This window comes from Capricornis sumatraensis, chromosome 2 (genome assembly GCF_032405125.1).
Source record: "Capricornis sumatraensis isolate serow.1 chromosome 2, serow.2, whole genome shotgun sequence".
Taxonomy (NCBI): Eukaryota; Metazoa; Chordata; class Mammalia; order Artiodactyla; family Bovidae; genus Capricornis; species Capricornis sumatraensis.
The window spans coordinates 178434447-178578625 of NC_091070.1; the positions used below are offsets into that span (position 1 = coordinate 178434447).

At 40.1% G+C, this 144179-nt stretch overlaps 2 protein-coding genes across 7 annotated transcripts; one reads left to right on the plus strand and one right to left on the minus strand.

The window, feature by feature from the left end:
• The first annotated feature begins 21765 nt into the window (after window positions 1–21765).
• SERBP1 (SERPINE1 mRNA binding protein 1) lies at window positions 21766–38706 on the plus strand. 4 transcript variants are annotated; one of them, XM_068991617.1, is made up of 8 exons: window positions 21766–22167; window positions 25859–26009; window positions 26550–26690; window positions 26803–26892; window positions 27534–27608; window positions 30104–30281; window positions 33780–33953; window positions 36428–38706. In XM_068991617.1, exons 1-8 carry the CDS (start codon window positions 21855–21857, stop codon window positions 36482–36484), a joined length of 1179 nt encoding a protein of 392 aa, XP_068847718.1. In that variant the 5' UTR covers window positions 21766–21854; the 3' UTR covers window positions 36485–38706. The 4 variants fall into 4 exon arrangements, with proteins under 4 accessions (XP_068847718.1, XP_068847716.1, XP_068847719.1 ...); XM_068991615.1 differs by having other exon boundaries at window positions 27489–27608; window positions 36428–38705; XM_068991618.1 differs by having other exon boundaries at window positions 26821–26892; window positions 36428–38705.
• Window positions 38707–47588: 8882 nt separating this feature from the next.
• Window positions 47589–118779, minus strand: IL12RB2 (interleukin 12 receptor subunit beta 2). Of its 3 annotated transcripts, XM_068965959.1 has the most exons (15): window positions 118704–118779; window positions 116919–117206; window positions 112328–112442; window positions 110144–110328; window positions 108787–108929; window positions 107016–107166; window positions 97807–97886; window positions 86448–86667; window positions 73781–73981; window positions 67701–67799; window positions 67452–67610; window positions 62979–63116; window positions 55653–55743; window positions 52880–52979; window positions 47589–48128 (listed from the first exon to the last, which is right to left on the minus strand). In XM_068965959.1, the coding sequence occupies exons 1-15, from the start codon at window positions 118777–118779 to the stop codon at window positions 47589–47591; spliced, it is 2586 nt and encodes an 861-aa protein (XP_068822060.1). The 3 variants fall into 3 exon arrangements, with proteins under 3 accessions (XP_068822060.1, XP_068822061.1, XP_068822062.1); XM_068965961.1 differs by lacking the exon at window positions 52880–52979 and having other exon boundaries at window positions 48095–48128; XM_068965960.1 differs by lacking the exons at window positions 67452–67610; window positions 67701–67799.
• Window positions 118780–144179: the final 25400 nt, after the last annotated feature.

A 144179-nucleotide genomic window follows, 5' to 3' on the forward strand; every position in this document is an offset into this window, starting at 1 on the left:
GAGAAAATGGATCTGATTCAGTAAGACAAAAGGAAGGAGTATTGAGGAAAGGCAGCCCCAAGGAAGAAAAGGTAGCTGGACTCCTGGGATAAGACAAGACTTCAACGTGACAGTTTCTTCTCTCTCTCCTTTCTTCCCATTCCCTCTCCTAATCCCTTCTTCCCCATCACCACCTATTCATTTTCTGTAACTCCCTTCTATCCACCACTCTTCCTCCCTATTGTGCATTCTGAAAGGACTCCCTCAGACAGAAACAGGCTCTGGGGGAAGTACAAATGCCTAATAAACATTAGAAAAGCTGCCAACCTCTCTGCAAACCTGGGAAATGGAAATAAAACAAAGCTGACAATGCTTGGAAGTTTTTAAGCAGAGGGGTGGTATGGTCAGAATACACGTATGTTTGTTTAACTTGAAATTTTAATGCAGTGTGTAATTTTTTGGATACAGCCCCGAAAGCAAATGATTCGATTTCAGGATTTTAAAAAATATACCAACAAATATGCTGGTGTTTTTGTGTTTAAATATAGCATGGTATTTTTGTATATGGAAAACTAGTTTTGCAATTACTAACCTTTATTTTTCCATAGCTGAAGGATTTCTTTCACCTTGGGAACTTATAAGAGAAAAAACAAAAACACAAAAGATCAGTGATGAAAAAGCAAGGGGTAAGGCATATCTAATATGCTGAATTTACAGATTGTTAAGTGTTACTGAAACAAAGTTAGGTATACATAAATTACATTCAATATGAAGACATACCTTTGGAGTGGGACTGGGGTTAACTGCATAACACCAACTTGTAGAAACATTCTAAAAGCTGAAAGTTTGTGGTGTTTAGTTTGGTTTGGTTTTGTAACTCATTCCTGGCAAGACATAATCTGATCTGAATTCATTTAGTGGCAAAACCTGAACTAAGCTCATATGTTATGCAGCTATTTATAGTCTTTATTTCCCACTTAGTATGAATATTCATACATTTTTCTGCAGAAATAATGTTTGATTACAATTATGGGTCGGCTGTATTCCCCATTAGAGTGTTACATAATATACTTTATATGCACATATTATGGGCTCAACGGTAAGAGATCCTATAATGCAGGAGCCACAGGAGATGTGGGTTTGATCCTTGGATAGGGAAGATCCCCTGGAGGAGGACATGGTAACCCACTCCAATATTCTTCCCTGGAGAATCCCATGGACAGAAAAGCCTAAAGGGCTACAGTCCATAGAGTTGCAAAGAGTTGGCCACAACTGAAGTGACTTAGCACGCACGCATGAACCTATTAAAATCTTTCTTAAATCTGAAAAATTCTGAATTCTGAACATCTCTGGCTCCAAAGGTTTTGGATTAGGAATTGAAGATCACCTTTGTCCACTTGGATATTAATAGCTGCATAACATTTTTATGTAAGGGGTTTGATGTTGGACATAGTGTTCTCTGAGACATTTTCCTTCATTAAGCACAACATTTCCCCCTTTTCAATGGGTACAAACCAGTGTCTACAGAGGAAGAGCCTCCAAACACACAAACGCTAACTCATAAAGCTCAGGCCATCATTACCAAATCTTGTCTCTGATTCTGGAGAAATTTGTCCAGGGAGTACCACCTATGCAGTCCTGGCCTGGATCATTTACTTCTACTGTCGTAACTCGGAACTTGGCTTTGGTCCACTTTCTCTCAGAGACTGTGAGAAGCCCCAGCCACACGTAGCTTTTGAGAATTTTGGTATATATTTTTTTAAAATGCTAAAATAGAGTTACAAAAATTGTGGTCATGTTTCCATTAAGTGGTTTTTAGTAACAATTTTGTTAATATACGATTAAAAGCTTTGTACCAAATAATTATAGAATTATCTTAATAGGTTTATTAATATTATTAAAAATATTAATTGATAACACATTACATGTGGTATATCCAGTAATGAAACACAAATTTAAAATTGCATAATGAACATAACCCAATTTTAATTCTGTAAATATACCTCCAGGACAATCAAATATATAACCTTATTTGGAAATAACATCTAAAGGCTGCAATGAGACATCCCTGGTGGTCCAATGATTAAGAATCTGCCTGCCAGTGCAGGGGAAATGGGTCTGATCCCTGATCTGGGATGATCCCACATGCAGTGGGGCCATTAAGCCTGTGTGCCGCAGCTACTGAGCCCGCATGCTCTAGAGCCTCTGCTCCACAACAAGAGGAGCCACTGCAAGGAGGAGCCTGCATACCTCAACTAGAGAGTAGCCGTGGCTCACCACAACTAGAAAGGAGCCAGCATGCAGCAGCAAAGACCCAGCACAACCAAAAATAAGCAAATAAATAAAAATTCAAAGTCTACACTGGAGGGCTTTGAAAGGGAAGCCCAGGTCCTGTGTTAGGCTTCCTGGACTATCCCTGGATTGTTTGCTTTTCTATTTTAATGCTGATCTGCCAACTGCAAAGAAATCTCAGTCTCTGAAGCTGCCCAAAGTTGGGTCTTTCAAGCATGGGGTTTCCCTGCATTATGTATTTCTTTTGCTGAATTTATGTTATTCTTATGTTTTGTTCCATACGTCGTAGCAATAGAAGAGAGCCACACATATCAGGAGCCACACATATCAAAAGCCACGACTCTCCCTCCAGTCAAAAGGCTCTAGAATGCCAGGGACTTTTTTCAGACCCATGCCTAAAGTCTGTTGAAAAGAAGACTCTTCTGAGCCAAGTGCTGCCCGGAAGACTCTCCTCTTACTCAAAACCCTTTTCCTCTTGGGTTGTTTCCTGCTTCTCACTGTAATTATCTCCCTGACAGAGGAACCACCTGCCCTGCTTCTCTGGGGGCCAACTGACCTGGGGTTTTCTGTTTAACTACTTCATGCCTGTCCCATTTAGGATATTATTCTCTTTCTGCAGGCAAGGAGACTGAGGTTAAGAGAAATTATGTAGTTTTCCCAAGTCCTAGAAATTTGTAAATGGCTAAACAATGATGTCAAAATCCATGCTATGCTAGATAGGCCAGGCAGTCTATTCCTTCTTTTACAAAGTGTTTGTAACTGATTGTTTAATCAATTACAAAATCACTTAACTCTACTATCCTGTGGCCCACATTTCTCTCTCTTAAAGAAATTCATGTAATACTTTCTAAATGTCTTGAATTCTTATGAAATATGTGGTAACTCCATTTAAAAAAAAGAAATAAAATTGGTTCATACAGCAAGTATTTTTTGATGACCCGCTGTGTGTCAAAGCTCTGTGTTTATCATGATTATTCCTAATGAATCAATGTGGGATCCTAGTGATCAGTTCTTCTTCTTTTAGTAATTAAGAAACTATTCTTTGAACATGCTATTCCAGAATCTAGCACAGGATAATCACTGGAGTAACTAAGGTATAGTTTCCCGAATTCAACTTTTTCCTTTTTTAGAAAATCAAACTATTCATGCATTCCTAGGAAACTTTTTCTTCTCTCTGAGTCTGATGTTGAAGCTGAAACTCCAATACTTTGGACACCTGATGCGAAGAGCTGACTCATTGGAAAAGACACTGATGCTAGGAAAGATTGAGGGCAGGAGGAGAAGGGGACGACAGAGGATGAGATGGTTGGATGGCGTCACCGACTTGATGGACATGGGTTTGGGTGGACTCCGGGAGTTGGTGATGGACAGGGAGGCCTGGCGTGCTTCAGTTCATGGGGTGGCAAAGAGTCAGACATGACTGAGCGACTGAACTGAACTGATACCTTAGAGAGATAACCAAAATGGTTTGGCTCCTCGTTTTAACCTTTTTCCATAGCTGCAATAAATGTAATTGCAGAATACAGTTTATTTATATTTTCTTTGACTTTTATTTTTATTATAATTCCATTAAATTCTTTCACCTGTTTCTGAGGCACCTATGCTGCCTGCCTTCTTCTCCCAGCCTGCCCAAAGGAGTAAAACCTCTCTGACCCTGTTGCTGCTGCTGCTAAGTCGCTTCAGTTGTGTCCGACTCGGTGTGACCCCACATACGGCAGCTCACCAGGCTCCCACATCCTTGGGATTCTCCAGGCAAGAACATTGGAGTGGGTTGCCATTTCCTTCTCCAATGCATGAAAGTGAAAATGAAAGTGAAGTCGCTCAGTCGTGTTTGACTCTTCATGGCCCCATGGACTGCAGCCTACCAGGCTCCTCTGTCCATGGGATTTTCCAGGCCAGAGTACTAGAATGGGTTGCCATTGCCTTTTCTGTCTCTGACCCTAGGGAAGCCCTATTCCTGGATCTGAGATTTATGCGTTTTATTGTATAAAATCAACCTTCTGTGTATATTTGAGCAGAGGATCCTTTCACAGACTTGTTGCCTTTAGCACTTTTTGGTTATGGCTACCTGCAGTTGTTTTGTGGGAGTGTTCTCACAATTCTATTGCTGCATAACAAACCACCTCAAGACTTAGTGAGTTGAAATAACAATTTATCATTGTTCCATGGGTTGACTGGTCTCAGTTGGGAAGTTTTCACTTAGGATCTCTCAGCTGGTTGCCATCAGTCTTCTAGGTCCAAGGTGGGCTTCATGGCTGTGGCCTGTGGAGTCACAGAGAGAGCCATTCCTAGAAAGGCCTCATGCTTGGTTCAATGTCCTGTTGTTGCTATCTTGAGTCTTTCAGTATTTTTCGAACAGGGAGTCCAGAATTTTCATTTTGCACAGGACCTTACAAATTATGGAGCTAGTCCTGGCTGAGGCTGCAGTCATCTAAAGACTTGACTAGGCAGGATGTCCAAGATGCCTCACTCACAAGGCTGCTAGCTGAGGCTGGCTGTCGACTGGGAGTTCCACTGAGCCTGCCACCTGAGACACCACACATGACTTCTCTGTGTGGCCTGAATTTCTCAGAGACAGTATCTCAAGAGTGAGGGATCCAAGACATCCAAGAAGAAGCTGACATGCTTCTTATGACTCATCCTTGGAAAAACCAGAACATCACTTGCAACACATTCGGTTGGTCAAGTAATTCATGAAGACCAGCCCAGACTCAAGGGCAAGTGCAATGGACTCCACCTCTTGATGGGGAGTTGCAAGATCGCATTGCAGTAGAGAACATGAGATGAGACATTGTTTCATTTATCTCTGGAAAATACACTCTGCCACAGGGCTATCTGGGGCACCCCATTGCTTTGCCTTGAGTGCTTTGCCTCTTTCAGCCTTCTCTGAAAGCTCTGCCTTGTTGGTAGGCATTCATGATCAATTGTGGCTAGACAGGACAGTTTCGGGGTATCAGCCTTGTTTTTTGGTGTCTAATATGATTAAAACGGGACTTGCTAAAAACCTCTTCAAACCAAGTATGTGCCTAAGGGATGAGAGGTGTGCTTAAGGGGGTTCTGATCTTGAGGTGGGGTAGAGGCTGCTAGGAGGAACTACTTTTTGAAGTTTTGCCACAGTTCATGTTGAGTACAAATACTGAGCTTTTCTAGATTGCACAGCTAAATTTTGCAGCTTTCAAATACAAGGTCTTATGGTGGAGATGAAAGAAAAGAAGGTATAGTGTTTGATACTCCTTTGACAGGTCCCAGCTCCATCACTTAGTAGGTAGGGAAAACTGACAGCTTCAGTTTCTCTGCAAAGTAAGGCTAATGATATTCCCTTGGGCTTCACTGGTGGCTCAGTGGTAAAGAATCCACATGCCAACACAGGAGACATGGGTTCAGTCCCTGGGTTGGGAAGATCTCCTGGAGAAGGAAATGGCACTCCAGTATTCTTGCCTGAAAAATCCCATGGACAGAGGAACCTGGCGGCCTATAGTCCATGGAGTTGCAAAGGAGCTGGACATGACTTAGTGATTCAACACAACAATGATACTCCCTTAGGGGCTACTGTGATGATGAAGTCGGGTAATGTCTTAGGTGCTCAAATAGTTACCATTATCATTAAGTGTATCATTTGTCTTTGATTTAGGTTATTACCTTTTAGATTCCCTTTACCAAATTCATGGTTATTAGACCTATCCAGATTCTTTAGGGAAACTTACTGGTATAGACATAATGTGAACACCCTAACAGTGTACAGAGTCCTGCAGCCTCTGTGCTAGAAGATGCTGGTTTCCACCTATCAATGTTGAAGGCTGACAAAACTAGTAGCGGTAATTAACATTTAGTGAGCAAGGAATTTAAATGTGTTAGGGGCTTTTGATTTAATTTTCGATCAACCCTCTGACTACTGTTTTATTTCTGATATTACAGGTGAAGAAATAGGTTGGTGAGAGTAAGCAACTTTTGCAAAATCATCAAAAAGGTAAATAAGAGGGCCAGGATCAAAAGAGAAGTCTCTCGTGCCCCAGGGCCTGTGTTTCATCATTATGCTATATGGTCTCCCAGATGGATTAAAGTATTCACATATTTGAATCCTTTTTATGTGACCTGAGATCTCAGGCCCTTGTTTACTGAGTGATCTGGGAGCCTAAAACCCTAATATTTTACTATGAAGTCTGGTTGTAAGACCTTGTTGGAGAAGTGTTCCTAAAAGCATCCAATTTTAGGCTGTTGGTATAAATTTCCCTGGAGGATTATCTTGTGGTGGGCCAACCCCTCGGTTTTGTGGCTGGGTAGATTCCAGCAAGGCCTCTCATCTGACATTTGGCATTTTTCCTGGCAGGCAGCCAAGGGGACTGAATATTTCTCTGTTTTATTTTACTTTCTTAACCATTTCCTCTCAAAATAAACAAAAAAAGAACTCATGGATTTTACTAGTGGAAATGCATCTTTAAAAAGCTGTTTGCGAGGGACATTTTATAGCTGGAGGGGAAAGGGGTAAAAGGCGATTGAGGGAAAGCAGGAAACAGAGCCCTTAGAATTATTAACAGAATCCAGAATTCCCTTGAGCTAGAAATGTTCTAATTTTAAAAGCTGTTTAAATTCCTCAAAAGATATGTATTCTGTAAGTATAAATATATGGTCGGGCAACTCTTAATGAGCTATGGAGAATCCTTAAGGCTATTATTTATTGTGCTGTGTCCCTAGGGCTTTCCAGGTGGCTCAGGGTAAAGAATCAGCCTGCCAATGCAGAACACAGGAGACGCGGTTTCGATTCCTGGGTTGGGAAGATCTCTTGGAGGAAGAAATGGCAACCCAGTATTCTTGCCTCCAGTATTCTTGCCTCCTCCCATGGACAGAGGAACCTAGCTGGCTGCAGTCCATAGGGTCACAAAGAGTGGGACATGACTGAGTAACTGAGCATGCTCTCACACTGTGTCCCCAACATTTCCCTTTAGCAAATGTTTTCAATATATTTTCTTTCCTAACATTTAATTTGCAAACTTGATAACACAAATCAATGAAATGATTATTTGGCTTTAGCAACCCGCCCCAAGAAAAAATGTTTTCATCTCTGTTATCCTTTCCTTTTTTTTTTTTTAATTGGACTTAACTACATGTCTTGGTTTAAGAGTTTAACAAGTATTAGCTTGTTGAATCCTCACAATCCTAAGAGATCTCTAACAATTTGTTGTTGTTGTTCAGGTGCTAAGTCATGTCCAACTCTTTGCGACCCCATGAACTGCAGCACACCAGGCTTCCCTGTCTTTCACTATCTTCCAGAGAGTTTGCTCAAACTCATGTCCATCGAGTCTGTGATGCCATCCAACCATCTCATCCTCTGTCGCTCCTTTCTTTTCCTGCCCTCAATCTTTTCCAGCATTAGGGTCTTTTCCAATGAGTCAGCTCTTCAGATCAGGTGACCAAAGTATTAGAGTTCCAGCTTCAGCATCAGTCCTTCCAATGAATATTCAGGGTTGATTTCCTTTAGGATTGACTGGTTTGATCTCCTTGCATTCCAAGGAACTCTCAAGAGTCTTCTCCAACACAATTCAAAATCAATTCTTTGGCACTCAGCCTTCTTTATCGTCCAACTCTGACATTCATTCATAACTACTGGAAAAACCATAGCTTTGACAATACAGATCTTTGTCAGCAAAGTGATGTCTCAGCTTTTTAATTGTCTAGGTTTGTCATATTTTCCTTCCAAGAAACAAGAATTTTTTAATTTCATAGCTGCAGTCACTGTCTGCAGAGATTTTGGAGTCCAATAAAATAAAATCTGCCACCATTTCCACTTTTTCCCCATCTTTTTGCCATGAAGTGATGGGACAGGATGCTATGATCTTAGTTTTTTGAATGTTGAGTTTTAAACCAGCTTTTTCACTCTTTCTTTCACCTTAATCAAGAGGCTCTTTAGTTCCTCTTTGCTTTCTGCCATTAGAGTGTTATCATCTGCATATCTGAGATTGTTGATATTTCTCTCAACAATTTTGATTCCAGCTCAGGATTCATCCAGCCTGACATTTCCCATGATGTACTCTGCATAAAGTTAAATAAGCGGGTAACAATATACAACCCTGATATACTTCTTTCCCAATTTTGAACCATTCCATTGGTTCATGTCTTGTTCTAATTGTTGCTTCTTGTTCTGCATATAGGTTTCTCAGGAGACAGGTAAGGTGGTCTGGTCTTCCTATCTCTTTAAGAATTCTCTGCAGAAATCTCTAACAATTATACCCCTATTTAACAGACAAGAAACTCGAGGCTTTGAGAGGTTAAGAACCTGCCCCAGGTCCCATGGCTCCTCAGTGGGGTGATGGCTTGATGAGAGGACCTTTCTCTGCACAGTCTCAGGATTAAGACCAGGTTCTGTCACCTCCCAACATGACCGGTCAATCCACAATTGCTTATATTGCCTGTAATATGCCTGAAGTTCTCACAATATTTTAACCAATCCCAATGAAATCTGACATTATTTCTATAAGTAATTAAATGCATTCCAGTTCCTATTGGACTTTCTATCTTCCTTCCTTAAATAGGCTAATGGTTCCTAGACTTTTGTTTCTGTAGAGGTTGGAAAGGGTACTATTTAATCATTTCTCACTTGACAGACACTCACACATAGGCTATACAACATAGAGTAAGAGTGAGGACATTGGAACCATTGGAGTTTAAAAAAAATATTTATTTCTTATTTTTGACTGTGCTGGGTCTTCATTGCTCTTGTGGATTTTCTCTGGTTGTGGTGCTCAGGCTTAATTGCTCTAGCATGTGGAATCTTCCCAGACCAGGGATTGAACCCATGTGCCCTGCACTGGCAGGTGGATTCTTAACCACTGGACCACCAGGGAAGTCCTGGAACCACTGGATTTTGTTTGAATTTTGGTTTTGTCATTTACTTGCTCAAGGTCACATGGTTTGTCATTGAATCTTTCGGTGCCTCTGGTGCCTAACATAAATTGGGTTGATGATAACACTCAACTCATAGTTATTAAGCATTTTAAATGACTTAACCTACATTACCTGCAGAAGGATCATTAACAGTGGAAACAGTGTCAGACTTTATTTTTTTGGGCTCCAAAATCACTGCAGATGGTGATTGCAGCCGTGATATTAAAAGATGCTTACTCCTTGGAAGGAAAGTTATGACCAACCTAGATAGCATATTCAAAAGCAGAGACATTACTTTGCTGACTAAGGTCCATCTAGTCAAGGCTATGGTTTTTCCAGTGGTCATGTATGGACGTGAGAGTTGGACTGTGAAGAAGGCTGAGTGCCAAAGAATTGATGCTTTTGAACTGTGGTGTTGGAGAAGACTCTTGAGAGTCCCTTGGACTGCAAGGAGATCCAACCAGTCCATTCTGAAGGAGATCAGCCCTGGGATTTCTTTGGAAGGAATGATGCTAAAGCTGAAGCTCCAGTACTTTGGCCACCTCATGCAAAGAGTTGACTCATTGGAAAAGACTCTGATGTTGGGAGGGACTGGGTGCAGGAGGAGAAGGGGACGACTGAGGATGAAATGGCTGGATGGCATCACGGACTCAATGGATCTGAGTCTGAGTGAACTCCAGGAGTTGGTGATGGACAGGGAGGCCTGGTGTGCTGCGATTCATGGGGTCGCAAAGAGTCGGACACGACTGATCGGCTGAACTGAACTGAATCTATATTAAATAACTAGCACTGTGCCTGGTACACAGTAAATGCTCAATAAGCATGAAGTTTCACTGAACAGCTATTTGGGAAACAGAAGTATGCTAGGCACTGGAAATAAAAGGACTTGAAATCTAGTGGGAAATACTGGGCACATTCCTTCAATAGATCCATTCAAGGGCTAAGCATCAGGCATAACATCTAAACAAAACACTCTTACTACAAATATTTACAAACTATTAGAAGAGGTAAATAGACAACTAATGACAATTCAGTGTAATAAGTACTGCAAATAGAGTAGAAATGAGTTATTAGAGCACAAGAGAGGGCAAGGGGGCATGACATTTGAGCACTGCAGGAAACTTCTTACAGGAAGTAAACTCAAGGTAGGACCTGGTGGATGAGAAGGAATTTGCCATATATTACTGGAAAAAGGTGTGAATTGTAAGGAATATAAAGGGCATGGAGCATGTGCATAGGATAGAAGGAATAGTCTTATATGGCTTAAGGAATACAGTGCATGTGATGGGAGGCAGGAAGAAGGTGAGGAGGCTGGAAAGAATAAGTTATTAAAGACCTTCAATGTTTTGCTGAGGATTTGGCCCTGTAAGTAATACAGAGCCATGAAAAGCTGTCGAGTCTAGGAGGAACAAGACCAGATAATCCAAACCTGATGAGATTGGAAGTCAGGGTCAAGTGATACACCTAGAGAGAAATAAAAGCCTCACTGGAGTGCTGGCCATGGGCATGGAGGAAAAGAGATATTTGAGAATTGTTAGAATGTGATGAGTGATTAGAACAGAATGGAAGGGCAGAATATCCTACAATGCCATCAAAAGAGACATATGTCTAGATCTGATGGGTACTTAGTTGGACAAGTCTGAGGAGTACAGGTGGCATAATGGAAAGAATTTAGTCTCTAACATTTGTTGGTTTCATGTTTAGTGTAGATAACCTCAAAGTTTGTTATATAATAACATAAGCATGTAAAGCACCTAGTACAGTGCCTGACACATAGTAAGCATGATTGTTGTATTCTGGGATCAGAAAATAAGAAACAGTCAGAGGTTCATGCCAGACAGCAGGGGTCCTTTGTCTTTTGAATGCCTTAGAAACTTTTCATTTAAAAGAAAACTTTATTGGGACTTCCCTGGTGGTCCAGTGCTTAAGAACACACTTTCCAATGCAGGGGATGCATGTTCAATCCTTGGATGGGGAACTAAGATCCCACATGCCACATGGATCCCACATGGAGCAAATAAGTCCGAGAGCTGCTTCTACTGAACCCATGCACTCTAGTGCTGGTGTGCCGCAACTAGAGAGCCCCCACACCACAGTGAAGATCTGGTGTGTTGAAACTAAGACCCAATGCAGTCAAAAATAAATAAACAGATATTTTAAAAAATTGTTATTGAGATACCATCAAGAGCCGTATAACCATCACCACAATCTTAGAACTTTTTCTGGCCATGCCAAGTGCCTTGTGACTGTGTGGATCACAACAAACTGTGGAAAATTCTTAAAGAGATGGGAATACCAGACCACCTTAACTGCCTCCTGAGAAACCTGTATGCAGGTCAAGAGCAACAGTTAGAACTGGACATGGAACAACAGACTGGTTCCAAACTGGGAAAGGAGTATGTCAAGGCTATATGTTGTCACCCTGCTTATTTAACTTCTATGCAGAGTACATAATGCAAAATGCTGGGTTGGATGAAAGTACAAGCTGGAATCAAGATTGCTGGGAGAAATATCAATAAGCTCAGATATGGGATGACACCACCCTAATGACAGAAAAGGAAGAGGATCTGAAGAACCTCTTGATGAAGGTGAAAGAGGAGAGTGAAAAAGTTGGTTTAAAACCCAACATTCAAAAAAAAAAAAAAATAAAACCCAACATTCAAAAAACTAAGATCATGGCATCCAGTCCCACCACTTCATGGCAAACAGATGGGAAACAATGGAAACAGTGAAAGACTTTTTCTTGGGCTCCAAAATCACTGCAGATGGTGACTTTCGCCATGAAATTAAAAGAAGCTCCTTGGAAGAAAAGCTATGACAAACGTAGACAGTGTATCAAAAAGTAGAGACATCACTTTGTCAACAATGGTCTAATCTAAGCTATGATTTTTCCCAGTAGCCATGTATAGAGTTGGACCATAAAGAAGGCTGAATGCCAGAGAATTGATGCTTTTGAACTGTGATCCTGGAGAAGACTCTTGAGAGTCCCTTGGAATACAAGGAGATCAAACCAGTCAATCCTACAGGAAATCAACCCTGAATATTATAGGAAGGACTGATGCTGAAGCTGAAGCTCCAATACTTTGGTCACCTTATTTGAAGAGCTGACTCATTGGAAAAGACCCTGATGCTGGAAAAGATTGAGGGCAGAAGAGGATGGCAGAGGATGAGATGGTTGAATGGCATCACTGGCTCAACCGACAGGAGTTTGAGCAAACTCTGGGAGACAGTGAAGAACAGAGAAGCCTGGTGTGCTGGAGTCCATGGAGCTGCACAGTCAGACATGACTGAGTGACTGAACTAAACTGAAGTGACTTGTAGGATCTCAACTGCCTGAGCAGGGATTGAACCCAGGGCCATGGCAGTGAAAACACTGAATCCTAACCACTAGACCACCAGGGAACTCCCAAATTTTAGAATGTTTCAATTACCCCTAAGACAAACTCCATACCCATTAGCAGTCACTGCCCATTTGTACTGAAGCCCCTCCACAGGTGTAGGTTGCCACTAATCTGCTTTCTGTTTCTGCAGATTTGCTCTTAAATTCTTCAGAAGATCTGGTAAAACCAATGTCTATTCCGGGAATAAGCAAAATTTTGGATGCAATTTCTAGAGAAGCAGAGGCCTCAGTTTAAATTTAAAAGGAATATGCTTAATAAACTCAGACCCAATCTCTACCAAGTTGGCACTAGAGGAAGAAACTCCCTGTGGTGATGGTTGATGGTAAGGTCTTGTAGCTCTCACTCCTGTGTCTCTGCCTAACTTGAAATCTCTGCACATATACAATTTGCTCCAAAAATTTTACACATAATCTCCACATGTGAATGTCAGCCATGAGGTTCCATTTCCTTCATCCTTACCATTTGTTTCTTCTGGGAGCAGCAGAAACCTAAAAGATTCCAGTCAGCAATCAAGAGTGGTGTCTCTGAAGATCCGTTTAAGGTATTGTGATTGTTGTTTTCCAGTTCCTAAGTCCTCTTTGTGACCCCCATGAACTGCAGCACACCAGGCTTCCCTGTCCTTCACTATCTCCCAGTTTGCTCAAACTCATGTCCATTGAGTCAGATAAAGGCTCCTACTCATTGTTTATTATATCTGAGCATTGCACTTACGTCTTCTAATTTTTCAGTTTTATGGATACCACCTGCACATGTATTGTTTGTTTTTGGTAGCTCCTGGTAAATGTATCACCACGAAGAAACCTTCTGCCAATAATCTTTGTTCAATGTTGTTACCTCTGACCTACTTCACAGAAGCCAAGGAGCACCGAGGGGGAACTTTTAGTGAAAAAGACCAATGTTTGAGCTCCTATTGGATCAATAAGAATGGCTTTGTTCTCTCAATGCCTAAAGTATCCGGTTAAAATTTCAAGATGTTTTATATGGCTTATTTTAGAAAAACAAATAAGACTTTGATTACAATATATTTTAATTTTTAAGCTTTATTACCATGTTCAGGGAATTCTTGGCAGAGAAAACTGGAAGCACTTGAAAGCACACACAGACAAAATTACCTTTGTATTCACTGTAAGATCTGTCTTCCAATTCACCATGCCAATCTCATGCTCATTTACCACAGACACCCAGAGACTCTTTTTTAAATGTATTTATTTTTAATTGAAGGATAATTGTTTTATAGTATTGAGTTGGTTTCTGCCATACACCAAAATGAATCAGCCGTAGGTATAAGAAATTGTTCTTGCTTTTGTGTTTTGTCTTGGAATCCACAAGCTCCTGCCTACTTCATATTTTCATACTTCAGTTTCTTTGGCTTCTTTAAATCTTTGTGAAGCTGGTTTATTCTCATTGTTCAGGCTTTAGCTCAGAAGGCTTTCTGACCACATATACAAAAATGTTGTCCCTCCCTCACATTATGCTCTCAAAGTATATATTGCTCTCTGAAAATGATGTCAGTGACGTATTTATTTACTTGTTTATTCACTGCTTCTTTCTATCAGTGTGTAAACTCCATGAAGACCAAGGCCTTGCCAGTTTTGTTCATCACAGAATCCTCAGGGCTCAGAACAGTGCTTTACACACAGGCAGATGTTCAGTAAGTAGTTTTTTATTTAAATGTTTATTTTCAGAATGAATAAATAGTGATAAGGGTGAAATATATTTTCGGTTTCCAAAGAGGTTTACATACATGCACTTGGAACTCCACTGAATGTTTTTAAACCTAAAAACTTGCTACTTATTGTAATGTCCAAAATAAAATGTTTTTAAAAGAGTAAAATGAAAAATAACAATCTTTTTTTTTTCTTCTAAAGTTTTTCTCTTGGTTTGATATATTCAAAATTAATTTAAATTAAAAGGAAGGGGAATACATTAAATAAAATTAATTTTAAGTGGATTATACTACTAAATGTAAAATCCAATACTACTTTAAAATCTATAAAACTTATAAAACACAGAAGTAAATCTTTGGGATTCTGGGTTAGGCAAAGGCTTCTTAGATGTGACAACAAATGCACAAGTGACAAAAGAAAAACAGATAAACTGGACTTGATCACAAAAGACCACATCAGATTAAAAAGCTTTTATGCTACAAAGCTTTTCTCCACCAAGAAAGTGGAGAGTCAGCCCACAGAATCAGGACAAAATATGCAAATTATATAACTGATAAGGCCCTTCATCTAGAATATAGAAGAATTCTTATAACTCTATAATTAAAAAATAAATACAACTAGCCAGAAAATAGCAAGGATCTAAATAGACATTCTCCAAAGCAGATATACAAATGGCCACCAAGCACGTTAAGGATGCTCTCTAATAACATTGGCTATTGAGAAATACAAATCAAAACTACAGTGAGATACCACTTCACACCCATCAGAATGGCTTACAATCAAAAGACAAGTACCAGACATGGAGAATCTGGAACGCTCATAATTGTTACTGGGATTGTAAAATGGTGCACCCACTTTGGAAAACAGTCTGGCTCCTCAAAATGCTAAACATAGAGTTACCACATGACGGGGCAATTCCATTCCTAGATATATATCCCACAGAAATGAAAGCATATGTCCACAAAAGTCCTGTAAATATTCACAGAATTATTCATAAGACCTAAAAAGCAGAAGTAATGCAAATGTCTATCAACTGGTTAATGTATAAGTAAAGTACAATGGAATAGAATTCATCCATAAAAAGGAATGAAGTACTGATACATGTGACAACATGGAGTTAGAAAACATTGTGCTAAGGGAAATAAGCGAATCACAAAAGATCATATGATTCCATGCATATGAAATGTCCAGAATAGGCAAATCTACATATAGTCAAAGCTATGGTTTTTCCACCAGTTATTTATGGATGTAAGTTGGACCACAAGGGAAGCTAAGCTCCGAAGAATTGATGCTTTTGAACTGTGGTGTTGGAGAAGACTCTGGAGAGTCCCTTGGAATGCAAGGAGACTAAACCAGTTGATCCTAAAGGAAATCAGTTCTGAATATTCATTGAAAGGACTGATGTTGAAACTGCAGCTCTAATACTTTGGCCACCTGATGCAAAGAATTGACTCACTGGAAGAGACCCTGATGCTGGGAAAGATTGAAGGCAGGAAGAGAAGGGGATGACAGAGGATGACATGGTTGGAGGGCATCACCGACTCCATGGACCTAAGTTTGAGCAACCTCTGGGAGTTGGTGATGGACAGGGAAGCCTGGCATGCTGCGGTCCATGGGTTTGCAAAGAGCTGGACACAACTGAGTGACAGAACTGATGAGACAGAAAGTAGATTAGTGGTTGCCCAAGGGTGGGGGTTGAGAGAACAAGGAGTGACAGTTAATGAGTTTCTTAAAAATGTTCTAAAATTCAGTTCAGTTGCTCAGTCATGTCCGACTCTTTCCAACCCCATGAATTGCTGCACAATTGGATAATGGTAATAGCTGCACCACTCTGTGAAAATACTAAAAAGAAAATCTTCGAATAGCACTCTTTAGATAGCTGAATTATACGGTATGAGATTAATTTTCAGTCAAGTTGTGTGTTTTTTTGAGTACAATGTAGTGGGAAAAAAGAAGGGAAGTTTAAAATCAATGGTATCAATCTTCAAATAAAGTTTGAGGTGGCAAAATATAGAGAGTGTAATACTTCTATTTTTAGCTTTGATAGCCTAAGTTTAGCAATAGCCAACACTTGCAAGATTATATTTATCATTCCATCTTCAGACAGAGGGTTTGACATTTTTTTTCATAAGAACCACCTTATTGCTTTTGTTTTAAAAATGCATTATATACTCAGAATATACTAAAAATTAGATTCTCTTAACATTTATATGATACCTGTATCCAGTGTCCCCAATGTACTAGAATAATAGTTTTCTTTTGCTATAGGTGGTAGCCATGTAAGGATGAAAGACTGATTCCTCTATCATGTTACTCACAAGTATACCAGGTCGGTGCTCAGGGTGTGAGATCAGACTGTTTGGACTCTTCTAGGCAATATGAATTTGGGAGAGGCACTTAACCATAATTTCCTCAAGTATAAAAGGGGAGTAGTAATATTTACTCCAAAGTGTTGTTCTGAGAATTTAAGGAAATGACTCATGTGAGGTATTCAGCACAGTGTAAAGTGTATAGCAAATGCTCAAACTGTAGTCCTTGTTAGTAATTATTATTAGAATATAGCAACAGTAACAGTGGGTTGAGATCATTTAGAAATGGGTAAAAACAAGTTGTATTGTGGTTGATAACATCCTAAAAACAAGTGAGTGCTGGAAGGAGGTATACTATTCCCTTTATCAGTGTCATTAACATTAAGCAACTATATTGTATATTCGATCAAGACACTTGGCTAGTTTCCAGCATTTATTGCTAGAGAACTCTAGAGAGCTTGCTATAGATAAGGTTGTGAAGTTGCACGGGTATTTTTCAGAGAACAATATTGATTGCTACAGAGAGCTGATATTTTACGATACATTTCTAATCAGTGATATCTTATAACTTGACAGTTTACAACTCCCACCTTTCATTTGAATAACAGGTCTGCCAAGAAATCTCCTTTTCCTTCTCGAGGTTTATTTGGCCAATATTTTTTCTATTAACAGTAGTAGGAACTTTTAAATATTCATAAAGAAACTAACTTCTCAGAAGGAAACATTGCAAAAATAATTACATATAAAATAAAATCGATTGTGAGATGTAAAAGAATTGAAATTTTGATCTTTACTTGTATACTTTTAAAACTTCTCTGGAGTAACCAAAATTCCAGGAGAGACAAAAGGGAGAGAAGGAAGTTGAAAAGTGCTAAGAAAATTCATAGCCATACAATTTCGCTACATATAGCTTATTTTTAAGTATTCTTCTTGTAAGAATGCTTGCTGGTCATAAAGATCTGTTTGAAGAAACCAGAAACCTGTACCTAGGATAAAAATGACTAAGGACAGGCCTGCCCCACTCCCCAGACTGTGGTGGTAGTGGTGGTGGTGTTTAGTTGCTAAGTCCTGTCCTGCCTCTTCTGGGAACCCTTGGTAGCAAGCAAGTCTCCTCTGTCCATGGGATTTCTCAAGCAAGGATACTGGAGTGGTTGCCATTCCCTTCTCCAGGGGATCTTCCTGACCCAAGGATCGAACCTACATCTCCTGCACTGGCAGGTGGACTCGTTACCACTGAGCCACTAGGGAAGCCCTTCCAGACTGTAATGAGTGGGTAAGTTATTTAGTCTCTTTGTGCTTCTTCTCATCTTAAAAAAGCAATAATACCTTTTCCACAGAGTTGATGTAAGGATTAAATGAGATTACATAAAGTGCACCAAGTATATAATAAAACATCAAGTTTTAGTTTTTGATATTGCTGTGGCAGAGGCCAGAAAGTGGTAAGAAGACGAGCTGTAGCAAATATCTCAAAGATGCAGATATTAACAGACCCTGCGAAAGAGAAAGAGTTTGTTAAAGCATGGTGATCTTCTGAGCTATTTTCAAAGGGGCATGAAGAGTATGATCAAAAACTCCTTGTCCTTTGTCTTGGTAAAAATCGTAAGAGCCAGAGCTTATGGAAGGAGGTAGGGTCTGTGTGTGAGATGGGGGAGTGTGTATGGCAGGGGCTGAGGCCACAGTGTATTTAGAAAACCACTAGGCTTGCTGCCACATGACTGTAATATGACTTTTATTTTCCCTGTTAAGGAAGTGAAGTGAAAGTCTTTCAGTTGTGTCTGACTCTTTGCGACCCCATGGACTATATAGTAAACGGAATTCTCCAGGCCAGAATACTGGAGTCGGTAGCCTATCCCTTCTCCAACAGATCTTCCTGACCCAGGAATCGAACCGGGGTCTCCTGCATTGCAGGAGGATTCTTTACCAACTGAGCTATGAGGGAAGCCCTCCTGTTAAGGATTTGATTTCAATTCTGCTCAGAAATTGATAAGATTACATTCAGCCATGTTACATACCCTGCCTGACATACAACAACACTTCAGTTCAGTTCAGTCACTCAGTCGTGTCCGATTCTTTGCGACTCCATGAATCGCAGCACGCCAGGCCTCCTTGTCCATCACCAACTCCCAGAGTTTACTCAAATTCATGTCCATCAAGTCGGTGATGCCATCCAGCCATCTCATCCTCAGTCATCCCCTTCTCCTCCTGCCCCCAATCCCTCTCAGCATCAGAGTCTTTTCCAATGAGTCAACTCTTTGCATGAGGTGGCCAAAGTACTGGAGTTTCAGCTTCAGCATCATTCCTTCCAATGAACACCCAGGACTGATCTCCTTTAGAATGGACTGGTTGGATCTCCTTGCAGTCCAAGGGACTCTCAAGAGTCTTCTCCAACACCACAGTTCAAAAGCATTAAGTCTTCAGCGCTCAGCTTTCTTCACAGTCCAACTCTCACATCCATACATGACCACTGGAAAAACAATAGCCTTGACTAGACGGACCTTTGTTGGCAAAGTAATGTCTCCGCTTTTGAATATGCTATCTAGGTTGGTTATAACTTTCCTTCTGAGGAGTAAGCGTCTTTTAATTTCATGGCTGCAATCACCATCTGCAGTGATTTTGGAGCCCCCAAAAATAAAGTCTGACACTGTTTTCCCATCTATTTCCGATGAAGTGATGGGACCAGATGCCATGATCTTCGTTTTCTGAATGTTGAGCTTTAAGCCAAATTTTCACTCTCCTCTTTCACTTTCATCAAGAGGCTTTTTAGTTCCTCTTCACTTTCTGCCACAAGGGAGGTGTCATCTGCATATCTGAGGTTATTGATATTTCTCCCAGCAATCTTGATTCCAGCTTGTGCTTCTTCCAGCCCAGCGTTTCTCATGATGTACTCTGCATAGAAGTTAAATAAGCAGGGTGACAATATACAGCCTTGATGTACTCCTTTTCCTATTTGGAACCAGTCTGTTGTTCCATGTCCAGTTCTAACTGTTGCTTCCTGACCTGCATACAGATTTCTCAAGAGGCAGGTTAGGTGGTCTGGTATGCCCATCTCTTTCAGAATTTTCCACAGTGTATTGTGATCCACATAGTCAAAGGCTTTGGCACAGTCAATAAAGCAGAAATAGATGTTTTTATGGAACTCTCTTGCTTTTTCCATGATCCAGCGGATGGTAGCAATTTGATCTCTGGTTCCTCTGCCTTTTCTAAAACCAGCTGGAACATCTGGAAGTTCACGGTTCACGTATTGCTGAAGCCTGGCTTGGAGAATTTTGAGTGTTACTTTACTAGCATGTGAAATGAGTGCAATTGTGTAGTAGTTTGAGCATTCTTTGGCATTGCCTTTCTTTGGGATTGGAATGAAAACTGACCTTTTCCAGTCCTGTGGCCACTGCTGAGTTTTCCAAATTTGCTGGCATATTGACTGCAGCACTTTCACAGCATCATCTTTCAGGATTTGAAATAGTTCAATTGGAATTCTATCATCTCCACTAGCTTTGTTCATAGTGATGCTTCCTAAGGCCCACTTGACTTCGCATTCCAGGATGTCTGGCTCTAGGTGAGTGATCACACCATCGTGATTATCTGGGTTGTGAAGATCTTTTTTTGTACAGTTCTTCTGTGTATTCTTGCCACTTCTTAATATCTTCTGCTTCTGTTAGGTCCATACCATTTCTGTCCTTTATCGAGCCCATCTTTGCATGAAATGTTCCCTTGGTATCTCTAATTTTCTTGAAGAGATCTCTAGTCTTTCCCATTCTGTTGTTTTCCTCTATTTCTTTGCATTGATCGCTGAAGAAGGCTTTCTTATCTCTTCTTGCTATTCTTTGGAACTCTGCATTCAGATGCTTATATCTTTCCTTTTCTCCTTTGCTTTTCACTTCTCTTCAACAACATTTAAGTCTTATTAAATATTGGAAATTAATTTATATTGATTCATTTCTATCAGAAGGCAGAGTCTGGATTAAAAAATTGATGTCAGGTGTCTCACAGTGGAGTTAGAAGACTGGAGTTAACTCCTGGCACTTAAACTTTTACAGACGTGAACTTGATTAAGTTATTTCAAATAGGAAATGGTTTCACCTGTGAAAAGGGAAAATTATTTACCTAATAAGTTGTTGTTATCATTAAGGTTATTCATAGTACCTGGAACATAGAGATGCATTTTCTATATTCTGGTTAATAGAAAAAGGTTTAAAAATTATGATAATACATTCACCCTCACCGTGTTACCAAATATGCTTGAATATGCATGATACCCTTTTAATGGACTTTAATATTCTCAGCTAATACCAATGCGAATTAAAGACAATTCTCTGACATATTTCTCTCCCCTCACTGCACCTCTTAGTACATCACACATTCAGATGCTCTTCAGATAACATTTTAACGTTATTTCTTGAGTACCTTTTACTAACACCCAATCCTTGACTTGCCTGGCACTAATGTCAGCCTAGACTCCATAAAGTGTTTCTACAAACAATGCCTTTTGGAGGCTTTCCCAGTGTCTGGCTAGTGCTACACTGCCAGGAGTTAACAATTAAAGCACCGGTCGCAAGACGGCACTTCTCATCCAAGAAAAGCGCGCAAACACTCACTTTGCTAGTTCAACTTGTCTTTTGGATTAATTCTGCTGTTAAGAGTTCAAGTGGCCGAGAGAAGGGTATTCCGCCTCACATTAAACAGAGACGCTTCGATTCATTATTGGGGCTGCAGGAGGGCAACTCCAGCAACTGGGCAACTAGGGATTTGGAAGAGAGCGGGTTCCACTTCCGCGAGGCCAGTGCAATCTGCCCGCCCTGGAAGTTTGTGAGTCTCCACTTGTAAGACTGATAGTCACCTTGACCCTCCCGGAGATGTGGGGAAAGTTAGTCCTGGGCCGGAGGCGGGGAGTAAAACCGAAGACTGAGAACTTTCGCGAGCAAAACACGCCGTCACGTTTTCCTGTTTTCAGCGCAGCAGGAGACGCCAAGAGTTTAAGGGCGGCGACAGCAGGTGGCAGGACTCCGCCCACCACCGCGCTTCTCCCTCAGCTTGCACACCCCTCTCCCTCGGTGAGGACTCGCCTCTGAGGCGCGCGAAGAGTTTTTCAGCCGTGTATTCTGGGAGTTGTAGTCCTGGTGCCGGGAGCCGCCTCAGGAAAAGCGACTCTGGCCTACAGACCCCGTGGTACCGTGCGGCGCTGGCCGCTCCCGGATGTGTGCCTAGCGCCGGAAGAGAAGACAGTCCCCCTCTCTCGGCCCGGCCATCTTGTGGGAAGAGCTGAAGCAGGCGCTCTTGGCTCGGCGCGGCCCGCTGCAATCCGTGGAGGAACGCGCCGCCGAGCCACCATCATGCCTGGGCACTTACAGGAAGGCTTCGGCTGCGTGGTCACCAACCGATTCGATCAGTTATTTGACGACGAATCGGACCCCTTCGAGGTGTTGAAGGCAGCAGAGAACAAGAAAAAAGAAGCCGGCGGGGGCGGCGTTGGGGGCCCTGGGGCCAAGAGCGCAGCTCAGGCCGCAGCTCAGACCAACTCCAATGCGGCGGGCAAACAGCTGCGTAAAGAGTCCCAGAAAGACCGCAAGAATCCGCTGCCCCCCAGCGTCGGCGTGGTTGACAAGAAGGAGGAGACGCAGCCGCCTGTGGCGCTTAAGAAAGAAGGTAAAGCAGTGGTAGAAGGTGGGAGACACCCGGGATGGAGGGAAGGAGCGAGGAGACTTGCGGCTAACACTCGCTTCTGGGGCTCCGAGGGTTCGCGGGAGACTTGGCCACCGATATCCCGGCGTTTCCCTCAACGCGACAAAAGCCAGGTCCTGCGAAGGTGTTGGGAGCGTGTTAAGCCCAAGTTCAAACCGCCACCTGCAAGGATACTGGAACCACCCCTTCCCGCCTCAGGTCTGAGCCGAGAAGCGTGGTCGGGATCCTGGGAGGCTGTTGCCTTCCCGCCGGATTCCTTGGCGGGCGAGAGCATGGACCGAGGCTCGGTGAAGGGAGCCACTCCTCGGAGCACTTGTAGTGAAGCGGACAGCGGGGGCTCCGCGGCTTCTTCCTGCTCAGAGCTCCCCCCTCAGTCTGCTGCTCTGAGATGAGGTTGTCTCCTTCAGGCTACTCTCTTGCCATCTTGTCCCAGGATGGCGCGGGGTACGCCCGAAAAAGAGGGTCGAGTTTTCTGCCTGCGCGCACACCTCTCCGCAGGCATGTTCGAACCGCTCGGATATTGTGGAATAAGCTGCCCTTTTAGGTGCACACGTGCTTTATTGTCCACCCCTCGCTCCCTCAACTATTACAAACTTAATAACTTGCTGGAGTAACTCAAGCTGTTGGGAGAGGAATTTAGCCCCTCGGGATTGACCAGAAGCGGGAATTCTGAATGAAAACGTGTTGGCAGGAAATCCTGAAACTAGTTCTCGAGTCAAGATCTTTTCATCTACCCCGTCGAACCCCCGCGGACCCCCCCCACCTCCCCACTGCACGCCGTGTTTCATGTGGTGTGCCCCTGGCGCGAGCCTCGTGGCTGTCACAGCGGTAGCCACCGCTGAGTCCTTTTGAGTCTATGGCTTTTTCTCCCCATGTGCGTGAAGCATGGTCGGGATTTCATTGGCGGGTAGTAGCTGCTTCCAGGTCATTGTAAACTTCGCGGGATTGCCTTGAACTTGGTGTTTGCACTCTCCCTCATTGCTGGTTTCTCCTTGGTGGTGGGTGAAAAAGCATAGCAGTGAGGAGTAAGGAAAAATCTTAAAGATCTGAAGTAAGTAGGTGTAGGACCTAAGTTCTGAATCATAGAGATTACCTCTGTGTGTTGAAAGTTGAAATTTTGCCACGTGCTTCAGAAAGGAGTTCTGAGCTTTAGTTGAATTTGACAGCGTTCAACTAATTTAAAAATGAAAACAATTGTGTTAGGTTTTGGTTTAGAATTTTTAAGAAATAGAACGTTTTGAGGCTTGGGATGAAGAACCTAGGTGGTAAATAAAACAATTATATTAAAATTACAGGTTGGAGAGGGAAGCACACGTTGGAGTAGTAGCATGCATCTTTGAGGCTAAATACTCAGCTAGTCTTTATAGCAGGCTCTATAGGCTGTAGCACAATGTAATACATCGTTTAATTTCTATGTTAAGGAACACTGACTTGTGTAGTCATTTAAACTGTGCTCAAGTTTACCTCCTTTATCACTAATTCAAAGAAGGTACATGAAAAAATGGAATCTGAAATGTGTTCACTCGTTTTGAATGTTCAAAACATGAGGTGTGCTTTAAACCCCTCAGTTTGATCATAAAGTCCATTTATGAAATAAACTTTTACCTGGAACCTAGTATTTTAAATTATAAAGTTATTTCATAAATTTATGAGCAGGATTACGTTTACCATTCAGTAGTCAAATTCAATAATTTCCATTATTAGCTATCAACATTTTCCTTAGGTCAGCATTTCAGAGGACACTTAGGCGTAAATTGCATAAAACACAGGTTATAAAAATGTTGAATGAAAAAAGTTCATTTTGAGAGCCTACTATGTATGTAGCAATCATTTCTGGGCATTGGGGAAGTATAGACCTGTAAACAAAGTCCTGGACTCTTGTAGTAGGAGGGATTGTTAACCTGATCATGTGTTCTGTGCCTTTGAATAGAGGTCCTGGCACAATCAGATATGCTTTAGGTAGGTACTTACTGTTTATATTCTATGAATTTTGTAGTTTGTCTTTTGCCCACTTGAGGAACTTGAGAATGGACACCACTGAACATCGCTAAGGTCTATTCTTGTTTGTTTTTTAATGTTGAAAGCCTGGAATATAGTGAAAAATCTAGAGACACATTTTAAAATGTCAGTTGCTGCGTGGATTTATTTGTGTTTTAGATTCTGTAAGCCTCATAACTGAATATTGGAGTGGGGAAGCAAGCCATTGTTCATCTGGGTGTGTGAGGCTTGGATATTATAAGAACTGGTTCTGTAGCTCCACCCCATACACTACCTCTGAAGAAATTTTTTTAAATGCCTTGGTGTAAGGTCTAACGTTTGTGTCCTGTCCTGAGAGTTTATGTGGAACGGACCTTAAAATTTCAGAGTTTGACGTTTACCATTTGACTGCAAGCAGCTGAACAGTTGGGTGCATCTTGGTGGCGGTACACTTTCTTAGAAAGAAGCAGAGTGAGCCAACTTAATATCTTGTGAAATCAATTCCTCAGTTGACTGTCAGAAATTGTGGTTTGGGAATTAGAGCATACCTAAAATTTTACAGTCATAAATTTAACCATCAGTCTACTTATTATCCTTAAGGCCACCATGGGGCCTTTTGGCCTTTGACACAAACAGAAAAAAGGTAAGGAAGAGGGAAATCAGTAAATGCTTCAGCCATCATTTAGTGTCACAAGTTTCTGTTTCTTACATCTTGCTTAATTTGTGTATGTGGTTTTTAAAGATTTTTTGAAAACATAATTGTAAGGGCAAACCGAAAAAAAATTTCTCCATAATAATTGCTTCTGGTTGCATAACTGTGTTTTAAAATTAGGTGTGGTATGTATGTATATGTTTATATATATAAACTGCAGGAGGAAGAGGATTAAGTAGCTATTTTCAACTATGGAGATGTAATCTTTTAAAAATTTTTTTATTGAAGTATAGTTCATTTACAAAATGTGTTACTTGCTGCTGTACACTGAAGTGATTCAGTTATACCTGTGTGTATATATAATCTTTTTTAATATAGTCCCTTATGGTTTGTCACAGGATATTGAATATAGTTTCCCATATTATACAGTAGGACCTTATTATTCATTGGATATAATCTTAAATGGCATTTGCTTTCCGTTCAGTTTTGTAATTTTGTAAAATCATCAGTCTTTTTACTCTTTTTTCCTCTTCAGATGATGTAAAATAAAATAATGCCTTCACTGTTGGTGTGTTTTTTTTTGTTTTTAAGGGTCCTTATCTGGTGATTGTGTTGGTTTGCTTGAGTATTATTTGTAAATGGCTACTGTATTAATTGTTTTTATTATGTCATTTGCTTAAGATTTCTTGAATTTAGAATTTTAAATTAAGAGGTAGGCATCTTGAAAAGTGAGAGAAATAACTAAATGACTTCCAGGTCAATTACAGAGAGTGCTTTAGAGGGGGTAATGGTTTGGCAAACCAAATGGAATTTTGAAACAAGTTTATTTAAATAGGAATTTTTCTGAAGTACTTTATTAAACTTCAGAGGTGCCCAGTGTTAGCCTTTTTCAACAGAAAATGCTAGTAGTGGACTTAAAGAGTAGTAGTTTTTTTTTCTAACAGTCTAGGCCTAAATGTTTTGTGTTGCAAAAATGATTCGCTTATATGGGTTTTGTTTTGTTTTGTTTTGTTTTAATTGTTTTAGGAATAAGACGTGTTGGAAGAAGACCTGATCAACAACTTCAGGGTGAAGGGAAGATAATTGATAGGAGACCAGAAAGGCGACCACCTCGTGAAAGAAGATTTGAAAAGCCACTTGAAGAAAAGGGTGAAGGAGGAGAATTTTCCGTTGATAGGCAAGATGTTTCTTAATCTCTTCATGTATTGTCAGTTTATAGACATACATCTTAACGCATATAAGTTGAGCATAATTGCCAGGAAGCAGTGTGGCTGGTTAATTTTATCACTTTTTTCAGCAGACCATGTGAGTATGAGTATCTATGTTATTAATGACATTTTGGTAACAGTTTTTGGTATTCAGACTTAGATTTCTTGTAGTGAAACACTTCAATTATGCGGGTTAGATGTGTTTATTTTAATTTTTAAGTATATGAGTGAATAGCAGTTTTATTAGATTATAATGTGAAATGAGTAATAGTGGAAGAGTATATACATTAGTAGTAAAAGAAAATGTCAAAATAATTTTTTTACTTTGGAGAATTTCCTAGTTCTGATTCCCTTTAACTGTTTAGAAATAGACTATTTTGAATTTCTAAAACATTTAACAGTTGGGCTGTGAGCCAGTAAATATGTTCCTGTACTTTTGAGTCTTTGACTTTCTCTCATTCTTTTTTCCAGAGACCTTAGAAGTATGTAATATTTTTCATTTGTTGTAGACCGATTATTGACCGGCCTATCCGAGGCCGTGGTGGTCTTGGAAGAGGTCGAGGAGGTCGTGGACGTGGAATGGGCCGGGGAGATGGCTTTGATTCTCGTGGCAAACGTGAATTTGATAGGCATAGTGGAAGTGATAGATCGTAAGTCTTACATTGGTTTTTATTATACTTTAATATTTGAATCTACTTCTTTAATAAAACAAAATTTGAATTTCTAGAAGTAAAGAGTATTATGTTAACTCAGTTTTGTTAGTTCTTTTTCACATTACAGTGGCCTGAAGCATGAGGACAAACGTGGAGGGAGCGGATCTCACAACTGGGGAACTGTCAAAGATGAATTAACGTTGGTATTCCGGTTTCTTAATAAATAATTTTAATAAAATTGTATAGTTTACATTTGAGATTTGCCGTTAGTTCTGTTAAATATTTACTTGTCTTAGGGACAAGAATGAATGCTGTCATCTCAGCTACTTCCTTACAAGATGATGTGTGATTTTTTGGATATGTTAGGGTTATAATGTGTCAAATGACCAATTTTCCTCTGTTTCAAACGTGTGACACTGTTTCAAACGTGTGACACTTTTCATATAGGTGTATCACTTTTATTGAAATCTCATATTGAAGTTAGTTGAGTATTCTGCTATTGTGTGTTTCTTATTTTATAATTCTTATTCTAGCTATTAACCTTTTGGTGATTATAAAAACTTCAAAAGCTGGTGGGTCTTTATTTTAGAAGTGCTGCCTTTCTACTTTTTGAGTAGTGTGCTTGAGCTGTAACTTGGATCAGTGTATATTTTTAAATTATTTTCTTGTAATGTTCTACAGGGGAGTAAATTCAGTAGGAAAAAACTGGGAATGTGAGAATTTTAAAATACTTCTGTATACTCTTTTAACTACATGTAAATGGACCTAGATGCCTTTTTTTCTTTCTTTCCTTAGAGAGTCCCCCAAATACATTCAGAAACAAATATCTTATAATTGCAGTGACTTGGAACAATCAAATGTGACTGAGGAAACACCTGAAGGTGAGGAACATCCAGTTGCGGACACTGAAAATAAGTAAGTGATTTTGTATGTGGTGGTAATGGTTGAGCATTGCAATGTTCGGGGTTTACCAAAAAAAAATCTGTAGACTTAATGTTGCTAAATATTTGCTTTTTAATAGGAAAGACTTTATTGTACTCCATTCCTTCAAATAGTAGAGGAGTACTTTACACATGTATATGTTGGGCTGTTTGAATTTACCATTGACATCTTAAAAAGATAAGGAAAATAGGTATTTTAGTAAATTCTGTTAGCCCTGAGCACAAAAACTAGTTGTTTTAACCTGAGAATTATTTGCAACTCATAGTTCACAGTACTTTGGACTCTATAGCTGTACACATTTTATACTGAGACAGTTTAAAATGAGAAAATGTGACTATTAAAATTAGTTCCTCCATCTCTTTGAAGGTTTTTTCCGTTGACATAGAATGTGGAATACAGCATTATTGGCTTGTTTTAAAATGTGTGAGGAGAGCAAGGGCCAGAATATGTTATCCTTTAACTAGCTTTTCTTATTTTCTGAGTTTTTAGGTACAAGACAGTTTTGAAATTAAATTGTTCAAGGATTGGAGAGTTTTAAAGACTCAAGTTATGCTGGTAGAAATAGTTTTATGCCTTCCTCTGTCTTCCATCAATACAAGCAGAAGTTATATGTCAGTCATTTCTTTCAGTATGTAGTTTAAAGTCTTGCATTGCAGATTATTTAGGTCAGTAATTAATCAAGGTGTAATCAAATCATTTAGGGAGGGGATGCTTTTCTAAACTCTTCTCCAGAATTGTTCTTAGAGTGAAGCACTATTAATGATTAGAAAGTCATATTTGGTGGATTTGCTTAAATAAGGAATAATAATTGATTTATTATTAGAGAAAATTACTATTGTTTTTAGTTATTACTAAAAGTATAAATATTTTTAGTTACACTATTAGTTATTTTAGTTATTATTACTATTAGATTAAAAATACATGGTGTTGAGTTGAACTTTGTTTTATTTTATATGAAACTATGAATATTTTGTGTGGTAAACAATGGAATAGGTAACTTAAATGAACCTTATACAACACTTAATTACTTTACAAAGCTCAACACAAATACTGTTCTCTTAATGAAGAACCGTCATTTATTTAAATGAATAAATATTTAATTTGTTTAAATATTTGAACATTTATATCACCTTAAGAGTAATCTGCCAAGGTTATAACTGTTTATACATACAGTTATGTAAGAGATATATTGGTATTGATAGGGTATTGGAAGCAAATTTTAGCTCAGTTCCCAGGACTGAAATTGGGATTCTAGGTATTGAGCCTAAAGACCATGATGATGACATTAGCTTACATATGCAAGGTAAATTTAAGAAACACAGTTTAGGCTGAATTTGATTGGTTCCTTTAAGTATAGTTCTTGAGTTTCTGTTTTGTTTCATTTGATTCTTAGAACCCTTGAAGGTAGATGTCATGGTTTCATGACGTGATAAATGTATGCTGAGTCCTGTTCTTGGCTAGGTTACAACTTATGAGTAACTAACTGGGACCTTTTTTCTTTCTTTAGTTTTCTGATCTGCAAACTGACAGGGTTGGACTTGATACTTAAAATTGCATCAATTCAGTATGAACTTGGTCTGGGGAGTTTAAGATGAGATTTGTCGAACAGTAAAGAATAGCATGTATGGGAGTAACTTGAGCTCTGAGGCTAACTGAATCACCTACTATCTTTGGAAAGAAGCAGTGCTCCCAAAATAGCAAACTTGTTTGGTGATAATTGAAAATTGAGATTAAATAGTGAATTCCTAGGTGCATGCTTTGTTTGTATAAAAAGGAAACAGGATACTATATAATAGTTATAGTCTGATAATTATATTAGAAATAACACAATTTGGTATTAAGTATTGAAAACCAGTATTTTATAAAAAGTTCCGTTACTAGTGAAACTTTAGTTTCCTATTCATGTACACACTGGTTTGAAAGTTGGAGTATATATAAAGATTGGATTTGTAGAAATTAGAGATTTGCTTTAAATGTTATAAAAATGGATCAGGGAACAGTTTTCTTATATTCTTAAATATAAAACTTGGTTGTCATGGGCAGCCTAAATGATTACCTTCATGTGTGTTATGAATTATGTATTATGGAAATTAAAAATGTGTTTTAGCAGAAGCTAAATCGGATTTCAATCACATACTGTAAGTTTTAAAAACAGTAGTGTAGTTTTAAAAAAATGTGTTCTAGGTTTAAGAAAGTGTGTTACTGATAGATATCATTTAAGAGTTTATGAAGATGAATTGTATGTTCCTTCGTTATCCACATTTTCACTGATTTAACAAACAGTAAATTCCTGGTCTCTACCAAGTCACATGTTAGCCATTGGGTTACAAAGAAAACTGATTCTCCTGTCCTTGGATAATCTAGATGATGACCAACCAGCTAAGGGTGGTACTTCCTCCCTTACACTTATAAGTTCTGTGATTTTATGAGCCCCCTACCAGGTGTAATACTGAAACATCTTCACACAGGGAAAATGAAGTTGAAGAAGTAAAGGAAGAGGGTCCAAAAGAAATGACTTTGGATGAGTGGAAGGCTATTCAAAATAAGGACCGGGCAAAAGTAGAATTTAATATCCGAAAACCAAATGAAGGTGCTGATGGGCAGTGGAAGAAGGGATTTGTTCTTCATAAGTCAAAAAGTGAAGAGGTAAAGTGAAGTTTTGTGGTGTTTGGAAATGTTCAGATTTGTCTTGAATTGCATATACAATTTTTGTTTTAAAATTTCACATGGGTAATCTGTTTATAAAATAAAGTTTTACATAGGATTATTTGAGATATATATTGCCCCCAAAGGAAAATAAGCTATATTATACTGTTAAGAAATTATTCTTTTAAAGTTTTAATCTTTTTTAAAATCTTACTTAACTGGGAGTCAGTAAGATTTGTATTAGGTTGAAAAGTTGGCATTTTTTATGTGGTATAACTTTAAACTGTCTGCCTATGCCATATATAAATAATATCTGGGAATCTTTAGGTAATCTTTACTGAAGAATAATAGCTTGTGAAGACCAGAGAATTTTATGAGTTTCCTTTCCTTAGGAAACAAGGAAACTAATGAAAATACTCCAGAAAGACGAGTGACTTTTGATTTGGTAGCTTTTATTTAGGTCTTGGGGCACACATTCTTAGGGGACTATCCCACTGCTATATCTTTTTAGGGTTTATGTAAGTATGAGCTTTTAGTCACAGTTAAACTGAAATGAAGGCAACCTGATAATTTTTAAAAATACAGTAAAATCTTTCTACATTATAATTTTCTAAGCAAAAAATAATTGTGAAACAAGCTTGGAAATATTCTGCACTAAAATGAAAATTTAGAGATGATTTTTTAAGCATGGGCATCATGAAAGTAGTATAAATGAGACAGTCTTGTGTCATTTCCTATCGGTAAAGAAAAAATATTTTGCTTCATTAGAATGCTTTGGGTTTTGTAGTTCTTGCTGATAAAGTTGTTTCGTGTTATCTGTGAAATCCAAAGAGAATCTTGATTTAAAGACCCATAGAAGTTCACTTTAGGGAGATTATTCATTTGAGCTAATTATTAAAACTGCTTGCTGCTGCTGCTGCTAAGTCACTTCAGTCGTGTCCGACTCTGTGTGACCCCATAGACGGCAGCCCACCAGGCTCCCCCATCCCTGGGATTCTCCAGGCAAGAACACTGGAGTGGGTTGCCATTTCCTTCTCCAGTGCATGAAAGTGAAAAGTGAAAGTGAAGTTGCTCAGTAAAGTACTTTGGTACCTTTGAGACAATTATAAGTTTTTGGGGTCCCAACAGAACTTTTCTTCAGAACAGAACACAGACATGAAATACTTTGGTATAATTTTAGATTATATCATTACCATTAATGCCCTGCAACCTCTTGATACATTTTATAGACATCTGGTTAAGTATCCCAGCTTTAAGTATTTTATATTGAGCTTTTCAGAAATAATTATTACACAAGGTGATATATAAATAGAATTTTCTGAAAATTATAAAATGTGAAATTGGTTATGAATAACCTTGAAACTAGGACATTTTCTTTATCAACCACTTACAAATGCTTGAACCCTCATAGTTAGGCTGCTTTTGTGATGTTGTACTTGGAATCTGGCCTTATTGACATATATGGCCTTATCACTTGAATACAGATTGTCTCTGATGTAGAACTTTCGGTTTTTGTTTTATTGCTTTTCACTTTCAATACTACATTTAATAAATTAACATGAGATATTTAACGCATTATAATAAAGGCTTTGTGGATTTGTTTTAGATGATTTTGCTCTGCTGTTGGGTAATGTAGATGTCCTAAGCACATTGAAGGTAGGCTAGGCCAAGCTATGATGTGTTTGGTAGGTTAGGTATATTAAATGTATTTTGGACTTAGAGATAATCTGGGGTTTATCAGGATGCAACCTCATTGTAACTTTATTAACAGATCTTTAAGTTTGTTGTATACAGTGCTTTGAGTACTGTTTTTTCTTTTATTATACTTACCTTCATCTTCATAATAAAAATGAAGTAGTTAGGGAAAGGAAAACACTTTTTTGAGAAATGGAGAACTAAATTATTGACAGCTGAGACTAAGCTCTATTTCCTTAATTATTGCACAGTGCTATAGAAAAAAAAAACCCTGTAAATTGATCCTGGTAGTTTACTTGAAGATTGGGGTTGTAACCTGAATATCCAGGCTTCCTCTTAATTACTATAGTAATACCTTCAGGATTGTTTTCAGTAATATATCACCTTAAACTTTTTTGTTTCTTGCCCTAGAAATTTATAAATGGTTTTAACTAATAAATTGATATTGTTGTTTTGCAATAGCTAACATTTAAAATCAGACACTTCACATATTTAATTGACTTATTTGCTAGTGATTTTGTATTTTAGGTTCCGTTAAAGTTAATATTTTTTCAATGTTAAAATTAATATTTTTTTAAATTTAAAAAATTTGAAAATATTTTTAAAGACCTTTCTTTTTAAAGAAAGACACAAAAGAGATGTAATTTAGTTTGGGTATTAGATGATTAAAGGAATGAAAATCTGTTTACAAATAAAGAATTTGTACTTGAAAAGGTAATTATTAACAGTTGTAATATTACAAGATATTTAGAATGAAATACCCTTCAGAAAAGAGGATTATACATGTATTTAGAAAAATTAAAACATACTTTAGTATAGGAAGTTTCCAACTAGAAGATTAAAACCCATTTTCCCAAATGTACAAAAGAAAATCAGGCATTAAGCAGTGTGAGATTGCTTGGCATTTTTGCACTCTGTCAGGTGGCTTGGGATCTGAATTTCACAAACATGATGGCTTCATTTTAATGAAGGTTCCTTTGGTAAATTTAAGGCATGGTTTTATTTGTGCAAGTTTTGGAAGGTTGTTTATGTAACTTGTTTCACTTGAATCTGTAGTTCTCCAATTTATATGGCAGAACATGTTTAAATATAAACAGAAAAGCATTTTGAGAAGTCTGTACACAGTTTCTTCCCCAAGTCATAGCTGGTATAGAGCAAAAGTTCTCTTTAAAACTTAATGAAGAGATTCAGTAATGTCTCTAACAGAAATGTATACCATCTATCTGAAAGTCTTCATCAGAGGTTCAGATTGGAATCCTAATCTGAAGGGCATATTTTAAACATACTTATTCATCCCTGATGGCTCAGAGAGTAAAGAATCTGCCTGAAGTGCAGGAGACCAAGCTTCTATCCCTGGATCAGAAAGATCCCCTGGAGAAGGAAATGGCTACCCATTCAAGTATTCTTGCCTGGAGAATCCCATGGACGGAGGAGCTTGGTAGGCTACAGTCCATAGGGTTGCAGAGTCAGACACGACTGAGCAACTAACACTATTCTTACTTCACTGCTAAAGATTATAATTCAGTAGGTTTGAGATGGGGCCCAGCCACTTGAGTAGTTGTGATAATACCTCTAATCAAGACTTGCTAGTATCACCTATAACTAAAGTTAAGGGAATATGAAGTGGAGAAAAGTGAAAGGAATTCTTCCTGCTAGATGACTGTAGGTCATCCCAAAGCTTACTTATTACCTGTTGTTACATTTTTTCACACAAAGGACAGGTTGTAGAAAGCTCATTTAGAAATATACAACATTGGTTTCCTATTAATCAAATCACCCAGTGGCCTTCATTTGAAATTTTAGGCTCATGCTGAAGACTCAGTTATGGATCATCATTTCCGGAAGCCAGCAAATGATATAACATCTCAGCTGGAGATCAATTTTGGAGACCTTGGCCGCCCAGGACGTGGTGGCAGGGGAGGACGAGGTGGGCGTGGGCGTGGCGGACGTCCAAACCGTGGCATCAGGACTGACAAGGTAATTTTAAGACATAGTCTACCGTTGTAAGTAACTTGAGGGACCTCTTTTGATGGATGACTGACCTAACTCCTTTTGCAGACATAAGTAGAAGAAAAAGGTTGGCATGCCTTTAAGAAATTACATTTTAGGTTATATTTTTGTTTAAAGCACTTAAATGACTCTGCTGGCAGTGGTTCAGTTTATCACCCTTTATTGAACAATTAATTTAGTGCTTGTCATGGTACCGTGCGTTTTAAAAAATTGCCATTTTATAGAAGATGAAATTCAGGTGCAAGGAACCAAGGTAATTTTTTGGTCTTTGTCTACCTGAAGTGCCAAATATCAATAATTGTCTTGACAAATCTTCACTGCTTTTTAGAGGTCAGCTTAATAAAACCTTTGTGTCCAATATATAATAGTGTGACATTGATTGGTTGTTGATTCCTATTTTGTTCAGGAGAGCTGTTCTCTTAATTAGAGTTGGGATTCATTTTTGTCCTATTTTTTGTGATTTCCATTGCCTTGCACTGTGTGTGACACAAAACAAATTTTTCTGAAACATTTTGCTAGAAGCCCTAGTAATTGGTAGTTTTGAATTTTGATCTGCTTGGTCCCAAAGTTCATGGTTTATTGATGAGATATTAATATTCATGTAGCTTCCCCACCAGTTAGATATCCATGCTTCATGGGAATAAACATACCAACAAAAGAAGAGCTTATTGCCAATAAACCAGAATTTGGGCATATTTCAGATTATCTAGGAGCAAACAGTGTTGTATATCTGTCAGTAGAAGGACTGGTTTCATCTGTACAAGAAGGAATAACACTGAAAAAACAGAGTGAAAAAGCAAGACATTATGGTTCAAGAAAATGGGAATGGTTTGGAATGTTTTGAAAACAATGGTCATTGTACAAAGGAAGATATTATGATTCAAGAAAATGAGAATGGTCTGGAATGTTTTGAAAAGAATGATCATTGTACAGCTTGTCTGACTAGAAAATACCCTGTGGAAGTGGAATGGTAGCTGCCAGGGGCAGACATCATATTTCAGGACACAAAAGTTGGTGAAGAAGTTGTAGTGGTTATACCTTCATTTACTGTTACTCAGTTGGTACAGTGTGAAATGCCACATGATTGTAAGTTCTGAGATTTTTTTTTTCTGAAAAGGACACCAAATTGCTATGATTTATTCAGTAATCCTGGATAAATACTTTGGTATTATGTAGGAACTTGGATGATCCTTTCAGTTTTATTCAGTACTGTTACTTTTTAGAGATCATGTACATTTCAGATCATCAGCAGTAATATAGCAGATGGGTGAATTTCTGTTTTAGAGAGGATTGCCAGGTATTATACTCTCACAGGTTCTTAGGAAATTTTGTGGAATGTTTAAGAGTTACTGAAATTCATTTATGGAATATTTTCATGGAGAAGGAAATGGCAACCCACTCTAGTGTTCTTGCCTGGAGAATCCCAGGGACGGGGGAGCCTGGTGGGCTGCCGTCTATGGGGTCGCACAGAGTTGGACACGACTGAAGTGGCTTAGCTTAGCTTAGTGATAATTTGAGTTAGTTCATTGTATCTTACAGTCTATTCAGAACCAACCATAATGTCCTGAATTCTCAACATCTTTGAGATGGCACCCCATCTGCTTGATTGAGTCTGACAATGTTTAATTATAGTAGTAACTTAATATTCTAGATTTTATGGTCACCCATAACAGTGTAGTGATACTTTGTTTGTTTTTTCCCTCTGTAACATGGGTTCTTTTTAAAGGACAGCATTGTGTATATGGATCTTTTTAATACTTTTTTGTTTTGTAATTTGTATTTTGACTATAAATAGCCATTGAGTTCCTTCCTATCAGTTATGAATGTGCTGCTTAAATAATTGGTTTCTTAGCTTGCTTTCATTGCCATTCGTATTATTAGCAGGTGGGAAAAATAAAAGAATAGTGAACAACAGTGAATCCACATACGTACCTTGTGTGAATCTACTAGTGTGATTTGTTAGAAAAACAAATAACCCATGGTGTTACTAGGAGTTTTCTCAGATCTTGATAGAAAATTCAGGACAGGGCTCATTGCAAATATTTGTAGTCTTTTTTTTTTTGTTTTTTTTTTTAAATTTTACTGGAGTTTACAATGTTGTATTAGTTTCTGCAGAGTGGATCAGTTATATATACACACATATATTCACTTGTTTTTTAGATTCTTTTTATATATAGGTTGTTACAATACAGTCAGTCCTTATTAGTTACCTATTTTATATAACTGTGTATATGTCAATCTCAGTCTCCCAATTTATTCCCCTCAAGTTCTATTCTGATCCATAATTTTACTTTTTGAAAGTAAAAGTTTTGGCATATTTTACTTATTGTAATAAAACTTTTTTTTTTTGTTTTTAAGAATCTGTCTAAATGTAGATGCTGGAAATAGATTAATAAGATTTTGAGAATCATTAATTTTGCTTGTTTCTTTTTCTTTTTCAGTCAAGTGCTTCTGCTCCTGATGTGGATGACCCAGAGGCATTCCCAGCTCTGGCTTAACTGGATGCCATAAGACCACCCTGGTTCCTTTGTGGACCCTCCTCTTTGAGGCTTGCATGCTTAAGGATCCCAAACGACTAAGAAATTTAAAAAAAAAAAACAAAAACAAAAAACAAAAAAAAAGACTGTCATTCATACCATTCACACCTAAAGACTGAATTTTATCTGTTTTGAAAATGAACTTCTCCTGCTACACAGAAGTAACAATATGGTAGTCAGTTTTGTATTTAGAAATGTATTGGTAGCAGGGATGTTTTCATAATTTTCAGAGATTATGCATTCTTCATGAATACTTTTGTATTGCTGCTTGCAAATATGCATTTCCAAACTTGAAATATAGGTGTGAACAGTGTGTACCAGTTTAAAGCTTTCACTTCATTTGTGTTTTTTAATTAAGGATTTAGATGTTTCCCCTATTACAAACTGGTTTTAAATATTGGACATAATATCAGTTTTAATACCTGCTTTGCATTTTCACACATGGTCAACTGGGACATGTAAACTTTGTCAAATTTTATGCTGTGTGGAATACTAACTACTTTATGTATTTTAACTTAGTTTTAATATTTTCATTTCTGGGGATAAGGTGTTTTTCACTTCTCATGATAGCTGTTATATACGCTAAATCTTTATATACAGAAATACCAGTACTTGAACAAATTCAAAGCACATTGGTTTATTAACCCTTACTCCTGCATGGTTCATTAGGTTCAAATTATAATTGATTCAATTTCAATTATATTTACTTTTAAAATGTCACTTGCCCATTTTAAAAATCAGTCTAGACACCTTACTGGTAAAAGTTGTTTAAGCTACTTATTGTTGGTAGACACATACTGTCAAGTGAAGTAGTTTTATGGGTGTTGGATTTTTCCTCCTCCAATAGGGTGGGTGGAACAAGTTAATTTGGCTAATGTGTTAACATTTAAACTGCTCTGTAAGTGGCCGCTCAGTATGATTTGTATGTGTGAAAGGTCCCAAAATCAAAATTGTACATCCATAATCAACCCTTTAACTCTCCCTTGTTCTAAAGAAACCAAAGGGCACTGGTTAGTATGGTAAGGTTGGAGGTTGTTAATTTCTGGGATTTGGAAAGTGGACAGCTTTACTTTATAAGGTTGGAACAGCAGCACCATCCATGAAATGAAAACCAAAAATTTTACTGTTTCCAAATTTCCTATATTGCTATTAATTTTTGTCTTGATAGATTCTGTAGAAGGTAACAAGTATCTTTTTACCTCTTCCTCTGTTACAAAATTAGGTTAATAATGGATTCTTTGATCAAGAGCATCACCACTTACTAAAACATACATGGAGAGAATAATAAACAGCCTTTCTAGGATTTTTTTTTTAAGTCTTCTGCAACATTGATTAACAGGAAAGGGGCTTTATTTACAGGTTTAAAGATCTTTTTGTCACTATTAGTAATTTTCTATCTATGTGGTAATGTCCAATTTAAAAAATACTTGATATAAGACATTAAGTCATAAAATGTCTGTTTAGCTCATTAGTTTTCCCCTATACTTCTAAAGGAGAAACCATACAGTACAAGAGTTTCTCATTGGGATTGGATTAATTGATCTAGTGACCTGCTAGTTTGACATTTTAGGAAGGAGGTAATTGGTTTTTTTAAATGGTGGATAAACTTGTGCTGGTGTTTTGGATCTTATGATGCTGAGCATGTTCTGCACTGGTGCTAATGTTAAACATAATTTTATATTTACAAACATATCTGCTACCCAGAGGCAAGTATTAATTTAGTCCATATGGACTATTGACCCCTCTTGAGATTGCAACATACACATTCCTAAACATACCCGTGCATAGTGTGTTTAAAGTATCTTAACTCATTTTTGGACACGAACATGTAACAAACCTGATTTCTGGCAACATATAGAAAACAGAAGTTCTACTCATTGTCAGCCATTGCTGGCATTCTGTCACTAGAGAATACACAGCAATATCTGGTATGTTGCAAGCTTTCAAGATAGCCTGGATTTTAAAGTCAGTCCATTAGTTGTATCTGATGGATGTAAATTTGCCTCCTAGTTCACTTTGTGTCACGAGCTAAAACTGTGAACCTAACTTTCTCTTATTGGTGGGTAATAACTGAAAATAAAGATTTTATTTTCATGCTCACTTCTTAAAAGTCATAAAAGCAATCAAATAGGAGCCCATTTATCGTCTTGTGTCTTCTGACCTATGTGTGTACCACCAAAGGTAATGTTCATATTTCATTTTTTCACAAACAGGCGTGTGTATATGGAGTGTTTGTTAACCTAGTCTGTCAAATAGCAATTGGGAGAGTACATATTTTAATTACAAAATTTAATTCTTGCAAAATGAATTTCAAGGACTGACATGACAATTGACATTTCTTGTAGGAAACTCCATGTTTGAGTGAATGTCGGGGTTTGTCTTTTATGTTGAGGGTTTGTCTTTTCACAAATAAGGTAATAATGGCTGATAGAATGTTCTAATGCACTTCTGTCTTGATGCTTTTAAAGTGAAATAATAGTACAGTTTAAATTTTTTATTAAGATATTTTCAGTTTACATTGAGATGATGGAGATAAGGTTTCTTATAGTTAAATATTTTGAGACCTTTGTGCAGTTATGAAAGATTTTTAAATGTGTCACCAGGCACTATACATCAGTTTCATTTAAAAAGTGGAGGCAGAATATATCTCGAGTTATAAATAATATGTTTGGGGGTGTTTGTGGTTTATGGAGGGGGAGAATATTAGGTATTCATTTTTATTGTATTATTTTTCTAATTGCTATAGGTGGTTGGAAATAGAAAATTTTTGTTACATGCTGTTAGGGAGTTGCATAGAAAGTCTGAATACTGTATATTAGGTTTTTAAAACATATCTTTAAGAGACTAACATATGGTTGGTTCCAAATATCAAAGGGTTAAAAAAACTCAGAAATGTGGAGCTGCTAGAACCTGAATGATTTTGACTTTAAAATCATTATCATGTATACTAGTGGACATCTAGAAGACATCTGTCCTAATAGGCTCTTGGGTGCCTGCAACTCTGCTTTATAAAGAAAGACATTAAATGCTTAGAAAATTGAGTCTAACCCAGACATTGTATTTCTACTGAAATAATTAGGCAGAACACTTAAAATCTAGTAACAAAGCATAAAATCCCTCATTAGATTTTCAGACCTGATTAGATAAACACTGTAAAATTGTCAGATTTTGTCATTAATCTGTATATTAAGTGTCAGCTTTCAGAAACTGGGCTCATGATTTTTTGCTCAGTCTAGGTATACCTCCAACATGTTCTTTCAACTTGAGAGTCGATCTGATGATCAAATATGGGGGTTATATGAGAAGTGATTGAAAAGGGATTGAGAGGAATTCATTAAATCAGTAATGAAAGGTAACCTAAAAGTACAAGCTTAATTTCAGAAAGTGATTAGGATATAAATTATTAAAACCATTAAGATTTTGTCCATGGTGGGAAGTGTTAACATTGGAAGTATCATTTAAATTACTGCTACATCTAAGCCAGAGGTCAATAGATTTCAGCCTGTGTTCTGTTTTGTGTACAGTTCCTGAGCTAAGAATGGCTTATACCTTTTAGAAGTGAATGATGTATATAATTCCCAAAGTTTAAAATAATGGTCCGTCACAGAAAATGTTTGCTGACCCCTCGTCCACACCATCACTTAGGTCAACATAAGAGTTCTTTAAAAAAAAAAAAAAGTTACTGGTGCAGACTAAATCGCCCTATATGGGAAGTTGTGAAATTTGAAGTATTTAAAAATTTTTATTTAATCTCTAATCAGAGTAAGGGCAAGAGATTCAGCAGCTTTTTAGTAAAGATTTATTATTTTTTAAGAAATTATTGAGTTTGCAACCTAAATATTCTGAAAGCTGTTATGGAAAGTATAATTTGCTAGACTAAGACACTTAATGGCATGGTTATAGGTTTTCACATTTAGTGGCAATTATCACTTGATATCTTTCTGTTGTGCTGACTGTGCCATAAGATGAGAAATAGAAATATTTTACATGGGTCAGAAAACAAATGTCAACTTCTTAGGTTGAACTGGGGCATGGATTAATGGATTCTGAGAACTACATTTCTCAGCTTAATCAGGATATCCATTTAGGCAGAATTTAGCTTTTGTGTCATTACTTCTGTCTTACCTGGGAGTCAGTTCACTTTGAAATGGAAAGGAAGGATGAGAAATGGCCCATACAAGTTAGAAAATGATTTACCAAATTATGTTTTTGTTGGAGGTGTTAATTATGTGAAAGGCAAATTACGTGACTTTATGTGACAGTTTACATGAAATTTACATTACGGTGAAAGACTCAGTTGTGTCTGGCTGTGACCCCATGGACTGTAGCCTGCCAGGCTCCTCTGTCCATATGATTCTCCAAGGGTATCCTGTCCCTTCTCCAAGAGTCTCCTGCATTGTAGGTGGATTCTACCAGCTGAGCTACCAGGGAAGCCCCTAATTACATAGGTAATACTAAATCAGTAACATTAGTCCCTTTTGCTGCCTGTTGGAGAGGCTATGACCATTCTGGTGCACTTGAATGTGTATTCTAAGTCTTGGAAAACAAAGAATACTTGGTGATAATTACTCTGTTACCTCCAGTTCTCTTGTGAATTTTTCAAAACTAGACTACCTAAAGTGATAAGAATTGCTCTGAACTGATCTTGGTTGTGGCTTTATTCCTTAAATAGTGGCATAAGTGTTACTGTACTGGTATGGAAATGTGAAAAGTGAAGGGCTAGTTAATACTTAGGATTTTGTTACTTGGAGAACTGAGCTGGGAGAATGACAATAGTTCGTTTGGACAGTATTGTTTACACCATAACACCATAATTGCAGTTGCAGCTGACTTCTCTCACAGATTTTAGGACCAAAAATGCTTCAGTTTGAAGAAATAGTTTTCATTTACCTAGAATGGAGATGTATAAAATGATCCAGTTGAACTTGGTTCTTGTTATTGCCTAGAATTTTGTCAGTTTGGGACTGAAGTTTTCTTACTTAGCTGATGAATAATGTCAGAAATTTTATTATGGGAACTTTTACACATTGAATTCCTTGTTTCACACCTTGGGTGTAATAATCCAGTCAGCTGTTGCTTTGTTTGGCAGGCACATTGACAAAATAGTGACAAATGTTAGATAAGCACATGTTTAGACATTATGTCAATGCTCAGGCTGCCAGAGGTTTGGAAATTATCTAACTCATCAAAGAAGATGGTGTCTTCCTCTCCACCCCCAGCTGCATTTCATAGCTGAAAATATTTAGGTTTACATGACTGGAGAAATGAATTAAACACAGGAACTTTTCTGTTTATAGATGAAGTTGGTTTGTCTTCTCTGGAAATTCTGAATTTCCAGTGAAGCTTCCACATTTTTTTTCTCCAACAAAAAAGAACACCTTTTCCTAAAAACTACAGAAAATTTGGTTTCAGCTTGATACTGTGTACTTGTTTATCAAGGCTTCACTTAGGTGCTACAGTTGTAGTAACTTAAAAAAGGCCATGGGAAGACTGGATTGGATAAATTACTTCTGATAAAGGTGTCCATTCGTCACTAATCATGCGAAGAAAATCAGCATACCCAGCCAGGTATATTGTGTGTGCTTCTGACCACTGTATTTTGTTCATAACTGTATCCATTGAAGAGCGAGTGGCACTTTGTCACTGTGTCAGTACAGTGGATTGATATACATTGTATTGATACAATGTATTATAGAGTGGACTGATAGACATTGTATCAATACAATGTATTATACAGCAGATTGATACAATGCATTGTATTGATACAATGTATTATATAGTGTGTTGTTACAATATAATACACTGATATACATTGTATCAATACAATGTATTATACAGCAGATTGATACAATGCATTGTATTGATACAATGTATTATATAGTGTGTTGTTACAGTATAATACACTGTATCAATACATTTGGATTGGTCCACCCTCCACTCCAGCCCTGCATTTTAAGTCAGAAAGTAGAGCTGGAAGTCACAACTGAAACAGAGAAGTGCTTTGGATGCTGTATAATGCTCAGTGAAAATAAAAATAAGCTGAGTTCTCTTTAGGAGAAAAAGGACAGTTTATAATCACCATTATAATAATCAGCACCTCCTAACGACACCCAAATATGGGTGTTCCTTCTTACCTTCCCCCCCGCCCCAGGATCATCAGTTTCTTGTCATTTAAAGTTATTAAACTTTTATGTGCAGATTTTTAGAGGAAAAATTTTGAGACGTATCTGTAGCTGGAGAAATTATTGGCTAACTGTCCTTTCTAGCTATTTTTAATCTGTTGCAAGCACGTGAAAAGTGGGTGTTTTTAACAACAAGAAAGTCTATACAGCTGTTCTGAAAGTTAACCTGCCACAGACCAGAGGGATCTAAAGGGAGTGTTATAGGAGTGCAAAGGAATCCAGTCATCTGCAGTTGCGGGAGAGTGAGAGAAGAAACAGGAAATTGTGAAAAAGAAGGCAAATGGTCTTTAATGCCCTCTGTGATGGAATAAGGTTAAGATTTCTTTTTATAAATGAAATCTCCGGTTTTCAACTTGGTATTTTTGGCTAGGGATGAGGGTCGTGAGGTTCTTAGGAAAAACTATGTTAACGCAGGTTACAATCTTTCTGGTGAAAATCCAGGACCTATGAAAACCAGTCTCGATCAGAATCTCGTAACAGCTTTTACTGTATTTTGTTGGATCCAGTTACCTGTGGGTAGTATTAAAATCTGAAATTGGAAAAGGGAAGATATGGACTCCACCTGACATTCTCTTGCCTAGGCAAGGCCAGGGTTCCTTGTGGAAGAATTCTTCACAGTCGTGGAAATTGATAAGTGGCCTGAATTAATTTAAAGGGACCTTGTGGCATCACATAATAGGTCTGTATGTTTCTTGGAGATGTGATTGAAATCTCAGCCAAATTAAGAATGGTTTTGCCTCTTATAAATAAAAGAACCATCAACAAAATGTGGAACCAGTTACCATAGAATAAAGGAAAGGCATTTATGTTTCAATAATTCATACAAGCAACACAACTGAATAAAAACGGCCCTAATTCGATTTTACTTAAGAAACAGCCATGTTTGGAAAAAATCAGGTTAAGTTGGATGGAGTTATAGATATTTTAATTAAAGAGAGAACACACTGTTCTGGTTACTTTTCTATTTGGAAGGCATAATGTTTTTATGCATAGTTTTAAAATACTTTCCAGTTTCCTTAAAATAATGGACTTTCTCAGAAGTGTTACTTTCCGTCTGTGACCTTCCGTGTGCCTTGTAAGATTTAGATAGCTGAGTAGATAAGTTAGCAAACTTAGTGCCAGATTTGTCCTGCTGTCATTTAAGATTTTCCTGCTTTTTAGGTAGTTTCCTAAAGAACCAAGAATGCTCTAGAACTTTAGAAGTATGGAAATGCCAGTTTTTGATTATCTAGTAACAATAGGTTCAAAGATTTTTATGGAATCACAGGTATTGTCAACTACAGTCAGAATCCCAATTGATAAAAAGTTTGTTGTGCAATCACTTGCATAGAGAAGAATTAGAGTAGTTGAAAGTTAGGCTCTAAAACCAGACTGTGGTATCAGGTTCTAATAGTATGACTTGGTTTTAGTTAACTTGTACCATAGTTTTCTCATCTCTGAAGTGAAGAGAACACCTACCTTAAACTAGTCATGGTGAGACCTGAGTTACACCTCTTGAAAACTGCATGGACTAAGTACTGTGTTAGAGGTTGTGGATCATTATTAACAATTCCTGTAAGAATGGGAGTAAAGGCAAAAATTTTGGCTTGTTATATAAACTTTTATTTCAAAGATCCATTGCTTCAGTTACTACTCTTTAACATCCATCCCCCTCTAGTCAATGCTGTGATAAAGCTTTTTTATTCACTTTATGAGATTTATACAGTTTTAGTCTACATTGCTAGGAAAGGAATTCCTGACTCAAATTTTACTGAATATTGCCCAGCTGCCTCCAGAAAAGAGCCAACTAACAGTACTCTTAACCAGCTAATTTTTAATGTTTTTAATTTGGTAAGGGAAAAATGGTACTTAATTTTTACTTCTTTGATAAAACAGGTGTGTTTTTTCATGCTTATTGGGTATTTATATGAATTTTGTGAGTTGCTCACTCAGTCCATTTTTCTTTGAAGTGATGGTTCTTTTTTCGTATTGATCTGTAAGTTATCTGGCATATCTTGAAAATATTTTTATCATGGGTATCTTTTATCTTTATGGGTATTTTATAAAATACCCATATTTTATGGGTGTGTTTTGGAAAGTTTTTATTGGAAATTTATTCTAGTGTAGACTGATGTAAAAATATGACTCGTTTCTTTCCATCATCAGTTGGCCAACTGATTAAATTCCTAATCCTTTTTTTTCCCCCCACTAGCATGAAGAAGAGGACTTTCTGATCTCTTTATTCTAGAGAGTGATTAATTTGAGGGTTTACCTATTAGCCTTTCATAAGGGTGGATAATGTGAATGTCCTTGAGTCCTGCAGGCTAGAAAGAGAACAGGGCTTCTTTGGAAGGCTTGAGCAGTGATACTGGGACAGATGACAGCTACATCAGGTGGAAGAAAAAGAGCCTGATGGAGAAAACCAAGAATCGAGTAAGGGGTACTGACTAGAATAGAATGTGCCTAGCTTGGCATCTCTTTACTGGTATCTGGGCATTGGTGAGTTGCAGCTGTAGGCTATTCGTGGAAACTGAGAAATTGGGACAGGGTGGAGGGGAAAAGGCACTAAAGGGAAAGAACTAGATAACAGCTTGGCTTTCCTATTGCTTATAAGAAAGATAGAGGCCCAGGAAGTGGAGTTTCTGGCTTCTGGTAAAGAGGGTCTTTTTAATGAATAATTGAAGGTAATGATCTTTACACACAAATTGGTAGAGATGCCCGTGAATTCACTGAGAATGAACTTGAACTCTGTTTGTAGTATTTAGGTCCCAGAGAATTAAGGAATTTGATAATTTCAATAGAGTGGAGATTTCTGGGTTGGCTTTTGGGATGTGTATCAGGAGTGAGGATTTAAAGTATTGCTAATTTTCCTGAGGAATGAAAGCCTGGCTATATGAATATTGGTGAGCTCTACTAGGCTTGGTAAATGAGGCAATCTGATCTAGGAATTTTACTTGTGTGTGGGAAGAAAGGAAGATTATAAAAACTATTTGGAGCAAGGGCAGAATGAGGTTACCTATCCTGTCATTCACGGAAAGAGGGCATTTTATCTGCCAGAGTGCGCAGCCAAAGGCATGCTCAAACATGTTTTTGGTAGCTCAGCGGTAAACAATCCAGCTGCAATGAAGGAGACTTGCAGGAGACATGGGTTTGATCCCTGGGTTGGGAAGGTGCCCTGGAGGAGGAAATGCTGCCCACTCCAGTATTTCTGCCTGGGAGATTCCATGGACAGAGGAGCCTGGTGAGTAACAGTCCATGGGGTGGCAGAGAGTCAGACACAGCTTAACAGCAACATGTATTGCAGTAGGGCTGTCAGTCAATGGTAGGGTAGAGTCGGGGTTGAGAATGAAGAGGATTACAAGCAAATGCAAGTGTCTCAATAAAGAAGCAGGCATAGCTGGACTGCCTTCTAGAACAGAAGAACAAGGTGGAGGCGGTGGCAGGAGATATGTCTTACTTTGTATTGATAACCTACTCTATCAATCTGATTCTCCCTCCAGCAGGCACGGTGCTGGAGAATCAGATTGCTGTGATCCCTGCCTTCAGGTTACTTACAGTCCAGTAGAGAGGAAGTGCATTGTACAAGGGGAGTGCTGAGGAGGCTTCTGCATCCTGAGAAGGAGACTTTTAAGAAAACAATTGAGGACTGCAGTACCACCTGGGGCTTTAAGGGAAGGGAAAAGGAAGTGGTGGTGGTTTTGTTGCTAAATCATGTCTGACTCTTTGTGACCCCAGGGACTGTAGCCCACCAGGCTCCTCGGTCCATGGGATTCTCCAGGCAAGAATACTGGAGTGAGTTGCCATTTCCTTCCCCAAGGGAAAAGGTTTGGGTGGTTAAAAAGGAGACTGGGACCTGTGTGTTGAAGCAGGAGGGGAAGAATGGCTAAAATGGCTATTAGTAATCAAAAGAAAGCAAATACAGGAACAGCAGGTATTGCAAGAAATAAAAGTTGGCTCTTACTCTCAAGAGGTGACAGTTTGGACTGCTTCTGAGGTGGCAGCTTTGTCTTTCATGACCTATTGCAAACAGTCAAACAAGGGGCTCCACAGCCTGGGTGCAGACAAGCTAGTGCTGAAGCTGCGGAGATGCAAGGAACCATGCAGTGGGGGTGCTACACAGCAGTTAAACAGAGTAGAATAGATGTGTAAGGAAGAAGCTTAAGCTTTTCAAATAAATCCTGGGAGAACTAACTATGTTAGTCTGGAATGGCAGGAGGCATGGATGAAGAGTTAAATATGACCTAGCAGAGCATTTGTATCTCAGGGCAATGGGACATACCGATCTAAACACAGATGTGGTCTATAGTAGCAACTCTATATACAGTTGACCCTTAAACAGTGTGGTGATTAAGGGCATCAGCTCCCCTCTGCAGTTGAAAATCTGCATATAACTTTTAGTTGGCCTTCTGTATCTGTGGCTCAGCACCCAACAATGGATCATGTAGTACTGTAGAATTTATTATTTTAAAAAATAACGCATATAGGTGGACCCATACAGCTCAAACACATATTATTCAAGGTCAAGTATAAATGGTTGTTGAATGAATGGTCCTCTGCACTGTTTGCCATTGCTAGTAAGAGTTTTGGTTTCTACTATTGTCTTTCCCCTTTCTGGACAACATAGACAAGAAAGTTGCAAGAACCCAGGTTGGAATTTCTAGGTCCACACAGCAGTGGATGTAATCTTAAGGCTCTGAAGAAGGCAAGATGAGGTATCTGGATTTGATTACAGCCAACTCTCAGTTCCTGAGATTCACCCTGAGCTGGCTTGCCTGCCCTCTAGCTGCACCCAGATCTGACGGGAGCACCCAGAGGTAATGACCACTGGAGCAGGTGTCTGGGTAGACAGGACATGCCTTGCCGGTTGGAGGTACATCAGCTTTCCAAACTTCAAGCTTCGCCACTCAGAGCATGAGGGAGCCACACCCCATCTTTAACTGGTCCAGAGTCAACTTCTCACCACAGGAGAAGGTAAGTGGGCGAAGGGAACTTGAGGGGAAAATGGAAAGAGAGATGTGCTGAGGCAGTTCTTCCAGAGGATCAGTTATGGGAGCCTCATGTGAAGGGAGATAATTCATGTTGGAGGGTAAGTAGCCCTCATGGGTAGGAAGGTAGTCCACTGGGAGGATGGTCAAGGGGCTGGCTGGGTTTCCCGGCTTTGAGTCAGGGCCCTTGCTCCCTAGCACCTTGTATAGGTCCACGCCTTGTCCTGTCTCTGCTGTGAGAGCCCTTGGAGGTGGTGGGCTCGAGGCACTGTACCCTGTGTCTTCCTCAGAGGTATAGTGACCTTGGATTCCTTGTCCCTTTTCTGACCAGCTGGGGTGATGGGGAGGTCTGAAGACTGGTGTCACTCGACAAAGGACTTCGTTGATAACCAGGGGCTCAGGTTCTTCAGGAGTGGCCCAGTCTGTCAGGAGCCTATCCAAGGCCAGCTGTGTCTTTTCCTGAGAAAGGGAAAGAAGAGGCTCATATGGGTATGTTGAGTAAGTAGCCTTGACAACCAACTTGTTCAGGGTTCCAAAAGGCCTCGCAGCCTGCACTACCTACTCAGCTTGAGGCGCAACACTGTGGGCCCTTAACTTTGGGAGGTAAGAGAGGCAGTTAACATTGTTGGCGAGCCGTGGACTCCTCTCAGCCCCTAGCAGTGAGTGAGTCACTATCCCACTCAACCGTCAGCTAGGCTGTTTCTGGTGAGTCAAACTGCACCAGCTGCTTTTCCTCTAGCATAGAAGGCACAGTGGGTGCAGAGGAAAGGCTGAGCTTGCAGCTGTCTAGGGAGGAGGCATGGAAGACTTTAAAAGGATGATACTAGAGCTGAATCCTGAGAGGTGTATAGTTTTTCCTAGGTAAGGAGCTGGTGGGGCAAGGAGGATTGGTCTACTCTGGAAGCTGCTAGTTCTTTCTTGGGACAGGCACACTAAGGCTTTAGAAAGAGGAGGTCACATAATGAAGGGACTTTTAAGGGATACTTAAGAGTTCGGGCTTTGATACAACTGCTGAAAGGTTTTTGGCAGGGTAATATCCTTGTCAGTTCTGCTCTTAAGACTCCTCTAGAATAACTTATTTGGAAGAAGTCTTCATCCTTTCCTCACTATAGCTAATTTTGTCTGTTACTCTTCTTGCTCTGTCTTTCTCAACATCTGGTTGGTTACATCTCCTTTCCAAGCATACTACTGATTCCTGAGTCCAAGTTTAAGCACTCTATTGACCTTTCTTTTTATAGGCATTATTGGGCTCTCCCCATACTTGAAACTTTCTTTTATGCTGCCTGCTTGATTTTTCTGAAGAAGAGCTCCAAAGCCCACTTTCAGGAAGCCCCTAGTGACTGTTCCCCACACTGGATTCCTACAACAGCAAAGAAGCCAGCTGTTAGATTCTTGGCACAAGATGCTTTATACTGTTACTTAAAAAAAAAAAGGCAAACCCTGCCCCCTCCCCAAAACATGTCTGTCAGCTGCAAGCAGGGACCAGATTTTATAGGAGGAAGATAATAAAACTAGCCTTTGTCTAGGGCAAACCCTGAGGACTAATCCCAGCTCTGAGAATCTACAGCTTGGGAAAACGCAATACACCTCTCTGGCCTTTGAATCACTTATCTGTAAGATGCCAAGCTGTGCGAGAATGGTATGATCTATACTGGTCACTGAGGTCCTCTCCCTTGCCTCAAGCATGGCAAGTGTCCCCAAAGTGAATAACAATGCCATCTCAGGGCAGACTTCTACAAAGGGCCCTGAGCAGCCATAGGGTAGGTGTGTACTTTTCTTTTCAGAGCCTGCTCTTTTCCTATTGCTAAGCAATCTGGCCCTGGCACATTGGTCTGGCTTGAAACATGGCTGGCAGCTGCCAAAACACTGTAACCACCACTAGGGAAGGATCACAGAGAGTGAGGATCGCCTTGTATTCATAAGGCAAGGCTCTGCCTTTTGACAGTTCTGGTAGTACCAACAGAGGGTGTACCTCAGAACTTTTACAAAGCAGGCCCCCTGGCTGACAAGATCATGGGGCAAGGCCTCTTGGACCAGTAATAACTCAGGTATATCATAGGAACTATTTTAAGCTTTTAAAAGCTCAAAATGGATAACATCCCAGTATTCCCTTTATGCTTGGGCCTTTTCCTCTCGAGTTTAAAGACCATGTCTTTTTGGCCACATTTTAAGAAATGGTAGGTGGCTCAGATGGTAAAGAATCCACCTGCGATGCAGGAAACCTGGGTTCAATCCCTGGGTGGGGAAGATCCCCTGGAGAAGGGAATGGCAATCCATTCTAGTATTCTTGCCTGGAGAATCCCAGGGACAGGCTACAGTCCATGGGGTTGCAAAGGGTCAGACCTGACTAAGCAACTGATACTTTCACTTGCAGGGGAATGTAAAGTCTGGGAACTCAAAGCACATTTTGTTGGAGGTGAAAGACTATTGTTTCTGATGTCTGTCCCAGCCTGTCACCAGAAGAGCAGTTTGGCCCTTTAAAAATATTCTACCCCTTGCAAGGGTCTAGTGACGTGGGGTTCTGAGGCTGCCACAAGGCGATGGCATGTTTAATTTTTTTTTTTAATTTTCTAATTTATTGTGTTTTTTTGTTTTTGTTTTTTTGTTTTTTTGCAAAAGAAATATAGGGACATAGTCTTGTATATATATATATTTTTCTGTTCAAAGAGAATTTGTAATAAAAATTAAGTGGCCTTCATGCCTTCAACTGCCTCCCCAAAGATAACCACCATTACCAGTTTCATATTTAGGCTTCCAGAAATATCGTGTGCACATGTTGGAGAGAGAGAGAGAGAGAGAGAGAGAGAGAGAGAGAGAGAGAGAGTGTATAATCACCTTCCTTTTATACAAATGAGAATCCACTTTAGACAATTACTACAAACTGCTTTTTTTCACCTTTATACTAGAGATTTAGATACATATAGATCTCAGCTTTGTTTTTAGTAGTTTCATAACCTCTTACTGTACAGATATACCCAAATGTTTAAACTGGCCCCCTGGTGGCAGGTTACATTATGTAATGTTTGGCTTCTATTTATAACGCTGCAATGAAAATACTCATACTGTAGAACTTCGGGCATGTGTGTGGCAATTTCTGTTATTGTTTCCCTGTGTTACTTTCTCTAACCCTTTGTTTATCTCAGCACCTCTTCTAAGCTTTTGATGGGCTCTTCAGTGGCTCTGTATGCCTCTGTGTCCCCTCATACCCAGGCAGTGGCAAATAGAGACCATGCCACCAAAGCCGCCAGCGTGGGAGCCAGGTGTCTGTGACTGACCCGGAGCTGCTCCCCACTGTGCTATTTCAGGCTTTCAGGACATGGGACTATGGCATCTCAGCATTGGAAGAGAGAGGCCTTAGAGCTCAGCTTATTCAACTCCTGGCACCTGAATCCCCTCTAACACTAGCAGTGGCATCCTTATTGGGTACATTCCCATAGGTCATTACAATACTGCCTCCAAGTGAGGGTCCAGTGTGGGAACACCTCTTGAGTTAGTCTTTTCAGCTCAGAGGCACTGACTGCTGGAAACACCTCCCTCACCCTGTGCTGAAGATCTTTTAGAACATTTAAAAGTATAATGGCAGACAGCACATCCTACTTATGTGTGAACCCAGGATCCACCTACTAGTCGACTAACACTGGACAAGTTACTGAATCCTCTGTGCCTCAGCTTCCTTATTTGAGAAATGGGGACGATCACATTATAACCTCATAAAGCTGTCGTACAGGTTAGATGTTAATACATGAAAATTTTTTTACAGTGCCTGACATAGAGAATGTACATTATATTTTATACATAAACATTGTGTGATATGTTATATATCATAATATAATATATAATTATATATCAAATACTCAAATATATATCATATACATGCATACATACATATATTGTTACTATTATACTGTTCTTGCTACTGTAACTTAACAGGGACAAAACTCCTCAACAGAGAAAGAAGACTTCAAGAATAAATCTTCCTGGGAAGAAAATGAATGATCTTTGCCTTGTACGATACATGTGCCTTACATGGCATCTGATTTAGTCTTCACAATATATATAAGAGGTATTGTTAACTCCTATTTTATGGAGGATGAAACTAGGGCTCATGTCATCAGACAAGCTCCTCAAGGATCACTGACACAGTAAGTGGCAGAGGTGGCCTTATTTCAAAGGAATTAAACTGTGGTGACTTAAATTCCTACTGACGCAGACATAGCTGGGACCAGCTCTTTCCCTGAGGAGCAGCTGGTACCACTGTCTTTTGGCCTGAGGAAGGGTGTGGATGAGAGAATACATGGGTGACTGAAGAAGAAAAGTCTTGGAGGAAGCGGGCTCTAAGACATGCGAGTGTGGGGCTGCTAAGGCCCCAGCTGATGGGAAGACCATGGGCCCCCCGTCCCCCTTTATTCCCCGTCAGTGCATATTCTGGCTCCGCATTCAGATGCTTTCCACTTCAAGGTCCTTGGCCGGAGACCTCTTGCCCGCTGTGAGCTGCTTTCCCTTCCTGGGACGGTGGCAGCAGGTCCCTGCGTGTCCTCTCCTCCCAGCACTCCCCTGTGCTGGCTGAGCAACCTCTCCTGCCTCAAAACCTTTTCCTTGCACAATGGAATGACTTACTGGCTTCCTGCCAAAACCAAGATAGTCTGGGCTCTATTTATCTGTTCTGAGCTCACAAAGGACTGGGAGCATCACAGTAAAAGCTTCAGTGCTTTTGAATTTGGATGAGCCAATGCTCACCAAATACACTTGCTTTTTAAATCTTTTTTTGAAGTAAGCTGAGGTGAGGAGGGGAACATAATGCATAGATAGGAATGGAAAGCTTTGGGTTTTCAGTCTTGGTCATAAGCTTCAGGGGCTTCCCAGGTGGCTCAATGATAAAAGAATCCACCTGACAATGCAAGAGATGTGGTTCGATCCCTGGGTTGGAAAGATGCCCCAGAGTAGGAAATTTCCAACATTCCTGCCTAGAAAATCCTATGGACAGAGGAGCCTGGCAGGCTGCAGCCCATGGAGTTGCAGAAAGTTGGACATGACTGAATGAGCATGCACGCATAAGCTTCAGAAAATTACTATGCATGCGGGTGATAACTCAGACGGTAACCTGGTATGATAAACAGCTTACTCACAGGATCTAAGCACCTAGGTTTCCCTGTAACTACAAGGGGAGACTTAGAACCCCATCGACTGGCCAACACGGCTTTACACCTTACCTCCACGATAGGATATTTCTTGGCCCAAGTGCTATTTGCTGGATCTGGAATTTCTTTGCTACACCACTGAGGTCTGAGGGCCAAAAGGAGAACAAATACCCTGCAGATAAAGACAGCATGACATTTGGTTAAGGGTGCACACAGTGGCATGGAAACAGGTTCTTCAGTTCAGTTCAGTCGCTCAGTCGTGTCCAACTCTTTGCGACCCCATGAATCGCAGCACACCAGGCCTCCCTGTCCATCACCAACTCCCGGAGTTCACTCAGACTCACGTCCATCGAGTCCGTGATGCCATCCAGCCATCTCATCCTCTGTCGTCCCCTTCTCCTCCTGCCCCCAATCCCTCCTAGCATCAGAGTCTTTTCCAATGAGTCAGCTCTTCACACAGGTTCTTAGTGAAGTGATTTCAGTGCAGGATTAAGCAAATGAATAAAATGTAAATACTGCAGGAGAAAGATGTTGCCTCACCTAAGGCTGGACTAGTTTTCTATGAAGTCTGGACAGATGATAACGCTTGTGCCAAACTACTTAGGGTTTGCTAAATAAACTATGGAACTTTCCCTCAGTATGATGTTTAGCTATCATTGAGCAGCCAAGTGCTCATTCAACAGACATTGACTGAATCCCTAATGTATGACCAGCACAGTGCCATATGCTGCGTGGATAAAACAGCAAATAAGAGGACATGGTCAATACCCTTGGGGAGATTACTATTTAGCAAATTAGAATGTTTATAAAGAGCTTATAATGGCAAATACACTGTTTTGCTAAAAGTAAATAAAGACTAAAACAGGATACAAGTGGCATAAACAGCTTGGACATAACGAAGCTTAAAAAAAAAAGCCAAGAAAAAAATACCATATGGAAATATCCAGCAGTAGTTGTGTTTTTATTTCTTTCCACATCTCTGGGTTTTTGAAGATACTTTAAGATGAGTTTATGATGTGGAAGAAAAATCCAAAAAATGTTTCTTATATGCACATGACTTAACTATTTTGCCTTTTAAAAAAAAAACTCAAGAGCAATATGAAGCAGTTTTAAAGATGTGGCTTTAATAAACTTTGTTTAATAAGAATAGCGAGCTGCTGTGATGTATTTAGCCCTTTGAAATGAGATGAGGCCATGTGACTAGGTTTTTTTTTTTTGCCCAAAGAAATGTGAGCAAAGGTTCCTGTGACCTAGTATAGATCATGCAGATGAGGAAAGTACCCAAAGGATTGTGGGCCAATAAAATGGAAGACAACTGGATCCCTAAATGGCTGTGTGGAGCAGAGCTGATGACCAATTGGGATGACACATCTTAGAATTATATGGGAGAAAAAATAAGCTATTTTATTAAAGCCACTATATTTGGAGGTTCTTTCTTTCTTTCTTTTTTTTTAACAGTAGATGCCTCTACCCTAACTGATACTATTTCCCTCAGGAGGATGCATGGGATTCTAGTTGACTCTTTGAGTTCAACTTTTTCAAAGTCTACCTAAAAAGAGCTCTGCTTTGAAATATGTATCACATATGAGGGAGCTTTAATAAATGGAAAGCCTTTCAAACAAGTTCAATGGCCAGTAGAAGATGACTTTTCTACTGTGGTTTTACTTTGATCTCTTCTACTTTACACAACATTTGAAGAAAACTATTGAATAACTAATTCCTTAAAAAAAGTATTCATACCAAATGGTACATGTTTAAAGAAATTTTAGAAACTATAGTTAAACAAAACTAAGATCACCTATGATTCTATCCCCCTGTTATAACCACCATTAATATTTTAGTGTATATCCTTGGGGAGGAGTATATTAACTGCCATCCAGTACACGTTTTCCCCTCTTTCTTGGAAGGGGACCCTGATTTACTGGGACAACAAGGAGCCCAGCTCAAAGGTCACAGTTTTAAGCATCTCTTGCCTCATCAAGTTCTGGCCAATGAGATGTCAAAAAAGTGTCACATGTGACTTCTTCACATGAAGGCTCCTGAATAGGTAGGTATGGGCACTTTCCTTTTCCCTAGAGTTGCAGAATGCAGGCCTGATGGCCACAGTTCCTGAAGCCATTGGGCCATGAGGTGAACTTCATGAGGGTCTCATGAGGGCCATGAGGAGAGAAGCCAGTGTCTGGACAGTGCAGCAGAAAAAGGAGCCTAGGTCCCTGATGACCAGGGAGCTCCTACACCAGTCAGTACCTGAGTTGACTTCCTTTACCTGAGTGAGAAGCTTAGCTCATCTGTCATATTATTTTGGCTTTCTAAGTTATATACAACCAAATTTAATGCTCACTAGTACATCTTACATGTCTGTGTGCATGTGTCTATGCACTATTTTTCTTTTAAAAATGATAGTACATTTTGTTTTACAACCTGCTTTTTAAAATGCCATATAGCAAATATTCATATGATTTACTTTTCTTCTATATCTGTAATGAATGCATAGTATGCTATATGGCATAAAATATATTGTGATTTATTTATACAATTCCATGTTGTCAGGCATTTAGTTTGCTTCAAATTGTTCTCCTTTTGTGAATAATACTTCAGTGAACATATTTGCCACAAAATACCTGTATATACCTATGATAGAATAAATTTCTAGTTAGAAATTGTTAGGGGAAAGGTTTAATATTATAAAACGTTAAACATATACTGTCACTCTAAAAAGCTGAATATACTTAGTCTGATACCAGCAATGTATGAGAAAACCATCTTTTTGACCCACAGCAGCAACAGCTATTATATGAAAAAAACAAACAGCTTTTACCAAAGTTGGCAGGTGTAACGAACTTACTTTTGTCGGAAGCAACGCATTGAGAGAATGCCCACCATGATGACAGCCATGAAGATACTTGGTGCCACAAATGCGCTCCAATTGGCTTTACCTGCAGCAAAAAGTGGAGAAGGCAATGGCACCCCACTCCAGCACTCTTGCCTGGAGAATCCCATGGATGGAGGAGCCTGGTGGGCTGCAGTCCATGGGGTCGCTAAGAGTCGGACACGACTGAATGACTTCACTTTCATGCATTGGAGAAGGAAATGGCAACCCACTCCAGTGTTCTTGCCTGGAGAATCCCAGGGATGGGGAAGCCTGGTGGGCTGCTGTCTATGGGGTCGCATAGAGTCAGACACGACTGAAGCAACTTAGCAGCAGCAGCAGCAAAAAGTGAGCAAACCCTGTGACTGAGTTTAGAATGAGTTTAGCAATGTCCTCAGTGAACATTTCTAAATACTGACTGTGGGATCCCCACAGTGGTCCAGTGGCTTGGAGACTCTGTGCTTCCAATGCAGGGGGCCTGGGTTCGATCACTGGTCAGGGTACTAGACCCCACATACTGCAACTAAGAGTTCACATGCCATAACTAAAGATCTTGCATGCTGCAATTAGGACCCAGCATAGCTAAGTAAATAAGTAAATAAATAAATACTGACAGTTGTGTGAACTCCCTGGGCTTTACAGCGCCTGCGTAGCTGGACTCAGGAACAAGGCTGACTCACTTTTGCCCATTCAGTTAGGGAGAAAGGGCACAAAAGGGCCAATTCTATGGTTTGAACAGAGGAGCTCCAATCCTGCAAGGGCTCCCTCCTCTGCTAGGGGCAGAAGGAAAGGGAGTGTGGTATACAAAGCCCTGGCTGTGACCTGGGAGCCCTGGAGTCTAGTCCTGGCTCTGCCACTGGCTGATGTGTGGACCTCAGATAATTGACCTATAAATGATGAATGATAACATCTACCTTGCAGGTTGCTGTGGACATTAGAGGTGGTGTATTTAAAGCACATAGCCACGTATCTGAACACAGAAGCCCTCAAGAAATGGTAGCTATTAATTTTACCAAGCCATTGAATAAGCCCTCTAACTTGGGTCTTTGAAATTGTTCTGATTCCTTCCTATAAGCAACATTTCACTATGTATTGGGATTTTCCATTAATTCACCCAACATTTATTGAGTGTAAACCAAGTAACAGGACAGGTTAAATGCTGGAATACACAGATGAATAGGACATGGGCTTTGCGGTCTTAATAAGTCATGAAGATAGTCCAGATGACGGATGTATAAACATGTAAACAGTAAACCATGATGCCATGGGATACATGTAAAAACAGCATATATGAGGCACTGTTGCAGAAAACAACATGTGAAGCGGTTTCATGAGCAGTGCAGGAAGGTTTCCCCAAGGGCAGGATGTCAAAAGTTTAGAGCTGGATGGCTAGAAGTCAGCTGTGTGGACAAGCTGGGGAAGTGCAGACAGACTAGCAGACTAGGCATGGAAGGAGGAAGCAGAGAGTGCTTCAGCAACCACAGACAGTCTGGTCTCGCTTTCTAGTACAAATGATGAGTGCATGGCAGAGGATGGAGCTCGAGAGGTGAACGGGACCAGGTCACCCAGGGACTGGTAACAAAGCAGTTTGAATTCTTGCTTGAAAGCCCTTGGGAATCACGGATGGGTTGCAACAGGAGGTAGAATGTTAGCAACAGGGATCTTGTAGAAGGACTCTTCTTTTGAGAGAGTGAAGAACAGGTTGGGGGTGAGGAGGGTGTGCAGGGGGCACTAGAGGCCAGAGGCCTGCTACTCCCATGAGAAGGGTTGTTCCTAGGGCTGAATAGGGGAATTAATGCTGGCAGCCTTGTTACCACCCCACACACCTGGCACAGTCTGACATTTCTTTAGCATCTGCTTTGCCTTCTGGGCAGATGGGACAGGTCTGGAGTACCAGGAGCACAAAGATGCTGAGTCCTTAATCCAATTAACTGCTCACAAGTTTACTTTCATGAGAGTGCTGGGAGATGAGTTGTCAGTTTTCCCAGTGGAGAAGTATCTAGCATAGGGTCCTGAATGATTAACTCGGTAGTCCTTGTCACAAACAAGAAGAGCTTGTTTTATGCTTGGAGCAGATGAAAAGGCACTGCCAGAGAGAACAGTGTAACTTAGCTGGTAGGAGAGAAACCCATGTTAGCTGGGCCACTTCTTCACATATTCAAGTTTAACTTAGACTCAAATCTGAGTCTGATTTGTAGTTCTAGCACTTGCCACCTCTATGACCCTGGGTCATCGTTGTGCACCTCGTACCTATAAAACGACACCCTAACCCCTCACTCCTGCATTCATTTCCTGTGGAGTGCCTGGTACTGCGCCTGGTGGAGGCATGTGACACAGCTGCAGTCAGGGTCAAATGAGTGAAGGTGTGCGTCGCAGGGGTTGGATCGTGTCCTCCCACCCTGAAATTCATATGTAGAAGTTTTAACTTCCAATTCCTCAAAAAGTGACCTTATTTGGAAATAGGGTCATTGCAAAGGCTATTAGTTAAGATAAGGTCAGACTGGAGTAGTTCAGTTCAATTCAGTTCAGTTGCTCAGTTGTGTCCAACTCTTTGTGACTCTGTGGACTGCAGCTCGCCAGGGCTTTCTGTCCATCACCAACTCCCAGAGTTCACTCAGACTCATGTCCATTGAGTCGGTGATGCCATCCAACCATCTCATCCTCTGTCGTCCCCTTCTCCTCCTACCCTCAAGCTTTCCCAGCATCAGGGTCTTTTCAGATGAGTCAGTTCTTCGCATCAGGTGGCCAAAGTACTGGAGTTTCAGCTTCAGCATCAGTCTTTCCAATGAATATTCAGGACTGATTTCCTTCAGATGGACTGGTTGGATCTCCTTGCTGTCCAAGGGACTCTCATGAGTCTTCTCCAACACCACAGTTCAAAAGCATCAATTCTTCGGTGCTCAGCTTTCTTCACAGTCCAACTCTCACATCCATACATGACTACTGGGAAAACTATAGCCTTGACTAGATGGATCTTAGTTGGCAAAGTAATGTCTCTGCTTTTGAATATGCTATCTAGGTTGGTCATAACTTTTCTTCCAAGGAGTAAGTGTCTTTTAATTTCATGGCTGCAATCACCATCTGCAATGATTTTGGAGCCCTTCAAAATAAAGTTTGACACTGTTTCCACTGTTTCCCCATCTATTTCCCATGAAGTGACTGGATGCCATGATCTTCATTTTCTGAATGTTGAGTTTTAAGCCAACTTTTTCACTCTCCTCTTTCACTTTCATTAAGAAGCTTTTTAGTTCCTCTTCACTTTCTGCCATAAGGGTGGTGTCATCTGCATATCTGAAGTTATTGATATTTCTCCTGCAATCTTGATTCCAGCTTGTGTTTCTTCCAGTCCAGTGTTTCTCATGATGTACTCTGCATAGAAGTTAAATAAGCAGAGTGACAATACACAGCCTTGACGTACTCCTTTCCCTATTTGGAACCAGTCTGTTGTTCCACGTCCAGTTCTAACTGTTGCTTCCTGGGCTGCATACAGGTTTCTCAAGAGGCAGGTCAGGTGGTCTGGTATGCCCATCTCTCTCAGGATTTTCCACAGTTTATTGTGATCCACACAGTCAAAGGCTTTGGCATAGTTAATAAAGCAGAAATAGATGTTTTTCTGGAACTCTCTTGCTTTTTCCAGCAGATGGTGGCAATTTGATCTCAGGTTCCTCTGCCTTTTCTAAAACCAGCTGGAACATCTGGAAGTTCACAGTTTACATATTGCTGAAGCCTGGCTTGGAGAATTTTGAGCATTACTTTATTAGCATGTGAGATGAGTGCAATCGTGCAGTAGTTTGAGCATTCTTTGGCATTGCCTTTCTTTGGGATTGGAATGAAGACTGAGCTTTTCCAGTCCTGTGGCTGTTGCTGAGTTTTCCAAACTTGCTGGCATGTTGAGTGCAGCACTTTCACAGCTTCATCTTTCAGGATTTGAAGTAGCTCAACTGGAATTCCATCACCTTCACTAGCTTTATTCGTAGTGATGCTTTCTAAGGCCCATTGACTTCGCATAGGTTGTCTGGCTCTAGACGAGTGATCATACCATCGTGATTATCCAGGTCATGAAGATCTTTTCTGTACAGTTCTTCTGTTTATTCTTGCCACCTCTTCTTAATATCTTCTGCTTCTGTTAGGTCAATACCATTTCTGTCCTTTATCGAGCCCATCTTTGCACGAAATGTTCCCTTGGTATCTCTAATTTTCTTGAAGAGATCTCTAGTCCTTCCCATTCTGTTGTTTTCCCCTATTTCTTTGCATTGATTGCTGAAGAGGCTTTCTTATCTCTTCTTGCTATTCTTTGGAACTCTGCATTCAGATGCTTATATCTTTCCTTTTCTCCTTTGCTTTTCGCTTCTCTTCTTTTCACAGCTATTTGTAAGGCTTCCCCAGACAGCCATTTTGCTTTTTTGTATTTCTTTTCCATGGGGATAATCTTGATCCCTGTTTTACTGTACAATGTCATGAACCACATTCCATAGTTCATCAGGCACTCTATCTATCAGATCTAGGCCCTTAAATCTATTCCTCACTTCCACTGTATAATCATAAGGGATTTGATTTAGGTCATACCTGAATGGTCTAGAGGTTTTCCCTACTTTCTTCAATTTAAGTCTGAATTCGGTAATAAGGAGTTCATGATCTGAGCCACAGTCAGCTCCTGGTCTTATTTTTGTTGACTATATAGAGCTTCTCCATCTTTGGCTGGAAAGAATATAATCAATCTGATACCCCATGCCCAAGGTAAGAGAAACCCAAGTAAGAAGGTAGGTGTTGCAAGAGGACATCAAAGGATGGACACACCGAAACCATACTCACAGAAAACTAATCAATCTAATCACCCTAGGACCACAGCCTTGTCTAACTCAATGAAACTAAGCCATGCCTGCGGGGCAACCCAAGACGGGTGGGTCATAGTGGAGAGGTCTGACAGAATGTGGTCCACTGGAGAAGGGAATGGCAAACCACTTCAGTATTCTTTCCTTGAGAACCCCATGAACAGTATGAAAAGGCAAAATGATAGGATACTGAAAGAGGAACTCCCCGGGTCAGTAGGTGCCCAATATGCTCCTGGAGATCAGTGGAGAAATAACTCCAGAAAGAATGAAGGGATGGAGCCAAAGCAAAAACAATACCCAGCTGTGGATGTGACTGGTGATAGAAGCAAGGTCTGATGCTGTAAAGAGCAATATTGCATAGGAACCTGGAATGTCAGGTCCATGAATCAAGGCAAATTGGAAGTGGTCAAACAAGAGATGGCAAGAGTGAATGTCAACATTCTAGGAATCAGCAAACTAAAATGGACTGGAATGGGTGAATTTAACTCAGATGACCATTATATCTACTACTGCGGGCATGAATCCCTCAGAAGAAATGGAGTAGCCATCATGGTCAACAAAAGAGTCCAAAATGCAGTACTTGGATGCAATCTCAAAAATGACAGAATGATCTCTGTTCATCTTCAAGGCAAACCATTCAATATCACGGTAATCCAAGCCTATGCCCCAACCAGTAACACTGAAGAAGCTGAAATTGAACGGTTTTATGAAGACCTACAAGACCTTTTAGAACTAACACCCCCAGAAGATGTCCTTTTCATTCTAGGGGACTGGAATGCAAAAGCAGGAAGTCAAGAAACACCTGGAGTAACAGGCAAATTTGGCCTCGGAATGTGGAATGAAGCAGGGCAAAGACTAATAGAGTTTTGCCAAGAAAATGCACTGGTCAAAGCAAACACCCTCTTCCAACCAACACAAGACAAGACTCTACACATAGACATCACCAGATGGTCAACACCAAAATCAGATTGATTATATCCCAAAGAAAGGCAATGCCAAAAAATGTGCAAAGTACCGCACAACTGAACTCATCTGATATGCTAGTAAAGTAATGCTCAAAATTCTCCAAGTCAGGCTTCAATAGTACATGAACTGTGAACTTCAAGATGTTCAAGCTGGTTTTAGAAAAGGCAGAGGAACCAGGAGCCAGAGATTGCCCCCAGATGTGAGATGAGAGCTGTGGGACAGATTCTCTCACAGCCCTCAAAAGAAGCCAACTCTGCTGACACCTTGTTCTCAGACTTGCAGCCTCCTGAAATGTGAGGAAATCGATCTCTGTTGTTTAAGTTACTTGGTTATTACGCAAAGTTTCCCTCACACAAAATACACTGTGCAAAGTGCTTAACACAGTGCCTTGAGCATGATAACTATCTGATATGCAAAAGTTGTTTAAAAAAGTAAGATCATGGCATCCAGTCCCATCACTTCATGGCAAACGGAAGGGGGAAACACGGAGGCAGTGACAGATTCTATTTTCTTGGGCTCCAAATCACTGTGGATGGCGACTTCACCCATGAAATTAAAAGATGCTCCTTGGAAGAAAAGCTATGACAAACCTAGACAGCATATTAAAAAGCAGAGATATCACTCTGCTGACAAGTTCCATATTGTCAAAGCTATGGTTTTTCCAGTCATGTATGGATGTGAGAGTTGTACCATAAAGATGGCTGCCAAAGAATTGATGGTTCTGAGCTGTGGTGTTGGAGAAGACTCTGGAGAGTCCCTTGGACCACAAGGAGATCAAAGCAGCCAATTCTAAAGGAAATCAACCCTGAATATTCATTGGAAGGACTGATGCTGAAGCCGAAGCTTCAACACTTTGGCCACCTGATGCAAAGAGCCTACTCATTGGAAAAGACCCCAATGCTGGGAAAGATTGAGGGCAGGAAGAGAAGAGGGCAACAGAGGATGAGATGGTTGGATAGCATCATGGACTCAGTGGAAATGAGTTTGAGCAAACTCAGGGAGATAGTGAAGGACAGGGAAGCCTGGGGTGCTGCAGTTCAAGGAGTTGCAAAGAGTTGGACAATAGGCAAGAGATGAATCCTCGTTGGGATTATGCTCATCTTTCATTGAACAGATAATCAGAGGACACGTACTATGTGCTGGGTGGTGTTCCAGATCTTGATAATAAGTGATAAACAGACACTAGTTCCTGCCTGTTGGACTCAGAGTTTTGAATAGGGGTCAAGCATAGCATATTATGAAGAAAATATGGATGTGCATTTGGGAAGACTTTCTGGAGGAGGCAACATTTTTGCTGAGTTTTGAAAACTGAGTAGAGACTGTAGCCGAGCAGATAATGAAATAGTAGGGCACTCTAATTAGGGGATATGGCAAACACAAAGGTGTAGCAGCAAGCAAGTAATTAGTGAATTAAAGAAAGTCTGATAATCTTCATATCACATAGTGGGAGTATACGCCTATGGAGGAATCCAGTGGACTTGCCCTCTGTAAGGGTGGTTCTTACCTTGCAGACAAAATTCTCTTTCATTTCCTTGGGGGCTTTCACCAGCAGCTGTCAGAGCTGTCATCCACAGAACATACGTCACTCTGGGCTGCAGGCTGTCTATGGGATGTGAATTTGGGGAGAGCCTATAGGGAATTTCTGAAAGGAAGATAAATATAAAGGAGGAAAGGCATGCATTAAAGGAAATGCTTGAATGTGGGCTTTTATTCATATTTATTTGTTAATGCTTCATTTAACTTGAAAAAGAAAAGCACATTGCTGTTTTAAAATAGTCCTAATTCATTAGTACTTAATACTTTGAAAGACCCTAGACACTATCATTTGTGAAGGCCCCATGTCACAGCATATCAAAAGAATTAAATATTTTTTCTGTGATAAAAATCTTTTCAAAGAGTGTGTATTATTTTGCTTTTGAAATTATTTAGCTGTAGTAACTCCTTTTATTTCCTATAATTATAATGTTTCTGACATTTATCAGGTATATTTGAGAACTCCTGGGGAGGAAATTAAATATACAAATTGTTTTCAACAGAATTTTCAAGAAATTCTATTTCTTAGAAATTTGTGCATTTATCAATTAATGAAATAGACTTGGATTTAATCTCTGATCTGCTTCAATTTGACATAAAATCTAAAAAATGAGAGCATAGTACTTAGATTTATTTTGGTAGTTTAAGCCTAGATTGTCAGTTCTTTACAGTTTCAACACCCCTGCAGGTTCTCAGCAGGGGAGATTTGGTTTTTGAGCAATGTGTTGGTGTTGTTTTTCTCCTCCAAGAAATATGAATGTCGGTAGCATTTAGTAAACAGTCAATCTCCTCCTCCAGGGATCTGCTGGGTGTGAGTTTCAAAGTGAGCTCTCAGAAACTGAGGGGAACTGTAAAATTAAGGCTGGAACTTCCACAGGTGTAGCTTACTTGCTCAGCAGACTTGTCCATGTGCTGGTGATCAAAGTGGAAACCAGAACTCAGCACTGTGTGCCTCAACATCACTTACGGGCTTACAAATCCCAGGGTGGGGCTTCCCAGGTGGTGCTGTGGTAAAGAATCCGCCTGTGAATGCAGAAGATGCCCATTTGATCCCTGGGTCGGGGAGATCCCCTGGAGATGGACATGGCAACCACTCCAGTATTCTTGCCTGGAAAATTCCATGGACAAAGGAGCCTTGTGGGCTACAGTCCATGTGGCCACAAAGACTGACTGACTGAACACACACAAATCCTAGGGCAAGTTAGATATTCCCCCTGCTTGCTGAATTTATTTCAACAGTCATAACATATTTATTATTCACACAAGGCACTGAGACACAGAGTATGCCTCAAAGAGTTCACCATCTATTACTAGTAGGGATAACAGACCCCATGACACTCCCACATCCCTGCTCACTATGGGTGACCAGCAAGATGGAGCCCTGTATTATTGCGTTCACTCTGCCCAAAGGAGCTAAGGCCTCAGCAGATCATTTAACAGCTGTGACTAGCAGAGCAATTCCTATATTTTCTATCCTTTTGAGAAAAAGTACCATGTGGAAAATTCCCAACCCTACTTCAGCCTGATGAAATTGCTTGCACAGACTTCAGCTATATGATTAAACCAAATTGTATCTCATTCCCAAGGCAGGGGACTAAAAAAATAATTTGAGAGAGACTTTCTGCTCATCTTGCTGCAGCAAAGCATGCAGGGTGAACATCAGGGAGTCAAATGAGACGTTGGAACACAAGGGAAGGTGTTTGAATAGTTTTCGGGGCCAAAAATGTTTACATACACACACACGCACACACATGCATATATTGTATATATCTGAAGAATAAAAACAGAAATTATGGGAGGAGCAGGGAGGAGAGTGATGGTGTCAGCAATCTGGTTGGCAAATAGGTTGAGTTGAGTAATGGGAGAAAGAAGTCCTGCAGGAAATACTGGTTCTGCTGCCTCATCTGGGCTGTGATCTGGCAGAGATAAAGGAGGCCATTCAGTCCTTGGGTCTGAAACTTTAGGCTGATGGTGGTTAAATGAGAAAGGCACCAGTTTAGGGAGAGGCTAATGGTTGCCAGTTATCTGAAAGGTGACCAGTAAGAAGGGCAAGTGGTACCAGGCAAAACTGTTGTTGTTTAGTCACTAAGTTCTGACTCTTTTGTGACCCTGTGGAATGTAGCCCACTCGGCTCCTCTGTCCATGGGATTCTCCAGGCAAGAATACTGAAATCAGTTACCATTTCCTTCTCCAGGGGATCTTCCCGACCCAGGGATTGAACCCACGTCTCCTGCATTGGCAGGCAGATTGTTTACCACACAGCCACGAGGGAACCAGGCAAAATAGTTGCTTGGTTACTGGAAATGAGCTTGATCTAATCATCTGCACTGGTTTAACAAAGTGCAAGGCAGTATTCACCCATTTGTTACTCAAAAAATACTGTTCTTATTAACACCTACCGGATGCCTGGCTGTACTGCAAGTAAGGGGGAGACAATGGTGAACTAATAATCATGGCTTCTGTCTTCATGTTGGCAAAAACAGCCAAGTAATAATAAGTAGACTGGCAGTATCAACGCACTTCCAGAGGAGTGGCAGTGGGCTGGAACTGCCTGGGGAAGCAGACACCCCGCCCCAGTGCTACGCCTCTCTCCTGTCCAGGCCGGGTGAAGTGCTCTTACGGCACCCTGCTTGTGCTGTTAGGGGCCAGGCCAGAAGACACCTAAGACAAGGGTCCTTCCTCCTGGGAACTCCATGCTCCTTTTGCTGTTGTGGAGCCTTTCCGGTTTCTTTCTCCCTCCGCCTCCTACCACTCTCTAGAAACTGCACTTGTGGATTTGCCAACAATTTCTGGTTGCCAAATGCAACAGGTAGTTGTCAGTCCTTGATTAAAGAATTTACATCACTTCTGTGTACTTTTCCATGGGTAGACTGTGAGCTCTCTGAAGATAGGGAACAGGTCTTATTCATCTGTAAGTGCTAAGAGGGAAACTATCTAAACTGGTACAAAATAGGGTTTTAAATCTGCACCGCCTTCCTTTTAAACTTATTTTAAAATACCTAAGGGATTTGTTGCAAGTAAGGTAGGCAATTTCTTCAACATCTACAAGAACAGATTTTAGAACCATCTAACCATGTTGATCAATTATAAATAGACATCTCAACTTAAATTCTATAAAAATTAACATTTAAGAGGGAGCAAATGTCACATGAAGCATTCCAAATGGCCCAGGATTACATCAATTGATGAAGCGCCTTTGAGGGTACATTTCAGAACTGACTTACCCTGAACAGTGGGGAGCAGTTACGTTGAGTGATATGCTGCATTTAGAAATTGTGGATTATTAAGCAGATTGTTCTTATAGTGGAACACTATAGAACTGTTAAAAAGAAGAATGAGACAAGTCCATATGGACTGATGTGGAAAGATCTAACTCTGGATTGATGCTTTTTGTTGTTTAGTTGCTAGTGAGAGGCAAAGTAAGGTACAGATCAGAATACAGATGGTTATCCTGAATGAATGCTAGAATATGCATTATGTTTTCTTCTGGAAGAACACATGAAGAACTACTAACATTCTAAGTATAGAGGAAAGGATAATTCCCACTTTATATCTTTCTGAAGTATTTGAATGGTTTTACCATATATAAGTATTACTTCTATAATAAAAAGTTAATTAGCTTTAAAAGTCATAACTTTTAGAAAAGCGATACTGCAGATCTAAGGTCAAGAGAGAGGACCAGTTCCTCAAGTTTACCAAGTAAAAATCACTCTGCAGGCAGCGCTCTGGCAACTATATGGCAGGTCGGCTTTGTTACATTCTTCTTGGACCCAATAATTCTCACTGAGGAATAAAATGGTTGCTTCTTTATGATAAATGCTCCTGAAAGAACTCTGGCTGCCTATAAATACTAAAGGGAGGTTCAAGCCAGGAAAAATAAAACAAAACTGCATAAATCAAAGATTAAAACATTAAATCTGGCAAGTGATTTGGAGCTGCTCAGTGAATGAGTGATGAAATCACTTGAGATAATGCTCTAGCCAGAATTTAATTGCTTTAGTATTATTGCATAATTATGGGTCATCAGGAGTTACTTAAATTGTGTTTTATCCATTTAAGGAGAAAATAACATGCTATGATGGTATTTGCGAGTGTGGGGATTCAAAGGTTTTCCAAACGCATTCCCTGCAAACCTCAAGGGTCTATATAATGATATCCAAGTGCCTTTATTGCTTTTTGAAATGCTGTCTCCATCTGAGTGAGTTCTTTGAGAGCCTCATTCATTAACTTCATTTCTTCCATTTGCTTGGCATGTAACACATATTCAGTAACTTTGTGAGTGTGTATGTGTTTAGATGTCTTTACTTTTATTCATTCAATTAACTTTACAAATATTTATTGAGCACCTACTAAGTACTAGGTACAGTGCTAGCACTTGCACACGCTTGTGTTTTCCCAACATCTAAACAAGAAAGGCCCTGTTGCCTTTGTCTCTCACACGTACCACAAAACTGAGGCTGGGAGTTGGAGTCCCGTTCCTTCCAATATATCCTGTAGTGGAGGATGCAGCCCATTTGCTCCCGGGCTGGAATTTCATCCCATGAAATTAAAACGCTCCCTTCTTCCTCTGAGATGGCATTAATGTGGGGGCCACTCAGTGGTGCTGCGAAGTAGAACATAGGAGGCTTTTGTCACCCTCCAAATCCAAACCATTAAACTAGAGCACAGCTGGACGAAAGATCCGAAGACTCACCTTTGTGCTGGGAGTTACCCCGGGTGGAGTTGCACCCTCCCTGGTCCCCTGCAAGTGCATGCACGCGGATTTCATAACAGATGTAGGGTTTTATGTTTTCTGCAAGACATAAAGACAGAGGCTATTCCAGTTCAAAAAAGGGTTTAAACAAAACCACACAGATAGCTTCTGAAACAAAACTCACTTTTAAGGAAAAACTTCGACTTCTACAAATAAATTATTTGCTGTTTACAGCAAAGTAAGGGTGGTGTTTTGTAGGCACAGCACTTGAACGGCTCTTCTGATTCCTGCTACTTCTCATGATCTGACAGGGCAGCAGGGGTGACACGCTCCGGTGTGACTCATCAGGGTGCCGCTCAGTATAATCTACCCCTTTGCCCCGCCCTGCCAGCCCCCAGCCCCCCTACCCACCACGTTCCACTCAGATCTCAGTTGCTTCACAGCTTGGAAGACTGGGAAGATACCTGGGGATGCTAATACCCCTTCCTATCTTTTAAAGTGCTACATGTTGCAGTTTTCTGCCAGTCATTTTCTTGGCACGCTCCCCTGCCCAAACTCCTTATTTCCATGAATCTCAAATGTCAATTTCCTGTAAAGAAAAGGCCCCTGTCATAGATACTGCCCATGACTTCTCTTTAAACTCCCAATGAAAATTTAAAGGAAAAAGATTACTTCTGTTAGGTAACTAACTGGAGTCTCACGTGGTCAGAGGAAGGACTCTTTCCCACATTGTTCAACGCCCTGCCGTAGGTAGGTCGGGTCCCCTACCCTGACAATTGATTAGGGTTTCACATTTTCTTTTCTGGAAGAGGAATTTTATATCACAGAATAATTTACTACATTGTGTGTTTTCTATAAAAATCCATTATCCCTTAAATATTCCAGCAAGTAGGCAGTACATAAAGCCTAAATATGCTACTACTACTGTCCATGAGGAAATAAAAACTCATACCATGGGCAAGTTCCAAATCGTATTCATGAGCCAAGTGGAGTAGAACAAAGCTTCAATCAGGTTAGTCCCGTCATCCAAAGATGCTTTGTGAGTGGCATCCAGACCCAGAAATCCAAAGGACAACATGGAATACGGAATCGGTTCATTTGGGAGGGGCTGGTGCCTGGCAGCTCTGTTGCTAGTTCTGGAAGGGACCTATCAACCACAGTGCCAGGTGGGAGTTCCAGATGAGCACATCAGGCAAATGGTTTTGTTGCATTTTGCCATGCAAGGTGTGAGTTCAGGGCAGAGGCCTTGGGAACTGCGACATCAGAAACTTTGGGCTTCTTGTGAATAGCTTGCCCCTAGTGGAGGAGGGCAGGCTTCTCCTGTGGCTCAGATGGTAAAGAGTCTACCTGCAATGCAGGAGACTGGGGTTCAATCCTGGGTTGGGAAGATCCCCAGGAGGAGGCCTTGGCAATCCACTCCAGTATTCTCGCCTGGAGAATCCCACGGACAGAGCAGCCTGGTGGGCTATAGTCCATGAGGTCACAAAGAGTCCGACACAAATGAGCGACTAACACGTGGAGGAGGGAAGAAAATGTGGCTCCATAACTTAGCTGACACTTTCTTTTTATGAAGAGTAGAGCCTGAGCAAGCTTGTTCCCCAGTTCTCACCTTAAGAACTCCTCCCATTTTCCTGGCTAATTCTTACATGTGTGTGTACATGTGCTCAGTCAGCCATGTCTGACTCTGCAACGCTATGGACTGCAGACTGGAGGCTCCTCTGTCCATGGAATTTTCCAGTCAAGAATACTGGAGTGGGTTGCCATTGCCTACTCCAGGGGATCTTCCCAACTCAGGGGTCGAACCTGTCTCTCTCGGGTCTCCGGCATGAACACACCCTAATCACTGTCTGCTCCCCACCTCAGAAATTCCTTAGCCTTTGCTGCTGGTGGATGAAGCGCATACTCTTAACATTTTCATTTCTTTTTAGAGTCTGGCCCTGAGTTCCAGGCTTATTTCTCAAGACTTCCATGCATGCACACACACCTAGCACTCCTGGGCAAAGGCTCTGTCTCTCTATTCATAAGCTGTCTCTCAGGTGGTTTTTCTGTGGAAAGCTAATTTCACCTGTTAAGTCTGGGAGAAGGCAAACCTAAATGATCAGCAATAAGAAGTAATCATAGAGGAAATATGATGGTGAGCCCCAATAGCTAGGTATGAGGGAAGGTTTTCTAGACACCATGATGTCTATGTTATCTATAAAAGGAGTGGTTATATAATAAGGTCAGAACTGTTTTCACCTAGATAAGACAGGACTGCCAGTCTCTAGCCTAGACCCCACCAATTTATAATCCAGGAGTTGAACTTCACTGTAGCCCACTCCAAAGCACCCAACTCTGCCCCAGCTAGATGCTGAGAAAAAATTGGTAAGGATCTTATGGCAATGAGTCATCTTACTGATTGGAGAGGGTAACTTTGAATTCATGATAAGTATGAATTAGCTAAGTTTTAAGTGTTTATTTCCAGAATGTTACATCAAAATAAACTCATAGTTAATCAAGTGTTTTCAGGTAGGAGAATGACCTGAATTAATAATCTCATCCAGTATTACTGCTTTTATTCAAATGAATATGTCTGAAGTGCTTAAGAACATTTTAATTTCCTATGGAAAAAATTCTCTCTTGTCATTTATTTTAGGCACTGTGTATAGAATTAGTAGAATTTCTAAAAAGAAAGATCTGTAGGGACTGTATAGTTCAAACTATCCCAAAGGGGTAAATCCTAATATAATAAGTATTTACAATTATATAGCAGTTTAGAATTCAGTATCTACTGTTTCATCTGATTTGATGGACATAACAGTCATAAAGGGCTTCCCAGTTAGCTCAGTGGTAAAGAATACGCCTGCCAGCGCAGGAGATTCAGGAGACGCAGGTTGGATCCCTGGGTCGGGAAGATCCCCTAGAGGAGGAAATGGCAACACACTGCAGTGTTCTTGCTGGGGGAAATCCTGTGGACAGAGGAGCCTGGTGGGCTACAGTCCATAGCGACTGAGCACACACACACACACACATGCACACACATGCACACACACACCCTTAAAGGAACACTGATTCCACTTCAGTGACTCTAGGGACAGAGAATGCACCGCCTTGAAGGGCAATCAACTGTCCTATTAGAGACCATCAACTGTAAGGTAAGTACTTTCTCAAAATTGAGCTAACATCTGTCTTCTTACAATTTTTATGCAGAGGGCCTTCATTCTGCTCTCCAGAACAACAAAGGACACATACTCTTTCTTACATACATATCGAAGCCAGCAAGAGTCATCAACCACCTCCCACCCCAATCTAGAATACTCTTCTACACGCTAAATGGTTTCCCCGGTAAAAGTTACAGACCCTAAAGGCTTGCTCACCTTCCTCTGATGCTCATGGGGTTATCTAGGCAGCATTCTCTTTAAATACAGTGATTAAAACTGAACACAACCCACTAGAAGTCTGAGTAGCTAGACTCTAAAAGAGGCACGCAGTTAAGGACTGGTTCATGTATTATCATGTACCATGCTCTGTTTCTTTCATCTGTGAAAATCTTGTCTCCTTAAGCAGGATGTGTATATCCTCCTGGACAGGTATAATTGTTGTCATGGTGTAATGAAAATATTACGGGATTTAGAGCTTCAAAACCTATAAAATCTTAGCTCCATCACATATAATAATAATGATGATAGCTAGATTATCGAGCACTTAAAATGTGTTGCTGCTGCTGCTAAGTCACTTCAGTCGTGTCCGACTCTGTGTGACTCCATAGACAGCAGCCCACCAGGCTCCCCCATCCCTGGGATTCTCCAGGCAAGAACGCTGGAGTGGGTTGCCATTTCCTTCTCCAATGCATGAAAGTGAAAAGTGAAAGTGAAAAGTGAAAGTGAAGTCGCTCAGTTGTGTCCGACTCTTCGCGACCCCATGGACTGCAGCCTACCAGGCTCCTCTGTCCATGGGATTTTCCAGGCAAGAGTACTGGAGTGGGGTGCCATCGCCTTCTCCATAAAATGTGTTAGGTATTGTTAAAAATGTCTTCTCCTTCAATTAGTCTTCACAATAACCCAGTGAGGTAGGTAATATTACCCCCATTTTCCAGATAAGGAAACTGAGACACAGAGAAGTTAATTTGCCCTGGATCATACACTTTGGTAAGTGACAGAACCAGGACTCAAATCCAGATAATCTGGCTGCAGAACTTTTCATCACTATGCTGAACTTATACTTTAAAAATCACACTGACATTTTTAGCACATTAAATTAGCACATCCATTGCCACACAGAAAACACGTTTATCAACATTTTAAGGGAATACTTCTCAGTGCTCTGTGGTAACCCAAATGTGAAGGAAATAAAAAAGGGTTATATATTGGGTTGGCCAAGGAGTTCATTCAGGTTTCCCTTAACATAGAAATATATGTATAGCTGATTCACTTTGCTATTAGTAGAAACTAACACAACATTGTAAAGCAACTATATGCCAATAAAATAAATTAAAAAAATTAATTTGGGGTGATCTGCTGACCTAGATTTGCATTAATAATCTTATGATGATTTTGATTTATTATAGAACAACAATTAGTAGGAGAAAAATAGAAGGTGGAAAATACTGTAGCTTCGGCTTCTGAATGTGTCAGCACATGTGCGTGCATGCACACACACACACACACACACACACACACACACACACACGTGCCTTGTTCGTTGAAATTCATCCTGGAAGACTTTCAACCAAGTGACCATCTAACTAGCTGAACTCTAGAATGCAAATAATACCATTTCTCTTTGGGAAAATTAAAATAAGAAACTTCCACTAATTGATTTTTGGTAACATTCATTGGTAAGTAAGGGAGGCCTTTGAGTATTTCAAACACAAAACAATATTTGAAGCTGACAGTGGCTCACAGAGTAAGACTTCAGAGTTTGTAATTAAGAACTTGAAAAAAATAAAGAACTTGGGATGTTGCCCTTTAATGTTTGTTTGGCAAATATGTCAGCCACCTCAGGTGCGATTAGGACTAGATCTCTCTGACAGAAGAGGTTAAGGATTCTTTTCACTGGTTAGAAATAACAAGCCCCATTTAGGGACTGCTCCCATGATAGCAGAAGGGTAAGCATCAGACTCTGATAGGAGGAAGACACACACCTCTGCAATCATTTATCAAAATGGTTAAACAAGCCTTTGGCCGCCTTGTTTTCCAATTGTCCAATGTTGCTTATAGGCTCCCCAAGTGGCTTAGTGGTAAAGAATTCACCTGCCAGTGCAGGAGATGTAGCTTTGATCCCTGGGTCTGGGAAGATCCTCTGGAGAAGGAAATGGCAACCCACTCCAGTATTCCTGCCTGAGAAATTCCATAGACAGAGGACCCTGGTGGGCTACAGTCCATGGGGTTGCAAAGTGTCAGACATGACTTAGTGACTAAACAACAATAACAACAATGTTGCTTATGCACAGGATTAAATGATTATTTATGAAATTTCTTTTCAGTTTAAATTCATACTGTATGATACAGAAATTTATACTAAACAACAATAACAACAATGTTGCTTATGCACAGGATTAAATGATTATTTAATGCATTTTCAGATGCTTTCTATCACTTGATCCATGTAACCACTGACAGATTTGGAATTTGAGAATGAGAGAAACCAACTGTCATATAGATAATTCTGGGTTTGTTATCACACAAATAATAAGTAGCAGAATTGGAAATGAAAGATCTCCTGGTTTCCTCATCCGTAATAATGGGGAAATAACTCTTGCTACATATGATTTTTCTCACAATTAAATGAACTCCCAAATGTAAGGTGTCCATCACACTGACTGGCTACTACTTAGCTCTCAGCCATGCTTGTTGGGTTCATTATTTACTCATCATGTACGGCACTGTCCCAGGCACATGAGTTTTCCATAAATCCTAGAGGCTTTAGTCAATCAGTGGGTCTTCTATGGCTGCAGTGGTGCACCCTGACGGGCTCTAGGTCATCACTGCCCCTCTTCTCACGCAGCTGTAACTGAGAGCTTGGCTTTGGGTTCCTGCCTGAAGTTTCCTTGAAAAACGTGAACTTAGTAACCCTTGAGAAGGAAGATGAATATTAAGTACCTGAAATCAGAGCAGACAGTCTGTAGGGGGGACTCCACAACCAGCCAAGAGGGGGCTGCATACCACCCCCTGGGTGGAGCTCCCTCCACTCCACCACATATTTCTGCACAGCAGTGGCAGCTTTCTCTGGAGGTGTCCACATCACCATGAGCTTGTCCATGCCCTCTGACTTTGCAAAGACCTGTTGAGGAGCCAGCAACTCTTTACGGGGAAAGGTGGGGGGAAAAAAAACAAAATCACAGTGGAAACAGATATAAAAAACAACCACCCAACCCAGCAAAGTTGTAGCAATAACTGACATCTTTTAAAGGACTTCAGGTTCACAGATTTTGTTCATCCAGCTTCTCAGTTCTTGGAGAACAGGCATTGGTGCCAGGACCCTGTGTAGTGTTATTTATGGAATTATTTCCCCTTCATCTTCCATTTCACTTTCCACTTCTGTGTCCCCAAAGGTACCTGCTCTAGTGATCTATAATATGCATCCTTCTAATCTACCTCCTATATGTTTATTTACATATATATGTGCCCTTGAGAATTAGTGTTGCTTTCAGTTTATGTGTATTTTCATGAAACACATTTGGAGTAAATCCAGTGCTTTTCCTAACTTTTGCTTTCCCACTCAACAGTATGTTTCTATTCTGATGCTATATGAAAATCAAGCTCATTCCTTCAGATTACTGCCTCAACACGTTCTTTGTGCAGTCTCCAAGTGACAAGCTTTCTTCCAACTCTTTGTCAACACAAACAAGGAAGCAATGAACGTCTCTTGCATGTCCTTGTGTGTGCCTGTGTAGAGTGTCTCTCTCATCCTCTTACACTGTTGGTAAGAATGTAAATTGGTATAGCCACTATGGAGAACAGTACAGAGGTTCCTAAAAAACTAAATATAGAGCTACCACATGACCCAGCAATCCCACTCCTGGGTAAAGATCTGGAGAAAACCATAATTTGAAAGGATGCATATACTCTGATATTCATTGCAGTACCATTTACAATAGCCAGGACATGGAAGCAGCCTCAATGTCCACTGACAGAGGAATGGATAAAGAAGATGTGGTACAAATATACAGTGGACTATTACTCAGCCATAAAAGGGAATGAAATAATGCCATTTGCAGTGACATGGATGGATGTAGAGATTGTCATACAGAATGAAGTAAGTCAAAAATAGAAAGACAAATATCATATAATATCACTTATATGTAGAATCCAGAAAAATGGTTCACATGAACGTATGTGCAAATCAGAAATAGAGTCATAGATTAGGAAACAAATTTGTGGTCACTAAGGAGGAGGGATGGGATGAATTGGTAGATTGGGATTGACATATACACCCTACTGTATCTAAAATAGATGACTAATAAGAACCTATTGTATAGCGCAGGGAACTATACTCAATGTTCTGTGATGACCTAAATGAGAAGGAAATCTAACAGAATTGCTACGTCATGTCCGACTCTTTGTGACCCCATGGATTGCAGCATGCCAGCCTTTCCTGTCCTTTACTATCTCCCAGAGTTTGCTCAAATTCATGTCCATTGAGCCAGTGATGCCATCCAACCATCTCATCCTCTGTTGCCCTCTTCTCTTGTCCTCCATCTTTCCCAGCATCAGACTCTTGGAATCAGATGGTCAAAGAACTGGAGCTTCAGCTTCAGCATCAGTCCTTCCAATGAATATTCAGGGTTGATTTCTTTAGGATTGACTGGTTTGACCTCCTTGTTGTCCAAGAGATTCTCAAGAGTCTTCTCCAGCACAATTTAAAAGCATCAGTTCTTCAGCACTCAGTCTTCTTTATGGTCCAACTCTCACATCCAATCATGCCTATTAGAAAAACCGTAGCTTTGACAATATGGACCTTTGTCGGTAAAGTGATGTCTCCACTTTTTAATATACTCTCTAGGTTTGTCATAGCTTTTCTTTCAAGGAGCAAGCGTCTTTTAATTTCACGACTGCAGTAACTGTCCACAGTGATTTTGGAGCCTAAAAATATAAAATCTGCCACTGTTTCCACTTTTTCCCCATCTATTTGCTATGAAGTGATGGGACTAGATGCCATGATCTTCATTTTTTGAATGTTGAGTTTTAAGCAGCTTTTCCACTCTCCTCTTTCACTTTCATCAAGAGGCTCTTTAGTTCCTCTTCACTTTGTGCCATTAGGGTAGTGTCATCTGCATATCTGAGGCTGTTGGATTTTCTCCTGGCAAACTTGATTCCAGCTTGTGATACATCCAACTCAGCATTTTGCATGATGTACTCTGCTTATAAGTTAAATAAGCAGGGTGACAATATACTGTCATGATGTACTCTTTTCCCAAATGTGAACCAGTGTGGAGTGGATATCAGATCAGTTCAGTCACTCAGTTGTGTCCAACTCCTTGCCACCCCATGAATTGCAGCACTCCAGGCCTCCCCGTCATTCTCCAACTCAGGGGGTTCACTCAGACTTGCATCCATCAAGTCAGTAATGCCATCCAGCCATCTCATCCGCGGTCATCCCTTTCTCCTCCTGCCCCCAATCCCTCCCAGCATTAGAGTCTTTTCCAATGAGTCAACTCTTTGCATGAGGTGGCCAAAGTATTGGAGTTTCAGCTTTAGCATCATTCCTTCCAAAGAAATCCCAGGGCTGATCTCCTTCAGAATGGATTGGTTGGATCTCCTTGTAGTCCAAGGGACTCTCAAGAGTCTTCTCCAACACCACAGTTCAAAAGCATAATTCTTCAGTGCTCAGCCTTCTTCACAGTCCAACTCTCACATCCATACACGACCACTGGGAAAACCATAACCTTGACTAGATGGACCTTAGTCAGCAAAGTAATGTCTCTGCTTTTCAATATGCTCTCTAGGTTGGTCAGAACTTTTCTTCCAAGGAGTAAGCGTCTTTTAATTTCATGGCTGCAATCACCATCTGCAGTGATTTTGGAGCCCCCCAAAATAAAGTCTGACACTGTTTCCACTGTTTCCCTATCTATTTCCCATGAAGTTATGGGACCGGATGCCATGATTTTCATTTTCTGAATGTTGAGCTTTAAGCCAACTTTTTCACTCTCCACTTTCACTTGCATCAAGAGGCTTTTTAGTTCCTCTTCACTTTCTGCCATAGGGTGGTGTCATCTGCATATCTGAGGTTATTGATATTTCTCCCAGCAATCTTGATTCCAGCTTGTGTTTCTTCCAGTCCAGCGTTTCTCATGATGTACTCTGCATATAAGTTAAATAAGCAGGGTGACAATATACAGCCTTGACGTACTCCTTTTCCTATTTGGAACCAGTCTGTTGTTCCATGTCCAGTTCTAACTGTTGCTTCCTGACCTTCATACAGATTTCTCAAGAGGCAGGTCAGGTGGTCTGGTATGCCCATCTCAGAATTTTCACAGTTTGTTGTGATCCACATAGTCAAAGGCTTTGGCATAGTCAATAAAGCAGAAATACATGTTTTTCTGGAACTCTCTTGATTTTTCCATGATCCAGTAGATGTTGACAATTTGATCTCTGGTTCCTCTGCCTTTTCTAAAACCAGCTTGAACATCTGGAAGTTCACGGTTTACATATTGCTGAAGCCTGGCTTGGAGAATTTTGAGCATTACTTTATTAGCATGCGAGATGAGTGCAATCATGCAGTAGTTTGAGCATTCTTTGGCATTGCCTTTCTTTGGGATTGAAATGAAAACTGACCTTTTCCAGTCCTGTGGCCACTGCTGAGTTTTCCAAATTTGCTGGCATATTGAGTGCAGCACTTTCACAGCATCATCTTTCAGGATTTGAAGTAGCTCAACTGGAATTCCATCACCTCCACTAGCTTTGTTCGTAGTGATGCTTTCTAAGGCCCACTTGACTTCACATTCCAGGATGTCTGGCTCTAGGTGAGTGATCACACCATCATGATTATCTTGATCATGAAGATCTTCTTTGTACAGTTCTTCTGTGTATTCTTGCCACTTCTTAATATCTTCTGCTTCTGTTAGGTCCATACCATTTCTGTCCTTTATCAAGCCCATCTTTGCATGAAATGTTCCCTTGGTATCTTTAATTTTCTTGAAGAGATCTCTAGTCTTTCCCATTCTGTTGTTTTCCTCTATTTCTTTCCATTGATCGCTGAAGAAGGCTTTCTTATCTCTTCTTGCTGTTCTTTGGAACTCTGCATTCAAATGCTTATATCTTTCCTTTTCTCCTTTGTTTTTCACCTTTCTTCTTTTCACAGTTATTTGTGGAGTGGATATATGTATATGTATTATATAACTGATTCACTTTGCTGTACAGAAACTAACACAACATTGTAGAGCAACTATACTTCAGTTTTTAAAAATAGACTCTCTCTCTACATATAAATGCACACAATTTCTCAATTATAAACTAAATTCACCTATTTCTCTAATGGTCAGACTAATCTCTAAAACAGTAAATCAGCTGACCCTCCAACAGAAAAAGCATGAGAGTTCTCATTTCCCCACCAACACTTGGTGTTTTCTTTCTCATTTTCCCAAGCTGGCACATGTAAGGAAATATTTAATTGCGGTTTTACTTTCGTTTTCTGATTTCTTACGAGGCTGAGCTCTTCACAGAAAGCTGTCTGACTTTCCCCTGTTCATACCTCACTCATTTTTTTTCTTTGTATTTCCTGTCTTCTTCCTGATTTGCAGAAATAACTTTTATATTCTAGATATTAATCACTTGTTAGTTTTCAACACTAAAAATATCTCACTCCAGTCTTTCAAGTCTGTTAATTTTATGATGTGTTTGTTGAACATAAATACTTACTTTGATGTGGATAAATTCACCACAGTATGTGTATTTTGAATCTTGTTTATAAAATCCTTCCATTCTGGGGTCACAAAGATACTCAACTACATTTCCTCCCATTTGCTTTTGGTTTTTGTTTTTTTTTTAATACCTTTCACATTTAGATTTTTAATCCAAATCTAGCTAAAGAGTATGTGTGTGTGGTTTTTTTTTTTTTTTTAATAAGGAAATAAGCTTTATTATTTTTTCCACACTACAGGTCAATTTTTCCAAATGTGGTACCACCCCTGTCACACACTAAGCTCCATGTATTCATGGGTTTGTGTGTGAATCAGCTTCTTCACCAGAACACATTGGTCACATTATAAGGCTCTGTGACACCTGACTATTTGGTAGTTAAAGTCCCTCCTCGTTTTGGCCTTCTTTTTTTCAAAGTGATCTTAGGTATTCATGAAACTTTATTCTTCTATATAGCTCTTATAATCAGTTTATGAGAGTCCTGAAAAATTTCAGCTGGTATTTTTATTGGAATTATATTAAATTTACAGCTCAGTTCAGGGAGAACTGATATTGTTACAATGTTAAGTTGTCCTATTTATAAATATGATGTTTCTTTGAAGTTTTTTGGGTTTCTTTTTATATCTTTTAATGGAGTTTCAAAAATTCCTCCTTAAAGTTTTAATGTGCTTTTTAAGGTTAATTCTTAGACATGTTATACTATTAATTTGCTATTTAAATGGCATCTTATTTTCTACTTCTTTTCCACTATGAATTTGTGTGTGTTATTCTTATTCTAGCCGACGTGATAAACTCTCTAATTAGTTCTCATAATTTGTCTATGGCCCTTGTTAAATTTTCCATGTAACAATCTTATTAGCTGTACAGTTAAAATCTCTTCTTTCCAATCTTTGAACTAAATCTCATTTCCTTTTTTTAAAAAATCTTGTTGCTAATTTTAAGAAGAATGTTCCCACATATCTTTATTAAGATGATGCTTGCTGCATGTTTTTGGTAGAAAGTCTTTAAAAACCTAAAAAGTTTTCCTTTTTTTTTTATAGCTTTCAAATAGATTTTATTTTTATAAAATACTATTTATTTACTAAAAATTTTATTTTACTAAATATGTTTCTATATCTTTTAAGAACATATCCCCCTTTTCTCCTTCAGTATTAAAGTAATGAATTACATTGATACACTTTTCTGATATTGATCCATCTTTGTATTCTTGGGGGCAGCCCTGCTTGATCATTCTGCACTCATTATCTTTTCTCCTTTCTACTTAAAATAGACTTTATTTTTTAGAGCAGTTTTAAGTTCACAGCAAATTGAGTGAGAGGTACAGACATTTTCCACATACCCCCGACCCCAAACATGCATCACTTCCCCCATTATCGACATCCTGCACCAGAGTAGTACATTCTGTAAGATTCTTGATAAATATTTTCAAATATTTTCCCCTTTCATTCACGTTTTCTCTTCCTGGGGCTCCTTTTAGGCAATTCTCATCACTTACTCTTTCAATGTCTTAAGTCTTTTCCTTTTTCAAACTCTTTTCCCCTTTTGATGACTTTTAAGTCTCTCACCCAATCTTCCCTTCACTCATTCACTCTTCAGATAAGTCCTTTCTGCTATCCAACATATTGGGTGAGTTCTTTATTTCAATAACTGAACTTTTCATATGGAATCTCTATTTAGGGCTATCCCACAACCACCTGTTTCTGATTCATGTTCCCAGTATCCTCTCTTATCTTTCTAAGGATACTTACTATGCTTACTCTAAACTCTTATTTATTCAATTATTTCTGGTTGCACTGGGTCTTCATTGCAGTGAGCACGCTTTCTCTAGTAGCAGTGAGCAGGGGGCCACTCTTAGTAGCAGTGAAAGGCTTCTCTCCTGTTGCAAAGCAGGGTCTCTAGGCACATGGGCTTTAATAGTCACAGCACATGGGCTCAGTGGTTGTGGCACACGGGTTTAGTTGCTCCACAGCATGTGGAATCTTCCTGGACCAGGGATTGAACCATGGCCCCTGCACTGGGAGGAGGCTTCTTATCCACTGGACCATCAAGGAAACCCTTTTTCTAAACTCTTGCTCTTTCTGTTGTGCTGATTATGCGTCCTACCACACAAGTAGTCCCACTTGGTGCCTTTCCTTCCTACTACTGTGCCCCTCAGATTTCTCCTTATTTTCTCCTTTGGGGTCATGTTTTATTTTCTTGGATTGATTAGCAGCCTTGACCTTCATTTTTCTATGGGGGGAGTAGTGAAACCTTAGCCAGAGCTTGTGTTCCTCCAGGTAAGCTTAGGTGAGGAGAAGGAGCTTTTCAGAGTGGAGGGCCAGAGAGCCTATAGTGATGCACCCTGAGCTCTGCTTGACTCTTGGGAGGTGTACTTGGCAGCTCCAGAACCTGCCCATGCCTCTGTGGCTGACACTGCTCTTCATGGGGGAGTGGGGCTGTCATTCTCTTCTATAACTGCCAGGCCATGGGGTTGGAGGGGCAGGAGAATATCTCAGGCACTCTTCGTTAGGTTCCAGGGCTTCCTCGTAGTCATTCTGCCCTGCCCTCCAGACTTTCCTGCCCCATAGTAAAAATATCAAGTAAAATACCAAGGCAACAAGGGGAAGAAAAAGGAGTGCAACAAGCCAGTGCCACCTCAGGCCTCTCCATTCCTCACTATTCCCCATTCACAGGTACTCAGTCATCCTGTCCTGTCTCTCCTGTGGCACCTTTGGGTGGGTTTGGTACCTTGTGTTAGCTACCTTGCCAGGAACTGGAATTCCCCAGCCCTGGTTCTTTGTCTTCATTAGCCTTGGTATCCTATTTTCTGGCTATGCCACAAATTTGTTTTTGTTTTGGAGAATAAAACGTATTCATTCAGTAAATATGTATTGAGCACATAGGGTTTGAAAGACTTTTTGCTAGGTGATGAGCTAACACAGTCAATGAGCTTTTCTAACCACTGCTCTCATTGCAATTAGCTAAGTAAATCAACTTGGCATTGCCCAGTCTCTGAGTCACCACACTTGCCAGGAACAAGCCTGAATTTTCTCCCCACTGTGTTTGCCAGGGCATGCCCTCTCTTTTAGAACTTGGCTAACAACTCATTTCTGTGACACCTTTCAAAATTATTCTTCAGCCTTTATCATTCAAATTCCCTCTCCATTTTCATTAAGAGCATCTAAATAGAGTTATGAAGTTCATAAGGTATTTGGAAAAATTGCCCACCTGACAGGTGGCCTGGTTTTTCAGTCCAGCTTTGCCACTAATTGGATGTACGATCTTGGCTAAGTTACTTCACCCCCTGGGGCCTCAGCCTCTGACATCTGTGTGGGCCGCTATGGTTGTGCTAGCTTCTGACTCTGGCCATAATTTCCAAAATTCCTGAGCACAGGGACAGGTCAGAAATATTAAATGTGCTTTATTTGTTGACCAGTCTGTTTAGCACACATTCAGTTTTCATCATAAACCAACAAAATCATTCTCATAGTTCTTGATATCCAGTGCTGCGGCATATGCCTCTTTCAACCAAGTTGTCCCTGCTTTCTCAAAGTCAATATAATTCTGCCCCTTGGGGCACTATTTTTCTCTTCCTGGGAAGAAAGCTATTTCTGTGATTTGTGTGAACTCTACTGAAAGAGAAGCAGCAAAAGTACATGGTGCAGTATTCCTACAGATCACGCAGAATTTATGAGACATGAGAGCTCCTGGATGGGAGATTTGCAAATCTGCCGTCCAGGTCTCCCTAGGAGGCTTGACTACTTCTATTGGATGGCTCAGGTGTGGCCTTAAGAGAGGCAATGGGCTCTTAAGATTTCTAGGACCAGGACCCTTTTAGCTGCAGCCCAGGTCTAGAGAATTGTTTCAATGTCTTGCTTTACCACCCCTCCACATTTCTCTATTTTAACCCTCATCCTTACTGACACGCCTCCATTCTGAGAGGGGGAACTGTGTCTCTTATGTCTTTTTGGCTTCTGGATCCATCATCTTCCAGCTCCTCAGGAACTTCATTCCCTTAATGATCCCCTTTCCCCTTTCTCATCAACTCTTTCCCACTCTAGTTCTTCTTTTCAACTTCTATGCCTTCTCAGATCTTAACTTTAAAACAAACCTTGCCTGCATACCTGCACTGCTTTGCCTGGCCAACACCAACTTGTCTCTCTAGTCTCTGTTCACACGAAGCCTCCCCTCCATGCCCACGCTTCTGCTTTTCTCTGTTGCTGGAGTGCCATGTGCATATCTCTTGTCTCACATATATCCTGTACTGCAGTTTACTTTTTTTACATGATTGACCCTCCCACTGGAGAAAATGTAACCATACTTTTCACCTATTGCTGAACTCAAGTTACCTTATATAGTAATCTCAATAAATTTTTGTTTGAATCAATAATGCAGAGGCCTAATGAATGTGTCATTTTGAGAAGCTGTTTTCAAATCTAAGTAAAAGAACTGGAATGGGCCCAGAAAATTCAAGACGCTTATATCCTCAAGGCCCATCTGCAGTGAGGTTTAAAGAAGTAAGGTATTTTGACATACTACTGTTTAACAAGAGCAGGATATTAAACAGTGGTAAGATCTCAATTTTCCCCTACAGGATTCCTTTAAAAAATTACATAGACAGTACTTATTCAATGAAGAAGCAAATTTGAGTATAAAAATCACCTGTAATGCCACAATGTAGATATGACTTCTGTTAATATTTCCATGTACATTCTTCTAGACTTTACTGTGCTAAAATGTCTATTTGTGTAAATACATATTTTAAATTGCATTATACCATGTATAGGAGAAGGCAATGGCACCCCACTCCAGTACTCTTGCCTGGAAAATCCCATGGACGGAGAAGCCTGGTGTGCTGTAGTCCATGGGGTCACTGAGAGTTGGACACGACTCAGTGACTTCCCTTTCACTTTTCACTTTCATGCATGGAGAAGGAAATGGCAACCCACTCCAGTGTTCTTGCCTGGGGAATCCCAGGGACGGGGGAGCCTGGTGGGCTGCCGTCTATGGGGTCTCACAGAGTCGGACACGACTGAAGTGACTTAGCAGCAGCATACCAGGTATACTTTTGACAGCCTACTTTTTCACTCATCACGTGGATCTTTCCACACCAATAAAAACACAGCTACAATATCACTTTTATGCTGGAGTGGGATTAAGGTGGGTGAAGGTTATGATATATTTAACCAATTCATCCTCTATTATAAACTTTTAGGCTCTTTCTAGTGTTTCATTATTTCAAAACCATTTCAACAACAACAAAAAAACATTTTAAAACCATTCAACAAAAAAGCTTACATTTTTTTAAGCTCATGCCTTATTATTTGCTAAGGATGTATTTTTAATGGTACAGTTTCCTGGTCAAAAGATATATTCTTATTTGAAGTTTTTTATGTTACAAATTGCCACATTGCTCTTCAGAAAATTATACCAATTCATGAGCTTCCCTAGTGGCTCAACTGTAAAGAAAGTTGCACCAATTCACACAAAAGTGGCTTTTCCCTACAGTCTCACCAGTATAGGTTATGCTGATGCTACTTACTCTTTTTCATTTTGATTTGGTTGCTATGGGTTTTTTTTTCTTTCAAAACTTGCATCTCATTGATTGCTAGTTAGGCTGAACATATTTTTATATCTTTATTGTTCCTTTTATTTATTTATTTTTAAAAAATGTTTATTTATTTATTTATTTAACTGCCCAGGTCTTAGCTTCAGCATGCAAGATCTTTTAGTTGCAGCATGTGGGATCAAGTTCCCTGATCATGGATCAAACCCTGGCCCTTTGCATTGGAAGAGTGGAGTCTTAGCCACTGGACCATGAGGGAAGTCCCTATTCCTTTTATGTTATATTTATTTTTGAGTTTCCTGTTCATATCCCATTATCTCTTATTTATTTGAAAAGTTATATGTACTTGCCAGAAATCTATCATATACTTCTCCTAAATTGCTCTTTGCATTTTAAAGCCTTATTTACAGTGTTTTAAAAATTCTTACTTTACTATGCATAAAGTTTAAGCTTTTTTTCCATAGGTAATCCATCATTTCCTTCAAGTTTCTTCTTAGATACCTTCCCCACATGAGGCAGAGATTACCAGTTATCTACCAAATACCCTCTCCTCATTTTCTCTAGCAAGAGAACAATGTGTTTCCGAGTCTCCTTTGTAGTTGGGTGTGACCAGGTGACCAGTTAGGGTCAATACTGCAAGTGTTGTTGTGTGACCTGGGGCAAAACTCCTCAAGAGTGAGAGGTGAGGCTTCTCCCTTCTTTTCTGCTGCCTAGAAGGAGACAGCTGGGGCTCCAGCAGTCATCCTGGACTATGCGGCAGTGGGTGCAGAAGGAAGGAGGCTGGAGTCCTCACGTGTACGGCTGTCACACCAGCCCTGGGCCGTCTACCTCCAAACTTCTCTTCTATAAGAGATTAGGTAAGTCACTGTAGTCAAGCCTCTAGAAAGAGCAACTATTACTCCCAAAAGCAATTCCTAACTCATATGCTGACCCAAGGTTATATTAATATTTATTTGTATTTTTATCTACTATATTATCTCTACCTTTACAGATATATGACTGAAAAGACTTATAACCAAGATTCAATAGTGTATATAAGATGATAATTCTTGGTAGAAGCTTCTTCAAAATAATAATTGCTAGGCTCCCCTGGTGGCTCACCTGGTAAACAATCTGCATGCAATGTAGGAGACCCCAGTTCAATTCCTGGGTCAGGAAGATTTGCTGGAGAAGGGATAGGCGACCCACTCTAGTATACTTGGGCTTACCTGGTGCCTCAGCTGGTAAAGAATCTGCCTGCAATGTGAGAGAACTGGGTTCAATCCCTAGGTTGGGAGGATTCCCTTGAGAAGGGAACAGCTACCCACTCCAGTAGTCTGTCCTGGAGAATTCCTGGACTGCAAAGAGTTGGACACAACTGAGCAACTTTCACTTTCAGATCCCTGTGTGGGTAGACTGTTACACTGAATTTTAAGGAAGAATCTAATTATAGAGTTTTATTCTATCAGGCATTTTTGGGAAAAGTTAGGCCAACAATGTTGACTAAAATACTTTCACAATACAGATCTTGAAAACAGTTTTAGTATCTATTTTCTTCACTAATTATCAGATTTAATCCTGACAAGTTAGTTTTCAGAGGATGTGACTATAAAATATGTCTAGCTAGTTGGGAGGTTTTCAATGTAGACAGTTGGATACATATCTAAATTTGAATAATAAAGAGCTATAGTATAGCAATATTGTACTATAGTTCCTTACAGCCAGAATTTAATTTTAATACTATTAGTTTTAAAACATGTTTTGACTATAGGTATGCTTTTTCTAGAACTTGACAATACATACTACTCTTGCTCATGGAACAATTAGCCAGATATTGGTGTTCAATTTAATGTAATGAATATTTCCTTAACTAATGTTTATTGTTTATATGTGTGTGCATGCTCTCACTCATGTTCGACTCTTTGTGACCCCATGGTCTCCAGTCCACTAGTCTCCTCTGTCAATGAGACTTCCCAAGCAAGAATACTAGAGTGGGTTTCCATTTCCTACTCCAGGGGATCTTCCTGACCCAGGGATTGAACCTGTACCTCTTGCATTGGCAGGGGTTTCTTTACCAGTTGAGCCACCAGGGAAACCCCAAACACCTATTATGTATTTATTAGTCTCTATATTTAAACTCACAATGACCTGCAATTCAGGTAATATAATCCCTAGTGTAGAGAGGGGGAAATTGAAGCTCAGAGGTGTTGATTCATTTGCACACTCACTGGCTAAAAGGAAATTTCAGACAGCCTCTGCAACCTGTTAATTTCAAACTCTAAACTCTTGTTCTACTCATTCCAGGCCCTAAGCTGGGACTGAATGAGATAAGAGATTAGGAAGACAGTTTCCTACAAGCAATATTAAAGAAAATTTGGTACTTACCTGCCCCACACAGATCCGTTATGGTAATGCGAGTGGGCAGGGAACTGCCTTTCGAGTTAGCTGCAGACACAGCCACAGCCCAGGTCCCAGTTCTGGGAATGACCCAGGTCCAGGAGGTGTCTTCTGTGACATTCTGTAGTGTGATTTCCCCTCCTGCCACCTCCTGCAAGGTCACTTGATAGTGGAGGATTTTTCCTCTTGCTTCTGATAGACTCAGATTCTGCAATAAAACACATTTACTTATTGTGTACTCTCAGACAAGGTCACTGGATGCTCTATGCTAGGACCTCATGACTGCCTGCAGCAGGCAGCTACACCAAAACGACCTTTTTATTTACATCTTTTCATTTCTTCCACCACACACTTTTACGCTCCACCAAGCTCCACCACGTATAGAAAAAAATCAGTTAATATTTTTTAAAAGTTAATTCTTATAGAATTGTTTGGGAACAATCCCAGAAAGTAAGCATAAAACTAATTCTTTGTATTGTAACCCTGTTAGGACAAGGACCATGAGAAACAGAAGTACTGGAAATGGAGAGTTGCCCAAGCCTGTGTTGGCAGTGCCTGTCCATGCCTAGCATAGGAAGAGAAAGGCATTGCTCACCAGACTTAAGCATCACAGTTTTCTTGGCAAGGCTCTTCCTTCCATGGGGTGTGGGGTGACCTCAAGGCACTGAAAGATACACCTTAGGGTTGGCAAATGCCCCTTTCTCTGGTTTCCTGCTCCTAAGCCATCTTTTAATAATTTGGTATCCTACGTCCTTTATCTGTCAGGAGAGGCTGGGTTAATATGAATATCTGCTTCATTTAGAATTTGTATCTTCCACTTTAAGTGAAAAAACTGGCCTTCTGATTATAATTTGGCTTCTGAAATAATTAGCATGCTGCGAGAGGATGCTCCCATCTGCTGACTCAGGCCTTCTGGTTGGCCCAACAGCTGCAATTCTCACCATAAATTAATGCATGAACATCCAGCTTTTTTATATTTCAGGCTCTGGCAGCTTGAATGATGCAGGCCGTGTCGTAGGTGCCTTTCTGGATCCACAAAGCCCAAGACTAGATCATAAAATATGGTCAAAGCAATGGGTGAATGCCACATGGCTGGGGGCATTCTGGGGTGCATTTTCAGCCTTTCCCTATAAGACATCCTGTGTCCTGGCAAGAACCAACAAAGTTTTGGTGGGGCAAGTGTGCATCACAGCTGATCTTGTGTGGATGAAAACAAGTGAGTGCTTTTGACATTGTGATGTTCTGAACTGTTACTAATAAACATGCCCTTGGCCACAGAAGGAAAAAAAAAAAGATAAATAAGTAAAAGCTGGGTAGGGAAGACCATTCCGTCAATTCTCTCTCATTCCATCCTTCCCTGCCTGTCTCTTTGGTAGCTTCAGAGGGTAGCACCCAAATATACTTCCCACGAGTTGGTGCTCACAAAGCTCCCCATTCTTGCCAGGGACCCAGGAGGCAAATAGGGAAACAGCCTCTTTATGGCCCTCTCATTGTCCTTCACAGACATCTTGGCAATCTCATGCAATCCAATGGTAGAATGCTAACAGAAGGGGGGAAATGTCAAGTCCTCCTGGGTCCAACGAACCGACATAGTGACTGCTGTGGAAATCTATCTGATCCCAGTGATCTGGTAAGCAGAAGTGTGGGTTGGAAAGATGAGTGAAGGAGGGCAGTGAAGGGCCTGGAACTATCTTTCATTTTCTCTTCAGATCCCATATGTTTGAGCTGCAAATATCAGTGAGAAAATGAAGATGGGGCCGACAAGTTAGACAAATGAACGTGGTATCCCTTGACTTATGCTTGTATAAAAAGTCAAACTCAAGTTTGGGGATAAAGGTTAGCATCAATCAGTTAACTAATCTCCTTAACCAAATTGGAAAATGGACCTAACTTATCTAGCAGGGTCCATAGAATAAAATATTCAATGAGTTCAGTGAGCCAGTGGAGAAACAAGCATTTAGCCAGCGGGGCAGTCAGTCTCCTGAAGCACCTGAAAACAGTGTGATTAGGTTAGTTAAAAAAATTAGGTAACATCAAGTTTGCAAATCATGACATAATCCATCACCCGTGGATTATACCTGGCTCTGAGGGAATGGAACAACAACAGAACTAAATAATGGAATAATTATTCCAGTTATAATAATAGCTGGAATAGAATAATACCAGAAGAACAGAACTGGAGGGGATTCTCCAGATGAACAATTAATTCAGTGTTTCATTTTATCAACGGAGGAAACTAAGTCCCAGGGACATGAGATGATTTGCTTAAGGCCGCTCAAGAGACAGATGGAGGAGCTGAGTGGAATCAAGGGCTCCTGACCTCCGGACTCATGACCCCTCCACTCTGACTCGCTACTGCTTCTATTGGCAAGCCTGAGGCAGTTGGTGAGTACAGGCGCCATATTGCATAGTTGGGTCCTCAGTCACCCTTCTGGCCCAGAATTGCAAAGCAGCCTCTGTAATTGTGCGGCTGCGGTACGCTCTGATGTGGAACATCAATATGGGCATGAGGTTGGTAATTTGGGGAGGGTGGAGATCCAGAGTTCTTTCTCCAGAGCCGACAGGCTCTGAGTCAGAAGGAGACAAGTTCTGAAACAAAAAGAACCTTGGCCTGAGAAGCCAGCTGGGTCTTTTCAGATAAACTTATTTTTACCTCTGATGTTTATTTGGGTGGGTAAGAAGGGGGAATCTATCATCTATTGGGCCATACCATGAGTCAGGAGCTCTACAACGAATGTCACATTTATTCTTTATAACTCTCCATTCTGATGAGGGGGGTAAAGCTCAAGAGAGGTTAAGAAATGAATTCGTCCCCATAGTAATGTGAGATTTTAGTGCGCCCCCTGGTGGATGTGAGAGATGAAGGCGATAACTCCTATTGAGCCTGGGGTCCCTGTGAACATCACAAAGACAGGGTACTTCTTGTCCCTTCTTGGACAGTGCTAAGAGCAGATTTCAGCCAGTGATATTACTGTCGTCACCTTCTTCTACTGGTAAGAATACACTAAAAAGAAAAATGTGTCCACTGCTTCTCTCCCTTCAGTTTTCTTTCTGCTCTGTCCTGTGGAAAATGACCTAAACTTAGTGAACTTAGCCTTTCTGACTTTGGTACTTTGGTTTGTCGAAGAAACAAGGAGCGAGCTCCCTTATAAACCATTATAATAATTCTGCTGCCTGAAAAGGCTTTCAGAATCAAAAATAACTTGGTGAGTGCAATCCAAGAAAGCAATAGGTCTGATGCATTTCAGAATGCACTGCTCCGTTTCTGTTTTGAAGTGCATTATAGGAAAGGTGTTTCTGTGAATTGATAAAGCATTTCCTCTCAGGACTTAAAAAAAACTACTGTACTGACAATAAAGTAATATTTTACTTCTGAATTTCTCTTGAAGCAAAAAATAACTTTTTAAAAAGTGTTAGAGTTTATCCTATATCAGAGAAGAGAGCCTGTAACCAAGACCCCGTGGAAAGCTGGAGAGTTTGAACACTTACTAATCACAGCTTTTTCTGTGAAGATTTTTTTCCTTTTGGGTTCTGGAACACTGCTGACTTGGTTCTTGTTATTAGGACAGACCTTTGACTTTTATGTTCCACCACTTAGCAGCTATGTGACCTTGGGCAAGCTATTTCAACTCTCTGAGCCTCAGTTTCCTCACATGTAAAATGAGGATAATTCTTTGTGCAGCACAGGTGTATTGGAGGATTCAGTGACCTAAGGGAAACAGACTGTTTCAAAAGAGTGTTTGGTGCATGACAGATGTGAAGACACTTGGTGGGTACTCTTTATTCACTCTAATATAAAAAATCATCATGATTGGCACTTTACCCTTATGGCTATTCTATGAATCCTCTATTATTCATAGCCTCTTAACCTGGCTTATACCACAGCTCTCTGTGGAAATCTCATCAATATCAGACAGTTGATTACAAAGAATATATACCATTTGTGGGTTTAATACCTCAACTTTTCAACTTACGACTGCCTGCCTTCAGCAACCCTAGTTCAAAGTAAAGACAGTCTTTACCTGGAAGGTTTAAAACTCACTGTACTGGAAATTTCTATATGTGGATCTATTTTCCCCATTAGCCTGTCAGTTCATTTTTGCATTCTCAGTGTCACGCACAGGGTTTGCCTCCTAACAATGACCTTGCAAACACTTGTCACAATTCTCTCTTTAGTTTTCATAGCAATCTCATGTAGTATATGCTATTATTATCTACACTGTGCTCATAAGGCACAGAGAGGTTGAGCACCATGCTCAAGGACACATAGGCAGCGAGTGGTAAAGCTGGAACTTGAACCCAGGCAGCACAGCTGCTCTACCTGGAGGATGAGGTCTTAAACTGCTGTCATGCTGGCTCTTAGTAGGGATTCCCCAGGTGTTCTGTTATTCTGAACTGATCTACCTTCTGGCAGTTACCCTGGCATAATGATTTCTATCTTGTTTTATAGCTGGAAAACAGCAAAATAATGGAAACTTTTTAAGAGCAAGCTTTAACTCTCCTTGCATCTGTGTTTTCTATGTTCTGTTAATTCTCTGCTACTTACTCTTATCTTTATCACTGACCACATTCTGCTATCCAACCCAAATTCCCTGCATTGCTGCTGGCATAGCATGTGTGACCAGCAAGCAAGGGAAAGCAACCTGTCTGTCTGAAAGTACCTGCAGCAATTCTGTGCCAGCCTGTGTTGGGACAGGGCTAAGAAAGGGAAGGAGAGAGAGTTGAATACAGCAACAAAACTAATCTTCCCATCTGCTGCTTTTGTATTTAAATATTGACTCTGATGTTGTATACCTCCTATAATTATATAAGGCTGCTGGCAGCAAATCTTCCCTGGGGATTCACAATAGACCTTTGTCCTCCATCAATATAAACCAGGTTACAAATAGTACTTTCTACTTTTATTGAATCCCTTTCATATGAGCAGGCCAAAGAATTAATTCATGGCTTCAGTGCAGTGTGATACAGACTGGAACACTCTTCATTCACCAAAGACAAAGACAGGGAGAAAGAAACCAAGAGAATTACTAAGCAAGCTGCTTCTGATCTCAACTGTCTTTCTGAAGCTGCGCTGTTAACTAGTATGGGGCTGGCTCTTTTCTCTTTCTCCTTATCTTCTATGGTTTGAGGGTAGCTATTTACCAAAATGAACTACTTCTTTTAACAAGTGAATCTTTTCCCTGCTCAATCCTTCCCCCGCTTTTGGAAACAAACGTTTCCCCATCTCTCCTGTCCTGCTTGTCAAGGCTTAGGAACCTTGCTCACTACAGGAGGGAGCCATGTAGCCTTTGAAATGAGGCTACCCTGACCTAGGATGGGGTGCCATCTGGAGGGTGAGCTCTTGGCCTCTGGCCATACTGGCACTTAATAGACACGTGCATGCATGCGTGCATGCTGTCGCTTCAGTCGTGTCTGACTCTGCGACCCTATGGACTGCAGCTCGCCAGGCTCCTCTGTCTCTGTGATTCTCCAGGCAAAAATACTGGAGTGAGTTGCCATGTCCTTCTCCCGGGGATCTTCCCAACCCGGGGATCAAACCTGAGTCTCCTGCATTGGCAGGTGGATTCTTTACCACTGAGCCATCAGAGAAACCCCAAGATAGCTCATTAATAATTTTTACATTGATTACATGTTGAAATGATAACATTCCCAATAAACCTGTGTTAAGTAATACGTATTATTAAAATTAACTCCACCTGTTTTTTTTAATGTCCTAAAATGTGGCTATGAGAAAGTTTGAAATTACACATATGGCTTGCATCTGTAGCTTGCTTTATACTGGGTTGGCCAAAAAGTTTGTTCAGGTGTGCCCTCTTATGCTGAATGAACTTTTTGGCCAACCCAATATTTCTATGGGATAGCACTTCACTAATATGATTCTTTACATGCCAAGCCATGCCCCCCTGAGGTCTTCCTAGCAAATGTCCTCCCACCCTTGTCCTGACTAATCTGTTCTTCTGGGGAGCGCCAATATTACCTTCTTTTGCCTTTTTAAGTCAGAAAACTGTAATAACACCTGGAGAGAATCAATATAAACAGTTTAAGGGAAAATACATGATATTTTCTAAAGCTTTTAAATGTTCCAAAAGATTTTATCCTTAAAACTCAGTTTAAACAAACAAAAACTTCACCCTATTTAATCCTCAGAAACTAGACTGCTGACTCAATTTACCCACACCTCCAAATCCTTTCAACCAAATAAACTACAGGCAGACTCTCACATGGATTCTGATTGTAGGCCTATCTTTCCATGTGTAGACCCTCCCGTCCCTTGTGTCTTCCTGACGCTCTGTCTCTTTAACTGCAGTGACTCATTGCCTGAGCTTCACTTTGGTCTATGGTTCACAAAGTTAGTCAGCTGCACAGAGGATGGGAGATGCTGAAACTGCCAATATTACCTTCTGAAAGGTCCTCTCCGACTCCTCACCCCTCCCCTCCCTGCTCATAGTTCCCTCAGCTGAACCTTGAACTCCTTCTTAACACCTGAAGACCCTCACCATCCCCTCTGCATTTCTGTCCTCCTCTGCTGGACTGTGAGCTCAAGGACACGGAGCCTGCCCCTGGCTTGTTCACCTCCATGTCCCTGCATAAAACAAGGGTTCTAGGCCTAAAGAGGGGCTTTAATGTACTTGTTCACGTGGATGAACAAATGAGGGAGTGTGCTAATGAAGACGGGAACTCAGCTCCATCTGCACACAGACATTTCTCTTCCAGACCCGTGGTCTAAACCCAAACGTCAGAAAGTTCATGATTAGCCATGCTTCAGTGAGAGGACTCTGAAGAAATTGACAGAGGAAACTGGAAAGGGTAACGTGGCTTTAACCCACTGTCATATCTTTTCATATATCATCCATATATATTCAAAGTGATTTTCTTCTTAAAGGATGGAAGCCGAGTTAACTGAAGGAAAAGTGTACTGGAATCACAGATGGAAATAACTGGTCAAAGCAAAGGAAATGATGTGAAGGTTTGTGCAGAAGGGGATGTTAGAATGTGAGGGAAAGAATTGGTGACCCCTTGTGAAGGGCTCTCATCCAACACTGGGGCTGTTGGTGACACAGCAACATTTTCTACCACTGCATTTACTGTTTTGACAATACCCAGGTGTTTTATAGATTAGGCTCAATTTTTTGGCTTCAGCATAGAAAGTACTTTTTCTCTTAAAAGCAACTATGGGGACTTCCTTAGTGGTCCAGCGGTTAGGACTCCGTGCTTTTACTGCAGGTTCAATCCCTGGTCGAGGAGCTAAGATCTCACAAGCTGTGTGGTATGACCAAAAATTAAAAAAAAAAAAAAAAAAACTATGGCAAAAAACAGTACAGAATACTTTTGAGGAAATGTAGCTTTTAGGAGAAACCAAGGTGTGGGAAAATGAGGAACTACATAGGAACCAGAACAATAGCAGTCTCCTCTACCCTCAACACGCTCACACTCACATTCATAAATAGACACACATGTAGATGCTCACATTCACACCCACCCCCCACACTCACAGACCCACACATATTCACCCACACTCACACCCACATACACCCCACACACCCATCTTCCACACGTTCACGCCTTTACACTCACTCACTGCAATGGTGATTCACACATTGGAATTTCACCCCTAATGTGATGGTGTCAGGAGGTGGGGCCTCTGTGAGTTGATTAGGTCATAAGGGTGGAGCACCCATGGATGGCATCAGCACTCTCTAAGACCCCAGACAGCTGTCTAGCCCTTTCCACCATGTCACCATGTAAGGACACAAGAGAAGTCTGCGACCAAGAAGAGGGCCCTTACCTACCCATGCTGGCAGCCAGATCTCAGATTTCCAGCATCCAGAACTGTGAGAAATTGATCTCTGCTATTTACAAGCCCCCAAACTACGGTATTTTATTAGATGTGACTAAGACACTCACATACATGCACAGCATACATGCCTGCACACTCACACACATACTCGTATCTACACACCCACACAATCAGATCCCTCCCACGAATACAAAATTCACACGCATTCATACACATGTGCACTCACACACACACAACACACATGCAGACACACCACTCCAGACACTCACACACCCTCACCACGGACCCGTCTCCCCTCCCTTCACCCCCCTCCTCCCCCGCCCCCCCTCAGCACACACCTGGGCTGTACCCATTCAGCATCAAGCTGTTCTCCTCTAGTGTAAACATACTAGAGAAGTGAAAGGTCATCTCTCATTTCCCCAGCAGCAAGAGAAACGTGCTCTGTCTGTGTTCACAGGCTGATGGGGTTTTACTTGGGGCTTCCTTTGGTGCTGAAGCCCTGAATTCCCCTCTGCAGTGGCGGGGTGTCCCTTTCATTGGGTTTCCCAGTATTGAACAAAGTTAGAAAAGAAAAATCACCCACCACACGCATGTCTTCACTTCCCTTCCCCAGTGAGGTCTGACTGGGCCCCACCACAAAGCACCTGATCTGGCTGCAGGCTGTTCTGAGGTTTTGATGAGTTTCTCATGTCACAGCACTGCCCCGGCAGCTCCCAGTGCCGCCTGAGGGTGGCAAGAGGAACCCCCAGTCAGAGGAATGGGAGAGAGGTGGTTCCAAACAGAAAGGCAGTATTCCACCCAGGAAGGGCTCCCAGCAGCAGGCACCACATTACAGAAATCCTTGTGGGAAATTGCTTCCCCTCCCCACACTGCAGTTTCCATGTTTGTAAAATGATTGCTGGAACTGCATGCTGCTTAAATGCCCTTTGGCTCTAGAGGTCTGGGATTCGTGGTTCTGGGGCTCAGAGCAGAACCACTCATCTCAGTAACTCTGGGCAGGGTTTAATTGCCACTTCCTGTGTAGGGCCATTGAAGAAATCCGGGATTCAACAGAAAAAAACTAAGTCCTGTGTGTGCATATGCTGAATCACTTCAGTTTAGTCTGACTCTGTGTGACCCTATGCGCTGTAGCCTGCTGGGCTCCTCTGTCCCTGGAGCTCTCCAGGCAAGAAAACTGGAATGGGTTGCCACTTCCTTCTCCAGGGAAATCTTCCCAACCCAGGGATCAGAACCCAAATCTCTTATGTCTCCTGCCTTGGCAGGAGGGTTCTTTACCACTAGCGCCACCTGGGAAGGACTAAGGGACTAAGTCCTGTAACAACTCCAACTCTGCTTTTTCAGGCTGGACAATCGCTGAAGGTTTTGAAGGTGCCCTTTCATAACCACCATCTAGCATAAGGTTGTAGAAGCTTCTAGTTTTTACATTTTTGGTTTCTTATTCAAATTCGTTCCGGTCCAAAAGATCCTTCTTGGGCCCACAATTTTGGCTCCACAAAAGAAAACCTTTTCTAACTTATAGACAAGAGATGCCCTCAAGGTGGGCTGTCTCCAGAGCAGTTCTTCCTGTCCCAGAAGGTCCCAGCAGAGACATCTGTCTGTCCTGGCCGGACTAGGAGCAATGTTCATGAGAGATAGGGTGGACTAGAAGAGTTTTAAAGCCCTTTCGAATTTCAAGACTTCATTTTAGAACCTAAAGCTTTGTAAGAAACAGGGACAAGATTAAGATGAGCAGCAGAGAGGAGTCCGCATATGGAAGTTTGCTAAACATTACCTGTTGGCTAACAAATCGTTATTTTGACTTTGCTCTGAGGCTGGCTTCAGGGTGCCCTGCTTACGCCTATTCTAAATGCTCTTTGTGACAGAAAGAAAGACAGGTCTAGCACTGGGTATGTTGCTTACACTGTTATGAGAAAAATCATGTTGCAGTACCATCTAATTTTTCCTTGGCAGCCCCAGTGGTTTTTCTGGATTTGCACCTTCTCATTTACTTGCGCCTCCACCCCCCACCTTGAATTCTGCAGGTACTTTGATCATTACCCTCATTCTACCAAGAGAAACCCCAGAGTTGAGAGGAATGAAATGGGACCAGAACAGCATATTTTCAGATAACCGTAAAGGACATTTTTGGAGGAGGGATCTTTACGGGACGAAGAATTTGCATTTTAACCAGTTGCTTATTTGTGAAAATGAAAACCAACAGCCAGGACTTGAGCTAGGTTCTTCTATACTGTTTACAAATTACGGTTGCTCTAAATGCCTTGCTTTAAGAATAATCTTGCTATTAAAAATTCATTTTTTTAAGATAAATTTTAAGCTGCAGTTTTAGTTTCAAAGTGAAGAACTTGATTATGACTCACCAAGCTATTTACAGTAGTCTCCTTTTATACCAGAGATTCTATGTGTGAGAGAGAGAAAGGGAAAGAGGGAGAAAGAGCTCATTTCTTAAAATTGAAGAAGACTGTGATTATCAAAATCTATCATGCTAACCCCATCAGAGGACTTTATTACTCTGACTTCTGGTTTCGTGCTTGTCAGCTGCATAATTCCAAAACTGTTTATTTACCCTTAACTGGAAGACATGTCGTAAAAAGGGCATAGCTTTTGAGAAATAAAACCTCTTCTTATAAACATGCCAATCAGTAGCTCAATTCAAACAGTATATATATTTTGGGGGGCAAAATGAGTCATACTGTAGCAGAAAGAGCTCTGGATGGGGTTTTAGTCCCAGCTCTGCACTTAGTAGGTGGTTGACTTTGTGAAAAACCTCCTTTTTTGGACTCTCAGTTTTTTTCCTGTGTTAGTGGGGATACTAGTATGTATCTCTTAGGGTTTTTGTAAGGGTTAAGTGAAATGATAATACCAGCTTTCAGCACTTTGTGAAACTTTTACATTCTGTCATAACATTAGGCCTCATTGTTTCCTGGAAGGTTGTTCTGTTTACCACCGTTTTACTACTATTCCTGAGGAAAGGCTGTTTTCTATTCCTATTTCTCTTATTTTCGACTATTATTAGTATTCCTGAGGTAGAGGAGCTTACTTTCCACCCACTCACTTCTCAATGACCGTAGAAAGCATATTCCTAAATATCTATATCCACAGCTTTAGTCTCCCCTAAAATGAAAAAGCGAGGTGGTCGCTGTGGGGCATATTGTATCTGTGGGGTGGGAGGAGTGGCAGAGGGGAGAATAGAATCAGAAGAGAAGGTGTGGTGAATGGGGTCAGAGGGTGGGCACAGTTCGGGAAGGGAAGAGACCTTGATCTGACTGGAAGTGGATGAGGGAAAGCTATGATTGTGTGGAGGCAGGAAGTCAAGAGGCCTCACCCTTGTGCTGGAAAAGTAAATGACATCGAGTCAACCACCATGAAGATCTGGCTGAGAAAATGAGTTCCAACACAGTCTCTGAAGCCTCAAATCAAAGCAACTATAGAACAAGTTCTTCGGCCTTGAAACTTACCCGTTCCAATATGTAATTCTCTTCATATGTCAATTATATCTCAATTAAAAAACACTATATAGTTCTGAATTTTAAGTGGACACTGCAAACTTACCTTCCAGAAAAGAGAAATCTGTTGTCTATTGTGGTCAATGTGCTGTCTCATGTACCAGACATCTAACATCCCAATAGGCTCTGTTTTGAAGGGAAAAAAAAAAATCCACAGCTTCATATATATATACATATATACAAATACACAATGTAAAAACTTTAAAAGTCAATTGGTTATTGATTAAATGATTCTAAGAGAGTAGAATTATAGGATAATTTCAATTTTTTTGTGTGTCCCAGTATTTTCCTTTTTCTTTTGTTAAATAATGAACATGCTGGACCACAGAAGTCATAAAAAACAAAGCGCTGTAGTCCATGGGGATCCCAAAGAGTCAAACATGACTGTGACTGAACAGCAACCTTAGGAACAAACTTTAAAAAATGACAAGGGGACATTACATTCTTAACTTACCCTTAAACATGTATTAGTAAAATAACTCAAAGAAAGTATACACAGTTAATTTGTTTTTGTTGGAATGCATAAAGAATTCTCAACAGAAAAAACAGACATACATCATGAGGAAAACATTTTTCAATCCTGTAAAATACAAAACACAAAGGCTGAACTTTGTGTTCATCTCCATTCCTGAATTTATGTTGGAATATAATTATTTGGTTTTATGACCATTAGACAATAATCTATTTGTAAGGAAGTCTGTCTCATTCATCTTAGCATTCCTCACACCCAGTGCAGTGCTTAGAATGTAACAGGCTCCCAGTTACTCTTTGTTAAATGATGAATAAGCAAATGAACAAACCAGGCAATCTCATCTACTTGATGCTGAAACACAGACTGAACTAGTAGAAGAAATAACCACCAATCCATAAAACAATGGTCAAATATGACCTAATTTAATTTGAGAAAGTCAACTGAACATATTTTTTTGAAAAGAAACTGAATAATCAACTCCTATGTCTAAGTGTGTGTATGTATGTGTATTATGAGTGGGTGAAATAGTTTTATTTCTCTCACTATCAGATTTGTTTTGATTTACAGCCAGGGGTGGAATCAATAGAAACAACCTCTGAAAACAGGCTTCAATTGTGCCAACCTGTGTAACAGTGACCCTCAGAGTATATTAGGGTGAAGCTATCTGAAGTTCCTTCTGGAGCAGCAAGTTCCATTTAACCAGTTGGAAATTCCCAGAAAGCAGTCCCACCTGGATGGCAGAAGACAAGCAGCCAGGAAGGGGAGAAGAGAAAGAAGGACAGGGAGGGGGCACACGTCCCAGCACATACCACGGGCAGGCCCCATGTGAGCCCATTCAGTGCCATCTCATGTCCTCCTCAGCCCCATGACACACTAGCTTTGGTGCAGTGGTTAAAGTGTGAGCTCCAGAGCCAGGCCCTCGATGGGCAAATCCAGGCTCTGTGATCCTGAACAATGCTAACCATGTCCTTAAGCCAGGTTCCTCATCTGTCAAATGAGGATCATAATTTTACACGTCAGATGGGGCTATTGTGAGAATTTAAATGAACGTAAGAGTGCTTACATATGTTAAGCACTCAGTCAATTTAGCTGCTGTTGTTTTCTTCACTTGAAAACTGAAGTTCAAAGAAGTTAAGGAACTTGATCAAACTTCCAGAACTAATTAGTGGAGAAGCCAGGCTTTGAACACAGCTCTGTTTGGTCTATGATCTTTGCTCTGCACCATGCGGTTGCCTGGCTCTGCTAAGGCTTACGACGTCTCTGTAAAACTTAGGTCCTCTATTGGGTGTGCCTCTTTCATGTTCTAGTCTTTTCCTTTGTCACTTCCTCTTCCTGCCTCTCTCACCTTCATCTCTTTTAACTTTTAAACATTCATTTCTTCCCCTTCTCTTCTGACCAGTGGTAGTATTCACCCTTGCAGCAAGGACTTAACGGTAAGAAATGTATACAGAAGACATTCTGAAAGTGCTCTCTATCCTTCAGGATTACAGCGACCCAGGAATCAAGCTCTAAACTTTTTTTCCTGCTAGTGAAAAGGAAAAAAGCACAGGCAACAGAAAGGAAGGGGGCCTGGCGTTTATTGACCACCTACCACGTGCCAAGTAATCTTTGGACACTATATATCCATGCTCTCACTTAATCCTCACACAATGCAGAGGGAGCATATGATTAGACCTGTTTTGCAGCTGAGGACAAGGAGGCTGACAAAGGTCCAGTGATTTACAAAAACTGCAGAGATGGTAATGGCAAAGCTGAGAGCTGGGCCCAAGTTTGGCTGTCTCCAAAGACCCTGCTCGTCTGTTAACGTTCACTGTGTTGAGCAAAAATCTAAACACACCACAAACTAGACGATCCAGACATTGACTACATAATCAGGATTTGGAAACTACGGTGTGCTCAGTGTCTAGGCCAGTTGGCACGTTCCATGGTGCTACATGTCTTCAGTTAATTACATATAGGTGAGAAATATCAAGGGAACACTCACCTCTCATTGCCACTCATTGCCTCTACAACCTACCAGATTATTACAGAGCTAAGAATCTAATTCAAGAGTCATATTTTCTTCAAAAGATAAATTGCAAGTGAAGCTGAAATTTTAACAGTACCCACCTGTAGTGTAAGCCTCTATGGGAGAGAAATCATTAGCCAAATCTGTATGGGTTTCAAAGTGTAAAATTTCATGACTAGAAGTGTCAAACTACTGCTGTGTAAAGCAATATAAGGGCTAATATTATAGAGAATCTTTGACATTCAACTGTCAAAATCACTTGGGAGTCCTAACCTCAGTGTTATCAAAAAGTCAGATAAAAGTATTATAGGCAGGTGAGAAAAGAAAAGACAAAGCCCATATGTCCCAAGTGACACACACAAGAAGGATGAGTACAAGTGATAAAAAATATGAATATTGAGCAATGGAAGTCATTTCTCCTGAGACGAATGTACTATCAATGTAAAGGAAAAAAACTGGGTTAAAGAGGAAGGAATCACCAGTATAAAAAGAGAGGACATCCTAAATTAAGCAGAAGATCAGCCTAACTACCCTCAAAGGGTTCTTTCAACTCTGGTGGTGGTGGTTTAGACGTTAAGTCACGTCTGACTCTTGCAATTGCATGGACTGTAGCCCTCCAGGCTCCTCTGTCCATGGGATTCTCCAGGCAAGAATACTGGAATGGGCTGCCATTTCCTTCTCCAGGGGATCTTTCCCATCCAGGAATCAAACCCAGGTCTCCTGCACTGCAGGCAGATTCTTTACTGACTGAGTTACAAGGGAATCCTAAGATTAGAGGATTCAATGAAACAGGACGTGTGTAAGTAAATCAGGGCTAAGCCATGTGCTGCTTCTGAGATTAGCATCCATCTCAGAAGCCAAGGCAAGTGCAAGGGTGTGGATGAGAGCAACTGAATTGCAAGGAGACAGCAAACCCACCACAGAGGTTTTAGCATGCAGTGGGGTAGAGTAGAAAGATCTCTAAGAACAGTGAAAATAGAGAATTTAACACAAAGTGAATATGAAAAAGGAGTACCTTGAGAGATTTCAGGTAGTGGACTAAATTGAACCCATGAGAATATTTTGGTCCAAGCCATGCTCTAAGCAGGGAAAGACAGAGCTAAGTAAGTCATCCACCACCTTGGTTCCTCAGTGTCCACTCTTGGGACTGTGATACACTTCTCTAAAATCTAGATTCAAATAACTCAAATAGATTCACAGATTCACAAACACCTGCATGATTAAACAAGTTTCTTAGTGGTAGGCTCTTGCCTTCATACGTTACCACCTGCTATGTCTCCATGAGAAGCCCTACACAGACTTCCCCACCCCTCCTCCTCTTTGATAACTTTCAACACATCATTCACTCTCTCTTGTCACTCCTTTCTGTCACTATTTTTGGTGGCTCATCATCGGGGTTGCTCCTTCCCAGTGGCTGATGCTGTAAGTCCCTCTACCTGCTCACTTCAAATGATCTGATTCTCTCAACCCATGTCTTTGCCTCACACTTCACTGAGAAAAAGGAAGCAACCAGACAGGGATTCCCTAATATTTCCACCATGAAAACTTTCAAACTTCCCCATCAATTCCCTAACACATCACTTCTACTGACTTTACTGTGGATGAAGCATTCCCTACTTCTATCACAGACCAACTCCTTGAGTTTTAGGTCCCATCCTCTTGCTTCATCAAGTTTATCTCTGCCACTATTATCCTATTTCCTCTATCATTAATCTCTCTTTCTCTGCTGGGTCCTAAAATCACCTTATAAATATACTGTATTATCTCTGATCCTAAAAAAATATTAAGGAATTTCTTGATGTTACATCCTACTCCAGCTACTGCCCAACATCTCTGCTCCCCTCCACAGAACTTCTTGAAGAGTTGTGAATCGTCACTGTCTTTATTTCCTCACCTCGCATTCACTCTCATTCAATGCCCCCACAACTCTACTTATGCTCTTCCCGGTCAGAAATCAATGCTGCTTTGTCAAATCTGATTATTACTTCTCTATTCTCACTTCACTGGATTTATTGGGAACATCTGACATAGCTGAATACTCCACCATCTATTTTTTTTTTCTTTTTAAGAAAGATAATCTTTCAACATCCAGATCACAAGTAAAGAGCCTATTTCTTAACAGAAGCAGGGATGTTTCCTCTATCCTAAAATCAATGGAGGCATCATGTTAGAGTGCTGATGGGGAAAAAAAGTGAGTTGGAAAAGATTATATACTGCATCTAATTTTGATCAAGCTTAAAACAAGCAACACTAATCACTGTTTAGAAATATATACTTTTCTGAAGACTATGAGAAAAGTGTGATGATGACATAAACACACAATCCAGGATAGTGGCTACCTGTGGGGAAGTGTAACAGGGTAAGAATACATCAGTAATTTTACAGCATTTAACTTGAATGATGAGTTTGTAAGTGTTCATTTTGTTGTTATGTTTTGTAATGAGAAAGTAGCTTAAACTAGGAAAGTCAGAGTAGCAATGGAAGCAATGAATAGATTTTGAATGTTTAGGAGACTCAATGCGGCTATGAGGGAATGGGAGAAAAGGAGAATTTAAGGATAATTTCTCCATTTTTCGACTTGAATAACTAGGAAGATGGTAAAGTCATTTACCACGAAAGGAAAGACTGAAACGGAGGCATTCTGAAAGCATTTTGCATTGGGGAAAAAGCAATCTTTTCAGGCTATGTGAGGTTTAGTGTATCTGTTGATATCTAAGTGAAGATGTAGAATAGGAGACTGGAGTACGAAATCTGAAGTTCTGGAGAGACTCCAGAACAGAAACTCTATTCTTTCTTTCTCTTTACCTACCTATCTAGTTTTAGAGCCATGAGATTGAATGAGGTCAACTGGGAAAAGAAAGAGACCCAGTGCAAAGCCCTATATATTGAGATTAAGAAGAGGAAGATGGCCAGCATGAAAGACTAGGAAGAACTGGCCAACAGGGTAGAAGAAATATCAACAGGATAGAAGAGATTTCACAGAAGCAAGTACTTCTAGGAGGTAATAGCTCTTTCCTTCTAGTGCAGTACCTTGGAGACCACATGCTCCAGGTGGTAGAAGGCCAGATTCCCTTTGGGCTTTGCAGCTTATTCTTGGTGCCATCTCTTCCAGGAATTTTCCCTGATGTTCCAAGATAGACTGCAAGTCCCTGAATCTGAGGATCTGACTGGTTATCACTGTATCTGAGTACCTGGCATAGTTCCTAACATATATACATTCCTTACAGGCCATCCAGAGAAGTGTTTTTTACTCCCTATTGACTTCTTTTGGAGGGTTTCATGAAAAGCATTTCCTCCCATTGGAGTGATTACCATCTTGTCAAATTATTAAGCTTAGGCATTTATTTCTTCCAGGGTAGATGTTGAGTTTAGAAGAGGCAAGAAGAAGAAAAGAGGGTAGGGACACTCATTGGATCTCAAACGTAACATTTTCCCCCTAATGAAAATGTTTGTTGCTAAGTCCCTTTAGTAGGTAAAGAACCATTCATTCTCATTTCCTCAAGTCTTAGGCAAAAAGGTACAAGCATGATATTTTCAAGTTTAGCTAATTTGGAAATCAGCAAACTATGGCCCATGGACCAAATCTGACTGGTTCCCTATTCCGTGTTTCGATATAGCCATACTAATGATAAGAGCTTTCACATTTTTAGATGGTTGACAACCAATCAAAAGAAGAATCCTTTTTAGTGAGATAAAAATTTTATAAAATTCAAATTTCAGTGTGCAAAAATAAAATTTTGGATACAGCTTTGTCTATGTATTGCTAGACTGTCAATGGCTGCTTGCATGTGATAACAGCAAATTTTAATAGTTGTGACAGAGATCATAGGTCTGCAAAGCTGAAAATATTTATTATTTTCAGCCTTGGATCTTTATAGAAAATATTTGCTAACTCTTAAGCTAGACTTACCATCTTGCTTACTAACAGATAGTAAAATAACCTCTAGTATTTAATTGTTCACATCTAACCTATCCTAGCAATTGTTTAAAATCACAAGTGAATAAACAATTGTCTAGCTCCTCAATGGGAAGATGGGTGGCTGCAGCTATGTTTTTTTCTCTCTTTGGGGATCTCTCACCAATTACCTATGCCATCACCATGATGCAGGAGGACTCCTTTACTGCTCTGGCACTAGTATGAGCATTTAACACTTCCGTTATTAACTGTCCACAGTCAAGTTTACCAAGACCAAACATACAAATAACACTTTGAAAAATGATGAAGAATGAATAGGCAGAAACACCTAATTGTTAATATAGCTCTAAGGAACGGTTCATTCACCTTTATTTTGGAGTCTCCTCCTGGGTGCTCAAAATGATGAGGAAGCACTGTATCCCAATACTTGGGCATTTTCTCAGGCATGTGAAGACACTATGCAACCCAAACTCAAGACTGTTTTCCCACTAGAAGCAAAATATGACTGCTTGTTTCCCAGTATCAGGCCCACATTTGATATATACTGATTGCTGGACTGTCTTCCTGAGCATAGGAATGTGATATGTTTCCTTTCACCCCTTACTTAGTGGTCATTTTTAAAGTGTTCTTCATGGAGGACTGTGAGAAGAGTTTAATTTAATGACAGGGGAAGGGCCATATGGAGTGAATAATGTCTTCATTCTCTGCTGACATGCTATAAATAACTATACCCAAACCACTAAGAGATAACATATTATGCTGTTTTGAGTAGCCAAGGCTGCAAAGGAAGAGCTCTATCATAATAACATTGCTCAGTTTTAGACAGTAATTAAAAAAAAAAAGCTTACTAGTATTTTTTTTAAAATGCCAAGTTACATTTGCATACACATCCCAAGGGTTAAAAGGAAGAAGTGTCAAAAAAAATTTCACACCTTTTAGGTTTACATCAGTTAGTGTTTCATACAGAAACTGATGACAGAAACAGTGGTAAGATGTGAAAACCATGAAGTTAGAGTAAGAGAAAAGAGATCTTACAACAACCCACGGAAAGATCAAACACAGAAAAGGGAGATTCAGACAGAGAGGAAGTCAGCAGAGCTTGGTCAACGTGGCGTATTTCAGAGTATGGGTTTCTCTCTTTGTGAGTGCTTGCAACTACTCTGAATAAGCCAGCTTCCTTGGTTCAATTCATAACCATCCACGAGTTCATAAACACAACAAGTTGCTGCGTTCATTGTTATGGTGATGGTTCATTTTATAGGATATGAGAAAGTTACCATTCTGCCTTGATGGGTTTTTAATTCAACAGATAAACACTTGAAAAAAAAAAGAAAAAACTTTCACACGTCTCTAAACAGGTCATTATCAAGTGTGAGTAAAAAATGACAAGCATTTATGAGCCCAGTTTCCCTATTTTTATATTTTAGCTTAATGTGATACAACTTAACTTCTCAGACTATATACTACCTTGGACTTGGACATAAAATGTGGCCTATTTCCAAGAATTTTGTCTGTATTATGTATAAATTCTAATCCATAAGGCATTTAAAAAATGCATCACTTTGACATGTGTAACAAAAGGATAACAGGAGTTAGCTCTGGATTCTAAAACTAACACACATTTAAAGAGAGAATAGTGGCTCAACATTAAGAGATTATTACCATAAAATGAGAGGAAAAATTATAATTTGTTGAATGAATTCATTTATAAACATTTTTAGAGAAATGAAATTGCTGTTAAGAAGAAAGGAAATATATACAGTTATTCTATAATTTATATATTATTTATTTGATTAATACTTTACATCCTTGAAAGTCATTCAGTGTCATCAGTTACCAAAAATCACTAGTTGCTCACAGAAAATGAATGTAGTTTAGTCATGAGGCTAGTTTACATGCACAAATATCTGTAAGTTTCACAAATAAGCATTTAGCTTTTCTGACATTAATGGCTGAAAATCTCCAGATTATAAAGCAATAGATTACATGCCGATTATTTTTCCTCTGAGACAAATTTAGACAAATTATGAAGTTGTATATTGTATCACTAACTGTGTGCTTTTGAAAACTAATACTCAAATGGCTATTTCTTATGTCTCCAAAGATTTAGAAGAGGCATAAAGTTCATATAAACATTTTTGCTTTAAAAAAATATTTGATTTTACTTCAATAAAACTGTCTTCCCAGTAATTACCCAAAACAAAAAGCTCATCAGACTGAAAAATATATTTGACCTCCTCTTCATAGTTATGGGCAATCTATGGTACTCCTGACCAGTGAGTATCAAAGTCTGAAGAAGTGCAGGGCTGTAATATTTGGAAAAGAGAGGATTGTTGGATGTTAAACTTTATTTTAAAATGTTATGTCTTCAGAGACTTACCTTTTCCCAGGCTTTTAGTATGGCTTATAAAGGCCATATTAATTTTCATAGAACCCAAAAGGCAAGATGCATCAAGGTTTAATGATAAAGGGATGAAATTAATTACTAGTCATAGCTTTGTGGAATAAGAGAGAGTAACTGAGATAGTAAGTGAAACAGAAGTAAGAGATAAAATCAAACAGAGGCATAAAGCTTGTAAACCAATGTGATAATATATGACAAACAGGAGTAGGACTTAACTAATGTCAAAAATTTCCAAGCAATATAAACATATCTCCCTGGACAGCTGCAATACTTAAGCTGATGTGAAAATGAGCTTGTTAATTAACGCACTATGTTTTGATTCAGTATCAGTACTTTAGAGTTTATTCTAAGGAAATTATTACATCTTCCTCTCTCTCTCTCTCTCTCTCTCTTATCTTTCATCCTTTCTATACACCCCTCGTTCCCCACCCCTCTGCCTTTTTTTAGACACATACCTTCTTCTGGTGTTTGTATTTGCAAAGATTCACTCCAATCACTCCAACTACCTTTATAAAGATGTAGCTTAGAGGAAATCTGAAATTCGTATTCTGTAAAGGGTTTCAGATCCAGCAAGTCATATCTTCCTTTGGCATTTGTGGCATTAACCTTGAAACCAACAAGATTTTTTTAAGTGTCTATTAATACTAAATTAATTAAAATAAAGGTAAGAAAACCAAACTAGATAACCCTTTTTATTTTCAAATCTGTCATTCAATGAGAAGAAATATAATGACTGGGTTACTGAATACATGTGATGTTAATCTGAAACAACAGTGTCTCATTAGAAACACAAAGACAAAAAAATTCGTGGATCTAACCCATCTATATAGATTCCAAGGGGGATCCAGAAACCAGCTGTAAAACAAGTAAAGACTGAAAACTACTCATTTTCAAAAAGGCCTTGAAAAAGTTTGTTTCTAACTAGATATTATTTTTTATTTGGCCACAATTAGAATACAGTGAATGTTTTAACACAGACATAAAACTGGCTCCAAACAGAAAATTTTAATTGTATAAGAAAATTATTAAATGGCATGCTGCAGTCCTTGGGGTCGCAAAGAGTCGGACATGACTTAATGACTGACCAACAACAATATATAAACATTTAATTATTATACCTTTCTATATGTGGAACTAGGGCTTCCCTGGTGGCCCAGATGGTAAAGAATCCACCTGAGTTTGGTCCCTCAGTCAGAAAGATCCCTGGAGAAGGGAATGGCAACCCACTCCAGTATTACTGCCTGGAGAATTCCACGGACCAAGGAGCCTGGTGGGCTACACTCCACAGGGTCACAAAGAATCAGACATAACTGAGCGATGAATATTTGAATAGGGTAAAAGTCATTCAGTCATGTCTGACTCTTTGTGACCCCATGGAATAGTCCATGGAATTCTCCTATGTGGAACTGATCCTTTGTTATTATTATAGGCACTATAATCCTGGAAATACCAAAATACTGGAAAGAATCATAATCCTACATTTTTATTGTAAAAATTTAATGTTCAATATTACATCAAAGTATAAAGTTTTATCTTTGGAATATTCAATTTAGATAAGCCTCTGAACATTCCCTAATATTTCTTTTTCCAATAAGTTAAAAAATTACTAAAACGTGAGACTTCCCTGGTGGTATAATGACTAAGACTCTGTGCTCCCAATGCAGGGGGCCTGAGTTCCATCCCTGGTCAGGGAACTAGATCCCACATGTGGAAACTAAAACCCAGTGCAGCCAACTAAATATATAAATAATTTAAAAGAAATTACTAAAAAGTGATAATGGAAGTAATAATGGGGTAGGGAGTAGACCAACAAGGAAAAATGAATCATTTACTAGAAATAAATCACAGAAAATTAGTGTGGGTTTACAGAAGCTTATGGCTTAAAAAATTTCAGCATCAGTGATCAAATTTTAGGATATTTGTTTTCATTTTTTCTTTTTTTTTTTGACACATGGTTTATAGGATTTTTGTTTCCCCGCCAGGAATCAAACCTGGACCTTTAGCAGTGAGTGTACGGAGTCCTAACCACTGGACTGCCAGGGAATTCCCTAACATACTTCTCAATAAACAGAAGTGTAAATGATTGACTGATACGTCTCACATGTATATGTGTACTTTTGGGGTAAACATTCTTAACCTCTGTATTTTGCTGGTATGAAAAAAGACATCTGGGTGGTCTTACTAAGAATTTCTCCCTGGTTTCCCCTTCACTCTAGAGACCATTACCATATTCCAGGATCTGCTGTTAATGGGCCGATATCTGAGTTGATTGAGCAGCACCAGTCCCTCATCTCTCCACAGAAGGGTACACCTGTTCACGGAAGCATTTACAAATTTGATTCTGATGTCCCACGGAGGAAGAGGCCTCACTGGTAACCAGGACAAACAAAAAAGTGTGATTCAAGCTCCACGGCTGGAAATTGTCTTATAATTACATGAGCTATAAAGAGTTGAACAAGTCTCATTTCTAAAATGTACAGCCACCAACTTGTTGAAACAGACAAGAGAGGAGTCCCTGGCTTTTAGAAGAAAGAAAAAATTGGATTGACTTCTAAATCATTAAAGTAATTCCCTTTAACTTACCTCATTTTATGCAGATAAACTACCATAAACATCACTGATAATTTGGATTTCATTTAATTCAATGATTTAAAGAAAACCAATGTGCCAAACCCAAGAGTTTCAACAGCTGCGAAGGTAGAGGTGTGGCTAGTCGTGATCACATCAGAAGGAGAAGAAATCTTGGTAGGAAAAGCCATAGGCAAGAGACTCAGAAACAGAGGAATAGAAGAGAAGAGGGAAAGAAGGTGACTAGAGATGGATGGTTAATGTAAAGAGAAGGAAGGCAAAATGGGCAAAATTGTGATGGCAAATATAGCAGATGCTAACGTATATCACTATACTGTACAGTGTGTATGTGTGCAATGAGATGCTTTGGGAAGACAGAAAAGAGCCACGTGGTGTGAGGCCAGAACTTCAGGCAGGTCAGAAGCTCAGTGTTACCTGGGAATGCCTGAAATTGGCCTCTGATTCAACTGGGCCAATTACATTTGCTCAGAAATGTGCTGGGACTGGCTAACTCCAGCTCCCAAGCTGATGAGAGGGGTGAAGGTAAGTGTTCTCTGAGGAAGATGCATTTGGTACATCGATACGCTTTATTTATGCACCTGGCTGCTTCATCCCTGCAGGTCCACATGCAGCTTTATCTTAGAACAATGGAGTAGCTGTGACCCTGAAAAGACACCTCCACCATGAAGGGCTTACACTGAGCTTCTTGAACAACCTCACATGACCCTCACTCAGAAAGTATCACTGGCAGCCTATGCCTTCACGGGATCTGAAACCAGTGGGCTCTTATTTCTCCAACACAGAGAATAATGTTGCATATTCCATTTTGTACAACCATGTCTCTCGCTAGAGACCTACATCCTTTTGCTTACATCAAAGATACATCTATCCTTTGTCAGTGCTTACTGGCCACTCTCCACGAACCACTCTCCCTTTTGAAACCATCACACAAGTAATTCTAAAAATAATGTTCACAGGCTAAGATCAACACCTAAAAATGTGAAATTATACATACCTATGTCCAACAATGTGAATGAGGATGGAAATGAAGAAGCACTCCCAAGACTATTGATAGCAGTAACCTTGACTGTGTAACTAGATTCAAGTGATTCAGGGGTTAGGTTGATTCCAAGGTCCAAATGATCACAATAGTGATCATTACATTGCTTTTGCCAAGTTAAATTTTTTGGTCCATTTAACCTGTAAATGAAAGATGCTTGTGTTTAGCAAGACAATTTATGTGCTATTGCCTCCTTTTAGCACAAAGGAACAAAATGTTCAAGTATCAAAAATTCTTGACATGTTTTATTAGGGGTTATACTATGGGAATATTTGTATTCTGCAGTCATAGGACCACAGCTCACCCCTCTTTTTTTTTTTTATTTTTGGATAGGACTGAAATGCTTGACATTCATATGGATGAGTAATGATCTCTACACTGCGTGCATGTGTGCCCAGTCACTTCAGTCATCTCCAACTCTTCGTGACTCCACGGACTGCAGCCTGCCAGGCTCCTCTGTCCATGAGATTTTCCCAGCAAAAATACTAGAGTGGGTTGCCATTTCCTCCTCCAGGGGATCTTCCTGACCCAGGTATCAAACCTGCCTCTCCTGCATTGCAGGTGAATTCTTTTTTTTTTTTAATTTTATAATTTTATTTATTTTTGTTTGTGCTGGGTCCTCGTGACTGCATGCAGACTTTCTCTAGTTACAGTGAGTGAGGGCTACTCTTTGTTGCAGTGTGCAGGCTTCTCATTGCAGTGGCTTCTCTTGTTGCAGAACACAGGCTCTAGGGTGTGCGGCTTCCATAGCTGCAGCATGTGGCCTCAGGAGTTGCAGCTCATGGGCCCTAGAGCACAAACTCAACAGTTGTGCCACTTGGGCTTAGTTGCTCTGAGTCATGTGGGATCTTCCTGGACCAGGGATTGAACCTGTGTCTCTGGCACTGGCAGGCAGATTCTGTCCCCACTGAGCCATCAGGAAAGCCTTGAATCCCTAAATTGTGGCTGACCTCTTCGCTCCTTGGGGCAGAGTCAATCGTCCAGAGGATCCATGGCCACCTCGGCATTTACTTCATGGAAGTGCCAGATCCAAAGCACAGATCAGAACTCTAGGCCCCACTTCCTTTCCCCTATCTCCTCCTCACTTAGTCACAGCCCTACCAGCTAGATCTCTGGATGGGATTACAGACTTAATTCCAAGGGAAAGAATTTCCCAGACTCTCTCTTTTTGTAAACTCTCAGGTCAGATTGTTGCTGTTGTTCAGTCACTAAGTTGTGTCCAACTCTTTGTGACCCCATGTACTGAAGCATGCCAGGCTTTCCTGTCCTTTACTATCTCCCAGAGTCTGCTCAAACTCATGTCCATTGAGTCGGTGATACCATCCAACCATATCACCCTCTGTCACCCCCTTCTCCTTCTGTCTCAATCTTTCCCAGCATCAGGGTATTTTCTAGTGAGTTGGCTCTTCGCATCAGGTGGCCAAAGTATTGGCGTTTCAGCTTTAGCATCAGTCCTTCCAATGAATATTCAGGACTGATTTCCTTTAGGATTGACTGGCTTGATCTCCTCGCTGTCCAAGGGACTCTCAAGAGTCTTCTCCAACACCACAATCAAAAGCATCAAGTCTTTAGTGCTCCGCCTTATTTATGGTCCAACTGTCACATCTGTACATGACTACTGGAAAAATCATAGCTTTGACAATGTGGATCTTTGTTGGCAAAGTGATGTCTCTGCTTTTTCATACATTGTATAGGTTGGTCATAGCTTTTCTTCCAAGGAGCAAGTGTCTTTTAAAAGGTGCTTTAAAAAGAAAGTCCTCCAGGGCTAGTGGAAAGCTACCACAAAAAAAGAGTCTATTTATAAACCATGACCCAAGATTCCGCAACTGCAAAAGAGAGAAGTTTAACCCTAGAGAGAAGCCAGTTTAACCCTATACAGCAGGGAAGAACATCCATAACGTGGGCCTTGGATGCCCTGAAGAGATCTCTGAGTCAGTCCTCAGGCCTAAGACATAAGTTCTCACACTTTAGATACATGAACCAGTTTTACTTGATGAACACTAGAATTATTTGTTTAAGTATCTAAGTATCTGGAGATGTTTACTGCTTCTTCTCTCAGTAAAACTAGCACTGTTAGATAGTTCTAGATGTCATATAAGAGAAAACCTACCAAAAAGCTGCAAATATAGTATTACTCACTGTAAAGTGTATGCAGTATACAGGTGGGTGTCTCGTCCTCTGTCCCAGGTACAGGTCACAGTTCCATGTTCTCCCTTCTGTATACAAGATAAGTTTCGAGGCTGTTCTGGAACAACTTTTTTAAAAAAAGAATAGAACTACCTATTTTAATCAGCACAACATGTGATATTTCAATTACATTATTGTTATTTGCCAACAAGATAACAATACTTCCCCTATGTCTCCCATACCCAGATGAGCTGGGAGCTATTTCAAATCCCATCAACTTCAAATGTGCCTCCTAGGTATGAATTTGTTCTAATAACAATTGTAATAATAATGGATATGGATCAAACACTTATTATATGCCAAGTCTATACTAAGTATTTTATGAGTGGTTTTTCTCAATTGGACATTATAGCAGCTACATCAAGTACATACTATTATTATCTTCATTTTATCAAAGAGGACACTGAGAGATGAAGTATCTTGCCCAACATTACAAAACTATGAAGTGGTGGAATCAGGGCTCCAGCCCAGGAGTGGCTGACTTGAGTTCAAGCCTTTCACCATCATATTCTACTATTTTCCCTGACAAGTGACCATTCAGTGCTAGTTCCAATAACCTGGGTGATGATGAGTTTACATTTTTAGAATTAAGCTCATTCAAATATTAGAAACTTATAAAAATTAGGGTCTTTCTTTCTCCATTGACTTGAAATTTATTGCCAAGGCACATCTATCCATTGGCCCTAGTCGTGTCTTCCTGGGATGTATCACCAAAATCTAATTTCTGCAGCATCCTCTGAAACACTTAATGAATATTTACAAATTACTTCTTTATGTACACAGACATTGAAAACCTTCCATGGACTAGGCAGCATTAGGTGTGGAAATGCAAAAGTGTACAAGGTAGGCATGGCTCCTTCTATCATAAGGTGTGTATTTTTAAATGAAGCCACTTCATAGTCAAAGACAGAACTTTAACCCCACTGCTGCCCTTACTTGCAGCAGTACATGGTAGCATCAATTTCTGTCTGTCTAGGGTGGGAGCTTCTGCATTAAATCAGGTCACATCTTGACATGTCTCACTGCCAGTAATAGGCCAAGCCGGTGACTGCTGGTCCACCTGCTTTCCAGCTTCCAAAACTTTGTTTCTGTGTCTCCCCTCCCATTCTTTTTGTCCTTTAGGGTTTGTGCCTCTAGAAAACCTTCTTTAATGCATCTTGGCTTAATTTCAGGGGGAATGAAAGTAAATACATGTACACAAACCACCATCATTTCTCTAGTGCTTCATAGGGTCTTTTGATGACCAAATGAGATAGAGATAATATACCTGACACTTTTGCATAATGAAAAAGTTAGTCTCACTTTCACCTTTACTCCTAAAAGTTTGCAGAGCATCTCATTTTAAAGACCATAGCTTTTACTCAAAATCAAAGCAACGTATTAAATGTGAGTTCCCTGAACCATGAAATCAAGGTGTCTACTTCAGGCTGGGACATGGTTTGGCCAGAGACTGTCTGTCCCAGGATAAACCAGACCTAATTCTCTTCAATATAAATGTATTTAATAGCTGAAGCTAAGAAAACGTCAGAAATCAAAGCCTCTGAAGTGAAAATCGTTTACCATGTAATTGTTATTTGTATTATGTAAATATTATTTGCATTGTTATGTGTATTCTTCTTATTAGTTTTTAAAGCCCTACTAACTATATGAAATAAAAAGTCTTAAATAGCATTCAGAAATATCAACAGCTAAGCATATATTGAAAAAAACTAAGCAAGAATCTACTGTCTTTCATTTATTTCCTAGGTTGTCCAAATAAGTTGTGGCCCAATCTTCTGAGGTTAAGTAGAGCCCTTGTTGTTTAGTTATTGCACAATCTGGATGAGCTCTGAGCAGCAGAGCAGCGCAAGCCCAGGAGGAGGCCAGAAAGAAGAGGCTTCAAGGCCATCTACCCATTCCCAATCCTGAAGAACCAGTCACTTTTATGACAGGTCTACTTGGGGTATGCAATGTTACTCTGGACTACCACTTATCACAAAAGAGAAAATGGACTGCTCAATCCATCACCAGATAGAATTAAACTCACTGCACCAGGTGAAACCAACATTCATTGTGTCTTTTCTTGGAATGACTTGTCATACTCAGAAAAAGGTGTTGCTTCCAGTCAGTTCTTTACCTCAAAGGTGCTAAACTTGTTCAAAGAGCAGCCATTTGATGGTGTGGTTATCACCTGAGCACGCTGCACAAGCAAGATTCCAGCATTGCTGCCCAGCTGAGCTACACCGGGGCAGACGTGCCTTCCCATCTCCATATATCTCCTGATGCTATCAGTTGCCACAGGCGCATGCACAACCTCTGGCTGAATGGGGCTGTGGCACTCCCACGCATCTGAGCAAGGACAGGAAATGGAATGGAATGGCTTAAGGACATCTGCAAAGATACTGACTTCCAAGGCCATTGTTAGATCCCTAAAAAACCCACCTGCAGCACTGTGAACACTTGGAACTGACATCACAGAGCTGAGAATGTCTGATACCAATATAGTATGTTGGTCTGTAAGACGGTGAATTACCTGGATAAAATATTCAGGTGTTCAGAAGATAAGGGAGGTGAGGACAAATGGTGCTCTTAAGAAAAAATTTCATCTTGCCTATTAGCCATACTTTATTTCCTCTCAAGCAAAACATGCTCAGCCATTCAGCATACTGTATACATGAAGAAAAGAATAAAACCAGTGGAACTGCAGACCTAGTGCTCATCACTTAAGTGCCTCCTATGTTCCTGGTACTAGATTAAGCACTTTGCACCCAAGGTATCATCTAATCACCACAACCATCTTAGGAGGTAGGTGTTAGTATCTTCATCACACAGATGGAGAAACTGAGGCTGAGAGAACTGAAACTAAGAGTCCACTGCTAGTGGCTGGGTTGGGATTCAAAGCCCATGCTCCTTTTACTACATCACAGGCTGTCAGAACTGAGTGTACATAACCCATCAGAGGAGTCCCTGAGCTGGAAGAGGGGTATGAGACCTAGTTTATGCCTCCACAACCCCAATGATTTGCTTAGATATGCTTGGTATTGCTGCTCAGTGCTTGTGGTGGCCCTCTAGGAATTACTGCCTGGCACCAACCATGTCCTTATAGATCAGGGATCCTCAGTCTCCAGGATCTAATGCCTGATGCTCGGAGGTGGAGCTGATGTAATAATAATAGAAATAAAGTGCATAGTAAATACAATGCTTTTGAATCATCCTGAAACCAGCACCCTACCATGGTCTGTGAAAAAACTGTCCTCCATGAAACTGGCCCCTGGCGTCAAAAAGGTTGGGGGCTGCTGTTACAGGTCACAGAGAAGAGGCTCCTATCTTTCCTGATAAGTCGCACTGAGCTCTGCACCACTCTCGTTATGACAGGGACCCTGTCCGTGCATCTTGGTCAGCCAGCCTGCAGCAGCAATTCCTCCGACTCTCCACACACCTCTCACTTGCCCGTTTGGAGTTTCCCGGGAACCACAGGGGCACAGCGTGCCCTGGGATGGCTCAGGGCCTTTGCGTGCTCACTGGCTTGCAGGGCTGGGCCTTCAAGGCTGCAGACTGCAAGCTGCAGGAAGGTGTGCTGCTGGCTCACCCTGTGCACTGTGGTTCAGCTTGCAGACGCCAACTCTGACATCTTAGTTCTTACCCCTGGCGGTGGCGTGGAGAGACTCAGTGCAAGCTAGCAGTGCGGGGGAGTTGGTGCTCTGTGGGTGAACTTTGACCTACACCAGACAGTTCTCTCTTTCACCTGTCACTCTATTGCCATATGTTCTTTCTGGGGATGTCCCTAGTTACCAAGCAACCAGCTGTATCTTCTGGTGATGCCGTGGCCAGGTCAGTAACTTAACCACTTCATGTTTGCTCCACTTTTTCCCTGATTCACTCCCTCACTCTTGCTTCCCTGGAACCGGACAACTCCTCTCCCACTCTGAAGTCTTAGCACATCAGTTTAGTCTCAAGCAGTTTTCTAGAAAACCCAGGGAAAGATACTAAGTATGATGATCGTTCTCTCTTAACGTCTGCTCAGTATGAAAATCAGTGGTCAGGAGTGAAGTGGATGGAAGAATTATTATTATTATTATTTTTTACATTAAGTCAGAGAGGGGAGAAGTGTTCAGGCTTGGGTATCAGCCTGGACTGCACAAGTCAAAAGACATCTTCTTTTTAGGAGGCTGTGGCTTTGAACAAACTCTTGTAAGTCAAGAAGGCACATAGATTCAGATGCAGAAAGCCTTCTTTCTGATTTTGGAGTCCAAGGGCAACAGATAAATGGTCTTAATGGCCAAAAAGAGGACAGAAAGAGAGAGGAGGGGAGGGGAAGGATAGAAAGGAGAGGGGAGAAGAGGAAAGGTGAGGAGAGGAGAGGAAAGAGGAGATTTACTAAATGAGATCCCAGTTCTATTGATTTCTGGACTTAATACATTGAGGTGCTCATGTTACTAGGAAGATTAAATATATCCTTGAAGTGGGAGAAGAAAGAACACTGTCCTCTACTTGGATTTCTGCTTAATACACGCCAAATACCAGAATATCACCAGTCTTTAGGAACTCAGGATGGACTGCTCACCACCGACGGAGATCTCTGCCCCACATATTCGAATCTCCTTACGGCTTCTGTAGGCCAGTTTGCAGACGAACAGGGTTGTGCCCAGGGGAAGACCTGTGACTTGAAAACTGAGGGAGTGACCATGCTGAACACAAATTCTTCTGTCGAACTTGTAGAGGATTAACTTGTTAAGACTGGAGGATGGCAAGTAGCCTTGTTTGGGCTTCAAAGAGCAGGAAATGTTGACAGCTGATCCTAACGAAACGACATGGGAAGGCTGCACAGTCACATCCCCTCTCTTGCACACATCTGCAGCAAGATACAAATGCAAAAGATGAGTCGGCACATAAGAAACCTATATCAGTTGGACGGTCTGTGTAAATTTCCCAAAGCTGGATAAAGCAAACCCTATCAAATCATGGAAATACACATAAGCTACATTGCTCTGGCTCTATTGGTGATGCACAGTGAGGACAGAAGGCAACTATTTTAAAGTCCAACTGTATCTGAATTAAAGTATACATCCTTTTCAATACAGTAGTACTATAACCAGAACTATAAATAGGAAAGTGGTGAGAAAATAGGGTTGGAAGAACATTATATGCTTAATATAATATGCATCATATTATATACAAATTATTCAACAAACTACAAAATGTACTTCCCAGAATGAATCACATTTGTTTCCCTGCCCATTTACGATTTATAACACTTACTTCAATACTCATACCAAAATGATTAAAAAGCTATCACAAATGCCTAAAAGGCTACTACAAATGTTAAAGGGCACATTTGGGAATAATCCCCTCCCTTGCTATATTAGGGGTATAAGGTATGTGTAATCCCTAGCATTATTTTATAATAAACAGAAAATATTTAGGGGCTCTGGTATGTTTGTAGTTGGAATCAGAGATGGAAATTAGGTCTTACCATGGTATTCCTCCAAGATGTAAGACCCTAGGTAGGATGAACCACTCCCAATACAGCTAATACGAAAGTACACAAAAGTATTTTTCTTTTAAAAAGAGTTCTCCATATTATTTTCCTTATGCCAGATCCCACAATAAACTCTTAAAGAGAGATCATTCTTACTCTCCAGGTGGTTCTATATATGTAAATACAATAATGAGTCGCAAATTAGCAGTTTTTGGTAGTATTCAGTAATTGCTGATGAAAAAAAACCCTTATAGAGTCACCCTGAATTTTTAGATATGATATAAAGCCTCCACTGAAAGTATTTTTTTGTTAATTGTAAAATTGCTTGGATTAACTACCACAAACAAATTGGTAAAAGGTTATTTAAGTCAAATAAAGGAAATATTAAATATTTATTTTAAATGAAAAGTTTCCATTTTTATTTTCAGAAATAATCTCTTTCTCTCTCTTACTTTTATGTTTGTTTTTTGTTTCTTTGATCCTAATGGGTTAGAAAGTAAAAAATAAGATGCCAATAAAAAAAGCAAAGAAAATGACAGCCATTATCTCCTTTTTTAAGCAGAGCTGAATCCATCCATGAATACTCTTTGTTAAAATTCATTCATGATTGTTAAAACACCCATTCATGATTCCTAGTGTGGTTACCTAGTCACTTTCTTAAGAGGAAAAGATATCACTGGAGTTTCAATCATTAATATAATGAAATAAAATACATATTAGTAACATACTTAGAACCAAACTTATCCACTTAAACTTGACAGATTACCTTAAAAAGACCAACTATCAGAACATTTACCGCAAATGCATATTTCATCTGTGAGAATTTAAACCAAAAATTCCTCCACAGATTAGATTACAGAAATATCTTACCTATTTTTGCCTTAACTAACAGCAACATGATGATAAAAATAAGTGCCAGTGAACACCCGCTAACTGTATGTGCCATGAACAGTCTGGAATACACCTCTGTATGTTTCCTTGTAAAAGAAGACAAATTCATTCATGTTAAATACATTCAGAAAATACTACAACCATAACAATTCAGAGGGCTTAAAATGCTCCTTTAATTTTCTCTGTATTGTTAAGAGACTTAAAAAAAAATGATGTTTAAAACCAATAAACTAAAATTCTTAGCCACCTCTAACCCCCATGGTCATTTAAGCTTCTTGGGGTCAGCAAAGAGTAAGCGAAGAGACCTGACCTATGGAGTCCTTTATTTTTTTTATTTTTTATTTTTAAATTTTATTTTATTTTATTATTATTTTTTTAATTTTAAAATCTTTAATTCTTACATGTGTTCCCAAACATGAACCCCCCTCCCACCTCCCTCCCCATAACATCTCTGTGGGTCATCCCCTATGGAGTCCTTTAGAACTGGGTTTAAATACTTTGAGCCAATGGGCAAGTTACTTAATCTTCTGAGATTCAGTCTTACACAAAGCTTTTTTCCTTCCAAACAAGTCTGCGTCATCATAGTCAAATGTACTAGTGTTAAAATTCCAAGAGTAGTGAGAATTTCTGATCTAGTCATATGCTTCTGGAAGTAACAGGAGATTAAAATGTGGTTCATAACCACTACTACCTCCCACACTCCAGAACTCAGTAAAAGACTGATTTCCTTGGCAGTAAGAAAAGAATTCCAAGGGTTCCCAGGGGGCTGTTGGGGGTTTTCATAAGTTCATTTTTACTTGTTTGCTTGTTTATTTATTATTTATTTATGTTACTGAGTATTTTTTATCTTAAATGATTTGGAAAATGCAAGCTGGTGATTTCTGTTATTTCCAAATATAAACCTAAGGAATGGGTCTAGCAAATTCTCTAAATTCTATCAAAAGTGAAAGTGAAGTCGCTCAGTCATGTCCGACTCTTTGCGACCCGTGGACTGTAGCCCACCAAGTTCCTCCATCCATGGGATTCTCCAGGCAAGAATACTGGAGTGGGTTGCCATTTCCTTCTCCAAAATTCTGTCAAAAGTGGGCCAGAAATTCAAGAAGCAGGCTGAAAAGCTGTGTGATGTTGGGCCGTTGGCAACTAGCCAATACAAATGCCCACCTCTTATTCCCATGCCCAGAAATGTGCCAGAATACCACTGGAGAGCCTCAGAAAAGTTCACTTATTCTTTCGACAGTGATGGTTACCTTTCACGTGCCAGGCATGGTGTTCAGTGCTAGAGATACTACAGTCCTGCTCTAGCAGGCTTCCTGGAAATATCCCCTAGCTTTTTTGACTCCTGTATTTAGCATCTTTTCAATAGCCTTTTCTGTGGCTCATCCTTTTCCTCCTGACTGGAAAGTCTTGGAGGACCTTAGCACTCAAGACATTTTTTTTTTCTCTATTTCTACTCTTTCCTGAGGGATTACATCTGGTCTCTTGGCTCTCAACACCATCTGTAAGCTAGACTCTCAGATGCTTATCTTCAACTCAGACACTGCACTGAGTTCCAGTCTCCTATGCCTCTCTCCTTGGCATCACTTCTCAGATGTGACTGCTCCATATTAACATGTTCAAATCGAACTTTGGTCTCCTTTCTCCAAACTGGTTCTTCCTTCAGCCCTTTCTACCTCCGTGAATAAAATTTTTATCCTGTGAATTGCTAAAAAGAACCTAGCTATCATCCTTCATTCCACCCTCTCATACCCCACAGCCAAATGACCATTAAGTCCTGTCAATTTTACCTCCCGAATATATCACAGATCAGTCTTTTCACCGTCCTCACCCCAGTCCAAACCTCCTTTGTCATCTCCCTCGCAGATGACTACAGTAGCTCCTTAATGTGTCTCTCTAGTCCATCCCTGCCCCTTTCTAAGTCATTTTCACACAGCTGACTACCTTTTAAAAACATAAATTGGATTATGTTTCCTGCTTGGTATCATCTCTATTTAAAACCCATCAGTAGATCCCCCTTGCTGTTAGAAAAAAATCCCAAGTCCTTACCATACATTACTCTCTCAGCCACTGGCTGGCTTCACGTCTCCTGTCTTGCCACGATCATTTGCTCTATTTTTTTTTGCCTTGCTGTTCTGCTTCATTCACATTGGCCTTCAGACTGTTCCTTGAACAAGACATGCCCTCTGCTGCTCCGAGGACCTTGTACTTTTCATTTCCTCTGCTAGAATCCTCTTCCCCTGGCTCTTAGTGGCTGACTGACTTACATCCTTCAGATCTCAGATCGTGTGTCACTTCCTCAGAGAGCCCCTCCCTGACCACTCAGCCAAAGTGGTCGTGCCCAGTTCCTTTCTACACATCACTTTACTTACATCATCAAACAATCTCCTATTTTGATTGCTTATCAGTCATCTACCTTTCTGTTAGAATTTAAGCCACCATGAGAGCTGGAACACTGACTGTCTTGCTCGTTGCGGTATGTGAGCACTTGGCCTTGGAAAAGAAAGGCCTTATAAGCATTGAAAGAAAGAAGGGAAGGAGGGAGGCAGGGGGGAAGGAATATGAGTTATAGAAAATCCCCTATAAACATCCCTGTGGGCCCTGCAGCATAGTGCTCCACCAGATATGTCCATGCTCTAATCCACAGAACCTGTGAATAAATACATTGTGTTACATGACAAAGGGACTTGGGAGATGTGATTAAAGTTAGGGACCCTGAGGTACGGTGATTACCCTGGATACCCAAGTGAAAATCTGCTAGTCTCTTAGTCATGTCTGACTCTTTGTGACCTCAGGGACTATTGCCCACTAGGCTCCTCTGTCCATGGGATTCTCCAGGCAAGAATACTGGAGTGGGTTGCCATTCCTTTCTCCAGGCGATCTTCCTGAACCAGGGACTGAACCTGGATCTCCTACATTGCAGGCAGATTCTTGACTATCTGAGCCACCCACAAGGGCCCAACCTAATTGTATGAGTCCTTAAAAGTGGATGAGGGGGGTGAAGAATTGGTCAGAGAGCTGTGATGTGAGAACTGTGGCTGCTGCCTTTGAAGATGGAGAAAGGGGCTATGGGCCAAAAAACATGGTGGCCTCTGAACTCTGTAGATGAATCTTAGTTTGCAGAAAATATAACATGTTTTCTCTGGGTCTCAGTTTAAAATGTCTGAGAAAAACTGACCTAAATTGAAATCTGACAGTTTAGCTCTCCCTAAATCATAAAGGCCAAGGTCATAGCATTCAGTGGCTTTTGTGACTGGTAATTCCTGTCGTCATCACCAGCTACATCCACCACTACTGACACTCCTGCCTAGCAACACTGAGCTGCTCCTGGTTCCCCCACACATCCCATGCCACTTCATGCTTCTGTGTCTTTGTTCATGCTATTCTCTTACCTTTCCACTGTTCTTGGACTCCCTAAGTCTTACTCATGTATCCCAACTCAACTCAGACACTTTTTATTCTGTCATTTACTCGATAAATAAGAATTTAGCAGTTTCAAGGTGCCAAGGACTTGAGAGTGGAGAACAAGACAGAGTTTCAGCTTGCATGGAGCCAATATTCTGGAGTAGGTAGACAAAAAGTAAATAAATAACAAACAGATACATTCAGATAATAACAAAAGATTAAGAGAGGCTAAGGGGAGAGAGCCTCTAGGGAGCAGAGAAGCTGGAAAATGAAGGCCTTTCTAGGAGGTGAAACTTGAGCTGCGATTGGCACAGGCCAGCTGAAGGGCTCAGAAAGACTTTTCCTGGCAGAATAAATATTGAGTACAAAGCCTGAAGGCAGAGGAACAGGCTTGCTATGGTTGAGACACAGAAATAAGGTCAGAGTAGCTGGGGTAAGTAACTGTGTGCAGTCATATGAAATGAAATTGTAGAAGGCAGGAGCCAGATCTGCCATGGATTTGTTTGCCATGGAAAGGAGCCTGGATTTTACTCTCCAATCAATGGGAAACCACTGTGTATAATTAGTGGTTTTATTTATTTATTTAACTGGGTTTTAGTTAGGGTGAAACAAGATATGAATTATATAAAACATACACACAAATACAAAAGCAAACAGAAAAACTAGTCTTGGCTCTGTGTATGGAGGCTGGAGTAGAAGCAAGCGGACCAGTTAGGAAGCAACTGGGAACACCCAGGTAGGCAATACTGGTGATGTGGACCAGAGGGATAGCAGCAGAGATGGAAAGAAGTAGCCAGATCTTACAAGCCTTACTGATATCTTTTGGTCAGACTGTATCTTGTATCCTACTTGTATCTTCATAGCATTCTGGCATCCTCCTATCTTAGCACCTGCCAGCGTAAGTAAAACTAATTTCTTTAGGTATCTGCCTGTCTCTTCCATTATCTTGCAAGCTCCTCATGGGCAGAAGCCACAATTTGTGGCACATAGAAGACCTGTGCTGGTGAATTCCCTGGTCCAGTGGTTAAGGCTCTAGGCTTCCAATGCAAGGGGCACAATATGATCCCTGGTGGAGGAACTAAGAGTCATGTCACATAGCCAAAAAATAAAAAGAAGTATTTAGGACCAACACTGTCCACATCCAGACGGTGATGTTTGAAAATAAAAGGCACATGCTGAACTGAATGAAATTTAAATGGTTTTTCTGTTTTTTACTTCCAGTTAGTTTAAAATAACTACAATACATTAAAACTACATTAAATCTCATTTTGCTACCTTTTGTTGTAGCTGTCTTAGTTCAGTTTAAAATTAGTTTTCATTAAACTTTGGAATATTCTGGCATAAAGGAAATAATGGATTGAACTAGAAGATAACTGAATGAACAGATATATAGGGATTAAAGGTTTCTGCTTCTTAACTGCAAAGGGTGTCCACAGAGTATTATTTTTCAATGTGCATTGCAAGTTACGAAGTTATAACATTCTCCGAATAGCAAAATATTAGTTGGTTATAATAAGAATTTTAAAAATGTATATATGTATATGAAATATATATATATATATACACCTACATATGAAATAGGCAAAATAGAGGATTTGAGTTTACATAGTACACTGACCCAAACACAAACATGCTTATGTTCTCTGAATGACCAGGTAAAAAATTTCTTCATTTATAAGAAACTCACAACCCCAAAGACCTTCAAGTAAATGAGGTATCTTCCAATAAAATGAAACCTTCTATCAACTGTAAACATCCTTCATATAGTCTGCCTGGAGGGTCGATATTAAAACTACAACTCTGTCTTGAATCAGAAAATCAAAGTGTGCTGTCATTGACTCATCACTCAAGTGGGGACAGTTTCCAGACGGTGAAAACAACGTCTCAGTGAGGGAGGCAGGGACCAGCCAGAAATACAGCCACTGGCAGGAAGGCAGAGAAAGAATTCCCCCTCCATGAGCCTCTCTTTCCCCACTGCTCCAGGAAGAAGTACAAAATAAGCAGCTACTTCAAAATCATGTTTGACTAGGCTAGGAAAAACCCTCATCACAGGTGGTAATTTCATGTAAGCAGAAACTCTTCCTACTTCCACACTGCTTTTCTTCTGTAGCACCATAGTAAGCTCAAGGAGCAGCATGGTATGGTGGAAAAGAAAAAGGCTAGAGAGTCTCAGTTCCACTGTGTGCTGTTAATTGTCAGGGTGCCATTTACTCATTCATGCCAAGAGTACAGGGATACCTACCTAGACCAAGTTACTGGGAGGATGACTATGTCCATGTCATGGACTCCTGAGAATATCCAGCACAGGGTAGCCACTCCACTGAGACTAGCTCCCCCATCTCCTTCTGGATCCAGGTTTTGCATCTCTTTTCTAAATCACTTATGACTTTCAACATACTTGAATTGTATGTTTTGTTAGACTAGGTAAAAGGTCATATGTTAGCTAATTTTAACCCTGGCTTTCAAAGAATTTAAGAACTCAGAGGAGGAAGGAACCTCAAAGATTAGCTAATAACAACCATGCCCTACTGCTCCCCTCCCCTCCCAACAGCTGATATTTGAGTCTGGGCCACCACAGAACAAGAAAGTGATTGTTTTGAACGTGCATGAAGGCTGTCTGCCTTAAAAATACAGAACATTAATTACCTAGTTGATTTGCTGAGGCAGGGTACAAAATCCTTCTCTTCTGCTGGCAAAGCAATGGACAAGCATGTCTTACTGGTGGCAAATCAGCATGTAAAGACAACACTTTGGAAGTCATATATTCTACATTCCTCATTTTATAGGTACATAAAATGAGCCCTAAAGAAAGGAAGCAACTTGCCAAAGGTCACATTAATAGCAGAATCCAGATCAGAATGACGGTCTCCCAGTTTCTAATCCAACATTACTTCTTGCAGGTGCAATTGTTTCTGATCACTAGCAATAGTAGCAGCATAAAACTAGAACTAGAACTACTATGAACAATGCTCTTAGTAGTAATAGGAATTTGTTTGTTGATCTCTTATTATGGTCATTGCACATTACATCCAGTCTTTATGATACCCATCTAGCAAAGCACTTACAGTGCCTAATGCTTCAGTGTTCCGAAGGCTGAATCATCTACTTCCCTCAAACAAAGATCAAATGACAAAACCCAGTGTATGTACAATATGTATCCATTTCTAATGATCTATTCCACTGTAAGGATAGAAAAGGAAAAGTCCACCAAATAGCTAACTTGAAACTCAGCCTTTGGAGCCAAACTTCTCCTCCTCAAGCCTTTCACAAGTGATGTTATGAAAAAGAGTTCCTTACCCAAAGCATCATCTCCATTTTGCTACTAAGACTACCATTTGTTGAAAAGTCTAACAAGCCATAATATGGACAAATCCTGGCCCACAAGCCCCAGATTATCAAATCAACCCCTTCATAATGTCACACCAGATGGCTTAATGCAGGTACGGTCAGCTGTGTCTGACTCTGTGACCCAATGGACTGTAGCCCTCCAGGCTCCTCTATCCATGGAATTTCCCAGGAAAGAATACTGGAGTGGATTGCTATTTCCTCTTCCAGAGGATCTTTCCAGTTCATGGATCAAACCCATGTCTTCTGCATTCTCAGGCAGATTCTTTATCACTGTTCCACCTGGAAATCCCAGATGGCTTAAAGGGGAAGGAAAGTAACCATGTCAACCCCCTCTGCTTTTTCTTCTTTTTAACCAACAGTTCCAACCGCCATTACACGAGCCAAATTGGACGCACACCTGTTTTTCTTTCTCATGCAGCTGCTGACGCTCTCTTGAACTTTGGCTTATCTCACCGGTAAGCATCTGTAGTCCTAATTTTACCCATGTACAGGAACTTTCTTCTCTTGAATTCAAGCGTTCCTTTCTCTCTTTTTAAATCTCAGAGTGTTTTCTCCTTTCCCTCTTTATGATTTTTTTTTTTATCATTTTCCTTAACAAAGATCCCCTTTGCTTTTCTCCCTTCTTTCCTATTTTTCTAGAATGTTCTATTTCCCAGTCCTATTTGTTTCATTTCCACTTCAGATATATCACACTGGACATAACAGGCAGGCTCCAGACATGTTGTGTGTAAACAAATTCCATTTAAAACTTATTAGGGAATCTTATCAGGACCCAACCGCAGAATCATGTGTACTGTGAATTGCCTTATAAATTGAACAAGCACTCCTACAATAGAGAAATAAAAAGGAAATAAAAGAATAAGACATAAGACATGGATGGAGTCTTGAAAAAACAAGGTACTTTCAAATCAACTGATGCTATTTGCAATGTTTTTTATTTCTTTGTTTAGCTCCACAAGGCTACAATTTTCATGGCACTTGTTCAATTAAGCTTCAACAATCCAACCTCCTCTATTTTCACTCTCTGCATACTTCAAGAGTTATAAATAAAAGAAGTAATCTTTTCCTGGAGAGGATTGTATTCTGAAAACAGCATGGTATGTGGGGCCAGAGGCTGGGTGCCATCCTGGTTTTTCCACTTCTATTTGTGTCATTGCATGTACCTTTGAAAAATGGCAATCCATATTTATTGAGAAAACTAAATCTCTCTCTCTCTCTCTTAACTTTTCTTCATTAGTTTATTGGAAAGGTCTCTCCTTGGACACATTCAACCTTGAAGTCTCTATTTGTGGGCAATGGCATGGGGGTGGCAGGCTTATCCTTGGATCTTGTAAAATCTTGGCAAGTTTTGTAACATTAACCCCTGAGTCTTTTCTGAGTGCTATGAGGCATTAAAAACATTAAAACACATTATGATTACTTTGTTCTAAGAGTTTTCTAGGAATTTCACAATTATCTTAATATCATTGGAGGCACTCTGGGTGGGGGCTGAGGGGAATAAGACTAGTGATCACCATGCTATAATACTCCTCAAGGCTTCTTCTATAAGCTAATAATTCATCCCAAACCTCTGTACTAACAACCGCATGTTTCAACATCTCTGCCTGATGTTTTACTTAATATTTTCCTTTTCTTCTGCATATTACTGTAAAAGAGATGTCAATTAAGATTCTAGTCTTAATAATCTTTTATAGGCATTTACTTAGCAATTTACCAAAATGCAGTTTTTAATATTTGCTTTCCTACTAAATAAAGTTAACTATTAGTATCTCTATTCTACAAGTGGAGAAATCTGCAAGTTGCTCACAATAATAAGAAAAACAAGAAGTAAATTCAGAATCAGATAAATTAGAACTACCTTCCATGCTTGAGTTTCCTCAATTATAAAATAAAAATAGCACCTACTTCACAGGATTATTGTGGGAGTTAAATGAGAAGCTCTTAGCAAAGTGCCTGGTATATAGCAAGAGCTCAGTAAATATTATCATCCATTATTATTCTTATTATAAGAAAAAAGATAATATCACTTACTTATCAAGGACATTGTTAGAATTAATTTAGACAGTCTTGCTTTTTGACCTCTCTCTTGGCCCATTCATCTGGCTCACCACTGAAGGAATTAGTTTGATTAAAACTAGATCCTATATCTGCTACATAAAAGGTGATTTTATGCCACCTATCATTTATGACAAAGTGGCTCAGTCGTAAAGAATCCTTCTGCAATGCAGGAGGCACCGATTCGATCCATGGGTCGGGAAGATCCCCTAGTGAAGGAAATGGCAACCCACTTGAGCTTTCTTGGCTAGGAAATCCCATGTACAGAGGAGCCTGGTGGGCTATAGTTCATGGGGGTAGCAAAAGAATCAGATACAACTTTGCGACTGAGCATGCATGCAAACAGTTTTAACTTGAGGACAGGAACTGAGACTTACATTTCTTTATATTTCTTACAATGATGAGCCCAATGTCTTGAACATAATAGATTTTCAATACATACTTAAAAAAACATTGTTACCATTACCACAATGTTCCAAGGACAAAGGAAACTAGACAAGGCTTCCTTGGGATTTGGCTTTCTTTCTTTGGGATTTAGCCTACACAAATGTACATGCAGAAGTTAAGAGCAGTGATTAAAATGTCAAAAGATGACAAATAACTGGCCAAAGAACAAAGCAGGTACAACAACAACAAAAAGTCCACAATTGAAAAATGATGTACAACATCTACTGTACTTACAGGATTTTTCTCCCATAAAAATCTCATATGTGCTTTAGAATTTTTCTACACTGTAACTCAATTCTAATGCAGGAAAGATTCAGAGCTTGCCAAAATTTGGGGATTTATGTAAACATCATGACATTCAAGAAACATGATACATGATAAAAGAATGCTGCAAACTCTTTACCAGTCTTCTGTGCCCAAGAAAGTGACAGTAATGAGTTGAGAATTTCACATTAAAATGGAGGGGAAGAGTGTCAGTTCTCAGCCACTAAGGTCCTTTTAGTTATATGCTGGACACAGAAATAGGGCACTGTACCATTCCTTGCTAATGGGAACTAGAATCTAATGTTTGTTTACCCAAGTGGAAGTGGATATAATGTTCTGAGTCAGAGGTGCAAAGGCAAGAAGCACAGAGTCTGGAGCCAGAAACCTGTAACCCACTATCTGTGTGAAAGTGTGAAAGTTTCCACATCTGTAAAATGGGAATACTTATAACTGGTTCACTTGTTTTTAAAGAATTATAGAGTATAACAATGATACCCAAGGGCCAAGTACATAGTAGGTGCTCAGTGATTTTTATTCACATGGGACATACACGGAAGGGATTATAACAAACATTTAGAGTTTTTTAAAAGGCTAAAGTCTAATTTTGCCCTGTTCTTTAGACTATACCATGGAGAAAACTGTTTGCATGGGTTTGGATTGCTGTTCATAAAACTGAGATCTAATCATAGGATGCATAATCTTTTTCAATGCTTTTATTTAGTGCTCTTCAACCAGGTGAAAAGGGCCTCTTTAAAGAGACATCTCACAGATGAGAGGAGTCTGGCCAGGAGGCTGGCCCCAGAGCATTCTGCTAGTGACTGGCCAGGTGGGGACTCTGGGTCTACAGAGGTCCCAGACAAGTGCTGCGGAGAAAAGCAGAATTCACTCCTATGCAAGACCAAGTTAAGATTCCTCAGTATCTTAATCACAGAAGGTCCGCTTTCGAGCCCCGAGTCACTCCCGTGGGCCTTGTCCAAGGCTTAGAGGGGTGCCCGCTGCCCTTTCCACAAGCCACCTACGTATCCTCCATTGAGCACTCCCACCATTCAACAAGCTCAGTGGAGGATGAATCTGAGCGCCCCCTCCCCTCCATCTGACCTCCAACCCCAACCTGGCACCCTCCTGCGAATGGCCCGCCAGGACCTCGGTTAGGAGGGGTCGTCCCCCAACCCCCCTCCACGGGAGAAGCGAGGCACGCAACCCCGGGGTCTCTGGTGCCCCGATCCCACCCAGCCCCACTCACTCACCGCGCGCGTCGCCTGCCCGCGGCTCCGCTGCGGGGCGGCGCGGAGCCGGTGGCCGGGGTGCTGTGGGCGCACGTGCCGCGCCGGCCGAGTCCGCTCCCGGCGTCCGGGCGCCGGCGCCTACCCCGCCGCCGGCCCGGGGCTGGGTGCTCCAGCGCCGGGGCGCGCGGGGACGTGAGGCGGACGGAGCCCGGGCAGTGGCGGTGGCCGGGACCGTCGGCGGAGGGAAGGCGGCTGCGCGGTCAGCGGTGGAAGCCGGCCGGCGAGGCTCGGGTTCCTCCCGGGCGAGCTGTGTCCGTGTGTCCCGGAGCAAGGTAATTACCGCTCCGCACCTCTGGTTCCCGCTTCGGTACACGACGGTCGGAAAGCCTGGCTCATCAGCCTGAGCGAGGGCTCACCGGGTTGGGGAGATAAAGTAAGCGCCAGAGTGTGAAAAGCACCACAGAGTCGTGTTCCTGCCACAGGAAAGCGGCCCTTCGTTGACACTGCTTAGAGAACTTTCCTCCGAGATGTTCTTCCTCTGTGCTTGCCCAGCGCTTACCACACCGCGGTTTCCAAAAGGGGCTGTGTGAAAAACTGGATGTAGGAAGAAAATATTAGAACTTTCATTGGTGTTTGGTAACTAAAAGGTAAGGGAAAATGCACATTTAATAGTTGGCATGGCCCTGACCCTAAATGGTCCCATGTTCCATATGTTTGGTTTTTTTTTTAACACTTATTATTTATTTGGCTGAATCAGATGCGGACCGTTAGTTGGGCCATGTGGGATCTAATTCCCCCTCCAAGAATCGGACCGGGCCTTCTACAGTGGGTACCTGGAGTCTTAGCCACTGGACCATCAGGAAAAGCCCATGTTCCATATGTTGTAAGTGGGGTTCTGAAGGAAGAGGGAAAACTGCCCATAATGCAGAGGGGATGACAGAGGTGACTTTACTTATGACAATATTTCACTGAATCTAGGAATTCAACTATAAGACCGTTTTTTATATACTAGAAAGAAATGAAAAGAACTCTCACATAAAACTTATGACATAATGCTTCCTTGTCACTTAGAATATTTTTAATTACACTCTTGTTTTAAAAACACCCCCTTTAGGCTGATTAGACATATGTGTTTATCATCTGTCACTCTTGCTCATTCAAAAAGAAAAAAATAAATTTGTTTAAAATAGTCTTTAAATACTATCACATTCAGTGATCACACTCCTGATCACTTTTTGGGTTTCACCTGATATCATCCTCTGTGATATGAGTGTTGATATTGATATCATATCAACATATGATATCTGTGTTGTGATAAAACAAAGCCACATTTCTTACTTGAAAGTCCCACTGTTACCCCTGGGATGTTTTTCCCTTCCTCTGAAACCAGTCCAGGCTCACTAAGCATGTGCAAAGTTAACTACTTCACCATACTGTTTGGGTGGTAGGCATAAGACACTTCCCAATTTTGGAGCTATTAAATATGAAAAGTGTGCATCTTAGAACTGACAGTGTAAAATTAGTTTTCTGAGACTGTGACATTGAAGTTTACACACTCCAACAATTTGTGAGTATTTTGATAAAAAACAAATCCTTAAAGTGTAGAATCTTAACAGTACTGTGTAGTGAGATAGTGACTGTGAAAATTATTTGCAACAAAGTGAAAAGAATTCAATTATTATTATTAATTTTTTACCAAAGAAGGCAAATATTTTAAACTTGCCTACCTTTTCTGTAATGATATGTCTGTTAGTAGTATGTTACCTACTAGACTCTTCTGGAAAAAAATTAAGAAACAAGGTTTGTTTGTCCCTTCAAATAAATATACATTTCCACACTGAGGGAGAAAGTGCTATAAAGAAAAAATTTGGAAACAAATATTTCAAAATATTACCATTATTGGTTTTTTTGCTAAAAATTATGTAACTTCATCTGTCACCTACAAAAAAAGTGCTTTAAAATACTTATGAACAAGTATTTTATATCTTGTTTCAATCTTTCAATTGAGTGAGTGAATTTTGAACCCTTTGTTTAAAAGTATGAAAATAGAGCAGCTATTGTCCTTTCAGGGGCTTCCCCGGTGGCTCAGAGGGTAAAGCGCCTGCCCGCAACTCAGTTTGAAAGGACAACTAATCAGTATCAGGAGTAGTAGTGAAATTATGGTAACCAAATGTTAATAATAGGCTTGTGTAGTTCATGAATTAGCTTATTTTTCTCTTATTTTTAGTGAGAAGAAAGGCTTTTTATTTTGTCAATAAATCATCAAAATGTATTTTATTCTATCTCATTTTAAAATTAATTTATATTTTAGTGTACATTTTACACTATATATGTTGTAACTGTGAATTTTTATGTATATGTAAAATTTATGTTAATTTAAAAAACTGAACATATATTGGGGATATATGCACAAATCCTTTTAATTTTAAAAGCCACACATGGACTGAAATATTTAAAAACCACTAGTCTGTTAACCTCTAACTGCAGCATGTTACAAATTGCTGAGTCACATACAAGATGATGTTCCAGTGCATCTGAGCCATTTTCTGTAGGGGAACAGATGAGAGGCAATGGAGAAAGAACTTGAATTTGTTAAGCAGCAAAACAAATTGTGAGAAAGCTTTAAGATGCAGGCAACAATGATAATCTTCATTATTCTCTTTTCCCAAGATGCAAATAAATCAGAAGATGACTAATCTTACGTAAGTATTATTAGAGAAATCATCTTCTTTTAAATCCATCAGTATATCATTCAATTAAATATATCCCTCAATTAAATATTGAAGGAAGGCTTGTGTTAATAGTTACTAAAAACAGGGGTGCTCCCATCCTCCCTGAATCCTCCTTGTTACTATAAGCTCCACAAGTGCAAGGACCACATGTCTTATTTACTCTCTTATCTCCAGCACTTGGGACAGTGAGTGGTACAGAACAGGGGCTCAATAAATATTTGTTGAGTTGAATTGACTTGTTCTGGAGAAATCTCATTCTCTGTGATCAATCAAGATTATAAGTGATGTTGAATCTTCAAATTTGCAACAGAATTAAAAAAAAAGAATAGTTGGAAAATTATATATAGTAGGTTTTTTTTTTTAGTAACTCAGTGACCCTTCCATATGGAATCTAACCATCAGTCAATATCTTTCTGCTTTCTTTCTTCATTTCTCTTCCTTTTCTTCCTCATTCTTCTTTTAATATCTGGGGAGTTTCCCTAGTAGACACATGGTGGTTGTCTGTGGTTACCTGTCTAGTTAGAGAAAAGAAAATCTTGCTTCTATATTTTCTGAGAACAAGCCCTAGATAATGAAGAAAGCCTGGTGACGCAAGAACCTGACATATAAACCAAATTATCCATGTATGATGATTTTTAAGTCTAGATGTGAGATGGCCATCTGTGTAGCTAGAACTAGATGGTGCACTTGCAAATCAAAAGCTCAATTAAGTGAATAACCACAATGACAAAATACTTTTCTAGGAAATACTAGTTCAGTTTCCATTTCTAGTATTTTTCCATTCCTTTAAATGTCTATTTTGGTTCATTGTTGATACCAAAAGTCCTGAAAATACTTTCAGTGTGCTATGAATAACTGTCAATAAATATTGAGATGGTTGCCAACATAGTGATTTAGTGTATCAGACAAATGTTGGCACCAGTTAAACTTGGTAAGAAGTTTCAGACATACGTTTTTAAACTTTTATTTTAAGAAAGAGATTAGAATCTAAAGTGAATTATTCATCCTTACTACTTCACTTTGCAAAAGTTCCATTTCTGAAAGTTTTTGTTTAGTTATCAATTTTACTCATCTGTCCAAAGTGTTACATTTACAGGACCCAAATAAAACCCCTAAATATGATTGTACTGTCATGTTGAAAGGCTTACGTAAAACATTGTAGTGCAAAATACTTAAATTATTAGTAATCCTCAAAGATTCTTAAAATGTAGAGTTATAACTTTCCCACAACTGACATTCAGCAAGCACACATGTTGTTTATAGAAGAACAAGCCACATGAAAGATACCATGTCTTGGATAGGAGCAATGCATTTTCAAGAGCTTTTCAGGTTGCCAGAACCCTTGTTAAATGAAAATAAATATCAAAAAGTAAAATGAGACATGGGGCAAATTTAAAACACTGATAGCCACAGGGTTCCACACAACATAAATTTGATTCACAGTCTGCACTTTTCAACAGCTAAATCTAAGAGACATGATACACAGGATTCACAGATTCCACCATGTAATAATTTGTAACCTGGGCATCAGAAGCAGAACTTTTGTGGCTCGAGAGAAAGTGTATTGTAGGTTCTCCTAAACAGGAGATAGATTCACATAAGAGACAGTTTTCTAACAAACATTTCTAACCAAAAATCACACAGTAGTTATTTAAGTTAGTTAGTTATAGATTTGCTCAATGAAAGTCCAGTGAAGGACATTCTGGAATGTAGATGCTTGGTGAGCATTAATATTCTTTTCTATGTATCAGTCTTTTTTGTCGTTGTTTAGTCACTAGGTTGCGTCCTACTCTTTGTGACCCCATGGACTGCAGCATGCCAGGCTTTCCTGTCCATCAGTATCTCCTGGAGTTTGCTCAAACTCATGTCCATTCAGTCAGTGACGCCATCCAACCACCTTATCTTCTATCACATCCTTTTCTTCCTGCTCTCAGTCTTTCCCAGTGTCAGGATCTTTTCCAATGAGTTGGCTCTTTGCATCAGGGGGTCAAAATATTGGAGCTTTGGCTTCAGCATCAGTCTTTCCAGTTAATATTCAGCGTTGATTTCTTTAGGATTGACTGGTTTGATCTCCTTGCCTCCATCTTTTAGGCTCCAAGTATCTCTTTGCTCTATGCTTCCAATATATAAAAAGTACTCTGATTTCTGAAGTGAGACAGCTTCCAGTCTTGTCCTTTCAATGTATCCAGCTCAGAGCCAAGTTCTCTGGGTAGTGAGCAGTAGTGGCTGCCTCATTGGCGATGACTTCTCTGGTCTACCACCTATAATCCCCAAGTACATGTTACCTGCACCCCAATCCCTCACCCACAATATTAAGTAGTGACACAGGAGCAATGAATGCTCCACTTTGGAAAGGAAAAAAAATGTGAAACACCAGAAGTTATTGGTCTGAAGCACTGCTATCTGCTGGGTGGTGTATTAACATTAGAGTTTTTGATTTTAGCCTGTAGGACCTCTTTTAAAACTGAGACAGAAAGAATCTCAATTAAGTATCCTTTGTTATAAGTTAAACACAGTAGAGTAATAATAGGATAAATCCCCCTAAAGTAATAGTTTTGTGAGATTCTTTCCACATTTTTCTTCATGCCTATATAAATGTATGATAGGGCTTTTTTCTGCTTTAAACAAAAAATTGAGTCAGTCTGTCTATCAATCTTTTGTTTTTCTTTACCACATGGCATAAACTTTATTCCACAACATACATAACAGATCTATTCATTTTTTAATAGCTACAAGTATTCCATACTATGTAAATTTTTCTTTTATTTATAGGTCTTCAGTTTTTTTTCAATTTTCCTCTAAGCAAAAATACAACATACTCACTAAAATAAAAATATTCTTAAATATAAACATGTATAAATGTTTAGTGCTTTTATTTGTGTGTAATAAAATCTCATGTGTGCCTTGTTGAACCAAAGGGTTTGAGCCTATTCACTGTAAAGGAATATGTCAGATTATTGTCCCAACTATAGTAATTACACTCCTACTGGCATACTGCATCATCACTAAGAGTGAATGCTATCCATCTTCTGTTATTTTTATCAATATAACAGATGAGAAATGGTATTTCATTGCTTTAAACCATATATCCTTGACTATGAACATCTTTCATGTGTCTGATAGTTTTTACAAATATGTATTATTAATTTATCTCAGCTTACCTTCAAATAATGTATAAAGCATACACTTTACAACAGTATACTTCTATCTGCATATCTCTAGTCTCTTCCTTCAAAGTGATGAGAACTATTAAATTTTTAAAAATAATTTTATTTATTTATTTATTGGCTGTGCTGGGTCTTCATTGTTGCATGGGCTTTTTCTCTAGTCGCAGAGAGCAGGGGCTACTCTCTAGTTGTGGAGCCATGGCTTCTCTTGGTGCAAAGCATAGACTCTAGGGCGCTCAAGCTTCAGTAGTTGTGGCACATGGGATAAGTAATTGCAGCTCTCAAGCTCTAGAGCACAGGCTCAATAGCTATGGCACACAGGCTTAGTTGCCCTGTAGCATGTGGGATCTTCCCAGACCAGGGATTGAACCTGTTTCTCCTGCATTGGCAGGCAGATTCTTTACCACTGAGCCACCAGGGAAGCCCTCAAGATTTGTTCACTTAGAGATATTAAGATTTACTTAGCAAGTTTTGCTTTTTATTTATTTTATAACTGGAAGTTTGTACCTTTTGACCACCTTCACCAATTTCACCCACCCTCCATCCTCTGCCTCTGTCAAATACCAATCTTTTGTCTGTATTCATCAGTTCAGTGTCTGTTTGGTTGGTTTTTAGATTCCATGTATAAGTGAGATCATACAGCATTGTTTTTCTCTATTTGACTAATTTTACTTAGCATGCCCTTGAAATCCATCCACAGTGTTGCTAATGGCAGTAATTCCTTCATTTTTATGGCTGAATAATATTACATGATATTACATCCAAAAACAGGACTGGAAAAGGTCAGTTTTCATTCCAATCCCTAAGAAAGGCAATGCCAAAGAACGTTCAAACTACTGCACAATTGCACTCATCTCACATGCTAGCAAAGTAATGCTCAAAATTCTTCAAGCCAGGCTTCAACAATACATGAACCAAGAAATTCCAGATGTTCAATCTGGATTTAGAAAAGGCAGAGGAACCAGAGATCAAATTGCCAACATCCAATGGATCATAGAAAAAGCAAGAGAATTCCAGGAAAACATCTGCTTCATTGACTATGCTAAAGCCTTTGACTGTGTACATCACAACAAACTGTACAAGATTTCTAAAGAGATAGGAATACCAGATCACCTTACTTGCCTCCTGAGAAATCTGTATGCAGGTCAAGAATCAGCAGTTAGAACCAGACATGGAACAACAGACTGGTTCCAAATTGGGAAAGGAGTATGTCAAGGCTGTATACTGTCAACCTGCTTATTTAACTTATACGCAGAGTACATCATGAGAATTGCTGGGCTGGATGAAGCACAAGCTGGAATCAAGATTGCTGGGAGAAACATCAATAACTTCAGATATGCAGTTGATATCACCGTTATGGCAGAAAACAAAGAAGAACTAAAGAACCTCTTGATGAAAGTGAAAGAGAAGAGTGAAAAAGCTAGCTTAAAATTCAACATTCAAAAAACAAACATCATCTGGTCCCATCACGTCATGGCAATTAGATGGGGAAACAACAGAAATAGTGATAGACTTAATTTCTTGGACTCCAAAATCACTGCAGATGGTGACTGCAGCCATGAAATTAAAGACTCTTACTCCTTGGAAGAAAAGTTATGACCAACTTAGACAGCATATTAAAAAGCAGAGACATTACTTTGCCAACAAAGGCCCATCTAGTCAAGGCTATGGTTTTTCCAGTAGTCATGTATGGATATGAGAGTTGTACCATAATGAAAGCTGAGCACTGAAGAATTGATGCTTTTGAACAGTGGTGTTGGAGAAGACTCTTGAGAGTCCCCTGGACTGCAAGGAGATTCAACCAGTCCATCCTAAAGGAAATCAGTCCTAAATATTCATTGGAAAGACTGATGCTGAATCTGAAACTCCAACATTTTGGCCACCTGATGCAAAGAACCAACTCATTGGAAAAGACCCTGATGCTGGGAAAGATTGAAGGTGGAGGAGAAGAGGATGACAGAGGATGAGATGGTTGGATGGCATCACCAACTCAATGGACATGAGTTTGAGTAAGCTCCGGGAACTGATGATGGACAGGAAGCCTGGCATGCTGCAGTCCATGGAGTTGCAAAGAGTTGGACACGACTGAACTTTCACAACTTATCCAGTTGTTCATTGATGAACATTTAATGTGTTTCCATATCTTGGCTATTGTAAATAGTGGTGCTGTGAACAGGGAGGTTCAGAAATCTTTTCAAGTCATTGTCTTTGTTTTCTTTCCTAAAGTAAAATTGCTGGGTCATATGGTAGCCCTGGGTTTCCCTGGTAGCCCAGCGGATATAAAGAATCTACCTATAATGCCAGAGACCTGGGTTTGATCCCTGGGTTGGGAAGAGCCCCTAGAGGAGGGTGTGGCAACACACTCCAGTATTCTTGCCTGGAGAATCCCCATGGACAGAGGTGTCTGGTGGGCTACAGTCCATGAGATCACAAAGAGTAGGACACGACCAAGCACAGAACAGCAGCATGGTAACTCTAGTTCTAATTTTTTTAAGAAGGCTTCACACTGTTTCCTCAGTGACTGCACCAATTGACATCTTCACCAGCAGTGCACAGAGTTCTCTTTTCTCCACATCCTCTCCAACAGTTGCTTATTTCTTATCTTTTTAATAATAGTCATTCTCACAGATGTGAAAAGGTATCTCACTCTGACTTGAATTTGCATTCCCCTGATAATTAGCGATATGGAGCACTTTTTCATGTGTTCTTTGACCATCTCTATATTTTCTCTGGAAAAATGCTAAATTCTCTGTCTGTTTTTTAAAGCAAGTTGTTTTATTGTTACTGAGTTATATGAGTTCTTTGTATATTTTGGATATTAACCTCTTATCAGATATATTACTTGCAAATTATTTCTCCCATTCAGTAGGTTGCCTTTTCATCTTGTTGATAGTTTCCTTTGCTGTGCAGAAGTTTTGAGTTTGATGTTGTCCCACTTGTTTACTTTTGCTGCCTTTGCTTTTGTTGTCAAATCCAAAAATCATTGCAAGACCAGTGTCAAAGAGTTAACTGCCTATATTTTCTTCTAGGAGTTTTAAGGTTTCAGGTGTCATGTTCAACAGCCTTTAATCTGTTTTGAGTTAGTTTTGGTGTAAGATATAAGAAAGTGGTCTAGTTTCTTTTCTTTTTTTTGCATATATCTGTCCAGTTTTTCCTCCACTATTTATCAAAGAGACTATTTTTTCTCCATTGTATATTCTCTGCTTTTTTGTCATAAACCCATATGCATGTGCATCTATTTCTGGGCTGTCTATTCCATTTCATCAATCTGTCTCTTTTTATGCCAATATTATACTGTTTGATTACTATAGCTTTGTAATATAGTTTGAAATCAGGATGTATGATATCTCTAGCATTTTCTTCTTTCTCAAGATTGCTTTGATTATTAAGGATCTTTTGTGGTTCCATATATATTTTAGAATTGTATGTTCTTTTTCTGTGAAAGAATGCCATTGGAATTTTAATAGAAATTACATTGAATCTGTAGATTATTTTGAATAGTATAGACATTTTAACAATGTTAATTCTTCCAATCTATGAGTATGAGTTATTTTAAAATTCACTTATGTCTTCAACTTCTTTCATCAGTGTCTTATAATTTTCAATGGACAGGTCTTTCACCTCCTTAATTAAATTTATTCCTAGGTGTTTTGTTCTTTTTGATGCTATTGTAAAAAGAATTGTTTTCTTATTTTCTCTTTCTAATAGTGTATTGTTAGTGCATAACTGATTTTCATATATTGATTTTTTTATCCTGAAACTTTCTAAATTTGTTTATTAGTTTAGTGATTTTTTTTTTGGTTGAGTGTTGAGGGTCTTCTGTAGATACTGTCATGTCATCTGCAAATAGTGGTGGTTCTACTTCTTTCTTTCCAATTGGATGCATTTTATTTCTTTTTCTTGCCTAGTTTTTCTGGCTAGGACTTCTGGTATTATGTTGAATAAAAGTGGCAAGAGTAGGCATCCTTGTCTAGTTCCTGATCCTAGAGGTAATGCTTTCAGCTTTTCTCCACTGAAAATGAAAATGAAAGTGAAAGTCACTTAGCTGTGTCCGGCTCTGTACAACCCCATGGACTGTACAGTCCATGATATTCTCTAGGCCAGAATACTGGAGTGGGTAGTCTTTTTCCTTCTCCAGGGGAATCTTTCCAACCCAGGGATTGAACCCAGGTCTCCCACATTGCAGGTGGATTCTTTACCAGCTGAGCCACAAGGGAAGCCCTTTCTCCACAGTGTATTATGTTAACTATAGAGTTGTCATACATGGGGTTTATTATGTTGAGGTTTGTTCCTTCTGTTTCCACTTTGTTGAGAGTTTTATCATGAATAAATGTTGAATTTTGGCAAATACTTGTGTCTATCAACATGTTCATATGATTTTTATCCTTCTTTTTGTTAATATGATGTAGCACTTTGATTTGTCGATGTTGAACCATCTTTACACTCTGGAATAAATCCCACTTGATTGTGGTGTACAGTTCTTTTAAGTTATTATTGGATTTGGTTTGCTAATATTTTGTTGAGTATTTTTATATCTATGCTCTTCAAGGACATTGGCCTGCAATTTTCTTGTAATAACTTTGGCTGGTTTTGGTAATGTTGGCCTCATAAAATGAGTTTGGAGGAGTCCCTTCTCTTCTATTTTTGGGAAGCTTTCAAGAAGGCTAGATATTAGTTCTTCTTTAAGTGTTAGAATTCACCAGTGAAGCCATCTGGTCTTGGACATTTATTTGTTGGGAGGATTTTGATTACTGACTCAATCTTCTTACTAATAATAATTCTATTCAGGTTTTCCATTTCCTAATGACTCAGTCTTGGTACTTTGTATGTTTCTAGGAAACTATCTATTTCCTTTAGGTTGTCCAGTTTTCTTTCACATAATTGTTTGTGATAATCTCTTATAATCCTTTGTGTTTTTGTAGTATCAGTTGTGACATCTCCACTTTCATTTCTGATTTTATTTATTTGAGTTATCTCTCTTTTTGGTGAGTCTAGTTCACCAGTTCAGTTCAGTTCAGTTCATTTCAGAGGCTCAGTCGTGTCCGACTCTGCGATCCCATGAATTGCAGCACGCCATGCTTCCCTGTCCATCACCAACTCCCGGAGCTCACCCAAACTCATGTCCATCGAGTTGGTGATGCCATCCAGCCATCTCATCCTCTGTCATCCCCTTCTCCTCCTGCCCCCAATCCCTCCCAGCATCAGGGTCTTTTCCAATGAGTCAACTCTTCGCATGAGGTGGCCAAAGTAATGGAGTTTCAGCTTTAGCATCATTCCTTCCAAGGAACACCCAGGACTGATCTCCTTTAGAATGGACTGGTTGGATCTCCTCGCAGTCCAAGGGACTCTCAAGAGTCTTCTCCAACACTACAGTTCAAAAGCGTCAGTTCTTTGGCACTGAGCTTTATTCACAGTCCAACTCTCACATCCATACATGACTACTGGAAAAACCATAGCCTTGACTAGACGGACCTTAGTCGGCAAAGTAATGTCTCTGCTCTTGAATATACTATCTAGGTTGGTCATAACTTTTCTTCCAAGGAGTAAGTGTCTTTTAATTTCATGGCTGCAGTCATCATCTGCAGTGATTTTGGAGCCCCCCAAAATAAAGTCTGATACTGTTTCCACTGTTTCCCCATCTATTTCCCATGAAGTGATGGGACCAGATGCCATGATCTTCATTTTCTGAATGTTGAGCTTTAAGCCAGCTTTTTCACTCTCTTCTTTCACTTTCATCAAGAGGCTTTTTAGTTCCTCTTTGCTTTCTGCCATAAGGGTGGTGTCATCTGCATACCTGAGGTTATTGATATTTCTCCTGGCAGTCTTGATTCCAACTTGTGCTTCTTCCAACCCAGACTTTTTCATGATGTACTCTGCATGTAAGTTAAATAAGCAGGGTGACAATACACAGCCTTGATGTACTCCTTTCCCAATTTGGAGCCAGTCTGTTGTTCCATGTCCAGTTCTAACTGTTGCTTCCTGATCTGCATGTAGGTTTCTCAAGAGGCAGGTCTAGTTCATAGTCCCCTTTAAAAGTTTTGTCTACTTTTCTTTTTTCCTTTCTTATCGTCTGACTCCATTCCTATTAATCCTTATCTCCTCAATGACTTTCTCTCTTATATAATGTGTCTTTCCAACCTGCATTCTCTGTGTTTATTTACATAATATGCATTCTGTGTGTTTATTTACATAATATGATAAGTACCTAACTTATCTAATTTTTAAAGTTAGATAACTTTATCTAACTTTTTAAAAGTATCTAACTTGGAAGAAAAATTATGACCAACCTCGATAGCATATTTAAAAGCAGAGACATTACTTTGCTGACTAAGGTCCGTCTAGTCAAGGCTATGGTTTTTCCAGTAGTCATGTATGGATGTGAGAGTTGCACTGTGAAGAAGGCTGAGCACTGAAGAATTGATGCTTTTGAACTGTGGTTTTTGAGAAGACTCTTGAGAGTCCCTTGGACTGCAAGGAGATCCAACCAATCCATTCTGAAGATCAGCCCTGGGATTTCTTTGGAAGGAATGATGCTAAAGCTGAAACTGCAGTACTTTGGCCACCTCATGCGAAGAGTTGACTCATTGGAAAAGACCCTGATGCTGGGAGGGATTAGGGGCAGGAAGAGAAGGGGATGACAGAGGATGAGATGGCTGGATGGCTGGACAGGGAGACCTGGCATGCTGCGAAACATGGGGTCGCAAAGAGTCGGACACGACTGAGCGACTGAACTGAACTTAAAACTAAAAGTTTTAAAATTTTAAATGAATGATATTGCTGTATAGAATGGTAAAGACTAAAGATCACTTCAAGAAAATTAGGGACACCAAGGGAACTTTTCATGCAAAGATGGGTACAATAAAGGACAGAACTGGTATGGATGTAATGGAACCAAAGATAATAAGAAGCGGTGGCAAGAATACACAGAAGAACTATGCAAAAAAGATCTTCACGACCCAGATTATCATGATGGTGTAATCACTCACACTCACCTAGAGCCAGACATCCTGCAATGTGAAGTCAAGTGGGCCTTAGGAAGCATCACTACGAACAAAGCTAGTGGAGGTGATGGAATTCCAGTTGAGCTATTTCAAATCCTAAAAGATGGTGATGCTGTGAAAGTTCTTCACTCAATATGCCAGCAAACTTGGAAAACTCAACAGTGGCCATAGGACTGGAAAAAGTCAGTTTTCATTCCAATCCCTAAGAAAGGCAATGTCAAAGAATGCTCAAACTACTGCACAATTGCATTCATCTCACACACTAGTAAAGTAATGCTCAAAATTCTCCAAGCCAGGCTTAAAAGTATGTGAACTGTGAACTTCCAGATGTTCAAGCTGGATTTAGAAAAGGCAGAGGTACCAGAGATCAAATTGCCAACATCCACTGGATCATCAAAAAAGCGAGAGAGTTCCAAGAAAACGTCTGCTGCTACTGCTAAGTCACTTCAGTCGTGTCCGACTCTGTGCGACCCCATAGATGGCAGCCCACCAGGCTCCCCCATCCCTGGGATTCTCCATGCAAGAACACTGGAGTGGGTTGCCATTTCCTTCTCCAATGCATGAAAGTGAAAAGTGAAAGTGAAGTCACTCAGTCTTATCCGACTCTTAGCAACCCCGTGGACTGCAGCCTACCAGGCTCCTCTGTCCATAGTATTTTCCAGGTAAAAGTACTGGAGTGGAGTGCCATTGCCTTCTCCACCAAGAAAACATCTACTTCTGCTTTATTGACTGTGCCAAAGCCTTTGACTGTGTGGATCATAATAAACTGTGGAAAATTCTTCAGGAGATGGGAATACCAGACCACCTGACCTGCCTCCTGAAAAACCTGTATGCAGGTCAGGAAGCGTCAGTTAGAACTGGACATGGAACAACAGACTGGTTCCAAATTGGGAAAGGAGTATGTCACGGCTATATATTGTCACTCTACTTATTCAGCTTATATGCAGAGTACATCATGTGAAATGCTGGACTGGAGGAAGCACGAGGTGGATCAAGAGTGCAGGGGGAAATATCAATAACCTAAGATATGCAGATGACACCACCCTTATGGGAGAAAGTGAAGAAGAACTAAAGAGCCTCTTGATGAAAGTGAAAGAGGAGAGTGAAAATGTTCGCTTAAAACTCAACATTCAGAAAACAAAGATCATGGCATCTGGTCCCATCCTTTCATGGCAAATATTGGGGAAACAATGGAAACAGTGACAGACTTAATTTTGGGGGGTGCTGCAAAAATCACTGCAGATAGTGACTGCAGCCATGAAATTAAAAGATGTTTGCTCCTTGGAAGAAAAGCTATGACCAACCTAGATTGCTTATTAAAAAGCAGAGATGTTACTTTGCCAACAAAGGTCTGTCTCGTCAAAACTATGGTTTTTCCAGTAGTCATGTATGGATATGAGAATTGAACTGTGAAGAAAGCTAAGCACCAAAGAATTGATGCTTTTGAACTGTGGTGTTGGAGAAGACTCTTGAGAGTCTCTTGGACAGCAAGGAGATCCAACCAGTCCATCCCTGAATATTCATTGGAAGGACTGATGCTGAAGCTGAAACTCCAATACTTTGGCCATCTGATGTGAAGAACTGAGTCACTGGAAAAGACCCTGATGCTGCGAAAGATTGAAGGCAGGAGGAGAAGGGGATGACAGAGGATGAGATGGTTGGATGGCATCACTGACTCAATGGACATGAATTTGAGTAAACTCTGGGAGTTGGTGATGAACAGGGAGGCCTGGCATGCTGCAATCCATGGGGTCACAAAGAGTCTGACATGACTCAGCCACTCTACTGAACTGAACTGAACTGAACTGATTTCTGT

What these genes read in the sequence shown, in the direction of transcription:
- SERBP1 (XM_068991615.1), top strand. Translation starts at nt 21,855, where the DNA reads ATGCCTGGGCACTTACAGGAAGGCTTCGGCTGCGTGGTCACCAACCGA. An exon ending in GTTGCGGACACTGAAAATAA is followed by an intron (nt 27,609 to 30,103) that starts GTAAGTGATTTT and finishes ATCTTCACACAG; the next exon opens with GGAAAATGAAGTTGAAGAAG. An exon ending in ATAAGTCAAAAAGTGAAGAG is followed by an intron (nt 30,282 to 33,779) that starts GTAAAGTGAAGT and finishes TTGAAATTTTAG; the next exon opens with GCTCATGCTGAAGACTCAGT.
- IL12RB2 (XM_068965959.1), bottom strand. Translation starts at nt 118,779, where the DNA reads ATGGCACATACAGTTAGCGGGTGTTCACTGGCACTTATTTTTATCATC. An exon ending in GTTAGTTAAGGCAAAAATAG is followed by an intron (nt 117,207 to 118,703) that starts GTAAGATATTTC and finishes ATCTTGCTGCAG; the next exon opens with ATGTGTGCAAGAGAGGGGAT. An exon ending in ACTGTCTGCTCTGATTTCAG is followed by an intron (nt 67,800 to 73,780) that starts GTACTTAATATT and finishes TATGTCTTGCAG; the next exon opens with AAAACATAAAACCCTACATC.